The 143,045-nt window shown below is 46.0% G+C and overlaps 2 protein-coding genes and 2 pseudogenes across 11 annotated transcripts in view; 2 read left to right on the plus strand and 2 right to left on the minus strand.

Moving 5' to 3' along the window:
- Window positions 1-5,265: 5,265 nt before the first annotated feature.
- DPYSL4 (dihydropyrimidinase like 4) lies at window positions 5,266-57,225 on the minus strand. The gene is made up of 15 exons (XM_074232135.1): window positions 57,213-57,225; window positions 53,257-53,279; window positions 51,795-51,883; window positions 48,747-48,931; window positions 47,731-47,895; window positions 45,547-45,608; window positions 45,366-45,446; window positions 41,781-41,849; window positions 41,223-41,343; window positions 39,468-39,624; window positions 39,067-39,208; window positions 38,084-38,254; window positions 35,915-36,094; window positions 5,692-5,863; window positions 5,266-5,357 (listed from the first exon to the last, which is right to left on the minus strand). Exons 1-15 carry the CDS (start codon window positions 57,223-57,225, stop codon window positions 5,266-5,268), a joined length of 1,722 nt encoding a protein of 573 aa, XP_074088236.1.
- Window positions 57,226-57,804: 579 nt separating this feature from the next.
- On the plus strand, window positions 57,805-59,043 carry LOC141520518 (DNA endonuclease RBBP8-like; annotated as a pseudogene).
- Window positions 59,044-59,635: 592 nt separating this feature from the next.
- Window positions 59,636-60,123, plus strand: LOC141520519 (DNA endonuclease RBBP8-like; annotated as a pseudogene).
- An 8,714-nt stretch (window positions 60,124-68,837) lies between these two features.
- Window positions 68,838-143,045, minus strand: part of JAKMIP3 (Janus kinase and microtubule interacting protein 3) — a 189,065-nt gene continuing 114,857 nt past the window's right edge. Inside the window, exons 4-24 of one of the 10 annotated variants that reach the window (XM_074232140.1) lie at window positions 138,388-138,603; window positions 136,629-136,748; window positions 132,096-132,242; window positions 131,264-131,395; window positions 130,386-130,421; window positions 129,353-129,412; window positions 126,192-126,317; window positions 124,110-124,238; window positions 118,559-118,642; window positions 111,660-111,722; window positions 108,308-108,406; window positions 107,556-107,654; window positions 107,401-107,454; window positions 101,669-101,734; window positions 100,442-100,510; window positions 100,275-100,352; window positions 91,955-92,158; window positions 91,312-91,377; window positions 89,507-89,552; window positions 88,100-89,412; window positions 68,838-71,584 (exon numbers count right to left, since the gene is read on the minus strand). In XM_074232140.1, coding sequence (XP_074088241.1) covers window positions 88,895-89,412; window positions 89,507-89,552; window positions 91,312-91,377; window positions 91,955-92,158; window positions 100,275-100,352; window positions 100,442-100,510; window positions 101,669-101,734; window positions 107,401-107,454; window positions 107,556-107,654; window positions 108,308-108,406; window positions 111,660-111,722; window positions 118,559-118,642; window positions 124,110-124,238; window positions 126,192-126,317; window positions 129,353-129,412; window positions 130,386-130,421; window positions 131,264-131,395; window positions 132,096-132,242; window positions 136,629-136,748; window positions 138,388-138,603 — 2,412 coding nt within the window. In that variant the 3' untranslated portion in view covers window positions 68,838-71,584; window positions 88,100-88,894. Of the gene's footprint in view, window positions 71,585-87,324; window positions 89,413-89,506; window positions 89,553-89,654; window positions 91,378-91,954; window positions 92,159-100,274; window positions 100,353-100,441; window positions 100,511-101,668; window positions 101,735-107,394; window positions 107,455-107,555; window positions 107,655-108,307; window positions 108,407-111,659; window positions 111,723-118,558; window positions 118,643-124,109; window positions 124,239-126,191; window positions 126,321-129,352; window positions 129,413-130,385; window positions 130,422-131,263; window positions 131,396-132,095; window positions 132,243-136,628; window positions 136,749-138,387; window positions 138,604-143,045 lie in introns of those variants that run through there. The other 9 variants (XM_074232138.1, XM_074232139.1, XM_074232136.1 and 6 more) reach the window with 9 other exon arrangements.

Consider the following 143,045-nt stretch of genomic DNA (forward strand, 5'->3'; position numbering starts at 1 on the left):
TCCTTGGTGGTCTTCAAGCAGAGGCTGGGGCGGGGGAGGTCCACCTGGTGGATGGGCTTCAATGGGAAGACTTACCTGGCTGAGACAGCTAAGAGAGAGCTGGAGGGGGTTCAATCATGACCCTCCCTTCTTGTCTCAGGGGTAGGGACTCTGGCATCCTAAAGATTTGGGGCTCCAGGAGGAAGCCTCGAGCAGGCCCTCAGGACAAGGGGACGACTTACTCTCCAGTTCTGCTCTGTTGAGGAAGATCAGTGGGAGAAAGGGAGTTGGGGAGGATCCCTAGGGAGGGAGTGATGAGATCCTGTGCATCCTGGGGACTCTAGGGTTGCACCTGTCTAAGTTCTCATTCCCAATGCGGAGTGAGATTCGTGGGCAAGCTCTGGGCCAGGGGCTAAGTTCTGAGCAGGGTGAAAATAGGCAGGGCAGTTTTGAGAGGGTTTTCTTAGATCCAGAAGAACAGACTCTGGATGGTCCTAAGGAATGACCTAACAGGCATCTAGCAGGCTCTGGTGATCATGGGCTAAAAAGGGGATCCCCAGCTGCCTGGAATATGCCCCTATCAAAGAACTAACCCAAGAGAGGAAGTCTGACTGAATGTAAAGAATGTGACTGAGGGGCAACTAGGTGGTAGAGTGCACAGGGTATTGGCCCTGGAGTCGAGGACCTGAGTTCAAAAATCTGGCCTCAGACACTTAATAATTGCCTAGCTGTGTGGCCTTGGGCAAGCCACTAACTCCATTGCCTTGCAAAAACTAAATCATCATCATCATCATCATCATCATCATCATTTAAAAAAAGAGAATGACTGCCCAGACCAAAGAAATGTAATCAAATCCCAATTCTTCTCTGGAGTAGCTGTGCCACCTTGAAAGAATTACTTCTTCCCTCTCTGGAAATTCCCTCTTTGGGCCTGCTTCCTCGACTGCAAAATGAAGGTGATCCCTGAGATCCATTTTTCCCTTTAAGACCATGATAACGTGATCTCTGCTCAGGGAAGTTCCCCCAAGGACTCTGGTAGCCCCTTCAGGCCTGGGCTAGATGGGTAACTCTCTAAGTTGACCTTTTTTAGACTGGACTCCATCTAGATGATCAGATGGAAGGGTATAGTCTGAGGGGGGACCATAAGAGGTTCAGCCTCTTCTTTATATCCAGGATGGACAGAATTGGTATTGGTCAAGGTCATACCAATAGGGCGCTCCCACAACTCATACTTTGGAGAGTCCCCATTGATCCCAGTTAGGCCAAAGCCTGGCTTTTAACAGGCAGAACTGGACAAACATTCAGAAATCCTGAATACCTACAGGCATTATTAGGACCCTCATACCCTCCACCAGTCACCATCCGGACCAGATGGGATCTGGTCATCCAAATCCAAACTTCATTCATCAAGGAGAGGGCCTTCTGGATCTGAACAGAGCTGAATTAGGCAAGTGAGGATGGAACAATTCAGGATGTCTCTGTACCCTACCCAAGAGGTGGTATGAAGGGACTGGCATATGTAAACAATCCACCAGGACCTATCCCCACTAGACATGTGCTTGGGGGGCAAGAGTGGGAATATTCCAGGTACTGGTCCCTCCCCCAGTTGAAGTGGCACTTTGGTAGCAGAGTGTGAGCTGCGCATGCCTACCCCATTGCCCATCTCAGATCTTCCCACCATTGCTTGGCATTGCCAGTTGATCTCTGTCCTACTAGACCCTAGAACCAAAGATGCCATGCTTCTGGAGCCTGAAGGTTTTCTAAGACTTTCCCAAACTATTAGGAACCCCACAACCTGTATGACAACCATACAGATCTGCTCTTTTAGATCCCTCCAGTCCACCAGCCTTGTCCCTTCTTTTCATCTTCCCATTTTCCCTCTTGTGTTCATGGGTTTTTCTCTTGATGAGCACTTTAGTGATTAGTGGTACTCAAGTCTTTCCTTTCCCTGGGACCTATTTTTCTAGGGTTCATTTTATCTTCTGATCCTGAACCTCAGAGATACCCATCACTATTCCCTAAGCATTGCTACTCTTTCAGGAATATTATGCGAACTCTCCTGGAGAGAAGGATTTGGGGGGAGTGTTGAGTGGTAGAAGGCTGAGACAAGCCCCTAATTTTATATAATCTTTGTTTTGTTTAAACTCTGGTGGTTTAATGGATCATGGATATTTGTGTTGGAGTCCAGGCAGAGTCATGGAGCGGGGGGAATGAGTTGAGTGGAGGTCCTTTAAGAATCTTGGCAGTTTAGAACAAGTCTCCCTCACTCAGCAGGGCAAGAACATTCTGAGGTGGTTGTTGAGGGTGGCAGTTGGAAAGGGGTCTTGGGAGAGAGAGGACTGGAGGAGGCTTAGAGAGGATGAGGAGGCAGGTCTAGGTTGGGAGTAAACTGGAATCCAGATGTAGTAGCTCAATCTCTTGGCCTCCTTGAATACTCTCTCTGGGCTGTCAAAGAAAGGTACAGACCCAGCCCCCAGCAAAGAGCCTCCACCACTGGGGGGGTCCGTTCCTCCATCTTGAAGAGTTTGCTTTTAAATGGAAGACTAGCAATTAGGAACAGCTTTGAATGGGAATGCCCCCCCCCAAAAGGCTTGCCAGTCCTTTTGGGCTCATTTCAGGTCTTCCTTAGTTGTGTCAACTGGGCTTTGGACACCTCCTTTACCGCCCCCCCCAATTTGGATCCTTTCACACAGATGCTTCCAGCTCTAAATCTGTGCTCCTAGGATTGCTTTTTCTATACTCAGACTTCCAGAAGGGGAAAGATGGCAACCAAGCCCTGGCTCAGCTCTCATCATCATAGGGTGGGTGGGTGGGAGAGCCCCAGAAAAAGGAAAGACTTTTATGGTCAGGGAGAGTGGAGGGCAAGCTGATAAAGGAGCTGGTAAAGGGCTCTGCTCTCACATTCCAAGTCTGAAGGGCAGACAGGGCCTGGTTCATAGTTGGCATCTAATGAATGCTTGTTGAATTGTTAATGTCAGCTAGAGAGGACTCTAGTTAGCCCTGCTCACATCTTGTGAACCAGGACTGTCTTGCATGGGTGAGACATGGTCCAGAGTGAGAAGGATGCAAAGTCTTTGGCTGATAAAACCTCCGGCCCTAGGCAGATGGTCTCCAAGGAAGGTCTTTTCTTATGCTGTTGGTGAGGACCCCAGAGTGGATCCTTAGGTTAGCTGTCATGCTCTCAATCTTTCCTGAAAATTTGAGGAAGAGTCCCACGAGCCTTGAATTCCTGCACTAAAGGGCTGGTCAATCAAGCCAAAGCGGCTGGCTTCTCTTCTCCAGTGCTCATGAACTCCATGGATTGGGGTGATGCTGGGTTTTGGCTGGCTTTGCCAGTGGAGCCAGAAGCTTTAGCAGGTCCTACCAGGCTCAAAAGGCTTCAAGTACAGGCCCCGTGGTGGACTGGGTGTTTGTTGTCCGAGGCTCAGCCTAGCTAAGTGCAGAGGGACTCATCACCACAGAGCTGGCCATCAGGCTTGTGAGTGCTTTTCAGCCAAGCATCTAGTAAAGGCTGCCCAAGAAGGCAGGAGGGTGTGAATGACCCCCCTCCGATATCGTCGTCTCCCACATGGAGGTGAAGAAGCCCTTGGGCCCCTCTAGCCCATTCCACACAAGTTGGCCCTCTATAAAGACTGCCACTGAATGGGGTACTATGTCACTCAAGTCCACAACCCTACAAAGAATAAGCCTGCTCTGGGCCAGGGCTAATCTGTGGCATCCTCCTGTTTTAAGGAGGACCATCTTGTAAAGAACTCTCCAAGAAAATTGGGAAGGGAGGGAGCTTTCCTCCAAGGTGGGGAACCCTCCAGGGGTTGTCTGCTGTAGTCTCTTGGGACAGGACAATTACAATCAAAATATCCCATTCCATTGTGCTCTGGAAGACCAGGATGACCTAGAGAAACAGGGAAAAAATAGGAGACCTATTTTCCTAAATTTATGCCAGAAGCCCCAATGTTGTAAAACAGGCTCTGTGCAAAGAGATGAAACTCCCACTCAGAAAAGCCTGTTGTTCGGCTCCTCTTCTCTGCCCTACGGCTCTGTCTCCTCAGACAGATGATGGGTACCTGAACAGTTGGGAGAGAAAAGGCCAAACTGACCCCAAATTGGCTGGAGTAACTTCCAGCCCAGCAGGAGAGATTCTTCTCACCCACATGCCCGTTAGACACAGTCATGGACACAGGGAGCTTCTCAGAGTTCTCCCCATGCAAGGCAGTCCAGACTTGGCCTTCTTTTGCACTCCTGGATCCAAGCAGACCTAGCTGATGGGAAGGGTTGAATGGACCTTTATTTATCGGGGTTCTTTTCAGGGAATAAGACACACGCAAAGGGAAAGGAGGCGGGGCACTGGGAAAAAGATGGGGGGCACAGTGTTTCCAAAGGTCCCATGCAAGAACTAGGGGAAGCAGGCTAAAGAAACCCAGCTTCTGGCAGGGTTTTGGCCACTTGGTCCAAATTCATCAGTTGCCAGGGGACAGCATGCATCGTCCATGGAAGTCACTTCAGAGCTTCCCAAGAGTTTGAGGGAAATGTCAGTTTTGTAGCAAATACAAACACTAGTTATCTAATTGGTCTGAACATTTGTCAGGAACTAGACTGTCATTAGGTCCTTGGAAACGGGACCCCACCCATTTGGGAAAGCTGAGGCTGGAACTGAGTTCTGCTGGGCTGGAGGTCTCCTCCCAGGTCCAGGTCCCTAAAAGGACGTGGCTAAGGACTTGATGGTGCTTATGGCAGTGTGGGCAGGAGAAGTCCTGGCCAGGGACGGAGGGCAGCAGGAAAATTGAGCAAGGGTCAAGGCTCCTCTGGCTCTAAGTGGCAGTGGGTGAGCTTCTGGGGGAGGCTCTGCAGGGGCTGCTGAAGGGTAAAGAGTGTTTCAGTTTTGTCTTTGTGTCTCTGTGCTCAGCCCAGGGCCAGCCCATGGTAGACGCTCGGTCAATGTTGAGGGGAATGGAAGGGTGTTGGACAGCACCATGCTTAGCCCTGGGGACCCAGCCCCGCTGATGCCCAAGGAGGGCTCTAGTTCTCAGAGCCAGAACTACCTTCTCTTGCCTCCAATTTTTGCCTTGGAGGAGAGTGGGCATGAGAAGAAACCAGGTAGCTACTGGACTGTGGACCTGGGAATGCCCCCCCCCACTCATGTGCTGGCAGAGCCAATGGCCCTGGGCCTGCCTTCACTTGGGGGTGGTGTCTTAAAAGGGGGCCCACTGGAGGGAACAAGAGAGGCAAAGTGGGGCATTTTAATAGGTGACCAACAGGCAGCTATGCTTGAAGGCCAGGAAGGCCTCCCTAGGACAGAGAGGTGATATTGGACCGTCCTCCTGGAGGTGCAATGATCTTCTGGGCTGGCCGCCTGGCGATATGGTCATCTGCTTGAGAGCCTGGCAGGAAAAGAAGACAGGAAGCTCATTATCTCCCAGCAAAGCCCGACAGAATGTGGGCTGTGGGGTCCCAGGGAAGGGGCGCTGCTAGGGAGGAGAAGGCAATATTCTGGGGAACACCTGGGCTCTGTGCCCTCAAGGCAGCCGGGATTCCTACCAAGAAACTCCAAAGTTCTAGTTCCTTAGACTCTCTGCTCTACCTCTTCAGCACTGCAGCCAAGGCTCTATAGCTGCTCTGCTGCCAGCCAGGGGTGCTGCCAGAGAAGGGGGCCCTGGTTTGGGTCTGGGCTCTGGAAGCTGCTCTCCCCCTCCTTTCCCTTCCCCAGACACTGACCAGACAAGCTAAAGCCAGATTGGTGCAGGTTGCGGATGGGTGGGACCATGATTTTGCCAGGACAAGAAGTGATTCTGGAGGCTGGGGTCGGGGCTGCTGCCTTGGCTGTCGCAATCCCGTCATGGACTGGTCCATCGTAGAGCCCCCTTGGTACACCATGAATCTCAGCCAACTAGCGGTGGTGAGGGAGGAGCAGAAGAGAGAGAGAAAAGGACAGAAACAGAGAACATAAAGGCAGAGCCTAGACTGTGGGGGCCCCTGAGAGAGGGGGCAAACAGACTCATCTTCAACTCCCCCCTGGGCTTGTGACCCACATCCCTGCTGCTGTGAACCTCAACAGCTACAGAGTCAGGATGCAGGGGGAAGGGCAACATCTCCAAGGCGAGAGCCCTGGACAAGGAACCCCCACTCTGCTCACAAAGTGGGGCAGGGGGTTCCCCAACTATTGGTTCAGCCTGAAGTGATCATTATTCATAGACTAAAATCCAAACTACTTTTCAAAGAAGTATTGAAGGGAATGATGCAATCACTGGGTCCCATTCCCTCTTCTCTTTCTGAACCTTGGGAGGGGGAAAGATGTGTCTGAATCCCCCACCTCTTGAGTGGGAGCTGGAGAAGGTGAAGCAGGCTTGGGACTGGTTAGAGCTGGGTCAGCTCATCCCCAGACAGGACCTTTAGGCCAGGAATTTATCCTTGCTAGGCCTTCCTCCCAAATGAGATATCCAAAGTCAGACAAGATTTCTTCAACAGAGGAGGCCATCCTCCAGGTACACAACTGGCCAAGGAAAGCTCCTTGGGAGACAGTGAAATGATCCGATCCTACAAGGGGCTCTCCCCCACATCTGACCAGAGGAAAGGGCTCTGGGGAGAATCAATAAAATGCTCCTCTAATCACTCCTGTCTAGGCCATGGGAAGGCACCCATCCTGGATGGTCTCTGCCCTCCTGGTCCTTGGTTCCCTTCATGATAGACCCTTCTAGAAGCTGCTGAGCTCCTAGAACCTGCAGTGATCAAGGCTACTTTTTGCTATGCAGGCAGGCCTAGTCTCTGGAACCCTCCAATGTCCATATCTGGGACTCTCAGGCCTGAGGCTTTGCTCAGCATCACAGCTTGCTTTTGCTACCACCCCCTCCCCTTGGTACTGGGGGGCCCCTGAGGACTCTTGACACTGTCCTGGCAAATTGCCTCTTATCTTGGCCCAGTGTCCCTTCTGTATCCCTGAAGTTGGGCTGGCAAAGCCACTCCTCACAAAGGACCAATGCTATTCTCCAGGCATGGGAAATTGGAGATCATCACCCATCTTCTCTCATGGGGACTCTGACCCCTGCTCATGGGGGGTTTACTTGGTGGTTCTGCTCCCTATTCAAGTTCTGCCAAGTCATCTGCTCCTAAAGAGGGGGACAGAGCTCTGGGGCTCAATTAACCTGATTCACACGCATGAGCCCCAATTGGGTGCTTCTGACCAGTAATTTTTGCCCTAGTCCCAAATTCTGTATAGCTTCTGGCCCTCTTTGGGCTAGCTGTTTCCTTTTCTATAAGGTGAAAGGGCTGGTCTGAATGATCTCTAAACTTCCCCCAGCTCTCTGTTTCAGGGAGAGGCCCTCAAACTTGGGACCAGACAACTGTTTCAGCTTCTGAAGATGCTGCCAGGCTTTCAGGAGCACTCTCCCTTCAGCAAGGCAGAGAGCAGCCAGTTTTTAGTGGAATAGATGAGCTTCAAACAATTCAAACCACTTGTGGCCAATCCTGGGAATGAGGCTCTCTGAGCTTCTGGCAGATTTTTAAATACCTGTTGCCACTAGCCCTGTACTCAGGGCAGCTAGGTGGCACTGGTGTCAAGAGGACAGGAGTTTGAATTCAGCCTCATATCCTTGACTTTTCAATAGTTGTGTGACCTTTGGCCAGTCACTTCACCCTGATGGCCTCACATCCAGGGTCATCTCCAGTCATCCTGATTCCTATCTGGCCACTGGACCCAGTCTCTGGAGGATATGGCGGCTCTGTGACTTAGCCACACACCCCTCCCCAACTCAATACAGTTCCCATGCTTGTCATGGCATCACCTCTCTGGTGTTGTCTTCTTCCAAAATGAAGGACAAACATTAGCTCTGTACTCTGTGCCCTTCCAGAATGATGGGACTGGTCAGAAAGTGTGCTCTGATGGGAGGGTCTGGGAGGCCTGAGAGTTTTGTTCCAACCAGAGAAGCAGTCAGAGATGTAGTGAAAACAAGTCCCCTGAGATGTCTTGAGCCCATCCCAAAGCAAATTCCACCAAGCCTCCCCTGAGAGACTCCCAAGGCTCTCAGAACAAAAGGAAATGAAAGCCAGGCCATCACTTGGCCTTCCATTTTCCATCATTTCCCAATCATGCCTCACTTGAAGATCCAAGGGCACCAATGGCCCAGCCTTGCAGTCTTCCATTCATCTGCCTCCTCACGATGCTCCATCATTGAAAAGGACCATGCTGTCCAAAAACATAGGATGACATGACTTGCACAATTCTGTTAATTCTAGTGAGGGGACTGAGGTGCAAAGACATTGTTCTCACTTGATTTTACCCAGGACCACTTCACCCCATGACCCGACTTAAGAGGAAATAGGACTTATGATGATGGTCTGGTATTATGGGAGTCCTTGGTCCCAGAATGTGATTCTTTCCTCCCATCTCCACACCTTGCCACTCCAGTAACTGCAGCCAAAACACCAGTGTGAGACCTGGTAATGAGATGGCGACTAAGTACAGGAGGCACTGGGATGTTTCATTATGACAGGTCTGCGACAACACAGCTAATCCAAACCTGTCTCTCGATGGGCTAGTCATCATTTCGACCTTCTTGGCCCTTTAGACAACAGGCCAGTGTTCGCTTGCTCCTAATAGATGAGTCTAGACTGCTCTGCTCTGAAAGTCCACTCCCCAGAGCTCAAGCTCACAGGAAGCTTCCAGAACCTCAACACTTTCCAAGGCCTGGGCCCCTCCCTCAGGGCAAACTCATTCCAGGGTGGCCCTTCACCAAAGGGAACTCTGCTAGGGGCTCCCACCAGCTTCACAGGGATCAGCCGGGAGAAGGGTTGCATGTGAACAGCTGTTGAACATGGGTCAGTGAGTCTGGAGAGAAAGGGGAATGTCACTGAAGGGATGGATTGAAAGGGAGGCGAGCTCAGATCCCCAAGATGGGTGCTGTGAAGCATCTAGTGCAGTGGAAGGAAATAGTTCTAGGGAATCATGCCCCCTCCAAGACTCTCCTTGAGAGGCGTTTGTCCTCAATTATTGCCCTGGGTCCATCTAGCCTTCTGCCCTTCAGAAGGTCCGGTTATTTCAGGCTTTTCTTCTGAATACCCCCCCCCAATTCTCTACCATCAAGACTTTTCTCAGATCTCTCACTGACTCAAGGGGCTTAACTCCATCCCAAGGACCTAGGAAGGGTCCATGTAATTCCAAGACTCAGTCAATGTTTTCCTTCTCTAGGTGAGGCTGGATTCATCAGGGCCACAGTTCAGGAGTTAGCCCTTACCTTGACTGGGAGAGCCACCATCCTTCCCCTCATTCCATCCACCCCAACCCGAGGGCCCTCAACAGAAAGCAAAGGGGGCCCCTTAAGAGCCTAGAGTGGCATGACCAAAGAATTGATCACTGGTAGCCACCTTGTTCATGCCAAGTGCCTCGGACTTGGCTGGTCCCATCCTTTAGGTAACTGTTGCCCTAATGTAGTTAAGTGCATATACCAAACAGTGCCTGAAGATGGCAGGAGAGGAATGAAGGGAAATGCCAGTCCTGCAGGCAAAGAAGGGTCAGTTAAAATGAGTGTAATACAAACCTTCATTCCTGGTATGGTTAAAGGGAACTTGCTGAGATGCCCTCTTCCCTTCCTGAGGGGTGGGGTCAGTGTGATTCCCTCCTGATCTTTGGGGAGTACTAGAATTGTTCTATTGGTCAAAGTTCACAAGAGCCAAGGCAAAGCAATAATCAGTTCCTAGGAAGGGGAGAAATGCCCCCTGGGTGGGGTAAGCTAGCTCTTCACACACCCATCTTGCTCAGTCCAAAGGGGGATCCTGCAAGTGGAAGGGAGATAGAGCAAGGCAAACCTAGCCCATCCTAAATTTCTCCTGGGGCCCATCCTAGAGACCATAGTCCTGGTGAGCGTAAGGCAAAGACAGGGAAGAAGCACTGGATTAGAAGGGTGGAAGCAAGGGGAAAAGGTAAATACCAACCTAAGGGTGGGGGAGAGACAGACAGAGACAGAGACACAGAGAGACAGAGACACAGAGAAGGCAAGCTAGGAATGAGGAACCTAGTCCTGAGCAGCACTCCACAACCAACCCCTTGGAAAGACCCTGGCTGCATTATCCCCAAGCTAGCTCAATGTCCACCAATCAGAAGTTACAGTCTGAGACATTCTCTATTCCATTCTCTGCCCTCCAGCCCATCCCAAGGGAAGGCTTTGGGCTCCCCAAACTTTGCTTCTTTGAATATAGTTTTATCAAATCAATGCATATTGCTTCAAGCCAACCTTTCCTTCTGTGTATAATACCTCCCCTCAAGAATGGTAACTACAGAATTGAGCCCTTGGTGCCTGAGCTTCTCCCTTTGTCCAATCTTCTGAGGCTGTGGAGGAATGAGCCTCTCCAAACTTAGCTAGTCTGGTCCTTGGACAGTCGGCCCACTTGGTCCCTGAATTTCTACATGATGCCTTGGCAACTTGAGAGTCATCGCCAACACCCATGCTCTGCTTCCATAGACTTTGAGAAACCAGAGACACTTCCTTGGGGAACACATCTGAAATGGTGTGAGAAGAGTTAACAGATAGCTGCCCACTAGTGGCTCATGGTGGGGGCGGGGATGATAGAATCCTCATTAGCAGCAGGCTCGGGGGAGATGGCAGTCATTCATATGAGTTTGAAGGCAGTATCCATTCCTTCTAACAAGCAAATAAGACCAGACTTCAGAGCAGAGCTGAAAAAGCTCCCAAGCACAGGGAGCTCAGTGATCAGTACTGATCATTGGAAACAGAGAAAAGAGAGAGTATCTGGGAGCACAATGTGCTTTGGGGAAAGGGCCAGTTTGGAGATGGTACCAAAATGGGAGCTAGACCATTATCCTAAGTCATAGGTGGGTGGGGAGATGGGCTAAGGTGGGTGCATGAAAGTAGAAGAGAGATGGGAGGGTGATGAGATACTCTTAGTTTATCAGCACAGTGGTCCTAGGGCACCTCCTTGGACCTGGAAGCCTTGAAAGAGTGGGGGCAGCTAGGTGGCGAGTCAGGAGGATGAGTTCAAATTGGACCTCAGATACTTAATAATTGCCTAGCTGTGTGACCTTGGGCAAATCACTTAATCCCACTGCCTTAAATAAATTTTAAAAAATTATAGAGGAGGGAAAGGAAAGATAAAGAGAGGAGCTGTTTGTTGGGGGAGGTGACAAATCTTCCCAAACAACAGTGATGAATGAGTGACTGTGCATGGCCCTGTGGGCATGACACAAAAAAGCCCAAGGATTTTGTTTTCACATTCACCAGAGAGGCAGAGGCAAGTTCACTGCAGGATCAGTTGGTGTTAATGCCAGGAAGCAGACCATTCCCTCATCATCTTTGACTCCCAGTGGCCCTGCATGGAGAGATTTTTGACTTGGTTTCAGTTCACCAAACAGTCCCAAGGAGCTCCACCAAACTAACAGCTGGGCTTCCTCATCTCCCTCCCACAGGATGATCCTGCCTCCAACCAAGCTTGGTCATGGCCACCATCAATTTCCCTTTGGCACTTTAACTATCTCCACTGTGGACCAAAGCAAACTGTCCAAAGCTGGTCTCCAACACCTGGAGGTGTCTTACCCTTCCTCAGTGGCACATTCTCCTCCTTGACCCCACAGACCCTTCTACAGCCTTTGATCTAAAGCTGCCCAGGCCACTTGAAGACAATTGTGGATGAGCCCTGACATTGGGAGCATCCTTCACAACTAAAGGACTGAGGGACCCCATTGGCCATTCTGAGGATCTTAGACTTGAGCTTCTTTCCTGAGGAAAAGCTCAGATCTCTCACTATTCTTTGTCCTTTCTTGGGTGTCTCTGTTTCTCTCTGTCCATGCCTTCATCCCCTTCTCCATTTGAGAAAATGAGAATGGAGACTGGGAAGGGGGGGCATTCCTCTGGCATAACCTTCAAAGACCCCTGCTCTTATGATTGCAAATTCAGATAACCTAGCCAACATTCTAATGCCATTGCCTCTGGCAGCTCCTCACTCCCATCCCAGGACTCCCCAGTGTGAGCAAGCAGACTAAGCTGGTTCTTGGGCAGCAGCCCCAGGAACACCACGGGTCATGCTGCCTCATACACGGGGGGCATTTGCCAGGTGTGACTTGCTCCTGGATTAGCCTTTGACATCCCAAGCCACATCTCAAAGACCCACCTGAAGATGGCATGAGAAAAGTTAGCGGAAGTCCTGACCCCGAGGGATACAGGGGTCCCATCCTAGAAACACAAATGGCTTTCCTCCTGACTGGACGGACATGGAAGGGGGAAAGTGTTCCTTTTCCCAACCATGGTGTAACATCCCAGTTCTTGCTTCCCCACCCCCAAGGGAGACCAGCTCCATGCAGCCAAACAGTTCACATCATTGAGGAAAGGAGGGGATTTGTTCTGAGGCTAGGGAAAGTGGATTGGGGAGCAAGGCTCCCCGCTGGGAGGGCAGGCCTGGCAGAGAGGGGCTTTGGATGGCCCCAGAACTGTCCAAATGCACTTCCCCCTGGGGGGGAGTGGACAGAGGAGGGAGCAGAGCATGGGGGGTGGTCTCCCCCTCCCTGGCCCCATTTCTGAACTCTTCAGTCCTGGGCAAGGGGAGGGGGTGACCCAATGATGGCTGCCATTTACATAGCACTTTAATGCTTGGCGGACCTAACTCCTTGGATGGCATTACCTCATTGGAGATAAGCGAAGGCTCCAGGTCAGTCTAAGACATGAAGCAAAGTGGGCTAAAGGTGAGAGAAAGGAAGACATAGAGACAGAAGATGATGGCCATGAGGTCCAAAGGGGGCCTCCGTCCTTGTTTCCTTGGGGTTCCCCTGCTCACTCACACAAAGCTCACTCAGGGAGTGACCCTGCCTCCTGCGCCTTGGGCTCCTGCCCTAATCAAAGTACAAAGCTGTGTGAGACCCTTTCCTGGGGTCCCCCAAGCTTGAACTTCCAGTCTAGGCTTTGCCCTTAGATGAGAGTCCCATGGAAGGCCCTGAGTCTGCAAAGGGCCCCAGACTAGAGAAAGGGGCTGAGGCCGGGTGTCTGTCTCCAGGTCCTCTGGGCCTCAGAAGCTGTGTCTCTTTGTCAGCCTCTCAAAGGGCCCTTTCTTTACCTAGTGTGTGTTCCTGTTGCCCAAGGATGCACCTGTGCACCTGAGCAGATAGGTCTTGGACAGATGACCCCGGCAACCTGCTCCAATAGCGTTCTGGCTCTGCAGCCTTGGGGGCCCCGTGGCCTTAGGGACTCTGCAGCCTTGGGGGGCCCCGTGGCCTTAGGGATTCTGCAGCCTTGGGGGCCCCGTGGTCTTAGGGACTCTGCAGCCTTGGGGGCCCCGTGGTCTTAGGGACTCTGCAGCCTTGGGGGCCCCGTGGCCTTAGGGATTCTGCAGCCTTGGGGGCCCCGTGGTCTTAGGGACTCTGCAGCCTTGGGGGCCCCGTGGCCTTAGGGACTCTGCACACTTGAGGGCTCTTTAGCTTTAGGGATTCTGCAGCCTTGGGGGCCCCGTGGCCTTAGGGACTCTGCAGCCTTGGGGGGCCCCGTGGCCTTAGGGATTCTGCAGCCTTGGGGGCCCCGTGGTCTTAGGGATTCTGCAGCCTTGGGGGCCCCATGGCCTTAGGGACTCTGCAGCCTTGGGGGCCCCATGGCCTTAGGGATTCTGCAGCCTTGGGGGCCCCGTGGTCTTAGGGACTCTGCAGCCTTGGGGGCCCCGTGGTCTTAGGGACTCTGCAGCCTTGGGGGCCCCGTGGCCTTAGGGATTCTGCAGCCTTGGGGGCCCCGTGGTCTTAGGGATTCTGCAGCCTTGGGGGCCCCATGGCCTTAGGGATTCTGCAGCCTTGGGGGCCCCCTTAGGGACTCTGCACTCTGCAGCCTTGGGGGCCCCGTGGTCTTAGGGACTCTGCAGCCTTGGGGGCCCCGTGGCCTTAGGGATTCTGCAGCCTTGGGGGCCCCGTGGTCTTAGGGCTTAGGGACTCTGCAGCCTTGGGGGCCCCATGGCCTTAGGGATTCTGCAGCCTTGGGGGCCCCGTGGCCTTAGGGACTCTGCAGCCTTGGGGGCCCCGTGGTCTTAGGGATTCTGCAGCCTTGGGGGCCCCGTGGTCTTAGGGACTCTGCACACTTGAGGGCTCTTTAGCTTTAGGGATTCTGCAGCCTTGGGGGCCCCATGGCCTTAGGGATTCTGCAGCCTTGGGGGCCCCGTGGTCTTAGGGACTCTGCGTGGTGGCGTGGTCTTAGGGATTCTGCAGCCTTGGGGGCCCCGTGGTCTTAGGGACTCTGCAGCCTTGGGGGCCCCATGGCCTTAGGGATTCTGCAGCCTTGGGGGCCCCGTGGTCTTAGGGACTCTGCAGCCTTGGGGGCCCCGTGGTCTTAGGGACTCTGCAGCCTTGGGGGCCCCGTGGCCTTAGGGATTCTGCAGCCTTGGGGGCCCCGTGGCCTTAGGGACTCTGCAGCCTTGGGGGCCCCGTGGCCTTAGGGACTCTGCAGCCTTGGGGGCCCCGTGGCCTTAGGGATTCTGCAGCCTTGGGGTCCCCGTGGCCTTAGGGATTCTGCAGCCTTGGGGGCCCCGTGGTCTTAGGGACTCTGCAGCCTTGGGGGCCCCGTGGCCTTAGGGACTCTGCACACTTGAGGGTTCTTTAGCTTTAGGGATTCTGCAGCCTTGGGGGCTCTGTTTGAGTTCATGCTTCCTTTATTACCACAGCCCATGAGGGTCATTCTCAAGGGAACTCAGGGATGCTTCTAAGAGGAGCAGGTGAGATATCTTCTAAAGCATGTTGCTGCATTATGGAGGGGGCTATGTGGCTCAGGACCCTGCCTGCCCTTGGGGGGGAGGGGGTACTGAATTGGGGGAAAGAGGCCTACCAGTACCAAGAGCAGATTCTGGCTAAATCAGAAAGAAGAGGGGGATAAAGAAGAAATGAATGCAGCCTTAGGAGAGCCTTGCAGCCTTGGGGGGGGGGGCTGTAGCCTTGGGGGGATTTCTCCTAAAATTCAGTGGAATAAACCAACTCAGCTGAGCTGAAAAAGGAGCACAGCTTTCAAGGAAACCATTTTGATGAGGGAAGAGAGTGAATTCTGGAGCTTGGCTGTTTGGGGAGGGCAGTCTGGGAAGCAAGTTCTGTGCTAGTCATCCTGAAGTGGCAAAGACCTATGGGAGGGCAGGCGGCACTCTGGAGGGCAGGCCACTCCAAGGCTTAGGAGAGACTTGGACAGGGAAATGGAAGGTGGGAAAGAAACCTTTCCTTGATCTTTCCCTTTCAAGTTTAGAAGGGATTAAATTAAAATGGGGATGGATGGGGTGGTGGTGGAAGCAAATGGATAAGCAAAGAAAAGAGGAATGAATGATAAGGAAGGAAAGAGGCTGTTTCTCCACTCCAAGAGTATTTGAAAGCAATTTCTCTGTCCAATTAGTCTAGATTGGGATGAGCCACCTACAGAACAAAGACAAACCCCCTTCTCCTAGAACTTGAATTGAGGAGAAGGCAAAAAATGGAAGGATTTCAGAACATCGGGCAGGGATAAGCTGTGCCCTTTGGGTTTTGTTGGTTTTATTTGTTCAGCAAAGGCTTTGAGAGGAGGCACAGGAAATGCCCCCACCCAGCCTTGGGGCAGCATGCTGGGCTGCCAAACCCTGCAAACCCTTCATGGATATCCCTGGTGCAAAACATTCCCAAGAGAGTTCAACATGTGGCCACATTCTTCCTAACATGAGAGTGCAGGAGAGGAAAAATCGGGTCCAATGAGTTTCTCCTTCATTCCCACATTGTCCAAAGTGAAAGATCCATCCCTGGTTCTCCACACTGGAAAGCTTTGAGGATAGCAAGTCTTCAGAGACTCCCCCCCGAACTGGACAGGAATAATAAGAAATGACCCTGTGGAAGGAGCTGACGGGCAAACATGAGGTGACCAACAGTTATCCTCCAAGTAACCTGGACTCAAATGAGGAGAGGAGGGAAAGAAACTCCACAATGTTGATCCATTGATCCAGAACAAAGACAAGGAACCAGAGAAGGTAGAGACCTTGGGGTGGCTCACCCTCAGACTCCAAGCAGGGACAATCTGTAAAATGGGAAAATGGAATTTCCCATCCTGAGCTTCAAAGCTATGGCAAGGTTGTGGACAGGAGCTTGGCTACCAAAGCATCCCTGGTCCACCCCCGACAAGGTTTCCTTCCTTCCCTTCATCCTGAGAACCTCAGCTCTCAGGACTTCACTACTGTGTGTCATTTTCTCTTCCCCCACCCATTGTCTGCCCTCTGAAGACCAAGGCTTGTCCCTCTTACAGACCAGCCCCACCAGACCTTTGTAGTCTTACCTCTCACTATTGCCTCTGGTGTATTCTGGGCTCTAGTCAAACTTGTGGAATCCTGAACACATCTTGCTCTAACTTTAGTTTTAGTTCTGAGGTTTGTCCTCCCACTGCCTCTTCCACTCCAATGTATTAAGAATGTGCAGAGTCAAGGCCTACAAACTGCCAAGGGGCCCATCATGGTGCCTCTGCAAGTGGGAGTCTTTTAGAATGATGCTCCCGCTTCTTCTCAACCAAGCATCAAAGGCGCCCTCACATCCTCCAAGGTCCATGGAAGCCCAGAGAGGGCATGGAAATACGGTCTTCCTCACCAGGCCTCCAGAGCCCAGCTCATCCATTTTGGGTGGAATTCTGATGCTGAGGAAGCTTTTCCTTACATCAAGCCTAAAACTGCCTCTGCAGTCTACATTCTTTATCTGTCAAATAAGATTGGGAATGTTGCCACTATGTGGCAGGATGTGCCAAGATCCCCCATTGTACACTGACTTGACATGGCAACCAGGCCATGGTTTGAAGGGGGAGGGCAATGGGGGCCTGAGGGCCCAATCCTGGCTTCAGTCTTAGGATGAAGATAAAAGGCAGAAAGGGGAACTGAGAGGCCAGAGATAAGCTGTCTTTGATCATCACTTTGCCCAGGTTGGAAGCGGGGTGGCGTGAAACAGAAAGAGGCTGGGGTGGTGCAGCTGGGACAATGGCCATGATGTCAACTCCCTTTGGATTGCCTCAAAGGAGATACTTCCCAATGATGGCCAATAGCCTGGGCCACTGCTATGGACTGGACATGGGGCACTAACTCTCTCCCACATCTGTCCCAAATCTCTGTGGCTACTATTTCTCTCATCTTTTCTTCTCTCGAACTCTCCCATCCCATGACTGGGGAAGGATGGGAACAGAGTCCACTGGACCATGGGCAGCTGGTGCTGCTCTGCTCTTTCCCCATGACAGACTGTACCAGGATAGGGCTGGAAAGGCCCTTGGTGCAGGTCAACCCTTGAAGAAGGGTGTAGATGGCACCCCTCAGGGCCCAGGCAAGGGGAAGCCCACAGGCTGCTCAGGGATCTTAGACTTCAGTTTTTTTCCCTTCTGAAAGTCCTACCACTCTTCTATCTGTAGCCCTTTCTCAGGGTTTGGCCTCTGCTTTGAGTCTCTGTTTATTTCTGTTCTCTCTCTCTGTGTCCATGCTCTTCTCTCAATTGAGAAAGTAAAGATGGTCACCAGGGCTATCCAGGAAACCCAGTAGCTTGGTTGGCATCTGCCTCCATGCTCTGTGCACTGCCCATCTCCCACCCCCTAGAGGATTAGAGCACTTGTCCAAGAGAGTCCCAATGCCCTCTACAGAGACTTTTCCCAGGAAGCCCCCTCCCAGGGTGCTCAAATGGTGCATCCCCCCTCCAAGTCAAAGATCTGACTTCGGGGCCTGGTCCCTGGGTACGGCTCTACTTCTGACACAAGGCTCCCAATCCATGCTGGGTCGATAGGGGCTCAGTCTGCCTCACCCGTGGGCCTACCCACTACTTCTGAGGAGCCTCTAGACTAAGCTGGTTCTTGGGCAGCAGCCCCAGGAGCACTACGGGTCAGGCTACCTCACACACGGGCGGGGGGAGGCATCTGCCAGATGTGACTTGCTCCTGGATTAGCGTTTGAGAGTCCAAGACATATCTCAAAGACCCACCTGAAGATGGCATGAGGAAAAGTTAGCGGAAGTCCTGACCCCGAGGGATACAGGGGTCCCATCCTAGAAACACAAATGGCTTTCCTCCTGGCTGGACGGACATGGAAGGGGGAAAGTGTTCCTTTTCCCAACCATGGTGTAACATCCCAGTTCTTGCTTCCCCACCCCCAAGGGAGACCAGCTCCATGCAGCCAAACAGTTCACATCATTGAGGAAAGGAAGGGATTTGTTCTGAGGATAGGGAAAGTGGATTGGGGAGCAAGGCTCCCCGCTGGGAGGGCAGGCCTGGCAGAGAGGGGCTTTGGATGGCCCCAGAACTGTCCAAATGCACTTCCCCCTGGGGGGAGTGGACAGAGGAGGGAGCAGAGCATGGGGGGTGGTCTCCCCCTCCCTGGCCCCATTTCTGAACTCTTCAGTCCTGGGCAAGGGGAGGGGGTGACCCAATGATGGCTGCCATTTACATAGCACTTTAATGCTTGGCGGACCTTACTCCTTGGATGGCATTACCTCATTGGAGATAAGCGAAGGCTCCAGGCCAGTCTAAGACATGAAGCAAAGTGGGCTAAAGGTGAGAGAAAGAAAGACATAAAGACAGAATGATGGCCATGAGGTCCAAAGGGGGCCTCCGTCCTTGTTTCCTTGGGGTTCCCCTGCTCACTCACACAAAGCTCACTCCTCAGGGTTCTGAATCCCTCCTCAAGACCCTGCCTTCTGGGCCTCAGGCTCCTGCCCTAGCCAATGTGGAAAGCTGTGTCAGACCCTTTTCTGGGTACCCCAAGCTTGGACCCCCAGTCTAGGCTTGGCCCTTAGACAAGAGCCATGTGGAAGGCCCCAGAGTCTGCAAAGGGCCCTAGACCAGAGAAAGGGGCTGAGGCCGGGTGTCTGTCTTCAGGTCCTCTGGGCCTCAGAAGCTGTGTCTCTTTGTTAGCCTCTCAAAGGGCCCTTTCTTTACCTAGTGTGTGTTCCTGTTGCCCAAGAATACACCTGTACACCTGAGCAGACAGATGACCTTGGCATCTTGCTCCAGTGGAGTTCTGGCTCTGCAGCTTTGGGGTGATCTTCAGCCTTAGGGATTCTGCAGCCTTGGGGGCTCTTCAGCCTTGGAGGCCTCAGCAGCCTTAGGGGGCTCTGTAACCTTAGGTGCTCTGTAGCCTTGAGGGGCCCTGTAGCTTTGAAGGGCTCTCCAGCCTTGGGGTGGGGGGGGCTCAACAGCCTTAGCAGCCTTGGGGGCTCTTCAGTCTTGGAGGCTTTGTAGCCTTAGGGGGCCCTGAATCCCTAGGGGTTCTACAGCCTTGAGGGGCCCTGCAGCCTTGTGGGCTCTGCTTGAGTTCATGTTTCCTTTATTATCACAACCTATGAGGGTTATTTTCAAGGGAATCAGGGATGCAGGTGAGATGTAAATACAAAGCGTGTTGCTGTATGGGGGTGGTGGTGTGAATATCTGTCCCAGGACTCTGCCTTCCCAGTTAAGGGGGAGCACTGAGATCGGCGGGGTGAAGAGGCCCTCTAGTACTAAGAGCAGATTCTGGCTAAATGAAAAGCAGGAAGGGGATAAGGGAGAAAGGAAGAGGTAGCAGCACTGGTCTTTTCTTCCTTTTTCTTTCAGGTTTTTTGGTAAAAGTTATCCAGATCTTTTTTGTCTTTGGTTCTGACCTCCAGGATCTCCTAATGGGGGGTGTAAATAAGCTATGGAGACCAGACCAGAAAACTACCCTGTCAAAGGGAACTCCCACTCACTGTCTAGCAAAGGCTTGCTATAGGAGGTAGAGAGATAGAGATAGAGAGGGGCTGCCAAGGTCAGAGCAAAGTCTTTTCTTAGTTGCTGTCCATGTTGGGTTAAACATGCATGTGTCAAACATGTATGTGCCCACATGCCAAGTAGTTGACCCCCCCCTTGTGGAGCAATCCCAATCCTGCACATAAGATAAAGTGCAGGGGAGGACTGTCTCCCCTTGGGGCAGCATGCTAAGTGGCACCTTGGATCTGCCCCCAAATACCCAGTTCCAAGTCATTGATGGCTAAGAGCACCCTTCATTTTTCCTAGGAAAGAGAATTGAGTCTAATAGTCTCAGAATTGAAGAATCTCAGGATTGACATGACCTCAGAGGCCATCTTGTCCATCCTGAACTTGATGGAGATGGTGCTCACTCCCTACAATGGCACCCACAAGTGGTCATTTGGTCTTTGCCCAAAGACTTCCTGTTTTTGGAACCACTTCCTCTGAGGAACCCATTGGATTTCCCTAGCTCTCGTTTTTAGCAAGGCATTCCTTATCTGAAGCTCACTCTGTCTGAATAGACTACAGCAAAGGAGAACCCATGGATTCGTTAGCGGCCATCCCTAACCTCTCTTTTCATTATGCAGCAGATCTGGGCTGGAGGGGATAAGGGGGGGGGGCTTGAATGCTAGAGTGGCCACTAAATAGGGAGATGGGCAGGAGGGGGTGCGACGGGTGATTTAGATAGTCATCAGGGAATGAGAAGTCAGCAGGGACAGACAACATGCAAAATGGAAGAGGAGCACTTGGAATGGGCAGGCAGGTGGATTGGTGTCTGCAGTGCAAGGGGGGCTGGTTTCCAGGGAGGCATCAGCCCATCCTTAGGGAGAGGAAACCCTCTTTAAAAGTAGCAGTTAACCTTCAGACAGAATGTAAGGTCTCTCAATGGGGAGGGGGAAGCATTAAAAATGAAGATGATGGGGGCAGCTAGGTGGCATAGTGGATAAAGCACTGGCCCTGGAGTCAGGAGTACCTGGGTTCAAATCCGGTCTCAGACACTTAATAATTACCTAGCTGTGTGGCCTTGGGCAAGCCACTTAACCCCATTTGCCTTGCAAAAACCTAAAAAAAATTAAGAGGATAAGGAAGGTTTTCCTTACATCAAGCTAAAATGGTCTCTGAAACTTCCAGTCTTTGTTCTGTGGCCTGCAAATCTGATGGGGGCAGCGGGGGGGGGGGAGGCTCTATCCAATGCATAAAGGAGAAGGGAGCCTGGGCCAGAACGGCCCCAGAAAGGGGCAGGGGAGAAGGTTCAATATGATCTATATCCCAACTTGGTGGTGGGAGGCAACGGAGAAGTGGAACAATGAAGTCAGAGGAGCAGAGGGGATACCCCCCAATCCCTAAAGTGCCAGCCAGTATACCTCCCTGGTCACCATTTCTTTTCCTTTCCCTCTCTTGAATTTTCCTTCAAGTTGTGGGAACCAATGGAAACAGAGTCCATAATCAACAAGATTCCTAGGGACAGAAAGCTGAAGTCCCCTTCATTCTAGTATTTGGCCTGAGAAGGTCCTCACTGCTAAAGAGCCAATTCTGAAGACAGGTACTTGAAAGTCTCTCACTGTCCATTTGTCCACCTGTCTGTCTGCCTATCTCTTTTTCCTCATCTCCTCCCTCCTCCTCTCCAGCTGAGTGAGAAAGTGAGGATGGAAATCCATCTTGTCTTCCTTCCAAGGAGCTCACCTCTGATTCCAGGTCACATTGGCTAACATCACTCCCATCTCCCTGTCTACTTCCCCCTCTTCAGCACACCTCACATTCTCTTCCCCCAGGGCTACAAAACATAAGCCCGAGCTAGGGAATCATCATGAAGATTCAGTATCTACCAATGACCCTCTCTCATGGGGGTCCAGTCCCTGACCCTGTCCTGGGCTTCCAAAGCTTCCTTCTGGCTGAAAGTTTCAAGACTCCAGGATCCCACCCACCCCCTGTCAGGGCTGGTCTTTGGGAAGCTCCCCCTTCTCCCCAGGGTGCTCATAGGGTGCCTCCCCCACAAGCCAAAGACTCCACTGCAGGGTCTAGAAAGTCCCTCCCTGGGCATGATTCTGCTTCAGACACAACTCCCACCCCTACATGTCCTGGAAATGCTGGGATGCCAGGGGCTCAGCCTGCCTCACCCATGGGTCTACCCACTACTCCTGAGGAGCTGCTCTAGATTAAGTTTATTCTTGGGGGAGCACCACAGGTCATGCTGCCTCAGACACATGGGGGGCATCTGCCAGGTGGGGGGTATTGGGGGGTATCCCCTCTTCTCCTGGATTAGCCTTTGAGAGTCCAAGCCACATCTCAAAGACCCACCTGAAGATGGCATGAGAAAAATTAGCGGTAGTCCTGACCCCTAGGGACACAGGGGTGGGGGTGGGGGGTCATAAGTACCACCCTTCCTAGAAACACAAGTAGCTTTCCTCCTGGCTGGGCAGACATGGAAGGGGAAATGTTCCTTTTCCTATCCCTGGTGTAGCATCACAGTTTTTACTTCCCCACCCCAAGTGAGACCAGCCATGCAGTCAAACAGTTCACATCCTTGAGGAAAGACAGGGATTTGTTCTGAGGAGGATAGGAAAAGTGAATCGGGGAGCAGGGCTCCCTGCTGGGATGGATTTTGGATGGCCCCAAATGGTTGAAGGGCACAATCTCCCTGGGGTGGGGAGCAGAGCATGGGGGAAAGGAGTCTCCCTCTCCCCGGGCCCATTTCTGAGCTCTCAGCTGGGGAGGGGTCAACATGAATGCGGTTGGGCATTCAAAGTGTATAGGCAACAACAAAAGGGGAAATGAAGAAGGAAGGACAGTCCTGGTGTTCAAAGAGCAGCTCCCCTTTGGCCACTCTTCCACTAAGGGTTGTATTCTTTTCTGGGGACAGCTAAAGCATGATAATCAAAAACCCTTTGCAGGGACAGATGCCCAGAGATGAGAACTCAAAAGGAGCAGGAAAAAATTGTTCTTTCATAGGGGATGAAAGAAAGGAAGGTGGGAGAGAGGGAGAGGGGAGAGAAAGAGGGAGGAGGCAAGGAGATTGGTTAAGAGCTTTAGGTTTAAATAGTGTCTAATTAAAGAATGGGTGGCAAAGCCCTCAGAGGGTGCCATGCTATGCAGTTCCCTTCTACTGCTCCAGCCACCATGCTGGATGATCTATCATGAGTGAAGCCCTCCCTCCCCAATTTGGAGCATTTCCCTTTATATTAAACCCAACTCTCAATTTGAAACTTCCATTGCCCTTTCTCTTTCAAATAGCCCTGGGAAATGTAGCCCAAGAAGGTCCTTCCTATGATCATTTGTCACAGCATTGTAGAATACTCATTGGAAGGGAGGGGAGGAGCAGGAACCAGGGACTTTGTTTAGGGAAGGAGAATGGAAGGGGTGGTGACAGTGGTTCCCTCCCCTTGGAAAAACCACAGAGTTCACTCTGGCTTTGTGCAGCAGCCCTGATTGGGGGCCGCCTAGCAACTGGGAGACATCCCAATGAGGGGTGAGGGATGAGCTCTGGAGACCCTGCTTCTTTTTTCGGTTTTTCAAGGCAATGGGTTTAAGTGGCTTGCCCAAGGCCACATGGCTAGGTAATTATTAAGTGTCTGAGGTTGGATTTGAACTCAGGTACTCCTGACTCCAGGGCCGGTGCTCTATTCACTACGCCACCTAGCCATCCAATCCTGCTTCAGACAGCAAAATTGCATCTCTTCTTGTCCCTCATTTCTGTCTCCATGAGAGGAAAGCCTTTGGACCTCACCTTTGGACAGAGGCTTGTCTAATCTGCTTGTTCTAGAGATCCCGTTTCTTTCCTTGTCTCAGGTATTATCTGTGCCTTCCTGCCCCCTCCCTTGGAGGTATGTTACAGAGGGGAGGGTGGGGAACCCAGTATTTTTCCTCCTGACTTCACTCCTGGGACTGCTTCTCTGGGACTTCAAGGTGTGCAGCCCCACTATATTTGGTCATCTTAGAGTCCTCCAAATTTAAACCATTTGGAAATTCCCAATTTTCAGGGGTCTTGAGATCTTAATCAAAGGCCTTGACTGATATGCTCTTAACCTTCTATTCCATCCTCAACCCATGTCTGTTCCTCTTTTTTCTTGAGCCCCCAAACCTGTCACATTCCTAAAGCTTGGTCTTTCAGAGATGCCTTTTCACTCCTCCAGAGATTTTTGCCTAGGAATTTCTCAGCTTCTGACCAGACTCCAAAGCCTCATCCTCTCTCCAAGCCAAATGGGCCCAGAAAACAATGACCCCATGGTCTGGACAAGGCCAGAATTTCTACTCAGTCCAATCTCTTGCCTCAGCCTTTGTTAAGGCTGCCTCAGAGCTGGTGTTACCCTGGCAACATTTGGTGAAAAATACATTATCAATGGACCTCAGCACATCCTGGGTGCGCCCTTTTATTTCCAAGATCTGTATTGATAATTTTTGCTTTTATGTCACCCATGTTTCCCCTTGGATCATTCTGCTCAAAGATAAAGACAGGAAGAAAACTTCTGCAAAACTAGTCAACACAACGAAACAAATCTGACATGCAACAATACACCAGACTTCTGCTCCCCACTTCTGCTAAGGAATTGGGGAGGGTGGTCTTCTAGCTCTTCTTGGGAGCCAGGCTGCTTTGTTATTATCATTTAGAATCATTTCTTTTCACTTGTTTTGCAGTGGTCATTTTTCTCATTTACATTGTAGCCATTGGGTGGGTTGTTTTACTGACTTTGCATCAGTTCATAAAATTCTTCCCAGACGACTCTGTGATCTTTGTAAGACTCTGAGTCATTCCAGCACCAGAGTGCTTTTAAACCCTTTCCAAGATGAGGATTATCTACTTTGTTTCCAATGACTAAAGTGCCTGAAGTCAGAATTGAACTTAAGAAGACGAATTTTCCCAATTCCAAGTCATGTACTCTATCCACTGGCTGCCTAGTTCCTGGAGTCAGGAGGACCTGGGTTCAAACCAGTGTCATACCCTGGGCAAGTCACTTCACCATGATTGCTTTGCATCCGGGGCCATCTCCAGTCATCCTGACTCATTACTGTACACTGGACTCAGATGGCTCAGGAGACAGAGAGGCTGGTGACTTGGTATAACGTGCCCCCCCCACCAACTCCAATCCAATCCATGTGCACGTCACGACATCACCTCTCTGATGTCATTACCACCTTTGAGAACGAAGGACAAACAACACCTGCTCCAATAAAGACTATCCAGTCCATATCCTCCTGTCTTAGACTACTGGGTGACCCTCACCTAGTGGCCAATCCACCCACCTTGGTCAATGTGGGTCCTTAGAGAGCAGATTATCTGACTCAAGGTTGTTCCAACTTGGTGGGCACCGACAGAGTGTTGGCATTTAGGAATGCAAGGTCACATCCCAAAGACACACACATGAAGATGACATGAGAACAGTTAATGGTTGCTCAGTCCCCTGGACAGATAATTGAATTTCATTAAAAAAAAATCCTAAAAGAGGAGGCACCTTAGAGTTAAGTCCAAATGCATTTTGCTCAGCATCAACTGAGACCAGCCTTAGAGAACACATTCTGAAGGGAAGTTCAAGCTGGCTTTGGATGGAGAGTGGGGAGAAACCTGTGGAATGGTAGGGGAACAGGGAGACAATGAAGATTTAGGATGACCGATGCCCATTGAAGACCCAAGGGGCTCTGGCAGGGTAGAGAGGGAAGGGATTTCTGAAGGCAATAGGAGGATACCAAAGTCAGACCTTTCCCTTCCTGCCCGTAGGGCTCAGGCCATCTTATGGAAGGGACAGGAAGAGGAAGAGAGATAAATTCAGGATGAAAAGACTGCCTGCCCACACTGATGGGTCCATACTCTCTCTAATTATCTGGAGCTCCCCCTGCTGGGCAAGAGCTTCCAAGACACTGTCCAAGGTACTAAACCCTGTGCAAGCTATTCACTGTTCCACTCTCTGTTTGCTCACCACTCCCCCCCCCCCCACACTTGAATCCCCTTCCTTTTGCCATCCCCAGCCAGATAATCCTCTGGGCTCGGAGGGAGACCAGGAGAGCCTGGGTCCCCAAGTTGGGAGAGCCTTATTCCACCAAATGACCCTCAAGTTGGATGGAAGATCACTGCAGTCGAGGCATTTGTGTTCACATGCTCACCCTCTCATATAGGGCCTGGCATATAGTAGGTGCTTAATAAGTGCTGGTTGAGTAATTGATTGGGGGGGGGATGACTCTAATGTGTCTATTTCTTAGGATAGTGAGCTATCATGGCCAAAGAATTGACTATCAAGGGTTCAGCTTGCTGCTGCTTCATCTCTCTGGACTCTGAGAGCCTACTCTCGTGCCAGCCTGGGTCTGGGTATGGGTCTGGATCTGGTCATGTATCTGGTCATCTAGTCACACATCTGGTAGAAGGGAGAAGCAGGCAGAACTTGGGTTCCTCTATCTAGCACTTCTTGAGGCTTCTGAGCCCAGGAGCCCTAGGAGGAGCGACTAAAAATTGGGGCCCTGGATCACTGAAGCTCAGCTGGGAGTGAATCACCAGGGCCTTCAATTCCATTGTAACATGCAGTGATCTCTTTACAATATCCTCAGAAAGTAGCCATTCATCCTTTGTGTAAAGATTAGGGATGGGGAAGCAAGACCCCACTATTCACGATAGCCATCATAGGCAGGAAAAATCCTACTACTGAGTCTAGCTGACCCTCTTTGTAGCCTCTACCCATTGGTCCTGCCCCTGACAGTTGGGGTCGGGCAGCATGAAGTTGATTTCTTCTTCCCCAGGGGAGAGCTCTTGTTCACTCTACATCTTGTCAAAGCTTCTTTTCTCCAACCCAATGGAGACTCAATTTGAATGAAAAAGGCCCTTCATTTCTTGAAGGTTTAAATGGGAATATCAGTCACGTACATATTAATGAGCAGTCAGAAAGTTGGCTACCTAGTCCATAATCTTGCCCAGCTGGAAGAAGACACTAAGCTAGAAGATCAGTTTCTTAGTGATACTTTGAAGGAGAGAGTTCTGGAGTATGGACTACATCATCACAAGGGCAAGCTAAAGTGGGCATTGCAATGTGAGTCTCCCCCCATATTTCCAACCCTAAAATATTCTCTGGAGCAAGAATGGAGTCATGGAGTGGAAGAAAAGGCTCTCTTCCTGCCTCCAGAGACCTCTGAGGTGATGATTTTGGGGAATCCACAATGATGATGCCATTCACCAAGGGCAGAGATTAAAAAAACAAAACAAAATCCACCACAGGTATGCTTCAGGGAGCTGACACCTTCAAGGTGAAGGCCATGAACACTGAAGCTCAAGGAGGAGGGAGGAGATGTCAGACAAATCTGAGGAGGGGGAAAGGTTTCCTAGGGATGTGGGGTGGGGTAGGGGAGAAAGCAATAGAGGCACACTGACTCTGAAACTGTGAGGAACAGCGAGTGCTTTCAAATTCTAGAGGGAGCATTCTGGCAGGGAGGGAAAGGTCTGACTTTGGTATCCTCCCATTGCCCCCAAGAAATCCCTTCCCTCTACCCTGCCAGAATCCCTTGGGTCTTCTGATGGGCATTGATCATCCTAAATCTTCATTGCCTCCCTGTTCCCATCCCATTCCACAAGTGAACCCCTTGGGCCAGATCAGTGTATATGAAGGGAGGGTCAAGTCAGCCCATGTCATGGAGGACCAGTGGTGAGCTTTAGGAAGACTATTTTGGCAGCTGGGTAGAGGATGTATCAGAGAAAGGAGGCTGGAAGTATCTCCAGGGGGGAGGCTAAAGCAAAAGTCCAGGAAAGAGCTGGTGAGGGCCTGATTTGAAGGGGTGATGATGGAGAAGAGGCTGGGGGAGGGGGTTGAATATGGATTGAAAGGATTTGGCAGCTGATTGATTGGATATGTAGTGTAACAGGGGGAGAAGTCAAAGCAATGGTGGATTGCAAGAAATTCACTTCTCTCAAGTCAAGTGGGTACATGCTGGGAGGGAGTGTAGTGGAGGGGTGGATAACAAGCTTGGGTCCTTCTGCTGAGGTCAGAGAACTTGCTTCTCCCCTCCAAAGAATTGGGAAGGGGATTTGGGAAGGAGGCACATGACCCTGAGGCCCAAGGACATCTTTACCTCGTCCCTGAAGTCTACCCCTAGAGGTTTCTTCCCCAAAGGGAAGCAATTGTTTTCACATAAGGTTATAGAATTAAAGAATTTCAGAGTTGGAAGGTGCCTCAGAGGCTGGTTGAGGCACCCTGGACCTGATTGAGCATCCCCTCCCCACCTCCCCATCCCCCATTAGTATAGCTCAGCTTGGTGGAAAGGTTTTCCTTACATCAAGCCTCGTGCGACCTCAGCAGCAATCATCCCCCAAGGCCACTGGACAGGTGCCTCCTGGAGTTATCAGCCTCAGATAGGGGAGTGTGAGCCTTTCCAGAGGCCAATTCTGGGCAGATTTGGATGGGGGAAGGGCAATGGGCAAGATGGTTCACCCTCTTCAAGATCTACCTTCCTCCCTTCAGGTAATTATGGTCAGAGGTGAAAATTGGAAAGGTTTCCTCAAGGCAAAATGCATCTGGGTCACAACTTTTCTTCCAAAGAGCCTTGAAATGGAACCAGATAGGGCTGAGGTAGGGCAGCCACCCTAGCAACAGATTTGGCTATTGACAATGTCAAGATGGTTGGTGGCACCAAAGACGGGCACTCCTGGTGACCTCTTGAGATGTAGTACTGGCATCATGGATGCCAGGGGCTGAGACTGGGATTTGTCCTGTAAGGAAGGGGCAGAGCAGGGCAGGGATACCTGGGGCCCCAAGTAGCTTGTCCCTTAAATGATGCCCAAGTGAACAGGATCCAGAGTCCCAGTGCATGCCTCCTGAATCCCTCTCCTTCACTGCCCAGGGTCCAGAGCCCTCCAGTTCAGGAGAATTGTTCCCACTCCATTCCTCCCCTTCTTTTGGAATCATCTCATTTCAGTCTCCATTTGTCATGTCCTTTCCTGGAAGCTTCTCTCAGTCATTCTAGCCCCAGAAGTGGGAGGAGAGGAGAAGACTGGGGGAGCAAGGTCTCAGCAACCTAGCAGGGACTCCATTCATTTCCATGCCCATTGGGTCTCTTGATCATTTCACAGAGTCCTTGGTAGCACAGGGCATAACCCTCAACTCCATCATGAATGGAAGACCAGCCCAGAAGCATATCTTCTATGTTATAGGAGGACTGGCTTCTTGGAAATTTTTGCAAAGAGACTCCCAAATGATTTTCTCATCCAGGCTCTAAACCACAGTCATTTGGTTGGCTTCCCTATTCTATATCAGGTCAATGTCCAGATGTCAGGGCTTTTCAGGCTATAATCTCAGAGGTGGAATTCACATGGAGGACCGTCTAGGGAACTCATCCTAGTCCCATTTCACCTCTGCTGGCATCAGGAACCCAGGCCCCACCAGAAGGCCCTCAAGAGAAGGGATGGCCATATTTTCCTTGCTAGGGACACTCAAGAGCCCAGGCCAAAGAACAGATCACCATTGATCTACCTGTACCCACCAAGACTCTGGACGAGACTGGTCCCATCCTTGGACAGCAGATTCTGTCAGGATTTGGGGCCATAGCTGATGACCCCTAGCTGGGTGAGCCCTGCCAGTCAGACCTTATGCACATTGCCTTTTGGAACCTACTTTTACTACAAAAGGATGTAGCTGAAAAAGGCATGAGAGAATCGTTTGGGTTAATATGAATATTATTGATGAGTTAGAAAGCTATCATCCATTTACCAAATTCCTTGGTGGGTTTTCAAAACACTTTCTGCCTTACACCTTGGTGAAATCAGTCTGGGTCTTGGATAAGGCTCCTAAGCTCCAAGCAAAATGGATAATTAATGCCAAGGAAGAGAATGCTGGAGTATCATACTCTAGGCAAGCAGGCTTTGGCAGGGCACTCCACTGGGACTTTAATTGGTCAGAGCCTTGAGACAGCCTGTGGGACCAAGCAGGAAAGGGAAGATGATGAAGAGGGCAGAGAAAGAAGTAGGAAAGTGCAGACAAGAAACCTTGTGCATCTCCACCTTGATAATTCTGGAGCTGACAGGGTGGGGGTAGGCTTAAGAGATATGCATAGGCTACAAGGTGTAGAGACAGAGATACAGACACAGACAACGATAAGAGACTGAGAGGAGGGGAAATCAAAGGGAAGGTCAGAGGAGCCAGGCGAGAAGAAACAAAAGGAGTGGAGCAGAGGAGGAGCTGAGAATGACAGGGACACTCGCTGAGGGCTTCTCACCCCAATTCTGATTCCTCCCCAAGTTACTTTCCATTTGAAGTAAATGTTTTCAGGGATTGGAAGTTTCAGCCTCCCAGCACGGAGAAGCCCCTTTCCAAAGAGAGGGCAACTTCCCAGCAGCTTCCTGCTCCCCTCTCCCAATTTCAGATTTGTGGCACTAAGGAAGTGGCTGACCCTAAATTACCAGGGTCTTCCAGGGAATGGTTGCCCAAGAATCTGGCCTCACTAGGGGCAGTCCAATCAGTCACACAATAAACATTAAGTGCCTATTATATGTCTGCACTGAGGATACAAAAGGAGATGCAGACACAGAAGTAGATAGTGCCTGCCCTTGGGCATTCTATGGGACCAGGACCATCTCTTTCCTTGGCCTTAAAAGTCTGGCATCCCAAAAAGAAATGATTCTCCCATCCTTTATTTTTAGAATAGTCAGTGCCCAAGGTAAAAGAAGTCATTCTCCAGTAGTTAACCAGACTTGGTCAGTTTGCTCCCCAGACAGACCTAGCCCATCTCCAAACCACTTCTTAAGTGGAACCTCCTAGAGTTTGCTTCTTGACTACCCAAGGTTGCACCCCCCCCCAGGACACATGTGAAGAGGGCATGAGAGTAGCTGGGGAAACACACCAACAACTCACTTGAATTGTAAGAATATCCTTTGGTAGAAGGGTGAGGGGAAATGATTTCCTTCTAACACTAGATGAGGTCAGCTTTGCTCATCTAGAAGCTTAGCACTGGCTCACAAAGTTCTGAGCTCAAGCTGGAAGATTGAGAGAGAGGTTTCTGAAGCATGGAGCACTACATATAAGGGCCGGCTTAGTTAGAATAGGAGACCAGGCAGCTCTGGACTGGCAAAATACAGGTCGAGGTCACTGTGGTCCTTGGTGGTAGAAGCTGTTCTAGCAGGTAAAAAGGGAACATAGAAAGATGGGTTGATAAGTCAAGTCTACTTCAAGTCCTAGGATCTATGGTCTATTTCAGGCTGACTTCAATTAAAGGCAAGGGAAAGGGAGAAAGGGAGAGGGGGGAAAAAGAAGAGAGATGGTGGACTGGAAGACTAGGAGAGGACAAAGGAAGTCAAGAATTGCCATGGGTTGCCAAAGATGGGTGCAGAACCACGTTCAAGGACTATCTTCCAAGTGTCACTGTCTCGGACCCATTGTCCCCTAAGGGAATCAAATCTATGGTCATAAAATCCAAACACTATTAATGGATACTGAGAATGAGTTCTGGGTGAAATACCACTGCAAGAGTATAGCCATGTTGCTAGAGTTGATTCATTCCTGACTACTAAAATTCAGGCTATAAGTGTTCGATAGGCTGCTTGAACTCAATGCAATTGATCAAATATGGAGGATGTATTTTCTATTTACAAAACATTCTGCAAAAGGGTGAGGATGAAAAAGGAAAAAGACGAGGCTGTTTATGCCTTTGAAGATCTTATATCATCATGAGCTGGTCAGCATCAAAACTGATAAGAAATAACTATAATCACAGGATGCAAAGAGTCTGGCCAGTTGGAAAGATCTAGAAAGAATTCATTTCTGGAAGAACAAGCTTACCTGCCAGATAGACCCAAGGTGACCCTTCCAAGTCATCAGGAGTGATGAAACTAAGGGAACAGGGATGAGGGAGCTGGTTTGTGAGCTGCTGATCAAGCCCCCAAAGGAACTGGCTCTTCCCTCCAGAATGTTCCCTTAAAGTCTATACCTGGCAGGTGACTGCATTCACTGTCATTGGAAACAACAGTAACTCTTGCTCAGGTGAGGCTCAGTGCAGGCCTTGTGAAGAACAACACCCTGGATTTGGCTGAGCTCGGTAGCTCCAATGTATGAAGAAAAGCTACATTCAAGGTGTCCAGTACACAGGAGAATCAATACCCCCAAATCACTAGCAATAAAAGCAATTTCCACTGATTCCTCAGAAATGCAGAAAGGATGGCAAACAGCAAGAGGATGAGGGAGCCATCCCCATGGCTGAATGGCAATTTGACCTCAAAGGTGTCGGTGGAGGGAGATTGGGGTAGGTGGGGTATGGAGGACAGGCATGTGACCCAGGAAGGACAGACATTCTACAGAAACATAGGAGAAGAGGCTGGGGAGAAGTGGGAATGAAGAAGTCTAGGAACTCCGAGTGACACAGTAGAATAGAGAACATGTGGAGACAAGGGAGCAAGCTCATGAACGTTGCATAATGCAGCCAACGAGAACAGAAATAGATGGCAAGGTTGACTCATCTGGTAATTTCATCCTTTTAAATGATGGAAAAAGAACCTGACATCCTAGATCACACCCTGGAGGGGGTAATGGTCACTAAGATGGGAATTTTGGGAATTCTGGGGAAAATTACCCAAAGTTCCCCTTGCTCTATCTGAGAACTTGTGGTGAACCATGAAAGGAAAGCTGAGAATAGTCTGCCATGCATGCAGCCTCTGTTTGAATAGGGCAGATGTCATTGGTCCAAAGAAAGGACAGGCAGGAGTCCATTGCCAAAAATTCTACCATGGAAGCCACGGGAGGAATAGTAAGCTCTTAAGAATGAAATTGTGAAGAAACAGAGATAATCCTGAAGAGACACAGGTGGATGCACAGGGAGCTCATCATCCACCTCAGCTGAAAAAGAGGCACACATTGCAGAAGAGGGGAATGCTGGGAGCACAAGAGAGGACAAATGGGAATTTGTACCACAGTCCTTGAAGAATCATGGCAGGCATGAAAAGCCTAGGTATTGGAACCAGTGAGTTTCTGGGCAGGGGGAAGGATAAGGTAGGGTCACCTATCAGCATGAACAGAAGTGATGGTGGACGACAGAGGGAAAGTCAAGATGCTTAATTCTTACTTTGTTTCTGGTTTCTCTGCCAAGGAGAAGGTTTTGGACCTGGAAGAAGCTGAAGACAAGGACTAGTAGCGAATTGAAACCAAAGATAAGTAAGGAGACAGTAAGATAGCACCTAGATGGATGTCCTTGATGAGCTCCTGTCCTCAGAACCCAAGGGACCACATTCTAAGACACTGAAAGAACCAACAGATTTGACTGCTGAGCCTGTCAGGGATCTTGAAAAAATTACAGAGAACAGGAAGGCAGTTGCAGAGCTGGGAAGGGGAAATGATTGCCCTGGCTTTCACAAAAGGGGAAGAGAAAAGAACTCAGTGGAGAAGGCAGGAAGCTGGACCACAATTTCTGGCAAAACTGGAGAACGTCCGATTAGAGGAGCGAGCAGTGTGTGAACACATAGAAAAGAAAACAGTGATGACAATGAGTCTGCACGGCTTCATGTGAAACAGGTTATTCGAGACTCAAATTGTTTCTAATTGGGTTACCTAGGATGGCCACTGAGAGGAGTGACACAGATAGTTGTTTCTTGAAGACAAGATGAAGCTGTGTGGGCCAGAAGATAAGTACCATTAATTGAATGTCATTAATGGTTGGTCACACCCAATCAGGCACAGTTGAATATCAACTGAGAAATAAAGTCAATAGGGGAATGTTTCAGGGAAGCTGCTGAGTGGCCCCAACTAAATTCTCTGGTCCTAAGCAGAGATCAAGGCTGGACCCTAGAGAGGCAGTGACAGCTCCCCATATAGGCTTGAGACTTCTGAGGGTAGGGATAGCAGCATATTCTACATTCTTAACCCAGATTGCCTAAGCAGCAAAAATCTCCCATGTGCTCTGTTTTTGTAATCTTGAGTGGCCATAGCCAAAGAACAAGCCTCTCCTCAGTGGGCAAACCACTGAGAAACCCCAAAGTCAATGGCCCTGACTCTCCTTTCCCACCACTCGCACAGCTTTGGAGAATCCAGAACCACACCACAGTAAATAGAAGTTTGTGCCCTAACTTCAGTGTCTCACTCTGTGAGACAGCCAAATTGATTCCACTGATTCTGTCTCGTAATGGACTTTATTCTGCGTCTCCCCAAGATTTTGTATGACTGCCTAAGTCACTAAGTCACTTGGCTCTGAATTAATTCAGATTCCCAGTCTTCTTCTTTGCATTAAGTTTGGAAGTTGAGTCCCCTATAAATCACTTTAATTGAAAGAAACCTGTTGCCTTTTTACCACTAGATGTCCTTCAAGGAAGACTGATCCATTCATTATCTCTGGACCACTAACAGCCTTGCAGGTGATGGAATCACCCAATTTCCTAGTCACAAAATGGGAGGAGGGCTTGCTGGCCTGATGTTTCTGACTTGGCCACCAATGATATTGCTTCCCCCATCTAGGAAGATTCCTTCTGACTTTTGGTTGCTCCATTTCTTGTTCATAAAATAATCTGCCAGCTCTCATTCAGTCTTTTGGCTTGGTGAGCTGAAGATCTTTACTTGCCTTCACCTTACTTTGCCACCTGCACTGCCACTGCCCCCCTCCTGGGAGTCATCGCCCCAGTTAGAATGGAGGCTCGCTGACTTGAAACTGCACAAAAATACCCAGGAAATATTCATGCTTGTTCATTGTATTTTGTAGAATCCTGGGGCTGTTATTGGTGGGGGATCTCAAGGCCATTAAAGGTTTCCTATGTTTGGGAAGAAGTGAGGGCATGAGAGCAGGCTGAGTCCTGCTCCAACACAAAGTGTACATGGACTCACATAGATGTCTGAGCACACACACGCACACACATACACACTCCTATCCATTCCCACTCACAAAACACATTCTGCTGCACACATTTCTGCTATCCCAGGTGTTCGAGGGCTCCCAGTAAGAGGGCCCAATCCCCAGGGGAAAGGGCGTCAGTCACTTAAAAGGAAAGAGTGAGAAAGAACACAGGAAAATTTGGGGGGGGGGTCAAAGAGCCCCCTGGAAAACAAGAGAGCAATGGACCTTCAAAGAGAGAGGTCAGAGACCCCAAAATAGAGTCTGCTTTTCCTAGTTGTGCCAAATGAAGCCGAGCTTGGCCAGGCCTGCAGAACATCCCAAAGAGCCTCCCAACAGAGGCTTGTGAAGGATGACCTCTAGTTTCTAATACCGATACTGAGAGAGCCTGGGAGAGACCGGGTCACTATCCCATTCCCTTACCTTGCCCGCACCACCATCCTAGAGGAGTGGAGCTGTGGCTTTGTCGTTGTCCGCCCAGCCAGGGCCAGTAAACGCTTAACCAGGTCAAGAGAGAATGCAGCTTTTGCTACAGGAGAAATGTCTCCAAGAAGGCAACTGAAAAGGGCTCTGGCCCTGGCCAAGAGATGAGGAGATGCCCCCTCTGGCCCTGGAGAGATCCCCTGGGGTGCTGAAGGTGGCCTCAAGGGTACAATTCCTCGGAAGGTTTTCAATAACAACTAAGTTGTTGCACCAGGCAGAGCACCTGACCATTATCACCTTAGGGGGGAAGCACCGTTAGGATCCCCATTTTACAAAGAAACAAGGCAGAGGTGAAGTGATTTGGCCAGAGTTATTCAACTAGCAAGTGTCGAAGGACCTGACTCCAGGTCCAGTCCCAAGGTCCTCACCCTGAAACCCCTCGACGGGCCCCCACTCCAAGGAGGCCACCCACCCTCTGTGAAGCTCTTCACCTTCACGTCCTCAGTTGATATCTAACCAGCCCTTGAGTCAGAGCAGGAGGGGACCTGTGAGAGGACCTCTTCCAATCCCCCATTTTACAGATGAGGGAACTGAGACTGAGAGAAGCAAAGGGACTTGCCCAGAGCCATATGGCTAGTAGTTTTGAGGTAGGATTTGAAACCATGGCTTCCTGATTAGATCTAAGTGTCTCTTGTCTCCTCCCTCTCCCTAGTCTTGCTCTTCCTTCTCCTCTCTCCTCTCTGTCTCTGTACCTCTGTTTCTTTCCCTCTTCCTCCTTTCTTTCTGTCTCCCTACCCCCCTCTCTGCCTCACTCCTCTCTGTCTCTGACTATTATCTCCCTTGGCCTGCCCCCCTTGTCTGGAGGGGTCAGCTGCAGGGACAGTCAATAATAGCGCCCATTGGTCCCTTTGGTCCCTTTGGAGGATGAGGCTGGGTTTAGCTAGGAGGACAGCGCCCAGGGTAGCAGCCAGGGAGCACTCCCGTGGCTCCAGATGCCTCTCCTGGGGACCCCCACACCACTGTCAGGTCAAGTCTCCCTGAGATAGGACCCACTGGCCTTACCCTGTTTCTTGCTTTAATCCTTTTATAGACAAAGTCAGGGAAGGTTTTCCGGGGAACAAAGCGGCCGGCTCCAGGGGTGACCGTCAGATTTCCTTCTGCTAAGACGATCCTCCCTTGGCTAATGACCACGGCGGGGGCTCCACGGCACTCTGTCCCTTCAAAGATGTTGTACTCCACATTCTGGAAAGAAAAGTGGGGGGCACTAAGTCACTCTGGCCCTCCTCAGCTTGCTCACTTTGACAAGAATTTGCCAAGCAACAATTGGAAGGTGATTTCCAGGGTGGCAAAGATTCTGGGAGGCTTTGCTGTTGCCTTCTCCAGCTCATTTTACAGAGGAGGGAACCAAGGCACACAACCCACGTCTATGGCTAGATTTGAACTCGGGGGGAGAAGTCATTCAGTCCTCTTTCCCCCATGCTCCCTAGTGGCCCTCCCTCCCTCTGAGCTTCTTCCCACTCTCCTCAGGCCATTTTAAAAATGTTTCACGGACATCGGCTAAGTTCATTTTGTGATTCAAACCAGCAGAAGCTGGGCGGGGGGGGCATGGTGGTTTATTGTTGTAGCCCGGCTGCCTGGACTGTGGCCCTCTCTGCTTTGGGGGGGAACCCTGGAATGATTGAGGCTCGCCAGGGGGCTCTCATGGCATCTGCCCTCGGATCATCAGAAAGTGGGGCATGTCACCTCCCTAGGAGGATGCAGGGGATGGGCCCGGAGTTCAAATGTGGCCTCCGTCATGAATCGGGTCACCTTAGGAAATTCATTTGACTGCTCCCTGATGCAGGTTTTTCCTCTGCCAAATGTGTTTGGGGTAAGCAGACTGGTTGGTCTTGATGGGCCCCCACCTCAAAAAGGGATGCCCCAGCCCCTTTAGGACTGGGATTTCCAGTTTTGTAATAATAGGCAGTTACTGGGGGAGGGGGACAACACACTGTGTGTGTGTGTTTGTGTGTGTCCTGAACAAGAGCTCAGGTCACTCTAGCTTTGGGGAATGGGGAAGGAGCCGGGAGCTAGGGACTGGGTGGATGCTCAGGCAGTTCCTAGACAGGGATGCCTCATCCTGGCTCTGCATAGTGAGGGGACTCCCCCAGAACTTGACCCCACCTCAAACTGAGTTCTTTGGGCAGCTGGGGTGGGGCACAGTGTCCAGAGCACCAGACTTGGAGTCAGGAAGACCTGAGTTCAAATCCAGGCTCAGATACTAGTTGAATGACTCTGGGCCAGTCACTTCACCTGTATTGCCTCAGTCTCCTCATTTGTAATGGAATACTAATGGGGTTGTGTGGATCAAATGAGATAATTGTTAGCTTTGTGTTTGGGGCAAAGTAAGTGCTATGTAAGAGCTATCCTCTAGCACCACCACCATCACTATCTACTAGTATCACTACTACTGCCACCACTAACAACTCCCACCACCACCATCATTACTACCACTACTACCACTGACATCACCACCACCACCAATTACTACTACCAGCACCACCACTACCATCACTAACAACTTCTATCACCACCACCACCACTAGTAACTACTACCATTGCTACCACCACCACTACCACCACCATCACCACTACCACCATCCACAACTAATGCTACCACCACAATCACCAACTACTACTACTTCCTACTACCACCACCATCACAACTTTTACTATCACCACCATCACTACTGCCACCACCACCTCCACCATACTACCACCCCTATCCCCTCCCCACCCTACCCTACCACCACCACTATCACACCATCACTACCACTATCAACTATTAACAGCACCAACAAATTTTAGCACCACACTACTACCACCACCATCTACCACACCACCACCTCCATCATTATCACCAGCACCACCACCACTAACAACTATTACCAACCCCTTATGAACTCACCACACTTCCATCGCTACCAGCACCACCACTCTTCCTCCACTACTACTCCTTCTGCAGACTTGGGGGCCAGTCATTGTCTATAGATAACTGGGGGCATTGGGAACAAGTGATTTTGCTTTGCCTTGCTTCACAGAGCAGGGATCCAGCCCAGGGTGGCGACCCCACCCCCTTCAAAGCCAAGCAGAGCAGGCTTCTCAGCTCCCCTGAGAGTGACCACCTTCATTGGAAAAGACAGTGAGGTGGGGGTGGGGGTGAAGCTCAGGGACAGGTTGAGAGGCCCGTACCAGATGGTGACTCTTGGCAGAGATGACATTGGCAGCCTTTGGGTTCCATATGACAAGGTCTGCATCAGATCCCACAGCCACCCGTCCCTTACGAGGATATAAATTGAAGATCTTGGCCGCATTTGTACTGGTCACAGCCACGAAGTCATTCTCGTCCATCTTTCCAGAGGCCTAAAAAAACAAGAGGCTTTCTGAGGACAGGAAGTAGCTATGGAGTCCAAGTGGTTACCAGCAAGGTGCCCAGCCCCATCTCTCAAGATCTCCCAGGAGGGGTACCTCCATAGTCTGGCTGTGTGACCCTGGCTGTGTTGACCTTATGACACCCCACTAGATAGGGTGGACTAAGCTTTCTGCCCTCCATACTCTTTATGTTCCTCATTCTTCTCAATGATGATCAGAGGAGCGGTGGGAAGGATTTGATCACCTCTGATTTTTCTGGGAGTCTCTTGCTGAAGTGGGGCACACATTGATGCCATTTAAAGGCCTAGATGCCCCCCCAAGGTGCCTTTCTAGTATAGGCTTCAGGGAGGTTTTGTCAAGTGAAAAATTGTCAGTCCAATCCATTGTTTGAGATTGATTTCAACCAAAATGTCTGCTTTTGTTTTTTTTCCCCAACTCCCAACAACTCCCTCTTGTAGACTGATCTGATCTGATTTTATTCACATCTAAAAGCCAATCCATGTGGAGGATCTCCCTGTGTGAACACACATCACTTCTAACAACCCATCATTGGGTAGCTTGGGGTATCCTTGGTTACACAGCCTGTCTGTGTCAGAGGCAGAACCTGAACTCGGGGCTTCCCACTGTAGCAGGAGCCATCCTGGTTCAATAGTTCCACCTGCTCCCCTCCCATAGGTTTCCAGCAGATATCCAACTGGATCAGAGTCAAGCTGAGGGTCTTGATGGGGACGCCACTCCCAGGTGCAAGAGCCATCTGGGTTGTGCAATCATGACTTGGGGTACCTGACTGAAGCAGTGCCTACCACACATCTGTCCCAGACGATCGCCATCCGCTCTTCAATCCCATTTGTGCCTTCAGGAATCAGCGTAAAGTTGTCTTTGCCAACGGCTTTCTGGGCTGTGGTAAAGGTACAGTGGGCGCTGCCAACAGCCTGCAGGTCCCCACTGGAAGAGGAGGGAGAATCGTGGATGTGGCCTTTGTGAAGAAGGCTGCTTCCCTGATGTGACGGGAAGGAGTCTAACCTATTCTCCTTTGGGTCAAGGCCTTTCCAAACTCCAGGCCTAGGTCCAGTCCCTGGGGCTGAGTCCACCTCCACAGCTCCCCCCACCATGGTATGTGTGGTGTCCTCTGATCCTCAGGGATCCCCCAAAACACAAGTGTGGAGAGGCATGCAAATGGCAGAGCCACACCTGAGTCCCTTACCTTGCGAGCAGAGATGAGAGGTGGATGGGGGTCATCGGATCAGGGCTGATTGGAGGGGAAGTGACAAAGGCCGCAGCTTTGGCCCAGTTCTTGCTCCAGTAATGAGAACCCTCAGCACCCAGGCCAGCGGTGATGGGCTCTCCATACACAACGGTCCCTAATAGGAGGCAGGGGTTACCTTCAGGCTAGATGCAGAATGTTCAACAGAATTGCCCTGAGGAAGGTGGGTGCTGAGGTGGGGAGTGAAACCTTCCCTTAGCTACAGACACCGAAGGACACACACAGGAATTGGGTAGAGCCACTCTGGTGGTGAGGGGAGAGAGAGTGCCGGCCTGGTTATCCTCAAGTCGTCCTGACGATTGTGAGGAGACCACCATAGACCCAGGGTCTCAGATGGCTACAAATACACCAAGTATGTACCACACTCCCCCACACCTCTGTACCCTCACACACACCCCCACATCCACACACACATACCCATACCCCCCACATACATACACACCCCACACACGTGCCCTACACCCTTACACACATCCACCCGCACGATCACCCCCCCATATAATACCCTCACATACACACGTACCCACGACCCACAGAGCCTGAGGCCATTCATTAGGCCCCCTGAGAGACCTGTCCCACTCTGCGGTGATGTTACTGATAAAAGAAATAGGCCTGGCATGAAAGAAGTAGCTATGGAGAGCTGGTCACCAAGGGCATACACTCTTAGGATCAAATCCAAGAGTCTTTGGGGGAGTTATCATTGTCGGGATTACAGACTGCCTGAGCAGAAAGAGGTAATAGATATTACAAGTGTTTAAGGTGAGCGGGGTGACTCCAGTCACTAGACATCGGCTAAAGCTCATCCTTTGACAAAAGCAGAGAAACTAATGTGTTTAGCATATTTATATATGCATATTAGACTGTAAGGGAGGGGGCGATGGGGGAATGGGGGAGAGGAAAAGAAATGCAAAATGCAAAATCTTACAAAACAACTCTCTTTGCACATAGTTGGAAAAATAAAGCACCAAGAAAAGTTGGGAACAGCTTGACAGGCACCTAAGCTTGGGAGTTGATTTGATGAGTTCAGAGATTAGAGTCAGGAAGAAATGGCAGCCCAGGAGGGAGACCAAGACTGAAATACTTATACTATCTTGTGACTTTGGGCAAATGATTTCACCTCCAAGGGTCTCAGTTTCCTATCCTGTAAAATTCGGTTGGGGGACAAGATGGCCTCTAAGACCCACATGAATTCTTCTAACTGACCCCCTCCTACCTTTCTAATCCTGTTACACCTTCCTAACATGATGGTGTTAGGAGTAACCAATGACCAATCACTTCCAGTGATTCCGGCCTGCTGGCCACCTCTCCAACTCCATCTCTCAGCTCCAGACAGTATTTCTGGCCATCCCCCATTCCTGGAAGTCTCCCTCCTCTGCTCCAACTAAAATCCCACCCCCAAGTCTTCATCCCAGCACCTTTCCTCTAGTCGTTTTTTATCTATATTGTTTTGCACGTCTTCACTATTGGATTGCAAGCTCTTTAGGGGCACTGTCTTTTGCCTCTTTTTGTGACCCCATCACTTAGTGCAGGACCTGGCCTTGCATTGAGGGATGGCTTTGAGTTCCTTTCATCACACTGAATGTCCAGGATGACTGTGCGCAGTGAGTTGCAGATGGGCTGAGAGCCAAGGATCAGTCCGTCTGGGGTTCTTTTGGAAGCATCAGGAAAACGGAGCAGGGAGGCATCGATCCTTACCTTTGCGTCTGGCATGAGCAATTGTATCTGCTGCTTCTCTGCTCATCACTTTGGTGACATAGAGGGGACAGTTGGCCTGCTTGGCGATGGTGATTGCCCGATACACAGCCTCTGCCTCCACCTGGTCAAAGGACAGAGATGGGGGGAGAGAACAAGAACTTCTAGTATTTCCAGTACTATTCTGGATGATATGGAACCCTGGGATATGGAACATTTGGGATGTCCTATGTGAACCCTTCTTGGGTAGCTCTAGGTAGGCTCCACTGGGGCTGAGGAAGGGCAGAAGTGTGACTTCTGGTGGGGCCCCATATAAGTCTAACATAAGCAACCAGGGGCTGGTGAAGAAAATCTGGGAATGATGGGGTTTTGGCTGAAGCAATTGAACCTAGACTATTGATGAGCTAGGGAGAAAGGGACCCCAAGGCATCTTTTTGGATGTCTTAGGCTGTGACCTATGTCAGATTAAAGGAGGGAGTGCCAGAGATCTGAGGAAAGGTACCCCTCAGAGGGCTGGGCTTTGGTATTAGCCTTTATCTAGAGAAGCCTTGGATGTCTTACCTCTTCAGGATGGCTAAGAACATGGCCCTCTGGACCAGTGATCCCAAGTTCCAATAATCGCTTCTGTTCCTAAATCAGAAAAGACACCAAGTTCTGTCTCTGCACTATTAGATCATCAGAAATCTATGTAGAGCATCTGAGTTCTGAAAAGGTCAGTGCTTGCACTGCATGAAGTAATCTATGCTATTCCAAGAAATGGTACTTGGAGTGTTTTTGCTTTTTGTAAATGGATTTGGAGACATTTCATAATGCCTCTGGGTCAGTCAGATGACAAAGAACCATATGATAAACAATCCTCATTGATTATTGTATCCTGGGCATTTTCTTTTTAATCAAGAAAAACTACATAACTTACTTGCTTTTCCCCTTTGCTTCCAGGACCCAAAGCCACTGACTCACTCCAGGCTCCCAGTACCATCTCTTCCTCTTCTTTTTTTTTTTTGGCAAGGAAATGGGATTGACTTGCCCAAGGCCACACAGCTAGGTAATTATTAAGTGTCTGAGGCTGGATTTGAATTCAGGTCTTCCTGATTCCAGGGCCAGTGCTCTATCCACTGTGCCATCTTGCTGCCCCCCCTTCTCCTTTTCATGGGCTTTTGTTCTGTCTTAGCTGTGATTATCTTGTTTAAATCTTAAATTTATTCTGAATCTAGACAGGAATATGGACCAGGTAAAAGAATAAATGGGAATCCAAAGGAATAGCTGAGAAAGCACCAGATCTGAAGGCAGGAGGAGACCTGGGGTTAAGTTTGGAGTCAGTGCCTTGCTAGTTGAGTGACACTGGGCAATCACTTCACTTCTCTAGGAATCAGTTTTCACCAGCAAATGAAGAGGGGTTGAAATGGGTAATCTTTAAAATCCCTTCCCATCTAAATTTTCTGATCCTAAGGAATGTGCTGTCACACAATACACATCTGCAAAACTGACCTTTGGGAATATTTGAGGAAATATGTCATTGTGTTAGTGTCTTATAAATGTGTTGTACTTTTAAAAAGGTGAGCTTGCATTCATCCCCTCAACATCAAAGTAGGCAGGCAAGGGGCTGGATATTCCAGTGTAGTCCCTGAGGCCCAGAGAAGTGATGCCAGCAGTCCAAGATCACACAGCTGATTAGCAGAAGAGCCAGAACTCAGGTCTCCAAAATTACAAAGCACTTTTTTGCAACAACCCTTTGAAGGAAGCAGCACAAGGATCTCTTACAAGTGCAGGACCATGCTCAAAGAGACAAAATAATTTCCTAAGGTCACATTGCAAGGGTCGATTAGAGAGGGGACTGGAACTCAGGTATCTGGCCTCCAAATTCAGTGTTCTTTTACATTCCCATGCTCATGCATCAGCCCAAGGACAAAGTGCTGATCAGATCATTTCTCTGGGGTCTGGTACAGAACTAAACCTATCACCTTATCCTGGGCATCCTAAGACTCCAGTGTTAGGGGAGGAGTTTCCCATGGCTGTAAGCAATTAAGAATAAATGCAATGTTGGCCCCAGGAGACTTTCTTAGAAGGTTTGTTGGGAAAAGCAGACCTTGGTCTTGGTATGGGAGCAGAGCTCTGGGCACTCCATCTCAGTCATAATGCAGAACTCTCTCTGGGGGAGCCATCTGAGCTGAAAACCCCAAGTTTTCCTATGCATTGAACTATTGGCTAGGAACAGTAGATCCATATTTTCTGTTCCATTTGGGGGTTTAAACCCAGGAGGTGTTCTAATCTTTATTGGGACTGCTGTAAAAGCCAGGAAGATGTTGAGTCCAACTCACTATTTTTACAACTAGGGAAACTGAGAGAGAAAGATATTAAATGACTTGCTAGTATCACATAACCAGGAAGAAGAGTCCAAGGACAGATTTGAACTCATCTTCCCGTTTCCAAAACCAGCCTCTAAAGCCAGACTCCAGGGGGTGGAGTATTGTACCTATTCTAAATTGGAATGCTTTGAGAATGTTAGCAACTGTAAAAACCAAGTTTCACCCTTGCTAATGCTTCCTAATGTGTCTTGAGACACATTTCAGGGTGGGTTTCAGCATTCCTAATAGTTCTATGTCTATTCCTCTACCCTCTCCTCTGGGTGCATTGTCCTCGGGCAATCCCAGTGACTAGGAGAACACCTCACAGCCAGCAGAAAGCCTTAGGAGATCTTCTGGTCCTGGAATTAGTGGCCAAGAGGAGTTGGTGCTGTGCATGGTGCTGGAGCACTCATCTCCAGGTTTCAGAGCAGTACCAATGAGTTCAGTCATTTCAATTGTGCCTGACTTTTGGTGACCTCATTTGGGGTTTTCTTGGAAAAAATACTGGAGTATTTTCTCTGGCTCATTTTACAGATAACTGAAGCAGAGGTTGTGATTCATCCAGGGTCCCACAGTAAGTAACCTGAAGGTGGATTTGAACTCAGATCTTGTTGACTCTAGGCACAACCCTTTGAAAAATAAAACAACCTTTGCCCTCAAGGGGTTGCCATCTTAATTTTTGTTGCTCTTCAGTTGTGTCTGATCCCTCATGGCCCATTTGGGGTTTTCTTGGCAAAGATAATGGAGTGGTTTGTCCTGTCCTTCTCCAGCTTAATTTATAAATTAGTTGAAGTAAAAAGAGTGACCTGCCCAGGGACATACAACTAGTGTTTGAGGCTGAATTTGAATGCAGGACTTCCTGACCCAGTGTGTCTTCTAGCTGCCCCCATTCTAGTTAAGGCAATAAAGAGAGGATTCACCAGATGCCTAAGAGGAGTTTGGGGAAGTAGAGTCAAGGAAGCCACTTGAGGAAAGAATATAAAGGAGGGAACCAGCTACTGAAGAGCCACCAAATGGGATGAGGACTGAACAAAAAATATTAGATTGGGTCATCGAGAGGTTATGAGTAACTTTGAAGGGAACAAGGTCCAAAAGTCAACCTCAAAGGGGTCAAATAATCATTTGGCTGAAAAATGAAAGACGTGGTATATAAAGAGGCATGGAGGAGAGAGGGAACAAGTGGCTGGGTGAGTGGACTGCAGAATAAAAGGACTGCTCATGCAAGGAGGGAAAGGATCCAGTGAGAATGACCAAAGGAAAAAATAGGTATAGAAAAGTCAGGAGGAAAAGGAAGGGGTTGGGAAGGTATAAACATAGACCCTGAGGTGGGGACAAGGGTAGTGGAGGATGCCCAAGTCAGAAGGCTTCAACCTTCAAGAAGCAGGTGGGGCTCTCTGGGACTGGGGGGGCAGGAATAGGCTTCTAATTTTCATATTGGTAGAAAAGGCCTCACTGAGGAAAGAGATTAGGAGTCAAAGTCATATGTAGTGTCCACATAAATTTAGAAAAGAATGTTTTGTATTACACACACACACACACACACATTGCCAATGACCTAATCAAAGCCCTTGGGTTTTTTTTAGATTTTTGCAAGGCAAATAGGGTTAAGTGGCTTGCCCAAGGCCACACAGCTAGGTAATTGTCTGAGGCCGAATTTGAACTCAGGTCCTCCTGACTCCAGTGCCAGTGCTCTATCCACTGCGCCACCTAGCTGCCCCAAAGCCCTTGCGTTTTGTCTTAATCAGGTCAATCCATCATGCATCACCTAAATTGACCAAGTTCCACTATATGAAATGAATACCTCATCAATAATATCCCCATTTTCGGCATGAACTTGTGCAATGGCTCCCAATTCTCGGATAATGCTGAAAATTTCATACATCTGGTGAGGGACAAAAAGAATAGTTTATTCTCAGACATGGAGACCTCTCTTCATATCTTCATAACCTTTTTCACTTGCCTAGTTACATTGTGAGTGTTACCTGGCCATCGGTACACTGGTATTTGTCTTTATAGGACATGAAAACCTGGAAGGAGTTCACACCTGAAAATGACACAGAAAGAGCCGTTACTCCTAGTTCCAAGAAATTAAGTGCTCATTAGGGCTATTTGATTGGTTTTCTATCCAACAGAGCTTGGGCCAGATGAAGTCTCAGCACAGGTGAGCTCTGAGGGAATCTGAGGGAATCTATTCAATCTCAACCCATTACTCTTGATTCAGAAACCTCCCAAGAGGGTGGAATCATGCCATTTGGGAAGTCTCCCATGCAAATAGCTCTAAATTCTTAGGGAATGTTTCCTGAGGTCCAAACTAGAGACGGTTTCTTCTAGCATGTGTTGTCCCTCATTCTGCCGTGTGAGAGCAAATAGAATAAGGTGAATCTGTTTTCCACATGACTGACCTTCAACAGTTCAGTTTCTCTGGCACAGGCTCAGTTCACACCTACCTTGAGTGGTAAAAATGACCCCAGCCTGAGGCCTGGGGATCAGAGTTTTTCCAATCATGAGCCTGAAGAAATTGGGACTAGACATGGAGTCCTGTTTTGCCAGCATCTAAGCCAACCTTGCTCCCTTGCACCACTCCCCATAGCCTCCACTCCTTCAGGGACCTAACCCTGCAGGAGTTGCAGCAAGTAAGCCAGGGCAGTTCCCTCTTTGTGCATACCTTCTTTTGAACCTCAAACCTGAATGTGACTAGAAGGCTATTCAGTGCATTCAAGTTTAGACTTGCTGCTTGCCTTCTAGTTGCCCTGCCTGGTTCCTTTGGGATTCAAGCAAAACACATGAGCCAGTGCTGGGTTTCCTGCCTTGTTCTGGGTGGCCCTTTGTAGCACATCACCACTTGTAAACACTTGGGAGTATGACAGCAACTGTGAGCCCCACTGTGCTTCAATGAATTGAAGTTATTTGGGGTGGGGAGACATCCTAGGATCCTAGCTCTAATGTGGTAAAAACATAACTTTTTGCTAGTTGGGGGTGGGGTGGGGGAAGGCAGAACTGGGAGCCAAACTCAGCTTCAATGAACCTGACTTCTGGGAAGAGAAGGAGCAGGGACTACCATGAAGATCATGATTCATTGTAATCTACTGCATGTGTCATGCATTTTTCTCATTTGATCTTGGTGTACAAAGAATTATCACATTAGGCTCTTAAGTTGTGCAGTCCATACAGTTTTGCTCCCAATCTAAGCAACATGTAGCATTTCAACATTAAAAAAAGACTAATTCATGATAAATTATTAGTGAATTCCCTCCCAAGTAACACACCTGCATGTCACCTTAGTATCTGAGCCCAGAAAAGTAGTCAGTATATGCCCTTGAGGCCCCAACATGGACAGTGGGCCCTGCAGGAATCCCTCAAGGCATCCTGTGGAAGGGACCCTTTCCTCCTACAGCTAAGGCTTCCTCCCATGACCTGCTACCTGGATCTCCAGTCATTCAGGCAACAATTGAATGGGAACTACTGTTTACCAATATGCCGGGGACAGTGATGAAATAAAATCTGAAAGAAAATGTCCTTTGTCCTCAAGTCTCTGATGTCTAAGGGTGCCATCTTGGACTGGTCAATCTGCAGAGAGACTGGACACTCTCTGTGCTTATAAAGAAGGGACACCCACCAGGCTGCACATCCCTGAAGAGCACTCACAATTCCTCAGGCCCCATCAGGTTGGAGAACCTCTGGGGGATGTTTTAAAACCATTCCAGCAGTTACAATAGCAAGTAATAAAAGTTCACTAGAGAGAGACATGGAGATGCAGTTTGTCCATATAAGCTTCATTCTGGTCCCACAGGATCAGCCCTCTCTTATTCTTTGAGACCTAGAGGGACCCAAATCCTTAAGACCCAAGGAAGAACATTTCCTAGTTTCTCGCTGGAAAAGATCTAGCCATGTGCCTTTTCTTAGAGAAGGAAACCCTGTTACTTCCTCTCTCTGGATTTGATTTTCCTCTTGTATAAAATGAGGGAAATCTCCATCTAGGATTGGATCTCTTATTTTCTTGAGTCTTTCTGGCAGCATGAACCTGGGTTGGACAGCGCCTTGGGTGTGGTCCTATTCTGGGCCCCTGCCTCAATAAGCCTGGGCCTCAGAGAAGGGGCCAGACTTGTGTTTCCCTCCCCCCCTCACTGTCTGGAAGGCAGCACCCCCAGAGACCTGGCCATGCTCACCTTTGTCTTTTACTAGGGCCTCCAGCTCCTCCTTGAGGCTCTCGTGCCAGCGGGTGATGTCAATGTGAAGGGAGTAGTCACAGCAGGCTTTACTGTCAGCAGCTTCTCGCCACTGGTCATAGGCGGTAAGCAGGTTCACCCCGGGCTCGGGGAGCACATGGTCCACTGGAAGAGAAACCAAGGCAGTGGCTATCAATTCCTGCCTGGCACTGCCTGGGGCCTAGCCCAGAAGAAGCCCCCAGGGTGTCTGCCAGCTTCTAGAAGTTGCCTTGATGTCTGAGATAAGAGGGAAGGACTGGCTCCTGGCCCGGAAGCCAGATAGGAAGGGCTCAGCAGTGTGGTTCCAGGGGCTTCTGTCATCCAGACTATCCTGCTAACCCAGGTGCCTACAGATAATTGTGGAACCCTTGATCCTAGGACCAAGAGTCATTTATAGGTGGCACTGATTGAGGCTCTAGTTCTGGGGAAATAAACCTTTGAGTGCCCATCTTTTGGTTCTTAAAAGACAAATGTTGGTAGTGGTGAGGGGAAGACACAGTGAAGCCTCATCATTTCTGTTTCTTGACTTTCATAACCAAGCCTGTCTAGATCCTCAGGCTCTGGGTCAAGTAGAGACAGCCTGAACTAACTTTGGTTCATTTTCAGACCATCAAGACGGACCCCGGGGTTTCTGAGGACGTCATTCCCATGAAACTGTATTAAAGCCTAGCTCCAAAGAGGCTCTGAGGCTCAGACATCCTTGGGAAAGTCAGGCCAAAGGGAGGGCTGGCCACAGACAGAACCTGGCCTTTCTGGGAGAGGGACCCCATCTGTCCTGTGAGACACCTGGAGTGGCCGAGGGCAACTCGATGGTACCAGATACAGAAGAAAGATGATGCTGATTCAGCTGGGGCTTCACAGAGGCAAATTCTCCAGCTACTAGGAGCCAGGACAGTAAGGCCAATAAAGGGCGGAGGAAGCCGGGGACTTGGCTACACACATGAGCAGACGGTGCACACATACACATGCACACTTACAGATCATCGTGGTTCCTCCTGCCAAGGCAGCCTTGGTACCTTGAAGGAAGTCATCAGCACAGTTCATGCCCATGACAGACACCTGGAGCCGGGTGTGGACGTCTATTCCCCCAGGCAGGACCAGCAGGCCATAGGCATCAATAATCTTGATGCCCCCAGGAACTATGAGGTTCTCTCCAATTTGTCTGAAAAGAAAATGTGGAGACTTTTCTAGTTATAGAGTGAGCTGCCCAGGGACTCTGAAGCTCCATGTGAAAGGATGGTAGTGGTGGTGGTGGTGGTGGTAGTGGTGTGAGTGAGCGTGAGTGTGGCCATGTGTGAGTGTGGCCGTGTGTGAGTGTGTGTGTGTGTGTGGCTGCGTGGCTAGGAGTGAGTATGTATGTGTCATCAGTGTGTGGATATGTGATTTGTGTGAATGTGAGTGTGTGTGTGTGACTATGTGTGTTTGTGTATGTGACCTTGTGACTGTATGAGAGTAAGTATGTGTGTGTGTGACCCTATATGATGGGGAAAGATCTTCAGGAGATCCGTGCAGCCGACAGGGACTCACAGCCACTGATCTCGCCTCCTCCTCTCTGCCTGCAGAGCAGGGAGTGACATTTCTCCATCCCCATGCAAAGCCTTGGCAAGGCAAACTTGCCAGGCTCTTTGCAAGCATCCTCTCATTTGCTTTTCCCAAGAACCCCGGGGGCTAAGTGCCATTCTTATTCCCATTTTACAGATGAGAAAGCTAAGGCTACCAGAGGGGAAGTCACTTTTCCAGGATCACACAGCTAGGAAGTGTCCAAAGAAAGATTTGAACTCAGGTCTTCTTGCCTTAAAGTCTCTATGCTCAGCTGCTTTCCTGGGTACTCTGGTCTCTGTCCATTTAGGTCGGGACCTCAAACCTTAATCAAACTTCCTTCAACAAAGCCCATTTTTCTCCAAGGTTAGAAATGAATGTGTCCTTAAAGGGATGCTTCCTGTGCCGGGCTGCCTCAAATGCTTACCAGCCAAGAGGCTGCAGCATGGCCATAGACATATCCTCGGCCATGCCAGACTAGCCTCCGTGACGCCTTCAGAAGGTGTCTTTCTGAGCCACCAGGGATAGCCCCAGCCCCCGCCCCTTAATGCATGAGGCCAGTTCTAGAAGGACAGACACCAAGTCCTTCAGGACAGCCGGGCCCAGAACCTGCCAGACCGCTCCATGGAAGGCTCCAAGCCCTTCAGAATCCTCAAAAAGAGCTGAGCCGGACTGGGGAGGGACAGTAATTGGCAGAGTTAAGACTCTGAGCTGGGGAGAGAGAGAGAGAGAGAGAGAGAGAGAGAGAGAGAGAGAGAGAGAGAGAGAGAGAGAGAGACAGAGAGACAGAGAGACAGAGAGACAGAGAGAATGGAGGCATCCCCTGGCAGGCCCCTCAGGTCCAACTGTCTCAGAGAAGCCCAGGACCAGACCCTCCATCCTGCTCTTGGGCTGCCAACCTGGGCCTGGAGGTGATGCCCCATGACTGGGGGCAGCACTCCCATGGTGACTCCAGTCTCCTATTCCTAGGCTTCTTCTCAAACCCCCAGAATTGGTCTCGGTCAAGGAGGTTCAGTTCCTCCCTGCCTCCTATCATGGATTAAATGAGAAGTGTCCCAGTCTCCTTTTGTGGGTTATTTTCTCCCAATAGAATTTAAGCTCTTGAAGATCAAAAATTATCTTTTTGGAGGGCAGGAAAGGCCTTGTATTTTTATCCTAGCACATTGCTTGGCATGAAGTTCATGTTCATTTCTCATCTGGGACCAAGAAGACACTTCTGGGGAAGCCTGTGCCCACCTGCCTAGGCAAACACCTTCTGCTTCTGCTTCCCATCAGCCCCATCCCCTCCCTGGGCACCTTCTAGAAGCTGCTTTGACTATCCAGAGACATGCACATACTAGACCTCTGCATCTCATGTGTCTTCTCTCTCACCACAACCATGGAAATCTGACTGCCCCCTGAAGATGCTATGAGCCTGGCCACCCTCTGGGACACTGGCTGCGTCTTCTCTTATGCTTCCCAACACGTTGGCTCAGGAGGGGCAGGAAGCAGAGTCCTTGCTGGTCATAGTCCTCTTAATTCCCTCCCCTCTCACCATCTCTCAGCAGCCCCTCCTGCCCTGAGGGTCCTTCTGTCCAGGCAGACACCCTCTTAGCCTTCCAAAGGAGTTCATGTCATGGCTTCTGATTTTCCTCTCCTCCCCAAGCAGCCTCCAGAGAAGTTCCCCCTTGGGCGGTGGCAGCTGACGAAGAGACTAGGCTTGAAGCTGGAGCCCTAGCCAGATGCTCTTGGGCTTCTGGTCCTGGGTTGCCCTGCTGTAGTCTGAATGGAGGGTATGGTGGTGATGGGGATGACTCTCCAGCTTCACTCAGCTCCCCTCCTGCTTTTCCTACAGTTGGTTCATGACCTTGCTGATCAGTGAGGACTAATTACCTCTGTGTGTGTATGTGAGTGTGTGCCTGAAGTCATGTGGCTGTTTTCACTTTCTCCTTATGGATATGGAGACTGAGGCCTGGAGAAATTAGTGGCTTATTCACTTCAGGGTTAGATTTGGAATCTAGGCTTCTTCTGACTCCAAATCCAGCATTTTTTTTTCCACTGAATTCTGTTGCCTATGCACTAAGTAGGAACTCAGACATCTTTTTTAATTCACTAAGAAAATGGACTTTTGCATTTCATCCAACATCATCCATATTTTCCTTTCATCAATTTAAAGAAGTCTGCAATTCTTTGGCATCTTTCCCAAAGTTTATATTTATAGATACATAGCCCAGTAGCAAAAGCACATGGGGGAGAAGGAATGAGAGATATTCCTACAATAATATTAAAAAGTCATCTACATGGGTGGCTAGGTGGCGCAGTGGATAGAGCACTGGCCCTGGAGTCAGGAGTACCTGGGTTCAAATCTGGCCTCAGACACTTCATAATTACCTAGCTGTGTGGTGTTGGGCAAGTCACTTAACCTCATCGCCTTGCCAAAAACTAAAAAAAACGTCATCTACCTCTATGGTTGCCACTTATCCAGGTGTGCTTTTGTAGCAACTTACTTTATCAAGCCATCCTCCAAATAAATGTCAGCATAGAATGATTGGTCATCGTTGACTATCTTCCCACCTTTGATCAGAAGTCGGTCACTCTATTGGTGCAGAAGGGAGAGAGAAACATATTTCAGAATGGTCCTTCTAAGTCACTTACATCATCAAAACGTCAGGTAAAATCTCTAGAGTGATGGAGAATATAAGCAATATACATTCATCTATTCAATACAAAATGAAAGGGGAATGAATGCAAACCCTGATGTCAGACTTTTAAAAGCAATTCTGTGTGTCCAGCAGTGGGGGAAAGGGGATTAAACAATGCATGTGAAAAAGATTTCTGAGGCTTACTGATCAACCTGCTCTTTGATTTCTGCTCCAATACCCACACCAACTCCCCCAAACCAGGACATTTGCTCCACCAGTTTCCCTCAGGAATGGGAAGTCAGAGCTTGGCTTTGACCATCATTCACATTCATCACTATTGCCATTATCTTAATCTTTGAAATTTTCCTCTCTGATTGTCAGAACCTATTCCTTTTTGCTCTCTACCAACTCCTGTCCTTTGTCTTCTCGGTGGCAGCCAGTCCCTCCACTCCTCCCTTCTAGGCCACCATCCCAGCTCTAATCTCACTTTTCTCCCTTCACAATTTACTTTGTAGTGGATAAATTTGACAATATACTTCTGTTTTGTAATTCCTTGTCCTCATGTACTATGACAATTCACCGACTGCCCATATAAACCCTGAGTTTACATTAATATTATGTTTCTAAATTTGATGGTATAGTGAGATTTTAGAAACTACTGTCTAAAAAATATGATTAAGAGGCTGGTGCAATTGTAGCCTGGGAATTTAATTTCTTACATTCTTGATGAATTCCATTATTAGAGGCTAATTATCATAATCCCAAACCTATCAAGTACTTACTTGGGTATATTTGCTTTAAAAAGAATAATAATTATTATTATTTATTGTGTGGGGAAAGTACTTGTTTTTTAGGTTTTTTGCAAGGCCAATGGGGTTAAGTGGCTTGCCCAAGGCCACACAGTTAGGTAATTATTAAGTATGAGACTGGATTTGAACCCAGGTCCTCCTGACTACAGGGCCGGTGCTTTATCCACTGCGCCACCTAGCCACCCCCTAGGAAAGTACATTTTTTAAATGACCTTGTTAGATCTCCTTATCTGCAAACTTTACAGATTCCTTTGAACTTCTGGTTTGGGCAAGGCCATAACTTTATCTGTCTTATGAAAGAACTTGCTAAATGTTGTGAAATTCTAAAATAATGAATTGGTTTACTGAGAAACCGGAATCCCCTCTTCCATCACAAGCATTGCCAAAATGTGGAGAGAAGACATTCAAGTTGGTTTATAGTAGAGAAATTGTTTATATGATAATTTGTGTTTAAAAAAAACATGACATTTTACCTGAAATAGTATAAACTGAAATTACATCTTGCAATTTTAACAGACTTGTCTTAAAATTTCATTTTTGCCTTTAGGGTTAATATACAAAACCTTAAGCGATAGATGTCTGGTAAACTGAGGGTTTCCAGTAAATAGTCTTTCTGGATTTTGAATAGAGTATCCCATATTCACTAACTGTGTGGAATTCTAGAATGTGATTTAAAAAAAATTAATAATTTACTTTTATACCAAGATAAATTTTAGCTAGGAAAAAAGAAGGGGTGTTGATTTTTTTTTGAAAGATCTGATAACGTTTTTATTGTTAATAGTTATTACAACAACATGAGAGATAATAATAATTGTACTGAGCTCTAAATGGTGATTAATGGAATTTGCTAGAATTTTTTGGAACTGTAATTTGGTATTATCCTGAGTTTTGAATTCAGGTACCATTGCCTGAATCATCATCATGCCAGTAATCCACCATTCAAAGAAAATGCCACAAGCTATTCGTGATTTCAGAACTGTTAAAGGTGGATGAATGTCTATGCCTTACAAGATAATGGCTGCATCTTCTTGACTTAGTTTTCCCCATTATATTATTTCCTTTTTGAAGAGTAAAGTTTTTCCCTGGATGATTTGGAGCCTGTAAATAGTATGAAATTGTGCTGCACTATTGGTTGTTAGCAAACACTATGACTTTTATCTGAAGTCAAAAAGAACTAAGGGGGACGGCTAGGTGGCACAGTGAATAGAGCACCGGCCCCGGAGTCAGGGGTCCCTGAGTTCAAATCCGGCCTCAGACATTTAATAATTACCTAGCTGTGTGGCCTTGAGCAAGTCACTTAACCCTATTGCCTTGCAAAAACCTAAAAAAAAAAAGAACTAAGGATGCTTTATCTTTTTATATCTATGTCAAGTGACTCTGTGCTTTTAAGTTGAGGCTGGAGGAAAAGTCTTGATGGTGTTACAACCACGTATGTCCCTTCTTCCTTTCATAAGCAATAAGCTTCTTTTCATAGCAAATATCTCTAATCATGGCAACTAAAACTGTAGTTAAAAAAGATTCTTGTTTTTACACTGCTCAAGCTCCCCTGAATTGCTACACTGGATGCAAAATTAAGACTTTATTGAGATGTCCATTTTGATGTTTTTTTTCCCTACAGTTCTGTTATTGATAAAGACAGCTCCATAAAGTCTGAGCTGGTTTTTATCATATGAATTAATTACTAGAAGACAAGCTGATTAGATTATTTTGAATTTTACTCAATTATACAAAGCCTTGGCACTAGGGAACTTTAGCAGGTTTACTCTGAGAATCTTCACAGGTGTCCTGAAACCCAGAGATGGCCAAAGAAACACCTCCATAAGCCTATCCTGTTCCATTCACAAATGTCTGAGAGATGCACACAGGCATTCACAGACAACCGAGGGGACCCAAACCAAAGGCTTTGACATCCCTAAAGCTAAAGCTATATTGCATTCAGTTCTCTGTGTGCTATGGACCTGCTCTGTATTCCACAAACAGTCTATCAATTCTGCTCAAACAGAACTTTGGGAATTGTTACAAAATTATGAGACTATTAATTGCTTCAAATTGGGAACTGAAGGGTTAAATTTTTGTGGATGAGCATAGAAGACTCCTGTAAGGGAAAATAATTCATGATGATAAACAATTAAAAACTTGAAGGCAATAAAGTTGCTGACAAACTTCAGGATTGTTTGCATAGGAGGATTCTGGATGGTCTCAAAAACAGTGTCACCATTCTGTTCCAACAAAAAAATAAATGCATCAACATCATGTCAGCTGGGGAGCAATAACTGTGTAAAAAGAAAAAACCAGTTTTGTTTGTTTGGGTATAAAAATTGGGGCAATTTAGGAGACTTGTATCGTCCTTCTCTCAGGCTACTCACATGTATACATTCTGAATACTACATATGACAATAAACCCACTAATTTGAGATCGTTTCTGCCTCCTAATATTTTATAACCCAACGTCTTCAATATTCTGTTCTGGGTTCTCTTCTCTTAGTACTCTTTTGAAAAAATGTATTTATTTAAGGCAATGGGGTTAAGACTTGCCCAGTCACACAGTCAGGCTATTATTAAGTGTCTAAGGCTGGATTTGAACTCAGGTCCTCCTGACTCCAGGGCTCCATCCACTGTGCCACCTAGCTGCCCCCTCTCTTAGCAGTCTTGAAGCTCCTTATTGATGTTTTTTGTTCATCTCCTTTATCCCTCTGGGATGAAGTACCATCTAAGCTCAGATAACTCCCCTACTCTATGATCCTTCCATTTTTTTATTCTCCCTTCTCAATTGTAATCTCCTGTTACTAGCTGCTTGCTAGACATTTCTATGGGTCAAACAATGAACATTTACTAAAGGACTGCTATATACCAGAATGAATCAATCCTAGCTCCCTGAAGGTTTTGTTCCATCATTGCCCCACAGGCACCTCAATCTCAATAAATCCTAAACGGAACTCATCAACCTCACCCTAAACACACTCCTGGAGACTTTCCTATTTTTTGTTGAAGCATTGACTTCTCCGGCTCAACCTGTGAAGCAATGAAAAACCCAAGACAATCCCATACAGCATGACCACTTGGATGGAACTTCAGCAATGATGGCAGCAGAATGGTGGAAAATACTGATGGGGAAAGGAGGGAAGAAGAAGAAGAAGAAGAAGAAGAAGAAGAAGAAGAAGAAGAAGAAGAAGAAGAAGAAGAAGATGAAACTCATACTATTTTTTTCAGTCTACAAATACTAACTTAACTGTTATGTGGCTATTGGAGGAACATCTGAATAGAAAAATAGAATGATATTCATCTTGCCATTCTCAATGAAAATTAAACACCAAAATGAGAGAATTGGCAGATAAATGAAGAAGTGACATTCAGCTTTCCCTTCAAAGAAGCAAATCAGATGGAGCTAGTAGGGCTGCATTCACCAAGCCTCAAAAGGCAATGACCAACAACATTCCATGAACTGCTGGGTCAGTCCCTAATTGTAGCACTTGGGGAAAGCACCTGCCAAAACCCACAAAGAATTCCAATAAAGCAGGTCAGCACCTACTGCAGAAGACAGAATCCTAGAGCTTCTACAGAGGACTAGTTCCAATATTCCAAGTTTAATCAGCATGTGCTTTAATGCCGGCAGAATCTGGTGCAAATGTGGGAACAATGGAGAGCAGTGAAAAAGATATCAAAGGATGTGGTTTAGGACAAAGAGATGGCAGGGGACAATGGCACAGAAGAACCTGGGTCACAGATACCTTCTTCAGAAAGACAGTTGGAAGACACTGGACATAGGGAGCGTCAAAATGTGTCATGAATAAGAAGGAAAGTATATCTTACCGGGCATGAAAAGAGGATTAAAGAGAAACTGAATATTTAACTAATCCAATCTTAGGAAAATAAGTTGGACAAGCAAGCAATGAACTCCTTAAGAAGTCCCCAAGACCAGGTGGATTTACAAGCAAATGCTACCAAACATTTAAGGAAAAATTGATTCAAATACCAAATAAACTATTTGGGGGAAAATGGTAAAAAAAAAAAAAAATAGGCTTATTAAAATCCGGGATTTTTAAGGTTTTGCAAGGCAAATGGGGTTAAATGGCTTGCCCAAGGTCACACAGCTAGGGAATTATGAAGTGTCTGAGGCCAGATTTGAACTCAGGTCCTCCTGACTTCAGGACTGGTGCTCTATCCACTGCACTACCTAACCGCCCCATTAAATTCCTTTTATGACACAAGCATGATTTTGATACTTAAACCAGGGAGAGCAAAAAAGGGACTGGAAAAAGTAATAGCAAGATTAATCTGGAAAACGTCAAGAATAGCCAGAGAATTAGTGAAAAATGAAAAGGAGGGTCAACTAGTAAGTCTGAATTTCAAACAGTGTTATAAAGCAATAATCATCAAAACAATCTGGAGCTTGACGATGATGAAGAGGAAGAGGAAAAAGAAGATGAGGAGGATGAAGTAAACTCCTACCCATCTCCAGAGAGAACTGATGAACTAGGAGTGTGCATTGAAACAGACTTCTTTTTTCACTTTCTTATAGAACCCATAAAACCAACTCATCAAATGATAGAGCTGAGAACAAGTCCTACTGGAAAGCAATTGGAAGATATATTTAAAAAAAAAAAAGACTAAATACAGGCAGTTAGGTGGTGCAGTGGATAGAGCGTGGCCCTGGAGTCAGGAGGACCTGGGTTCAAATCTGGTCTCATTAACTGAAAAATTACCTAGCTGTGTGACCCTGGACAAGTCACTTAACCCCATTGCCTTGCAAAAACTGAAAAAACAAGACTAAACACCCCTTCCTCTTCTCCAGTCCCCAAAGCATCACCTGGTCCCAAGGCTTAGGGGCAGTAGAGAGAACAAACATCTCATTCCAATACCAGGAAGGACTTTCCTCTTTTACCCAGACAGCTCCTGCAGGCCAGGATTTTTGCAAGGGGTACTTCCTCCCAGGGTTTTTCAGTCCCTCTTGGAAGGAGTTCCCCCCAACTTTTGTTGGGGCAGTAAGAGGCCACCCCACTTACCCCTGCATAAGTGCACATTGGGGTTTCCCAACTGTTTTCACAGAGACAACTCATTACTGAATAATGTTACAGTCATGTGAAGAGACAACATCAGGTAAACAGAAGATTGGAACCAGAGAAAGCAAGTTGAATGTTCCTGAAAGTAACTGGGATAGTCCCATTCTGCAGAAATAGTCTGTAATTACAAAGATCTCTGGACAAAACTGAAGGAGTGTCTTGACAGAGGGGCATGAGCCTTACAGATCAAAGGAACAAAGTTTAGCTACACAACGCTTGGAAGTTTTTTATTTGTTTTGCTTTTTTTAACCAAAAATCAACAACTAAGAGAGTAACTGGTTTTAATACAATTAACATTTTGGAAGATTGGTTAAGAATAGGATTTTATATAAAGGGGCAGCTAGGTGGCACAGTGGGTAGAGCACCAGCCCTGGAGTCAGGAGGACCTGAGTTCAAATCCAACCTCAGACACTTAATAATTACCTAGCTGTGTGGCCTTGGGAAAGTCACTTAACCCTGTTTGCCTTGCAAAAAAAACTAAAAAAAAAAAGAATAGGGCTATATGACCAGTGCACAGTGACTGAAGAGCACATGAGGAAAACAGCCAACAAGAGTTTGAAAACATTTGGCAACAAAGTCTTAAACTTATCACTGAACTTAAGAATGATAAGAATGCCTTTCAAGAAGCAAGCAAAAAACTTTTAGAGCAATTACATCAGAAAATTGAGAAGAAACAACATAAGGCAGCATCTGACAAGAAAGTTACCTAAATTGACTTTCTCATTTCTCAGATTTAACTGACTAGAAAGTTATATCTATTGTCTAAATGAGATATATGTCTGATATATAGAACAAAAACCTTCTATGGAGTACCTTCTATGTACAAATGATTTAGCAAAAACTCTAAAGTTTTCAACTTAACTGCTTGAGAAGAATCTGACTCTCAGAGAACTTTGAATCCTCTCAGTTACCGATTGCCCAACAGTAGAAAACAGAGTGAAAGAAGCAGCCCTTTCAGAAATACATAAAAATAATAAAGATGGTTTGAGATTTTCAGATTCCTTTCCAAGGACTCCCACCAGAAGTTGACTGAACTGCTTTTCCATCTTCTTCTGTTTTGAGGGCAGCTTTTCTAAAAAAAAATGACTTAGGCTTGAACACAAGTTGGTCCCTTTTCTTTTAGAAGCTGGAGAAAAGTCCCATCTCAAAACAAATTTGCTTACTAATGCTTCTAGGTCTACACCCACAGAAACATTCTATTTGCTGAATGGTCAAAAGCAATGCTTTCTTGACAACCAAAAGTAAGGCCTGTACCAAGGCTAGTGTTGTCAGGGGCTTTGAAATCCACTCCAAAGGGCTCTTGGTCTAGTCACCCAAACTTAAATGGGAGCTCCTGAGAAGTAGAGTGCCAAGAGTTTCAGGAATTCACCTTCCTATTCCACAATAAGACATGTCCAGATTAAAAAATACAGAAACAGATAAAAGAAGAAATCTCTGCCTTCAAAATCCCTTTATGTCTGCCCTGGTTGACAAAGAGTGAATGTGAATATCAATTGTTTCTATTTTGGCCACTATAATTTGCCTCTTTTCTTTCTTATCTAACCTTAATCATTTAACGGGCATTACCTGAACCTCTTCAAGATCTTAGTTTAGAAGGGTTAAGGTCTGCCACTGCAGTCAGCACCATGGCCAGGCATCCTGACTCATATCTAATCACTGGATCCAGATGTCTCCACAGGAAAAAATGAGGCTGGGACCTTGCACAGCCTCCCCTCACTTAAATCCAATTTATTTGCTTGTTGTGGCATCCCCTTCCAGATGATGACGGACACATGACAACTTTAGCTTAGAAGTCTGGACTCAGTCTTTTTTGGTAGCCTTAAGATGACTTGGACCAATAGAAATGAAAGATGGGGTGGGACATGGAGATGATGAGCTTTCCCAGTTCTTCAGTTAAATCTTGCAGAGAAACTAAAGCAGACACTCTTCAGGATAATCAAGAGAAATCCTCTTTAGAAAGCACCCAGTGGGCCACAGGTAGAACCAGCAGCAGGTCTTTCTGAATATCAGGCAGACTTGCTGTGATAGCTCCAAAGGACAGGAGTCAATAAGATTAGAAAGTGAGGCTGTGAACATGGACTGTATGTTGATTATTGAAACTGGCCTTATCAAACCCAAGCAACAGGAGCAGAAGGGACAGAGGGCAACAAGAACAAAAGGGAATACTGGCTTCTCAGGGCTGTTTGATCAGTCACCGTCTGAAGCAATCAAAGGTCCTTTGGTTTGGGGAAACCAGAAGAAAAGCTCCAGATACAAGAAGGAAAAGAACTATCTGTTGTTGCAATGAAACGAAACAATCAAGAAAATAAACCTGCTGAAGTTTAATAAAACCCCCTGATGCATCTGAACATTTCTGGGAAGTTTAATTCCTTCAACTCAAATTTGTGTGGACAGAAGGGTCCTCAGGGAAGATACTGACCCTGTCCACAATACAGTATTTTCTCCAAAAGGCAAAGAACAGGAGCCATAGATGTTAAGGAAATGTGAGGAAAAGTGGGGGGGGGGACTGATTTCTTCCCTTTCCAAAGTTGCTATCACCTGATTTATACATCATTTAAATATGATATATCAGGACATAAAATAATTTTGAGTACATTTATTGTACCTGGGCATTTTTTTCTTGATCTTATACCTTTGAAATAATGAGGTGCTTCTATTTTGCAAAGTGTAACTTAAAGGGTAAAGGGCAACTAGGTGGTGCAGTAGATAGAGCACTGGCCTTGGAGTCAGCAGGACAAGAGTTCAACTCCCAGACACTGGCCACTTATTAGTTGAGTGACCTTGGACAAGTCACTTAAACCCGATTGCCTCACATCCAGAGCCATCTCTACGCATCTGGATTCATATCTGGCCATTAGACTCAAATGAATCTGGAGGAGAAAGTGAGGCTGAGGACTTAGGGCAGCTCCCCCTCACTCAAATCCAATTCACACGCTTGTCATGACATCACCTCCCTTGAAGTTAAGGCCTTCTTCAATAATGAGAACAAAACATCCTCATCATCAACTTAAAGAGTGGATTTCTCTTTTTTTTTGGAAATATCAAAATATAATGAAAATTGTGATAAAAATATCTAACTAAAGCATCTGTACTCTGACCCAGAGACTCCTTTGCTATATGTATTCCTCAAGAAAGCTAATGACAAAAGGAAAGACTACATATACACACACACGGCAAATATCTGAGGTCCAATTTGGTCTTAGGTCTTCCTGACCCCAGGTCCAATTCTCTATGCTCTGTGGTGCTCCCTAGCTGCTTCCTCATACTATCTAGCATCTTGTTCTATATGGAGATAATTCTTCACTCATAATCACCAGCTTGTGTGCATATAATCTCCATGTAGATGACTCCCAGATCTCCATATCTAGTCCCACTCTCTCCCCTAGCCTCAACTCAAGAATTTCCAACTGCTCATTTGAACATTTCAAGGTAGATGTTCCTTAATATCTCGAACTCAACATGGAGACCCAAAACTTATTATCTATCCTGCCCAAACCCATCTTCCCTCTTTTTCACACTTTTCTAATTTCTGGGACTTCTTAGTCCCAACAAAACATTTTCTCTAGGTCTCAAGAATGCACAAAAACTTGACAAAATAGAAATGACATACAAGAGATAGAGAAATTACAGCTGTCTCAATTAAACAAGCCAACAAGAAGTCTTTTAAGGCATAATGTTATGGATCAATAGCATAGATGACTGATTCCTTAGGCACTTACATATTACTTCTCCCCCATCAGCCCCAAAACTGTGGCTAAGGACAACAAAATAAGCATACTAAAGAAGGACAAGCTGCCAGAAAAGAAGCAAAAAGCAAGAATATTAAAAAGAACCTAGAGGCTCTCTACCAGCCAAATTCCCTCTTCTTACTAGATATCACCATATTTCCTGGCAGGAAGGTTCCCAATCTTGGGACCATCCTCCTTACTCTCTCTCTCTCTCTCTCTCTCTCTCTCTCTCTCTCTCTCTCTCTCTCTCCACGTATCCAATCAGTTTTCAAATGTTACTATTGCTACTTACCTTTCTTTCTCTTCCTAGTATCTGGCACAGTGCCTGGCACCTAGTAGATGCTGAATAGATGATTACTGATTGATTAATCTACAGTTGCTCTCACATCTGTCTACTCCTCTCAGAATGCTGCCACTCTAGTTAAGCCCTTCATCTCATCTCAGTTGGACTGTAGCCTATCTATTCTCCTTGTCCCATCCCAATTCATATTCCACAAACTTCCAGACTCCTTTTCCTAAATTGGAGATCTGACCATGCACATCTCACCCATCAATAGACTTATTTCTAGAACTAATTCTCATCTTCTCAATATGAAATTTAAGATCCTTCACACCCAAGTCCCAACCATCTTCTCAGCCTATTTATATATTTGCCCTCTTCACACATAGTGATCCAACTGACTTTACTGTTCTTCACACACAACCTACAATTCTTTCCCACCCCTTTGCATTGACCATCTCCCATTTCTGGAATGTATTCCCTCCTCATTTCTTCATCTCAGACTCTACTGTCCTTCATAGTTCAGTTCAAAGAGTACATTCTACATGAATTGTTTCCAGATCTCTCAAGTTTCTAGTGTCTTCCCATTTTATGTGTAGCTAAAATAACAGTGGTAATCAGAAGAACCCTTGATCTGCTGAACTGGGACACTTTCTTTGGAACCAAGCAGCTTCATTTTGTCTCCATGAGGAAGGACACAAGTCACTATCCTATGCTAAAACTCATGAGCAGTCAGTTGCTTCTGAGTGGTCCTTGCATGTCCTGTGCCTGGAGACTAGGCCAAAGAGGATAAGGCCCTAAACCAGGAGTCCTTCCTATAAGTAAGGAGGAAAGATGGCTCCTGTGTCGAGTAGACATTTTTGTGGGGATTCAGTTTTTCTTAAACAGAGCACCAGTGGCAGCCAAACACAAACTGCCTAGGTACACTTCAGACTGGACCTCATATAAATCTTCCTTTTCCTTTCTGCAGTGCTTCCCCTGAGCCCAGGTCATTGCAAAGCAATCCTGAGTCATGGCCACTTCCAGTTGGAGGTCAAGACTTCATTGTCCACCAGAAGGTGGTTTCAAACACATCTTCACAGAGAAGGGCACCTCTGTCTCTGGAGAATCCTTTACTAAAGATTCTTCTTAGCTGGCCAGAAGTTCTGGACTTAGGGGCTGATTAAACTGTAGAAATGGAGGGCAAGAAAGAAAGACCTGGTGAGCACAGTCCAGCCACATAGCAGCTCCCTCTTCCTTGGGAAAGTACCCCAGGAGAGGAGGGGCAGGGTTTCTTGTATTAAGTATTTGACAATGCACACCCTTGGGTCTTAAAACATTTTCTTAAGGTGGATGAAAATAGAGATCCTGGATCTTCTGTCTCCTTGTCCTTAAGGATCTTTTCTAAAAAGCAGCCCATTAACTGCCCTTTTAGAGGGACCCAAGTCTGGATCTGACACTCTACTTAGGAGGTTTCCCCCCAAATTCAATGGGATAAAAACCCTCTCATTAGTGTTAAAATGGAGACAAGAACACCTTCATGTTCTGGCCCTCAGAGCAGATTCAAAAGACACTGTCTCTGGGATAAGTTGAAATGATTTTTCACTTCTGTCTTTTTATCCTTTACACCTATCTGACCTTGAGACTTGTTCAAACTCTGAAGGACTCTCAGGCTCTGATGAATATAATGATACAGCAGCAGTGAAGAGGGCCAAAGATGAATCAGGCCACTGAACACCTCCTGCCAGGAAGGGGATGGCCCTCCAATCTAGAATGAGACCTACACACTGGGGCGTAATGATGAGGGCAATGTCTTTGACTGACCCAGACACAGATAGTGGCAGGGATTTCTAAATTTGTCTGGGAAGGAAAGACAATAAATGCTTAGAAAAGAAATTTCTTAAAATATTCGGAGCCACCACGATATGAATATGTGATCATTGTTTGATAGGCAAAGTAGTTAACATTCTTCTTTTTTTTTTGCATTTTCATATTTGAAGAAATCAAGAAAGGTCAAGGATTCAGAGTGGGAAAGGGGAAAGAGGGGTAGGAAACTTTGTCCATGGAAGGCAATAGACAGAGCTTGTACATGACAGACCTTCAATTACCATTTGTTGAAAATATGAATGAAGCAATGAATTATATGGTCTAGATTTACAAAGTTAACCTTCCTCCTTATGCTTTCTTTCTTTGGCTGCAGGATGGCTTTGCTCAGAATTTTTGGATTTAGTGCCAGAGAGGAAAGTGCCATATAGTTTGGGACAAGGTATAGCCTCAGCCATGGGCACTTTCCCCCTGCAGAATGCTGGCCCCTTTTAGCAGAACTTTGTTGGAGTCATGGACCCCTTGGACAGTTGGTCTAGGAAGGACTACAAGATCCAGACCTCTCAGGATTATGTTTTTAAACACATAAAATAAATTACATGAGATTACAAAGAAAACCAGAGTTTGGTGGAAATAAAGATGTATTGTTTTCCATTCAATTACATTCATCGTCATGGAAGTCTGTCCATGGAACCCAGGTTAAAAACCCTTGTGATAAGAGAGAAACTTCTTCAGCATCAGAACAGTCTTACTTTGCATCTGTGCCTTCAGCCCCTTGTACTTGAAATCTAGTAGATACTTAAATTCATTTGTTCATTCACTTATTCGGACCAACAAGGAGATCTGGAAGTAAGTAGATGAAGGTAAGACCAAAATCCCAGCAATACCCTTGAAGTTGGTGATCTGAAGGCTTGCTTTGAGGAGGGAAGAACAGTTCTGTTGGACTCCCAAGCTCAAGTCAGGCTAGGCTTTGGAGCTTTCTGGTTGTTTTGGTTTTTATTACAAAGGAACTGAGCACTGGTTGTGACAGAGGATCTGGATTCCAGTCCCATTTCTGCCATTTATCATCTTTGGGATCTTGGGAAAGTCACTTAATGCTCTAGTCTGAATTTTGGATCAGATAACCTCTGAAGGCCCTTCTTACTCTTAATCTATGATTCAAAGTGCTCAACTCCCAAGACACAAAACTGGCTTTTCTAAGGCTTAACTTAGGTCACAAACCTAAGAGACAAATATCCATCAGTCATGTGCCCTTCCACCTCAGCCAGCACAAACAGTCTCTGTATTCTATTCAGGTTCCGTGGTAACAGATGAGAAGGGTCTGCCTTCCCATTGACAATGTTTCAAAGAGGTGTCCATTTGAGGCACCCAGCCCTCCAGCCATCAGAAGTTACTGGCCCAATACCACCCTGATCATTGCATCAGAGCTGGGGAGGCTCAGGGCAGCTCACTGGAGTGAACCATACTCAATAAAAGGCTCCATTTTGAATAATCTGAGGAGGAATCCATCTGCAACACCAGAGACCTTTGTTTTGAAAAGCTTTGACTAAAGCAAGATCTCAGGTTAGCCAAGGAAATCAAAAAGTGCACTGGCACAAGTTGTCACCTAGCCAGGCTGCCTATCAAGAACAGGAGTGGAGGGGAGGCCCAGGGGCAGAAGATCATCACAATGATTTCTGACTTTCCAGACAAAGTCTTTAGTCTTCTCTTTTTTCATTTTAGAAGGTGATCTGGATCTCCAAGTGTTTGTTGTAAATTTTTTCCTAATCTTATTGAAATCCTGTGGCTATATCATTTTTAGATGTATCAAAAAGGGTGCAAAGGATCCGGAATTTCAAGTCGAAGGTGACATAAAAGATTGTCCGTTCCAACTTCCTCATTTCACAGATAAGGAAACAAAGAAGGTTGGAGTGGAAGGTGCCCAGATGCTGTGACTTTATTAGATGGCGGGTTCTTTACTGATTATTTGGTGCTTGTGGTTTCATGAGGGGGAAGGATTTCATAAGCTCTCACTCATTTTTAACAGCATACCCAAATCAGGGCTTCCCCGGATACTTCTCCAACACTCAGCAAGCTAGAAGGCCCAACAGTTCTTGAACACTCTCACCACCCAACTAGCTTCTGGATCCAAACACTACTGGCTCAGGAGATCAGGAGACCTAGGGTTTGGGATGCCACAGCCCCAAGTGAGCAGCTCGGGGAGGACGTCCTAGGCAGGCCAGACCTGGCTTAACAAAGGCAATTCTGGCTTTCCAACTGTCTCTCCTTAGGAAATCCCCAAGCCTGGGCCCCTCCTGTCGCTAACGCCTCCTGCTGTCTTTCCAGGGTCTTTTCCCATTGGACCCATGGCCAGGTTCCAAACAAAAGCGGAACATATGGAAGAAGCAGACAGGGGCTTGCTGGGAATCCCCAATGTTTCTCCCAAACAGGAAGGGGAGGGGGATAACATGGTAAATATCAACAACCCTAAGTCCAACCTTCCCACTAGAAAGATTGTCTCATCTTGGTACCGGAATCAAAGCCACCAAACAAAGGCCAAAGCTTCAGGCTCCAAGCCCCGGTCTCCAGGCTTCCAGACTGGTCCCCCTCCCCCCTCCATCCCAAGGCATCTCTTGTCTAGAACAAGAGAAAAGGGGGCTGGGGACAGACGGGATGGAGCAGCGCTCCCAGGGCCTGAGCCTGGAGAGAGCTATGGAGCTGCTTTCTGCCCGGGGCCACGCAGCCTGGCAAGGCTTCCCTGAAGGCCATGGCCCCGGGGCCAGGCGCAGGAAACACACTGTCTCAACCCAAGCAAAACAGCCCCCAGGGCGAGTGGGCTCCGATGGGCTGGTGATTGGTCCCCTTCTGCAGCCCAGCCTGGATCCAGGGGTGAACCCCTGAAGGGAGTCGGGGTGCAGTGCGCTCGCCCCTTTCCTGCCCACGGCCCCGAAGCCAGGGTGGGAAACAGTATCGCACGGGAGGGGGGAGGGGTAGAGAAAGCGGCAGAGGCCCGGGCAGGTCGGGGGTCTACGCCCCCACCCCCACCCTCCTCTTGGGCTCCCTTGGGGAGGGGGAGGGGGAGGGCCGGAGGAGGGGATGCTGGGGGGCACCACGGGGGGAGGGGGCAGGGAGCTGCCGGGAGGCCGGCAGGCTGGCTCACCATTATCCGGGGGATGCTCTTCTTGCCTTGGTACGACATGCTGAGCCCCCGCGGCCCCCCGCGGCCGCCCGCCTGGCAGCCGAGGTCCGCGCGGCGGCTGGAGGGCGGGCCCAGGGGCCGAGGGAGATGTCTGGGGGGACTTGGGGGGCGCCTCTCGGGGCTCCCCGACACCCAGGGCTCTGGCACGCCGCGTGCGTGGACGTGCGCGCGCGCAAAGTGTGCGGGCGGGGAGGCTGTTGTTCCGAGGCCCGCTGGCCCCGCCCAGGCCCCCCACCCCGTCGGGCCCCGCCCCGGCCGGCCCCGCCCCTTCCAGCCCCGCGGCGGCTCCCCGGCTTGGGGCGGCGCTCCGGAAAGTGGGGCGGGGGGCGGGCCTCCCGAGCCGGGGCCCCCAGGTGGCGGGGCAGGATGGAGGGGTGCTCCAGCCCCACTGCCCCCCCAGCCGGACCTGGGGGAGAAGGCGAGGTCCCGGGGGGGGGGGGGTGGCCAGGGGCGGGAGCCGCTGCCGGGGCGGCCCCGGGCTGGGCGGCCCCGGGCTGGCCTCCTGGGCCTGATCACCGAGGGGGTCCGTCGGAGCGGGTCACCTCAGGCCTCCCCAGCCAAGCTCCCCCTTCCTCGTGCCTCCCTCGGTCGCTCGCCCCCCGCCTGCGGGGGCTCCTCCATTTGCCCATCTTGGTTCTCCCCCCGCCCAAGCCCCCAGCCGTCCCGGGTCTCCGGCCCTGGCCTCGGCCTTCAGGGCTTTCCTGGGTCCTTCCCCAGTCCCTCCAGCAAGGCTCCCTCGGGTCAGTGGAGCGGGTGCCAGCCGGCGTGCCCCTACCTGGGGCTGGGCGGGAGCAGCGCTGGGCTCCCAGGGCCCTGCGCCCTCCTCGTTGGCCCCGGGGGCACTGCTGGGACTCGGGCGGCCGCTGCTCTTGGCAAAGGTCAGCGTCTTGCTGCCAAAGGCGTCTTCCACGCTGCAGAACACGCTGTCGGGCTTCCGTCGGCCTCCGGGGCTGCTGCCCGAGCCCGGGGCAGCGAGGCGGGCCGGCGCCCCAGCTCCTCGCCCCTCGGCCATGGGGCGGCCGGAGGCGGGCTCCCGGGTGCCCCTTGCCCCTGCGCCCGGCCAGGGCCTCCCGGGGACTCCCGAGGTCTCCCAGGCGGCTGAAGCCCGCGGAGCTGTCCGGCTTCTGGTGCTGATCTCGGCCCACCCAGCCCGGGAGAGCCGGAGGCCCGCCCAGATGCCCCAGGGGAGGGGGCACGCGCCTGCCACTTTTCTGGAAGACCGCTCGTCTCCCTTTGCCCGTGGGGCGGGGAGCTGGAGAAACCCTGGCAAGCCTTCTACAGCCCCTACATTCCTAGGAATTGTGCACCCCGACTCCACTGCATAATTTCTGGGAAAGGCAATGGATCCTTCTGGCATCCTCCAGCCGTAGGCTGACTGCCCAAGGCCAAAGTTTGGGTTCCAGATGGGCTTCTGGGTAGGTGGATGGGACCTGCCCAAGGTCTGGGTCTGAGTACTGGTGTTGGAGGTTACTCCTTAAAATGCCCCCGCCAAGGGTCTTACCATGGTCATCAAACATCATGGCATGTTGCATGATTCCATCGTCTCCCTGGGCTTAGGGAAAGTTGATCTTGGGGGTGTGGAGTGATGAGTATCATTCCAACATTAAGATAATGCTTTAGATTAAAGGCATTCACACAGCCCCAATCCCCTGGGCTCTGGGGAAAAGCAGATTCAGCTGTTAACTTTACAGCCTCTGGGATCCCCTTACCTTCCGTGTTCCATACAAAGAAAATGAAGCTCTTCACCCCAACTTACCCATTGTGATTCAGTATAATGCCATGATACTCACACGTCTGGCCACATGATGCAATGGCAACTTATTTCGAACTGTCTTTCCTAATTAGGAGAACTACTTTAGCGTCAGGAAAATTGTGGGGGGGGTGGTTCTGAGAGGGATTTAATAATAGCTCCATGACCAGAGAAGATGACTGAGGGGGACCTTCCGCTGACCCCAGCCACAGGGTGCTTTCTCCTGGTTATACCACTGCTTCAGTATTGATTCTGTGGATCTGGTCTCTTCACATTGCTCATTGTGATCTGGAGAAGACTCAGATCATCATCCTGGCCAACTCAAAAAACTTTGTTATTAGATAGGTCACTGAAATACAGAAGGAAGAGTTATTCCGTGGTTGATCAAACTGATCAGTTACTAACTCCTTCCTCCCAGGCAGTGGGGTAGGAAACTTCTCTGCTGCTTTAAAAATTTCAAGCTTTTTTATTAAAAAGTTTGCAATAATTTATTATTTTACAAATGAATAGAAATTCTCAGATATATCATATGAATCACAATACAAAAATATGTGTAAAATTTTGTAGTTGGTCAACACCCAGTCCTCTTTTAGACCTGCAAATTACAGTCATAGCGCTAAACAATTATATATGCAGGATGGGGTTATTAAGATATTACCCAAGAAAATGCAAGTAAGTCATGGCATATTTGTCATGAGAAAGCAAGAGCTATAACTCATATTTTGCATAAATGTACAATAAAGCTTTTTTAAAGGTAGTCAATAAAACCATAATGTAATACATTTGTTCATACTATGATTTCCTGAGTTTAAACTAAGTCCCTCATTTATGGGCTGGAACATATGCTAATTCCTAAGGTTTCCATGATGGTGACAATTTTAATTGTTTTTAAACTGCCATTGGGGGGGAAGAAAATGGGAGATAGAGAGAAAGAAGTGGAGAGACAGAGAGAGAGACAGAGAGAGAGAGAGAGAGAGAGAGACCCCCAGGCAGATTCCTAACTACCAGGAACTCTGCTAATGAGCTATGTAAGGCACACAGGGCCAGATATAACTAGAGGGGGTCCTTTAAATTCTAGCCACAGGCCTTCACCAGCTTCACTCAAAGTACAGATCTGAACTACCCCAGTCATCAACAAATGATGCCACAGTTTAAGGGGGCTTTAGTTTAGACAAACTCAGGAAGACACATTGTTGTTTGAACTCTCAACATAGCATGAGGATAAAAACTATAATGAGTGTGTAGTTCATTTTTCTTAAGAAAATAGTTCTGATGACATTAGCATCTCTTCAGGAATTCTGTTGAGAAGAAATGCACTGGCATGGGTTTCTCAAGTTCCCAAAGAAAACACGTAATAGATTAGTAATCGTTTCAGAGGTGTGAGCATGTAATGGAGAAGGGAAGAGAAATGTCAATCCAGCTCCTCCTGCCTTTGAATATTAAGTAAAAAGATGAGGATATGGTAGATGCACCCTGATTTGGAAATACTTGTTGCTCAAAGAAAGGTCTGTGTAGAACCTGCATTTAACCTAAAATCCTTCCCCTGAAAAATCTCGTGTTTGGAGGATAAGACTAAAAGAAAGGGCTTATAGCCCTGAGTAAAAATGACACCTCACAAAAATGAATGCAGTGAAATCAGTATAATGGGCAACAGAAGAGGCTGTAGGTGACAGGCCAAGTGACCCCAAAAGAGATCCAGAGTGGTCACTTATCAGCCTTCACGTAGGGGCGCTATTCTCTGAAAACATTCAACCAGCCTTTTTTTTTTCCTTTTCTATCTATATACACACTTTTTTTACATATAAACAATGACATTTTTGTAAGTATCAAGACTTATTTACATGCTTCTCTTTCCTATACAGTGTACATTTTTTTTAAAAAAAGTTATGCTTATGGGGTGCAGTTTATGGGCAGGAGAAGGGAGTATTTTAGACATATCTACAACATGCAAAACCATGGTCCAGGTAAAGAAAAATGAAATGCACTTCAGCTTACTTCAAACACATGTCGACACTGTTAGGGCAGCACACGCTCTCATACAGACCCACAGTGAATCAGCAAATAGCAGCAGTGAAGCACCTGGGCTCCTAGAAGAAAACTAGGGCTGCCTGGTGGGCGTTGAATTTAAGGCCTATTTCAAAATGCCTGCATAGTACATTCCATTGCATTTCAATCCTAGGGTTTCAGAGTGGCTCAGCTTCAAAGGGAATAGCATTCATCGTAGCTTTAAGCAAAACAAATATGAGAGGCTGATATAGTGATTGGAATCCAACCTACTGGGACATTAAGGATTCCAGGATATTTGAAGCTTGAAATCAGAAACTATGACATCAAGAGCACTTCTGAAAGCACTCACAGCAGAAAGCAATTTGTCATGGGGTGAGAAATTGTGTTGAATGGTAACCAAAAGGTGTGGGCCCTTCTCATCTATGGACCTGTTAATAGTCCAGGTCATTTTCTTGTGTCCACCAAAAAAGACTCATCTCAAGCCTCGGTGCAGGCAGGGGCCAGCAAATTTCCCTCTGATACAACCCCGAAAATTCCAACCCTAACCAGTTCCTGTCGATCTTCATACCATGAGCAGAAAACTGTTTCCAATACTGAGACATTTCACATCCAACATTTTCAGGCAACTCAATCTTCTCCCCCCCTCACTACTCCCCAACTTAAACGCCACATATTCATGCAGTTTGCCTTTCTTTCCTTGTCTATTCAAAAGTCTCAATGATCTGCACTCTATCACATGCTAAATACCAAAAGTTCCAACTGCCACATGATTTTTTTTTAAAGCTTAACATCCATATGTGGTCTTCTGGCTTCACTAAAATAGATCCCACACAAAGAAACCACAGTGGGACCTACATTGTCAAACTGATGAAGGATGTCAGTATGGAAAAGGAGCCATCTCCAACATGTGATAGTTCCTCCAAGTTTGAGGGGGGTGGGGGTGGGACAGCAGCAATCCCCAGGAGATAGATCATGGCAACTGACTTGGAATGGAAGCCATACCCAGAAGGAGAGGGAGGCATCAACTTGCTGGTTTGGCTCTGCAAAAGAATTGAAACAAAAGGTATTGTTTTTAGTGTAAAAAAAATTAGTATAAAATGAAAATTACTTGATGCTTATTAAGATGAGAAGAGCTTTGTGAAAATGCCCAGAAAAAGCTTGTATTTCACTGCACATAACTCATAATTCACAATGATCATTAGTGGCCAATATTTCCAGTAATATTTTCTCTGAAGGTCTTGAAGAGAGTCAGGGTAAAAATAATCCCAATGGTACAGAGATCAAAATCAATGAGCAACATAAACTCACCTTATTTTTCTTGCTTTTGGGGGGAAATGTGACTAATATATGTATGTACATATGTCTATATAGCATGAATTACACATGTTTAATTGATTGTTGCCTTCTAAGTGGGTAGAGAAAAGGATGGGAAGGAGGCAGAGAACTTGTAACTCAACATTTAAAAAGAAAAGAATGCTAAAATAAATAATAAATTAAAATGTTAAAAAAAAGGAAGAAAAAAGAAAGAGTGAAACAAAGAAAGAATGATCATCATCATGTGCTGAGACTCACAACAGCCTGCATAATACCAAGTCATACTTATGTTCACAATTTCAGATAATGGTAACTTTTCAAAATAAAGAAGTCTGTCCAGTTGGCTCCCACAAACACCAATGGCATTTTCTGCAATCTTTCTTTGTTATTATTTTAGCACTAATACAGAAGGGGAATGGTTAATTGGTAAGGCTGTTTCCAGCTGACTCAGCATAAGGACTTTCTCCTCCAGAAAGCAGTATGGAACTAGGCATAGCAAATGGCAAAAGCTACCATGTGTTCTTGGGGAAATCAACTGAGATCACAAGGGAGTCATTTTTCTCTCCTTTAAAAAATGATGGTGACCATTTAAAAAAGATTTAATACACACATAAACTGACAGATCATTGTTAACATAAATTCCATGCCTTCAAAGGCTGCACTTGGCTTTAATTTTCACTTTCTTCTCATTTAATCCTTGCAATGCAGAAATCATTTCATAGCTTTTCATTCTTCCCATAGATGGGAAACATGGATAATGATGAAGAAGTGGATTTTTCTCCAGCCAATGAGTACAGAGAAGTAAGGCTCAGAAACTGCTAAATAATGGAGTCATAATGACAAATTCCCTTCCCCCCACACCCCATTTTTCATTTGAAGAAGAATTAGCTATGCAGTCTCAAAGAAAGTTGTCAAAATATTGATGGAAATAAGAAAAAAAATCAAACCAGTTTTGTGTTTGTTATTATAGGGAATTCTAATCCAATTGGATTAAGCAGGATAAAGCTTCCTCTAGAAGATTATAGAAATGAGTGTGTCATAACTTCCCAGAATATGAATTGGGAGGTCCTGCAAAAATCATCTAACCCAAGAATGTCTTCTGCAATGCTCATGACCAGTACACATGCAGTCTTTATTTGAAAGTCACCCAGAAATGCAGAGACCACAATCCCTGAAGGCATCTCAATCCACTCAGAAAACTCCAGTGGGTTAGGAAACTTTGTCTCCACATGGAGACACAATCGTCCTCTTTGTATCCAAGTTTCTCAAAGAACACATATCCTAGCCAATCAAAATTCTGGTTTTTATTGTTTACAGACCTACAGGACATTCACCTTCCTTCTTCAACAATATGGCTCACAATTTTTTCTCCTCAATTTCTGTCCTGATTCTTGGGGGCTTCAACATACATACATACTGAGATCAGTGTGGGAGAGGATGTGGGAAAACTGGGACATCAATGTACTGCTGGTGGAGTTGTGAACAGATCGAACCATTCTGGAGAGCAATCCAGAACTATGCCCAAAGAACAGTTGCCCAGCAATTCCAATACTAGGCCTATATCCAAAAGGATTCATAAAAAATGGGTAAAGTATCACATGTTCAAAAAATATTTATAGCAGCTCTTTTTGTAGTGATAAAGAATTGGAAATTGAGGGGATATCCACCAATTGGGGAATGACTGAACAAGTTAGGGTATTTGAATATTATGGAGTAGTATGATTCTTTAAGAAACAATGAGTGGTTGGACTTTAGAGAAGTATGGAAAGAATTACATCAACTGATGCTAAGTGAAAGGAGCAGAACCAAGAGAACATTGTACACATTAGCATGATTGTAAGTTGATCTATGATAGATGCAGCTCCTCTCAGAAGTTCAAAAATCAAGGACAACTTTAGGAGACATATCATGGACAATGCCATTCACATCCAGAGGGGAAAAACAACCATAGAATCTGAATGTATACCATGTTCACTTTTCAAAAACTTCTCTTATGATTCTTCTACCTGTCTCATAGTTTTCTTTCTTTTCCCTTAGTCCTAATTCCTCTTACACAAAATGACTAACATGTAAATATGTTAAACACAAATGTATATGTACAACTTTTACCAGACTGTTTGCTGGCCAGGGGAGAGGGGAGAGAATGGAGGTTGTTAGAAAAATGTGTAACTGATAAATATGCAAATGGATAAATATTAAAAAAAAACTATCATAGCATGTAATTGAAAAATTAAATATCAATTTTAAAAACATTCACATCGACATTCCCTCAAACACTGTAACTACTCCTTTCCTCAATCTATTTGTTTCTCATGACCTACTCCTTCATCCTACCCCAATCACACAAAAAGATGATCATATCTTTAAGCTTATCATAATAACAAATGATTCACCTTTCTGTTCCCAAACTCTGAAATTCTCTTCTCTGATCCCATTTTTTTCACTTTTTGACTTCTCTCTCTGCAATCATTCATCAAACTTTACTCTTCATCTACATTGTAACCTCAAAGCTTTGACCTTCCAATTCTCTCTAAGCCATCTCTCCAGCAATAACCAGTTTCTCCTTTTTCTTTATTTTGAAACTCTGATGAGCCAGTTCAACTCTACACTGTCTTCTTCTTTTGAATCACTCACTCCTTTTTCAAATTGGTGATTGAACCCTCCAAGCCTCAATCTTGGATCACTACTACTATATGTCACCTTTGCCCCTATACATATGCTATTGAATAAAGGTGGAGAAAATCATGCAGCCATTCTGCTGATAGGTCCTCCATGAATTCTTGAGCACTCACTGCTGCTAATTAATCATTTTATTCATCCCTTATCAATGAACTATCTCACAAGCCACAGTAGCAGTGCTAAACTTTATCATTCTTCCTCAAGCTTCCTAAAGGCCCCCTTCCTCCTACCCTCTCAGCTAAGAATTTTACTCCATGTTTTACGGGAAAAATGAAACAATTCCCTGAAAATTCTCTCTTCTTTCCTCTTCCTCATCTCATATCACTCCGATGTCTTCTGTCACAATATCTTCCTTCACTCCTGTCTTGCATGAAGAGATGGCCCTTCTCAACACCAAGTCAAACCCCTCTACCATTCGATCATATCTTCTTCAAAATATTGCCACCCAAGTCATTTCCATGCTTTCATTTATCTTCAATTTCTCCTTCCCTACTATCTATAAAGTTGTCTTCCTCTATCCTCAAAAACCCACTTAATCCTTCCATCAACACTGTCTTCCTATATCTCTTATTAACTCTATAGCAAAAAATTGATTGAGAAGGCCACCTACAATATGTATTTCAGCTTCTCAACTTCCTATAGTCCAACTGCTGATGTAATTATTCCACCAAAACGCCTCTTTCCAAAGTTACCAATTTAATTTGAAATTTTAGTTTCGCTAATAAAGTGCCATCCTCCAGCAGACAAGCCAGGCTTCCCCTGCAAGTTAAATGTGCTAGAAGAAGTAGGTGACAGAATATCATTAGAATTGGTTAAAAATCCAGTTATTAAATATGGAATTGGGTCATATGCAAGAAGACCACTTAATGCTATGAGTCTCAGCTGTTGATGAAGATGTAGAGATACCGTCAGGTTGAGCTACAGTTTGTCAGTAGCAAGAAAAGGGAACATATGACAATAGTTTGAAGAAATTAAATCTGCTGATCTATAAAGTGAAGGAGTTCCGTTACACCCCACAAACATCTATTGAGTATCAGGTATGTGAGTGGCTCCAGGCTTAGGCTCTGGGCAAAACAACAATAAATACTAACATCTCTCCTTTGAAATTCAGTTCCCTCGTCTGCGAAGTGAAGGGCTAACTGATGATTAATTCGGATCCAATAAATGCCCACAGGGTTCATGGAGGGTTGCGGGAGTGAGGGGATTTGTGAAAGACTCAAGGGAGAGATGGCAAGATGGCTGTTGGGGGAAACCTATTGTGGAGGGCTATGGTGGGGCAGATAAAGTAGAGTATGAAGGGACGTGGGGTAGAGCAGACTGTGAAAGACTGGGGGTAACAGATTAGGAAGGACTATGGGGGCGGGAGTCGGATAGGCTGGAGGTCAGATTTTGAAGGGTGCTGAAAATCAACTGAAAGATTTTATATTTGATCTTGGAACAATTCAGAGACACTTGAATTTGTTGACTAGAAGAGTAACATGGTCACAGCTGTGCTTTCCCAGGTGAGCAGAGAATGGCCTGGAGTAGATACACTCACTCTCAACTAGTAAGTCAATAAAGGCCTTCCACGGTGTGAGACAGTACAGGGAAGAACAGCTTGTAAGAGAAGTTATGAAGTTAAAATTAATGGACCTAGGTAATGGATTGAACAAGGGGGATGAAACAGGAATAAAGAAGTCAGAAAAGGGGTAGAGTTTGGAGCAAAAGCTAATGAGCTCAATTTTAGGTATATCAAGTTCACAATGTCTATAGGATATGCAGTCTGAGATGTTGGAGGTGCTTAGTAGAGAAATAATGTGAGGAAGATAATCTGCCTAAAAATGAGCCCTGAAATCCCTGGAACTGATGACATAGCCAAGTAAAATCATTGGGAGTATAGATGACCTGGAACACAGCCTTGGTACCATCCATGGATAGTGACCAAGATCCTGCTAAAGATTCAACAAAGTAGAGAGAAAAGAGTGGTCATCAAGGGAATAGGAGTGTCCTGGGAATAGGAGGAAAGGAGTGTCCTGGAGACCCAGTGAGGAGAAAATTTCCATGGACAAAGGTTGGCCATTAATGCCAAAGGCTGCATCATCCAGGAAGATGATCACTGAGAAAAAGGCTTTTAGGATTTACAGGAGGGAAGACAGCTAGCAGTAGGGATAAAAGAAAGACTTTGCCCTGACAGTCCATGTTCCTTAAGCAGGTAAAAGACATTGAATTTTTCAGGAATAACTAGTCAAATTAGGAAACTACCAGATCACACACAAATACACCACCACCCCCTTTATTCCTGAGGGACTATGACCAGATTTTTCTGAAGGTGGAATGTCTTCCCTTAGGCTCTTTCTGAAGCCCCAAGACCCAAAGTTTCTCTGTCTCATTTCCTCCAGCCCATTTTTACCCTGGGAAGATTTCATGTTCATTCTTGAGCCTGTCCAGCTCAAGCAGGAATATGACTTCAGACACCAAGTCAATCTCATCCTTTACCCACTTCAGACATACAATGAAGTCATCACCATCAGGGGAACTATGTCCTTGAAGAGTGAAGAAGTGTGGGATATGGGAGTTTCCCAGTTCACTTTTTATTCTTGATTATTAGGTCTGAAGCTCAGTTATTTGTCCCTAATGAAGAAGGACAGTATTTAGAGCAAAGCTCCATCATGCCTGTGAAGTCTGACTGAGGAAGCAGCTCACCATCCAGGTGGCATGTGGGCAGGGTGACCCTGGACAAATCTCTGCACTGCTTAGTTTGCCAGGGTACTTGGAAGGTCTGGATCATTAATCACTGGTAAAAAGAAATATTCCTTCCAGGGAACTCCCCAACAGCAATAAAATCACAAATCTGCCTGGATGAAAACATACAAAGCAATCAAGCCACCAAAGCAGCCAATAGGAGTCTTGGGGAACTATCCAACCTGAGGGGCCTTGAGGAACTGTCCAACCTAAGGGTTTTGGGTATCTGTCCAACCAGCAGGGCCTTGGGGAACTGTCCAAACTGAGGAGTTTGAGGAACTGTCTCATCATGAGACCTTCCCTACAAGTCTGGCTAAACACAAGCAGGAAATTCCAGGTTTAATTTTTTAAAGGATGCTTCAGGTCACAAGGGAGTACTTCCCGAAGGACATCATGTAGCCCAAAGGTCTCATCTCCCAGAAGAGGCCCAAGAAGAGAAGAAACTTGTGGAAGTTCAGAAAGATGAGAAAAACTCAGGAGCCAAGAGAGGAACAGGGCCTCCAAATGTCCCAGGAATGTCGAATTTCCCCTTACACTAGGCAGTGAAGAATAGAGCTCAGGAGGGCTGGTGGCAATAGGGCAGAGAGCAAGAGATGCCATGACCATGTGGAGGAACACGGGTGATGACAGAAGAGGACCAGCAGAGAGAAGGGTGGCAGTGGAGAGATCAGACACTGCCTTTAGGGAAGAAAAGTCAGAGGGAGAGGAAGGGAGAAGACCTGGGGCTGTATCATTGCATTAGCTGAGTCTCTGTGCCATGGCTTACAAGGGGGTGAAGTTCTTTTCTAGTGCAGCCTTCTCAGAGCCTGCTAAAGGCTCTCCCCGCTGCTGGGGCCCAATAGACAGTACAGCCTCAGCCTTAGGGGAATGATGGGTCTTGATTAAGGTACTCGACAGTGGACAATGCCATCCTCTTCCAGAGGGTAAAATGGGGGAAAGCCTACAACAAAAACCACAGAATCCAAATGGATACTATGTTCACTTAAAAAACTTCTCTTCTGTTTTTCCTTCCGATACCAACATTTTCTTTCTTTTCCCTTGGGCCTTATTCCTCATACACAGAGTGACTAATACATGGGCATGTTGAACATGAATGTACAAATACAACTCTTCCTGCACTGTTTGCCACAGGGGTGGGGAGGAGAGATGGAAAGGGAAGCTGATGGGAAAATGTGTAACTTATAAATATGCAGGTGGATGAATGTTGAAAAGCTTTCATGACATGTGGTTGGAAAAAGAAAAATATTAAAAAGAAGAAAAATCCTTGAAATAAAACCAGCTTAGCTCAACTTTTAAAAGCTGATTGGAAATCATCTTCCTTTGTTGGTAGACCTTCCTGGGCTTCATCTCTTTGTTCTTGCTTGGCTTCTCTCTGCTCTCTTTCCCTACAAGACCTAGTTGGGCTTATTATCTGTTTGCTAGGGTCTCATCCCCTGGTAAAAATGATGAGCAGAGGTCACATTTAAGCCTAGATTCTGAGGTGTGCACTTTACCCAATTGGGCACACCCAAGACTCTCCACTAGACCTGCATAGGGAAGGTTCCCATTACCAAAATGTCTACCTGGGCTCCTGGGTCCATCCCCCACCCCTGTCAGTTCTCTGTTCCCCCTGAACAGTGAGGCAGTTGAATAAGAGGTTCCCTGAGGTACCTTTGAGCTGTAAATCTGGTGAGCCAGTGCTAGGTTCATTCCCCACCCCCTATTAAATATGCATGGGACTGTGCTCTCTAGGAACTGTTCAACCCTTCATTTTTCATTTCAGACTCAGCCCAAGCACCATTATGTCTGACCTTCTCCAGGCTCAAACCTGCTTTGGGACCAGAGCAGGGTTCATTGAACATTCATCCTTGGGCTCTGCAGGCATCATCCTGCTTCCATTTAAGTGTAAGAGCCAGGGCTTAGAACTCAGGGTCAGACAAAGACTGAAGCCAGGCCTCTAGAAACAGAAGCAACCTCAATGGAAAGGCTAGTCCAGAGTCCTACATGAATTATAATTAAGAGGATTCAAAAGCCACCCCCCCCACCACAGCTATATTGTTGTCTGGATGATAGAGGAGGGGTTTAAGGAAAGGATTAGCCCCAGGCCCCCTGAAAACCCTTCTTATCTCTGTGGTCTCACTTGATCCTCATGACAGCTTGCTTTGTGGGCAGCACAAGCATTATTATCCTCATTTTACAAATGTAGAAACTGAGGCTTAAAGGTCAAGTCACCCAGCTAGTAAGAATCCGAGGGGGGATTTGATGCTTTTCCTGACTTCAAAGCCATGTCCTTTTGACTCTGCCACTTTCAACCATAAAATCATTATACAATAAGCCACTGGTGAGCTGTCAGCTTTGCTGGGAGACTCCAGGATCACCGAGTTCCCAGCTGAAGGCATTTTAAAAACCACCTCTTCTCACACCACTATACAGAGAAGAGCCCTGAAATCCATTTAATAAATTGGAGCAGACTCTTGAGATGTGTCAGAAAGAGGAAAGGACTTGCTCAAGGTCACAACACCAGCCTCCTTGTCCTCTGGTTTCAAATTCAAGGCTCATCCCATATCAGATACTGAGCCCAATTAGAGGCCACAGGATTGTCCATCCAGAGTTCTCTGTCACCTTGGCTAGGGGTAGGGCTCCTGTCACCAGGAGCCATGAGGAGCCTCAGGCCAGGGTTTGGAGGCATGAGTAGAGCTGTGCCGATCCATTCAGTGTCAGAAGTTGTAATCCAACAAGCTCTTCAGAGAATGGAACAGGAGCAAAGTCCCATGGGGGAGATGCCTGCTCCTCTCCCTCTATGTCCCCAGTCCTGGATCCTCAGCTGAAAGGACTCTCAGAGGCCATGGAGGTTAAGCCCCACCTTTGAGGAGGAAATGGGTGACTGAGTACTATAAGACATGGGATTGGAACCCAGGTCCCTGGACTTCAGAGCCAGGGCTCTTTCCATCAGCCATCCACCTTATCCCCAGCACAAATAACACTTCTCCATAGAAGCCTCCTGGGACCTGCATGTCCTGTCAGGGCCCTTTCTGCTAACACTGGCCATCAGCTTTTACTTCAGTGTGAGCACCCAGGCCAGATGTGTCCATCCACCTGAGGCTGAACCACATCTAGCCGGGGAGAGGGCTGGCACTGGAAGTGTTTTATGGGAGTAATGAGAGGGGAACTTCAAGACAGCCAAGGCCTTTAAGAGCTGATGGGAGGAGTCCGCCAGACTCGATTGGGAAGGACTAAACCTTTACCAGGAGATGGGGGGGCTCAGAGACCCCAGATCCGGTGATTCCATGTCCTGGACCACCAAAGGTGCTTCAGATTGCTGAGGGTGCAAAGCAGGGATTAGAAATGGATTTGAGACTCAACATCCCTCCCCCAACCTCCATGGAGACATCATGCTTCCCCACTGCCCAGGCCCCTTCAGACTACTGCCAGGGGAGATGTGACAGCAGAGAAACCAGAGCCATCCTGGGAGGCCAAGACAGATGGAGCTGGCCCCAAGGGCTGGGGGGGGGGGGGGGGGAGCTACCCAGCTGTGAGGGGGCTTTGAAATGCTAATGAAGCCCTTGGCCCTAGACTTCGGCAGCCCTCCAGAGGTCAAGCACTGAGCTTTTCAGAAAAAGACCAAGTGAATGTTAATAAGCCAACCCAAGAGAAATGGGGTCTTTATAGAAAGAGACCCAGCTAAGGGGAATGATGATCCACCCTCCTCCTCAGCCTAGGGGGATGGCTGAGGTGCTATGAGAGAGAGTCCAGAGGAGCCTTTCAATCGGCCCTTTCTGGGAAGCTGCAGAGGTGGCACTTCTGGCATACTCTCTTCTTCCAGGGTGGAAAGAACACCAGATTTAGAATCAGGGACCTGGATGTGAATTCTCAGACTGCTCCTTGATGTGTGTGTGTGTGTGTGGGGGGGTATATCTATATGTGGCCCAGGGTGAGCCACTCAGCACTTCCTGGCCTTAGGATCATCATTTGTTTGCGAAGAAGTTTGGACAGGGGACACGCTAAGCCCCAGGAATTCTCAATTCTCAACCTATTTACATCTAGAAAACTGTGTGTGTGTGTGTGTGTGTGTGTGTGTCACTCTGTCTGTCCCTTTCTCTCTCCAAAATATAGATGTGTCCATACACATGTGTACACATAAACACATATAGAAACACATATAGAATTGATGATGTTATTACAATGTTATATCCAAATAATGTAAGCATTGTATATTTATATCGTGCTCTACCCTGTATGCTGTACTAGGTTTGAGTGTGCCGTCATATTAACGGATAAGCTCTACATTAAATAGCCATTTTAAGCACTTATTATAGACCAGGGCTACAAATAAGGACAAAGAAAGTGTAAGGGAGGGTGTCCATTGTTGGTTGACAAAAGATGGTCCCTCCCCCAAGGAGCTTACCCACGCACCACCGTACAGCATGCTGTGTTATATTATGCCATGTAATATTGCATTAGAACGCATTAAGCTAGGTGCCGTTCTCTTCTCTTTCATTACATTGCATTACATTACATCAAAGGATTTCAAGGCAATTGACCTCCTTTGTTATTTTATGCATTTAAACAGGAAGGAAGGAAGGAAGGAAGGAAGGAAGGAAGGAAGGAAGGAAGGAAGGAAGGAAGGAAGGAGGGAGGGAGGGAGGGAAGGAGGAAGCAAGAGAGGGAGAAAGGGAGGAAGGAAAAAGGTAGCACAGTAGATAGATGGAATGCTTTCAAATCCAATCTTCAAAACTTACTGGCTGCTTGACCCTGGGCAATTATTTAACCAACCTCAAATATTTAACCTCTTTGAGCCTCAGTTTTCTCATCTGAAAAAAAAGGAGGTTGGGTTCAGAGGCCTTTAATATCCCATCTACAGTTATGATCTTATGCAAGGTCTAGTTGGTCAGTAGCCTCCGTGGTGAGTTGTGGGAGGGCCACTTATGGGCTGCTGCTGCTGCTGCTGCTGCAGAATGGTCAAACCTGGCCCAGCAGAAAAGCTGAGGAGATGAAGGTGGGGAGGGCAGGAAGGAGGGATTCTCAGACTTAAGCGGGTGGAGGTGGGGATGGTTCCATCTTGCTGAGCTGCTTCTTGTAGACTTTTTTATCTTTTTATCTTTAGTTATACAGGAAGGCTTCGTAGGTGAGGGGATTTATTGGGAAATCAATCAGTCAATCAGGCTTTATTAAGCAGCTACCGGGTAGTAGGCACTAGAGCTAAGCACTATCCATAGAAGAGACAGAAGCCAGGTCCTGCCCTCCAGGAGCTCCCAATCAAATGAGAGAGACTATAGGCAAACAAATCTAAACAAAGTCAGTTCTAGACAGGATGGTTGGTTCATTCGTTGGTCTTGTCCTTAATTATCAAGGAAGACCAAAATGACTCCTCTGTGGTAGAGACAAATGGCAGTGAGTCCGACTCTGGCTGATCAAACCAATACAGACATGGAATGCTTTACCACAGGGGGAGCACTGGGGTGCCTATTCTAATGTTTCCTCTGAACTGCTTCAATTCTACCCTTCTCTTAGAGCACAGCCCCTCACTGACGAGGGCCTATCATACTGGCTGTCTTGTGCCAGGATTTCACAGTCTAGAGATCTTAATTCTAAACTAATTCTAAAGTTCTTTTTTGGGGGGTTTTGCAAGGCAATGGGGTTAAGTGATTGGCCCAAGGTCACACAGCTAAGCAAGTGTGTCTGAGATCCTCCTGATTCCAGGGCCAGTGCTCTATCCACTGTACCACCTAGCTGCTCCCAATTCTACAGCTCTTAAGAGAGATCGTCAGGGTCCTGATATGGCTTTTTCTGACCCCCTGTGAGCACTTGCCCTACTTCTTGGCATTCTAACCCCATGCCCAGTCCAATGTAGTTGCACTCTCTGCAGTAACTGCTAGGCAGTTTAACTCAATAAAGACCCACAGTGTCTGGTGTCTTCTCCTGCCAGGTGAACTTCAGAATTTTCCTGGAATCTATTCTGTCTCCTGACATGGCACTGGTAGATGTCCACATTTCTCAGACATACAGCAATGAGGTCAGCACACGGCTCTGTAAACTTTCAGTTTGGTAGTCAGTCTAATATCTCTTCTTTCCCACATTTTCTTTTGTATCCTCCCAAATAGTGAGCTAGCCTGGCAGTGTGTGTGTGTGTGTGTGTGTGTGTGTGTGTGTGTGTGTGTATGTATGTATGTGTGTGTGTCCCTCACTGTCCATGTGTTCTTCCCTGGAAAGGTCACTGCCAAAGGAAATGAACCTGTCCACAATCCTCAAAACTTCTCCATTTGCTGTCATCAGTGGTTCCACATCTGGATGGGGTGGTGCTAGCTGATGGAGCATCTAGGTTTTCTTGGTATTGTTTGATTAAAATTAGCACACGAAGCAGAGAATCAATCACTCTTTGAATTAATGTCAAGAGATTAGAGGGTCTCTCAACAGTTTGTTGCTAACTTAGAGGGAAAACTGAGTCAACACATAGTCGGTAATAATGGAGCAGAAAAGGAGTGGGCAGCTTTCAGAGATCTGGTGCACAGCACTGCATTTGCTCATCTGGGCCAGAACACTTACAAACACTAAGACTGGTTTGATGAAAATGATGGGGAAATACAGAAAGCTGCTAAATGAAAAGTGAGAACTCTATAGGGTTTAACAGAAGGATAGTTCATCATTTCTAAGAAGGGGGCATTTAATTCAATCAAAAGTAAAGGAGAAGAGAAGCTCAGGAAGATGCAGGACTGCTCAGTAAGAAGACATAGGAACTTCAGTTTTTCTAGGCAGGATAAGGAGGAGACCATGAACAGAAGGACTGTACTCAAGGGAAGAGGGTTGGGAAGGCTTCCTTTAGGAGGTGAGATTTTCAGTGGGACTTAAAGGCAGGGATATCAGTGAGCTGAATAGCTGAGGGAGAGCATTTCAGGCCTTCAGAATGGTCCAAGAGAATGCCCTGAGCTGAGAGGTGAAGGGTCTAGTTCATGGGATAACTGGGAGGTGAGGGTCTCTGGACATTTTGTATTTGATTCTGGAGGGGAGACAGAGCCACTGGGTTTACTGAATAAGGATACGATTGCTCAGGACTTAACTTTGAGAAAATCACTTCTGTGGCTGAATGAAGGATGGACCGGGTAGAATTGAGGCAGCAGACACCCTTTCCCTCCTGCCTCCCAAAAGGCTAAAAGTCTGTAAAAAGAAGAGATGATACCAATAAAGACAGAAAATGACAGCAGTCCTAGGGGACTCCCTCCCACTTTGGACCTCTGTTGCAGCAGAGACTTGTCCAGGCTCTGCACTCTGGGGTTGGAGAGAAGATAGGACAGCATGTCCTGCCAAGGGGCTGGTGATTATCAAACCTGGGTCTCAACAAGCCATCGCTTGGGTTTTTAGCGAATCTTCTTTCCCAGTCTGAGCTTGTGAGACTTTGGCTGGAAGAAGGAAGGTGAGAGTGGTCCCACGTGCAGCTGAGCTATGCCTTTGCATGACCTGATGCTTTCCTCGGCTGCCTCAGACCTGGCCTCCAGCAACCACAGGGGCCTTTGTCAGCCCCTTGCACTTCTTGCCTCACTGACCTAACTCCAAATGACTCCTCTGTCAGTTTTGCCTAGCCAGACGCTTCTGAAAGAACTGTAGCAGGAGATTAGTCCCCCACCACACACACACACACACACACACACACACACACACACACACACACACACACACACAACCCTCAGGTTGCCCGGTACTTTCTCTGCAGCCAATGACTTGATCCCTTCATCTCAAAGTCAGGTACTTGACTTCCCCCATTCCATCAACTGTCATTTGCTTCATGTCCACCTGGGGCAAGAAAAGTCTGGGAGTCAATACGGGAGAGGATCTAGGTAGAGGGGACCACAGAGACACCTACTTCCACCTGGTATTTTAGAGACCAAGGCCCAGAGAGATGAGATTGATCTAAGGTCGGACAGCAGTCCCCCAGGGTGGGGAGTTGTGCTCAGACTTCTTGGAGGCTGCCTTCTTGAGGCCCTTGTCCTGCAGTTGAACTCATCATGCAGACCCCTCATGGGCCTGATCAGTGGCACCACTCATCAGCTGCTGGGCATCTTGAGAGTACCATAAAGTGGCCTTTGCCCAGGGCTGTCCAGACAGAGGGTATGTCCAAAAAGCAAGGGACAGGAACCTCACAGAACGATCTAGTCTTAGGAGTGAAGACTCTGCTTAGGGAAGGGATGAAAGGGCAGACTCAAGCTCAGGTTCAGGATTGGATGGAAAAGTCCAGTCTTAAGAAAAAGGAAGGATGTGGGAAACAATGAGAAGTCAAACCGCTCCCCACCCACCCACCCACCCCCACACATGAAGTGATTTTTGAGAAGGAAAGGAATAGTTTTCACCTTGGTCATTGCCACTTATGGCAATGTTGGCCAACTTCCAGTGACTGACAGAGAAGTCCAATGGCCCTGGAGTGGCAGCACCACACCTCAGCCCCCAGCACAACTCCCATCTCTATTGCAATGGGAAGCAGCCTCTGGAGAGATGAGTCCAGGCATGCAGTTCCTGAAACCCCAGGAAGCTAAGTCCTTCCTACCCAAGTCCTTGACCCTGTCCAATAGTTCATCACCAGAAGATAATACCATTTTATTATGAAAATGATATGAAAGTAAAGGTATGGCCATCTGCTTTGTAGCTGCCTGATATGGATCCTAGGACCTTTACATCAGGCTGGCAGCTGAGACTTTTCCTCTGTGCTGTGTCCCATTAGAATGGGAGCCCCTTGAGAGTGGGGCATCTCACCTTTCTATTTATAACCCTAGTTCTTCTGATGCCAAGTAGAGTGAGTAGAACCAGGAGAACACTGTCCATGTTAACAGCAACATTGTGAGATAATTAACTATGATGGACTCAGTTCCTCTCAGCAGTTCAGTGATTAAGGATGATTCTTAAGGACCTGGGATGGATAATGTCATCTATATCTAGAGGAAAAACATGGAGTTCAAATGCAGGCAAAAGCAGACTATGCTCACTTTTTAAAATTTCTCTCATGTTCATTTTTTTTCTTTCTCATATTTTTCCCCTTTAGTTCTGATTCTTCTTTCACAACACAATGAATATGGAAATGTGTTAAACACAATTGTTCACGTACAATCTATATGAGACTACTCACTGTCATGGAGAGGGAAGACAGGAGGTAGGCAGACAGAAAAATGTGGGACTCAAAAGCTACAGAAAGATTTATGCTGAACTAGCTTTGCATGTTGTGAAGAAATAAAATAATATAAAAATAAATAAATACAAAAAACAGCCTTGGCATATAAATTAAAAAATGCTCCTCATTCATTCATTCATTCATGAAGCTAGTTACATCCAGTCTCTACTCTCCACCTGCCAAAAATATGGTGTCTAAAAACCCAGCAGCCTTGGCCATGAGGTTGGCCAAGAACCACAGCCAAGGGCTGAGCCTCTTTCTCTGTATATGAGGCAGAGGAACTGTCCAAGGTGCAGCCTTCTGGGCCCGTGGCACAGAAAGGCAAGCTGGCATTCAACAACTTTCTAATCACTTCCGAGGCTGGTTTTTCAGGTCCCAGACAATGAGCCTGGCTCATTCATTTCTCCTTGAGAGTGGGCAGAGTCCTTAGGCTGGATGGCAGCACCAAGCGGCCACCTGGATTGGGATTAAAGAGACAGAGAAGCAGAAAGAGAGAGAGAGAGAGAGAGAGAGAGAGAGAGAGACAGAGACAGAGACAGAGACAGACAGAGACAGAGAGACAGAGACAGAGACAGAGACAGAGAGAGACAGAGACAGAGAGACAGAGAGAACGATGCACAGAAAGAGACAAAGATACAGAGACAGAGACAGAGACACACAGAGAGAGACACAGAAAAAGGAGGGAGAAATGGAAGGAGAGAGAACACCAGCAGAGAGAGAGAGAGGCAGAGAGTGGTAGAGAGGATCTGGTCCTGGCTTTAGCTCTAGAGATTGCCCTCTCTTCCCTGCTTGATCTCAGGCTGACCCCCTTCCTCTCCCTCTCAGTTTCTCCCTATATTTTCTTCCCTGTCCCATTCTCCTTAATAGACCAGATATGAGCAGTTTTCCCAAAATGGATAAAAATACTCAACAACCAATAGAGAAGAAAGAGTGCTTTAATGTCATTCATGAGAAATGTAAACTCCTACCTTGTTAGCATTGACCCAGAGCTTACTGGTCTGGGCCCTATGTACAGCACTTTCCAGTTATTTATTTCATTGGACCTGCCCACCAACTCTGGGAAGGAGGTCACTGAAGCACATAGGGGTGAAGTGACTGGCCCAGGATTCTACAGCTAGTAAGTATCAGAATTTGGATTTGAACTCAGATCCTCCTGATTCCAGGATTGACAATTTATCCACTGAGTCACCTAGCTACTCCTCAAAATGACTTGTAAACCCATGCAGGATTTACTTGTCCTATCATGGGCATCATTTGGATTGGAGAACCCCACAGGAGGGGAACAAGTTCTGTGTCAAATGCTGCTTAACACATGCTTAGTGAGGAGTGGTTCTAGAGGCTGGACTGAACTTCACCAGAGGTCCAAAGGGGACTGACAGTTCCTCACTGGATGACAACTGCTTTGTCCCCTAAATTCCACAAGCGTCACTTTCCTCACCCTGTGAGCTAGGAAAATTCCTATGCAGAAATTCATTGTCAAAAACTCAAGATAATATTTTTTACAAAATTAAAAAGTCATTTCAGGCAGCTACGTGGTAAAACACTGACCCGGAATGTGGAGGACCTGAGTTAAAATCCCGTTTCAAACCCTTGACACTTACTAGTTGTGTGACCCTAGGAAAGTCACTTTACCCTAATTGCCACTCCCCTTCCCCTGCCCAGACACACACTCAACTGTTTCAAATGGTCTAGCTGTTAATTCCATCCTTACCTTCACTCGGCTCATTGGCAGTGTTTCTTCATCATCCCTGGGGAGACTAAGGACGGTTTCTCTCTTGGAGGGATCCATGGGGAGATGAAGGAACATGGGTCAGAGGAAAGGTGTGGGACAGACTGTTACATGAGAGTTATGTGACAGGGCCATCTCTGCTGAACCTGGATCATCATTCCTTGGCCAATCCAGCTGGGGGACTGGCTTTGCTTATGACTTGCTTGGGCACTGAGGTTGGGTGGGGTGGTCAGAGAGGGAACCTCTTCCTGGCTCCCTGCATCTCCAGACAATGCCTTGGACACCTCTTTTGCACACAAGCTAGGTCTTTCATTAATCAATGTTCTCTCCCTGTTCATCCCTGAGGAGTTCATTCATGTCCCCAATGTTTTTGAGCCAGTTCATTCCACCTTGTTCTTGTCCTTAGATCAGTGCTGCTTTTTCCAACATCAGACTCTTCCTCAGGGGCACAGGAGCATGTTGGGCTGGAGGATGCAGGTCACATTTAAATGGAACAGAATTGTTAGCTAAGGACCTGGGCACAAGAGACTTGCTTTGTTTGGCCAAAATCATGGAAGCCTTGACATGCAGGCAAAGCCAAAGTTGTCAGAGACCACCTGGGGGCTGCCAGCACTAGGGGGCTTCTTCCTTGCTGAATGCTGGAGCTACTTAACAAACCAAAGGGTGAGCATCATTCCATCTACCCAGTGTTCTTGAGAATTCCAGACTGGTGCAACATCCCATGTCCCTTTGCTGTCATCATGACTCTACCATCTTTTCCTGCCCCACCCTTGGCAGTCAGAGGTTCCATTCTTTCTGGAATCCTTCCTTGGAGATTTGTGTGAAAACAGTTAGCAGAAATGTGCAACATGGTGCACAGGAGGCGGGCACTTCTGTACAGAAGCAGAAAAGGGAGGGGGAGAGAGAGAGAGAGAGAGAGAGAGAGAGAGAGAGAGAGAGAGAGAGAGAGAGAGAGAGAGAGAGAAACTCCCTGCATAGCAGGGGCCTGGGACCTCTTCCTGGAACTGGAATGAGGACTCCACCCTCCAGCCTAAGCTGAAGGCTGTTCCTGGGTTTCTGGCTCGTGGAAAACAGACGGTCAGCCAAGGAACAGGCGCCGAAGAAGATTCCACTGAGTTTGAATTCCCCCTTACTCTCTCCCTGACACTCCAGGAGGAGGTCACTGATAATAAATCCTCTTCTGTCTTCAGGAACAAAATCCGAATTTGTGGTCTTAACATCTTGAGTTTTTGTCTTGGAAACCATTGTGATTTTGTTCCAAGAGGAGAATGGTGTTTTCTGACTTCTTTTGGAAACTGAAACATACAGATAAAAATAGGTGAAGAAGAGGAAATTGGGTAAGACTGGTGACTGAGTCTAACAAAAGCTGGGTCAGAAGAGCCTACTCACCCCTTGTGGCTGGGTCCCCAGGCGGACTATGACCAAAGGATGAAAGCTAAGGAGAAAAATAAAAACAAAAATAAAAACTGAAAAGAAAGGGGGGAATGGAAGAAAAGAGAGAAAAAACAGAATTTACAGTGTGTCTGGTGAGGAAGAGTTGATGACTGCAGGCAGAGTAGGACAAGTTGTCATTCAGAAAGAGAAGGAACATATGAGAGGCAGGGGGTTGGGGGGCAGACTTTGGGGTTTGTAGATCTGAGAGAGACCTACAAAGTTCATTTATCCACAAATAAATCACTGGGTCTGGAAGAATCACTCACAGGCAGGCCCCCTGTCTTAGAGGGTCACAGGGGGGCAAGGACTAGAGTCGAAGGGGACATCAAAGGCCAGCTAATGCCAAATTTCATTATTGAGGATTGCCTTTTTCTCTCTGTTTCCTCAGTCAGGGATCAGCCCCTGTAAATCAGTCAGCCTGTCTCTGAAGGACTGGGCTGATAGATAAGACTGCCATAATCTTCAGGAGCACAACCAGAAGAATTTGCTTCTGTGCAGAGCAGAACAGAATCTAATCTAGGTGAATTTTTGCTCTTAAGCCACGAGCACCCCTCCATTGGAGTTTAGGGTGAGCCAGCTAATGATGGGGGAAACCAAACCAAAGAGGGGTGGATGGAAATGGATTCTTCTGCCCAGAGTGCTGAGGTGGCTGAACCTCATGATCAAACCAAGTTCTCAGCAGGAGCAGCTGAAGACCTTTAGCCCACCTCCTTAATAATATGTCTACCCATCAAGACTTATTTCTTCTGTCAGGGGCATTCCCTCTCAAAAAACATTTGAAGCATCCTGTGTCTTCATTAGGTGTCTTTGGTTACTGATTATCAGCTAGACTATATAAGCTGATTATTAATTACCCAGAAACTCTGCTTCTTGGACTTTTCATTCATAATACAGCTAAGGAAACAAGAGCCTGAGGAGGTTAGGTTAAGGCACAGGGTTATACAGGTAGGATGATTTTGAATTAGAGGCTTCCAGCCAAGGTTTCTGACTCCTCTTTGTCAGGACTTTGGTCTAGAGAGCTGGGAAAATCATCATCTCGTCTCTTTTGTGAACAGCTGTGTTCCCCTCAGTTTTCTCCTCTGTAAAGTGGGGTTAGATACTACCTGCCTAACTCATGAGGTTGAAGTGACTCTAAAAATGATCTCAAATTTAGCACAGGGAAACAAACTTGTGATCGAGTCAGGAAGCACGTAGAGTCCTGGGCAAGGACAGGAAAGGGAATGTGTCTTCTAGACAAGTTTTTGCGTCAGCTCCATGTCACACGGAGGCGTGCTATAGTTTATTGGAGTTGAGGAAGTATGCATCTGAGAAAATGCTGTTCAGGCCCGGGGCCGGCTGGCACTAGACAAAGATCTCCTCCCATCCAAGCATCTCCTCCTTGGTTCTGCACTCTAGTATCTGCTGAACTGCCTCAAGTGCAATGGATGAGGACTACATGTCTCATGACTACAGGGAATCGTTGTCTCCTGGGGCAGATCTGTGCCTTCCTGAATCTTTCATGGAGAGATAAGGTCTCTTGCCCAAATCCACAGGAGGTGGCATGGGCAGACCTTATTCTGAGCACTATCTGATCTCCAGGTCAGCTCTCAACCCGCTATGCCACACTGCCTCTCACTGAGCTGATACTGCTCCAGTGAGCAGTGAGTTCTCTAATTCTCACAAGTGTTCTGAGAGCCAGCTCATGGGTCACAGGACACTCCTGCCATCAGGGTCTTGCTTGATCCAGGAACCAGCCCATGATGGTGTTAAGACTTGCTTACCTTTTCTTCCAGTTCTTTAATTTGTCTTTTTTGGGCTTCAATTCTCTCTTCTAGCTCTTTTATCCTCTGCAAAATGGAAAATCAAGAAAAAAATCAATAATCCATGAAAGTCACAGAGCTCGTGGTAGCCAAAAGAAAAAGAGGCTGGAGTGTTGTATGCAAAGATAGAGGCTGTGGAGATGCGTACATGATGAGAAAAGATGGCCAGTGTGTTCACATGTGTGCATGCTCACAGCACATGGGCAATGGCCTTAATGACAATGCCCACTATGGACTGATGCTCAGTCTTCCAGCCATTGGCAAGAGCATTGGTGAATTAGAGAAGGGCTAGGATGTTGGGAATTGGGTATTAGTAAGGGTAGCCTTGGAGAGCCAGACCATGATGTTGTTCCCACAGTCTAACTCTGACCATAATCAGGGCAAGCTTGGATGACCTGTGGAGCCTGGCAGTGGGGAGGAATCAGGGCATCTCCCCAGGAAGACAGCCTTGGAGAACTGGCTTACTGGGTTCCTCCATCTGCTAAGATCAGAGCTCTAGGCTCCTGGAGAGTATATTGGCTGACTCCCAATGCTTACCCATGAGGACCCTGGCCCCAGGCTCCCCTTGGTCACCCTTCTGGGCAGCTCTTCCTTTGGTGTGTACCTGCTGGGCATGCTGAATCAGCTCCATGCGCTCCCGTAGGATCTGGGCATCCCGCTCACGCAGCTCACTCATGACCTGGCGTTTCCACTGCTCCACTGCCACCTTTAGTTTCTCCCGTTCCTCCTCTGACAAGATCTCTGCCATCTTGGCTCCAGCTTCCTGCTGCAGTGCATCATAGAGCATGGCCTCCAGCTCCAGGATGTGCTAGGGATCAGAAGGAGTGCAGATGTCCTTATCAGGCTCTCTCTTGGGGTGCCAAGGATTCTCAGGCTCCCAGCAGGCACAGATGGGAGATTGAAAGAGTATAGAGCCAAACCAATGCCAAGATGAGATATTTATATTTTCTCTGAGAAGCAAAAAAGAGCCCCTAAAGGCTGTGGAGCAGAATAGTGATCTTATCAGACTTCAATGTCCTTTCAAATTTCTTTATCCCTTTTATCCTTACAGATGTCCCAGTTCCAAGGTACTCATGTCCTTGCTGTAGCCCTGCCTGCTCAGTATCCCCTCCTACTAAAGGGGGCCACCAGGTTTGCTCTCTCTCTTCCCACTACTGATCATATTTCCTCTGATTTCATGAAAGAATCATGATGATGATGATGTGTGCCTTTAGTTTCTGAAAAAGACTATGATATCAGGGAGATGATGCCATGTCATGCAGGTGAATGAAATTTGAATGAGGAGGGCTGTGCAAAGTTACCAGTCTCACTTTCTCCTCCAGAGCCATCTGGGTCCAGTGACCAGAGATGAGTCTGGATGAGTGGAGATGATCTTGGATGTGAGGCAATCAGGGGTAAGTGACTGGCCCCAAGGACACACAGCTAATAAGTATCTGAGGCTGAATTTGCACTCAGGCCCTCCTCACTTCAGGGCTGGTCATTTATCCACTGCTGCCCTTCAAGGAAGACTATTGGGTAAATGAATCCCCAAATTTGGGGAATTGTTGAATACAATGCACAAAAGGATCAAATCAAATGAATATATTACTAGAAGTGTTTAGAGCCTAAAGGGACATTGATAACCAAATGGTCAGTGAATCCAGATGAAGGGGATGACCAAGGCTTTCCCCAAGGTCCCAGATCAGAGGGTTTTGGCAGCACTGGTAGGCCCTTAAATGTGAGCACAGATTAGATAGAGCTTTGCTTACAGACACTTCCTAGAAACATCCTTGCTTAGAGTTCTCAGGACCTCCCTCTGCTCATTCCACCATTCTAGTGCAAAGGGTTTCATACCATTTGTTTGGAATGCAAAAAGTTCTCCCATGACTCTTCCCAGGTCACCCCTTTCCCAGGATAGAGGACACACCAAAGACAGTCACCAGAGAAGAGATCTGACTAAGGTCACCAGATTCCATCATCCTAAAACTCCTAAAAACCTGGAGGTAGGGAGATGAGAACAGAACTCATGATCTCAAGACTTTCCTTTCTCCCACACAGTCCAAGGGGCTTCAAGTTGGATCTAGAAGTCACCTTGGAGATCATCTGGTTCAACCCTCTTACTCCATAGAGGAGAAAAGTGTGATTGAGAGGAGGGGGGCTACCAAATTAAGTCAGATAAGGAATAAGCTTCAGAGACTGGACTTCAACCTAGGTCTGGACTCCAGACTAGGCTTCTTCTCTGCACCTCAAACTGCCCCTGATCAAGATGCTGTAGGCCAGGTAGAACACTTTTAACCTTCTCATTAAAAGGAAAAATAGTTAGCAGCCCAAGGTGAGTCTCAACCACTGAAAGAAGAGTTCCTCTGTTCTCCTCCACTACTTCCATGTAAATATCCATGGTACGACTAGAATAATGGCAAAAGGTCAATTATGAGGCCCCAGGGTCGCACGCTGGTCAATGCCCAGGATCTACTATAAGTAGCAGACACTCACTTGTGCTGTCCCCAAATCTTCACCATCGCTGTCACTCAATAACTTATCCAATCAACAACCATCAATCCCATACCTCCATCAAATTCAAATTATGGTGCCTTGGGTGCATGTGAGGACAGAAATCAACAGAAAACTCTCTTTGCTCTCTCCTGGCTTGCTTGGTGCCCACGTGCTAGGAGTTTATCATTGTGTGCACAGGTGCCACGCTGCAGAGAGCAGGTGAGTGCACATGAAATTGTGGATGATCCATGTTAAAAACATGCATACAAATTCCTCCCATAAAAGACTAAATAGGACATGTTCAGGCAAGGTGCTAGGCAAGTGTAAGGAGGGATTCCCAAGGGAATGTCATGGGTAGAAGCCTAGCTTGGGAGTGAAAGGACAGGGTTTGTATCCTGATCCTGCTGCTTTGGAGTCATTTGACCTTGGCCTTGTCTCTTCCTCTCTGGATCTTGGTTTTCTCATTGGATATTAGATGCTGCCAAAGTTCCTTTCTAACTCTCAGTTGTGTGGAGTATCACCTAATCTTGTGGTCACGGCTTTGCTTGAGCCTCTCTCCCTTCTTGTTGTCAGGCCAAATCCTCCCCCAGATTGTACAACTCCCTCCTTGGTGAAGCATCTCTGGAAAGCCAACCTACAAGGACTCTTTCCCTCCTTAGAATGTTCCTATTCTCCCTGCCTTTCTGTCTTCATGCGATCTAAGGATGGTCCTGGACTTCTGATGCCTCCAGACTTCTGATGTTTCCAAAGGGATATCCTGCATCCCTGTGTCCTTTCCACCCCAAGCTCAGCTACTCACATGTTGTAAGCATGTGGAGGTACTTACTGAATGAGAAAAGAATGGAGTGGAAATGGGCCCAGTCAGGTTTCTCCCCATGTTTGGCAGAAGCCCTGGTGGCCATTCTGAGCCATGTCAAAGAAGGTTGGGCCATGGGTCCTAATAGTCATCTTGCATTAGCTCCCAAGAACATATGCCAGCATGTAAGAAGCAAGAAATGGGTTGTGACTCTTTACATAAGACAGATAACTCAGACTTCTGTGATAGTGAATGTTCATTCATCTCCAGTACATTTGAGGAAGACATGACTAGCAAGTAGTGCGTCTGGAAAAGATAAAAGATCTGGAGGTTTGAGGGGCCCACAAAGTCACCATGACCACACCAGTGTATGGTCATGTGTTGTGGTGCTGTGTTAGGCCAGGCTAAGAGTCCAGAATGAGGTAGGTAGGGAGAGTAAGAGGGCCATAATACTACTGTCCTCTGCCCTGGGCAGATTCCATCTGGAGTACCATGCTTTATTTACATCTGCCTGATAATTTTGAAGTAGGAAGGTCATCACTAAGCTGGTGAGCATCCAGAGGAGGGCAGGTAGAATAGCCAAAGGCCTTGCGATGTTGTAGGATGATTAGTTGAAGGAAATGGAAGTCATATATTTTTAGGAAGAAGAGGGATGCAGAGGCACATGAGACCACCTTCAAGTATCTGAAAAACTGAGCCATGGAAAAGCAAGGAGATTTGCTTCAGAGGGCAAAAGTGTCAGAGGCAGCTTTGGGATAGTGATCAAGACTTAGGGTCTTACCAGGAGAGTCAGCCCAGAGTGGCCTAGACTGCCTTTGGCTGGGGAAGGCTGGCCTATCTTGGGAGTGACCTGGGCTGCCTAAGCAGGGGGGTTGGGGGGGGGTTTGAACTGCCTCAATGGGTAGGCATGGGTAACCACTTGTAGCTCAAGTCTGGAATGTACTTGACAGAATCTCTGAAAATTAGGGATTATACAGTCTTCAGAGGATTTGGGGCCAAGAAAGACGTAAAAGTTAACAAATTTCACCCCCTTTCTTTTTCAAAGAGAGGAAAGGGAATCTTAAGGTCACACAGGCCTCAATACATCCACTGACTCCCAATATTGGGCTGTGTCACATTGTGGTGATTAGGTTGGGACAAAGCTGGCCATTGGGCTGGGATCAAGCTACCCACCATGTCCGTAGGAAATCATCTGCCCTTTCAGCCAAGCACCTTGGAAGACTTCCATGGATGGTTTCCAAATAGAGACTCAGACTGACTTCTGAACACTTGTTCCTGGGAGGCTGAACCCCCATTCCTTTGAAAGAATCAGCCCCTTTTTAGAGAGACAAGTTGGAGGGAAACCTTATGCCTGCCCAAGTAACTAGAGGCTGGACTTCTCTCCAACTGGCTAGCTCTGACAAGAAGGAGATGCCTCACAGTCAGAGTAATAGTACCTGTTTTCTTAGAAGGTTATTGAGGGGAAAATGGCAAATGAGATTTCCATTGGACTTTTCTACACATTCCATGCTTTCTAAGAAGCAGTTCACTATGACTACTGAGCAACCTTCCCTTTCCCAAATCTTTGGCTCAGTGTGTAAGGATTTTCTCTTTGGACTCATTGCATCATCTCAGGGAGGCAGAATTCTTTGCAAGCTACTTAACAGGGGAATGCAAACGCCAGACCTATCAGAAGCCCATTTCTGGGAAGACTTCAGACAAACCTGCAGCTCTTCTTTTGGCCACATGCCTCTGGGCATTGGTGGACCCATCAGTCTAGTGAGGGCATTGGGCTAGATGGCGTTCAAGCTCTCTTCAGCTCTAAATTGAGGGCCCTGAGGTTTGAGGCCTAGTTTTTCTACCAGTTATCCATGGGTCTTTGGGAAAACCATCCTAGGCCTCTGAGTCATCTCCTCACTAATAAAGCAGCAATACTAATAATAACACAGATTTTCCTCTCATAGCTGACTGAAGAAGCAAATCAGAAGATTATAAAAACAGAACCTATCAACAGATCCGGGTAGGTATGCCCTTCCCCAGTGAAAATTATACCCCTCAGGGGCAACTAGGTGGCACAGTGGATAAAGCACCGGCCCTGGAGTCAGGAGGACCTGAGTTCAAATCCAGCCTCAGACACTTCCTAATGACCTAGCTGTGTGGCCTTGGGCAAGTCACTTATTCCCCCCCCCAAAAAAAACCCTTAAAAAAAAGAAAATTATACCCCTCCCTGTCTTCTCATCTATTGAGAGTCCAGCCCCATAGGAAAGTGCAACTATCAGTTGTTTCTGTTCTGGTCAGAGACTCTGAGGGTTTTCCTTTCCCAGACTGATTCTTTTGTGAAAGCAAACTAAGTCATTTTTGCCTCAAGTTTTCCCCAACCTTAATCATTGAATACCCATTGCCTCAGACAGACCGAGCCCTGGGAAAGACCTCAGCTTAAAAAAAGTCAGTCTCCAACTGCCTCTAAGGCCATCAGCAGTCATTCTGATCTGTGTCTTGTCACTGGACTCTGATGACTCTGGAGGGAAGAAGGAAACATGACTTTGTACAGTTTGGCCTCACTCAAATACAATTCATTTTCAAGTCAAGACATCATCCTCCAGATGTCACTGGTCCTCTTCAAGAATGAGGGTGGAACAATAACTTCCCTTGCACATGGTAGCTCCGCACATGATACCTCCATATACACATATATTATAGGGATCTACATACAAACATATGTACACCATGTCCTGGGTCCTTCCCTAGCTTGGGTACCTAAATACATATAGTAATATGTTTAAGTGGATAAGTTTAGTTTAATACCTGGGGAAATTCCCGAATTGATTCTCATTGTGAGGTTAGAGGGAGATTTAGAAAAGAGAGAAGTCCTGTCCACAAGGATGAACTAGTTGAACCTTTTAACCTTTTTCCTTCTATTTCTCCTCCCAGGAGAACATTCTCACATTCATCTCACTACTTTCAGAAAATTCAAATGAGTAGAGGAGTGAAAGAACACAAAACGGTGGTGGTTGAGCTGCTGAACATGATCATTCAAAGGTCTTTTTCCCTATGGAGAGGTAAATTAGTTGGTCAATTAACATTTATCAAATGCCTACTATGTGCCACACTCAGTGTTAAACATTAAAGATACATAGAAAGACAAAAATTTAAAAAGTCCCTGCTCTTTAGGAGTCCACATGAGCAAACAATATTTTTAGAATTGCAAATTAAAAACAACCACATGAAAGATTGTCCCAAGTCAATAATAAAAATTAAAATTAAAAAAATTCTAAGGTCTCTATTTCCACCAATAAATTGGAAAAAATGACAGACTAGTCAATATTATAAAAAGGCAGACCCATTAACACCTGATTGTGGAGTTATGAATTAGTACAGCAATAATAGAAAAGAATTCAGAATTTTGTTAAAGTGATTAGAATTTCTACATCCAATGGAGATGGCATCACTAGGTCAACAGCCTAAAGAATTCAAAGACAGCAGGGAAGGTACTAGATAAATAACAAAATATTTCTACTAGCACTTTTCCAAGCAGAGAATAAATGCAAAGTAGAAGCCCATCAGCTGGGGAAGGTTGTGGACTATGAAAGAAACATACTGTTACAAGAAACATGAAGCATATGGAGAAACATGGAAAGATATAAACAGAGGATACGTGATGTAAATAGAACTTAGAAAATTGTATTGATGAAAAGAGGGGAAATCCTAAATGTTGGATAATTATAACATTTAAAATTGACCTGGAGGAAGAGATTTAAAAATCCACTCCATCCTCTCCTCATTTCCAAAGTGAGGGACTATGGATGGAATATTTGATATAATATCAGTTGATTGGGGGGGGGGGTTCACCTGCTTTTATTCTCACCTGCTTTATTCTTTTTATTCTCTTTATTTTTTTAACTCTATTCCAATGAATGATTCTCTTGGTAGTAGAGGAGAAGGAATATGTTTAAAAGTAAAGTTGATGTTTAAAAAGTATTAATAAAACCCTTTTAAAATAAAAAAAAGATATTAGAGAATGAAATTTTTCAATAGTAAACATAACAAACATTCTCCCAGTTTTTGTGAAAGAAAAGAATTGGTATTTGCAAACTACAGACCCAGACTAAGCTTTTATTCTTAGAAAAAATAGAAAGCAATAGTAATGAGGTTTGTAGGCATCTCAATAGGAAATTTGTGATCACCAGACATCCTCAGTGCCACATCTAATCTAGATCATGGCAAACTAACCTCATTTCCTTTTTGACAGGGTAACTGGACCGGAAGATGTGGGGAGTACTATAAATATACTCTACCCAGATGTCAGCAATGCTTTGGGCGGCATCTCATACTATTCTTGCAGAAAACAATGGAGAGATGTGAATTGCCTAGCTGTATAGGTTAGTGGTTTTGGACTTGTTGGAATTGTCAGCCATTAAAAGCTCTAATTTTGGCAGTGGGGAAGAGGCTTTGATTAAAGTACTCCAGGGATTTGTGTATGTCTGTGCTATTTGCCATTTTAATTGATAAACATTGATAAACATTCTTATCAAAGTTGCAGATGTACTAAAGCTACCATATTGGATGACAGAATCAGGATCCAAAAGGAACCCAATAGATGGAACATTGGATTAAATCTAATAAGACAAGATTCACTAGTGATAGTTATAAAGTCTTACATTGGTGTTAGAAAAGGTGTTATAAATACAAGAGAGAGGAAATTTCAAAATAAGGATCTGTCTGGAAATATCTGGAGACTTTGGTGGATTGCAAACCCAACATGAATCTCCAGCATGATATGACAATCTGGAAAACTTTGGCCTCATTCAGTGAGGCCAGGGTCTAAAGCACAGGGGTGAGGATCCTGCTGGCCATATCATAGCCAAAGTATTTATTTTGTTCCATTGGAGATGCTACATTTTAGGAAGAATATTGACAAGTTAAGATACCCCACAAAAGCTAAGCATTCAAAGGGACCACCAAGGCCATCTAGTCTAACCCATACATGAAAAGATCACTCCAAGTACTGCAGACCTAGTAAAGGGACAACCATCTTGTATTCAAAGATATTACTGAGGGAGGAACTACTTCCTGAGGCAGTTCAGTCCATAGTTAGGGAGCTCTAATTGTTAGGAAATATTCTCTGGTGTCAAACCTAAACTTGCAACTTTACAATTTCTCTTCCTAACTCCTTGTTCTCCCTCCCCGGGGACAAGCCAAATTCTTCTAAATGACAGCCTTTTAAACACTTGAAGGTAAATATGATGATGTTCCCCAAGTTTTCTCTTCTCCCCTAGTAGCATCCCCGTTTTGCCCAAATTTCATTTGGCAAGATCTTGGATCCTTTACTAGTCTTCTCACCCTCATTCAGCTTGCCTGGCTGCCCACCTCAATTTAAACTGAAATCAAGAACGATCAAAATGTTCTCCAGCTTGTCACACCCTTCCTAATGTATTTTCTCCAAATTCCAAATAAGTATCCCAGGAAGAGTAGAGGGAACTTTCAATACCCCAATCTTAGATACTACATCTTTCAACATAGCCTAGGTACATTCATTTTGTTTTCAACTGCCAGCTATGTTGGTAGCTGATGAAGGTAACCAGAATAACAAGGGAAGTGAAGATGCCAACTCCACCCAGGCATCCCCAATGCACTTGGAATTTTATCTGCTCATGCATTGAGGGAAATTGGCTTTTACCTTGTGTGCTTGGTCCAAAGCTTGCTTCCTATAGTCGAGCTCTTCATCCAAATAGCCCTTCTGTTTACTAAATAACTCCTGAGAACAGAAAGATCATGACTTGGTTATGCATGACCTGGCCCCACAACCCCAAAATGGCTTTTCTTCCTATTGGAGATCCTTCCTACCTTCTCATTCTCCAGATCCACCATCTTTTGCTGCAGGGCAGATTCAGTCACTTCTATCTGCTGGAGCCACTGAACATGAAAGATAAAAAGGAATCATGCCCAGACAATTAATCAGAGTCAAAGATCGTACAAAGTACAGTCAGAGAGGAGATCAATGGAACCAGGAAGACAGCCAAGAAGGACTGAGCAGGGAATGAGATAAGTAGAGGGGCCTTAGGGTTCTCTTCAATCATGGAGCAAGGATGTCATTATACAAAACCGTGACATGGGGAAGGCCAACTCTCCACCAGATTTAATCCTGGGTATAATCACAGATGAAGGGAGCCTGCTGTTCACTTACCCATACAGTAGAAAAATGATGCTACATGTCAATGAACTCTGAGATTCCACTAGGATGTCCTTGGGTGATCAGGGGCCTGGTAACTCAGGTGGTTTGGAAGCCTTCCCCCTCCCAACCCACTCCCCAACCAAATAATCTCTAGTTTGTGTCTTATGGCAAAAAGAAAGAGGCTGCATGAAAGGAGGTTTGTTGGGGGGAAGGGAGAGTCTCTTGGCCCCAAGCTTTCCAAAGAGAATGACTTGAGTGTTCAGTTATCTTTCTGACCCAAACGTTTCCAGAGTGCTCCATCCTCTGTCCCTAGCAGGTACAAGCATCAGGCAGACCTTACATGCACCATGGGATGTGAAAAAGTAAGTAGTTAAGTGTGAGTGGGTCTGCAGGAGTCAAGAAGCTGCGAGGAGGGGCAGCTAGGTGGCACAATGAATAGAGCACCAGCCCTGGAGTCAGGAGGACCTGAGTTCAAATCCGGTCTCAGACACTTAATAAATTATCTAGCTGTGTGACCTTGGGCAAGTCACTTAACCCCATTGCCTTGCCAAAAAAAAAAGAAGCTGTGAGGTACTCCAGGGAAGGGTTATAGGCCCCATACCACAGGACTGTGGTCTAGATACATTCCCGCCAAATTTTGCAACAGTCCACAAGGCTGCATTCATTGCTTCTCTTCCCTAGAACTCAAGCTTAGCAAATATGGTATTGGTATTGACCAAATCATGAATTTTGTTTGTCCAGGAGTAATTATCATCTCACACGCTTTTAAAAGGCAGAGTGTACTTGGTGGAGTTCTATATTTTCTTGCCATCTCCTAATTCCGAATAATGGCACCTCTGTGATCTGTCCAACCATGGATCCTTAACCATGTACAAGAAAAGAGCTGAAATGTCTGTTACCTTCTCAGCCAGGGTCAGTACAGTCCTTGCTTGGATGACAATAACTTGTTCCTCATTGGTCAAATTCTATAGGCAGAAGCAAAAGAGAGAGAACCAGTGAGTCCAGTGGCTCTGCTTAGTGCTCCACTGGCCCACTGACCATATATTCTGGAGAAGCATTTAGCAAAATTGCAAAACAAATTGTTTTCCTTTGATAACCATGTTAACTTTATTTTTCTTTGCTTCTAGACATGTTCATATCTCCTCAAACTGCTAAAGCACATTTATTTTTCATCTATAGATATATCATCTGATTTTTCCCCATTCAACCTTCTCACAGCTCCTTTTGGCTTATTAATGACCAGCTGTCATGATGTCTGCTAAAATAGAGAAAGCCTGGCCTCCAGGCCACCATTTTACACATGGAGTCACTTAGAGACTTTCCAAAGATCCGAAGATTGCATTGATGAGTATTCTGCCCAAGTTCGAGTCTCTGGGCACACTTTTGTTTAAATCAAATGTGGTATAAATGCATTCCATGAATTATTAAAACAGTGCTGGGGAACCAGGAATGATAGTGTAATATTCATGCTTGGAAAACGGTTATAGTCATGGGCATTTTCCTTATTCTCCAGGCAATATGTTTTATTTATGGCTCTGGCAGGATGGATGGAGGCCTTTATTCCCGACTCCCAGTCACTGCAACATGGCTAGCTTGGCAATGGCATTAGCATCCTGATATGGTTCCATGGTGGACTCGAGCATCCAACAATGGCTCGGGAGGAGAGCACGAGTTACATATTTCTGTCCTTGGGAAATTGCATCATGCTTGTCAGCCACTGTTCGCGTACACCCATGGGGATCACCTTGGGCTTGGGTGCTGGGATCTGAGGTCTGATGAGACTTCAGTTTACTGATCCATGTTTCCCTCATCATCGCAGCAGGATGCAGAACTGGGGGTTCAAGCAGGGGATTCCTCCCTTATAGGTTGAGCTTAGGATGCGGTCATTTTGGGAGAGGAAAGGGGAAAGAAGATTCAAAGAAAGACCATCCTGACCCTCCAGGAACTCCAGGAATTCTAATCAGGAGACCCAGAGCTAGGAAAATTGCTTCTCTTCCCTGCAAGAGGAATGGCCACACTGAGACTTCCCTAAACTGTCAAACACAACTGTTGTGGCTGTGGCTGCTGCAGTTAATGTGAGGAGCACTGCCCTGGTTTCTGGGAAAGATAAAAGTGAAAACAGGGCCCTGATTCTAAAAGCCATTATTGCCCTGGTGGGAGCAGGGCTGAGGAGGTACAATCAAATATGTAAACACACTTTGTGGAGGGAGAGAGTATGTCTGACTGGAGAGTATGTCAGTCATAGTGAGAATGTGGAAAGTTTCCAGAGTAGGGCTGGAAGGTCCCAAGCTTGAATGCAGGCAAGGATACTGAGAGACACAGCTAAGGCAAGAAGAGCCCAATCCCGGCAATGCATGGTCCAATATGAATGGTGAGACCCCAAGTTTGGGGAATAATTACTTCTCTAGTATGACTGAATGTAGTTTGTGGAATGGCAGTAAGAGGCAATACATCTGGACTTTCACTGCTAACCTAAGTGTTGTGCATTCTCTATTCTAGAGGCTATAGGGAGTCACTGATGGTTTTTTATCAGAAGGTTTAGGCTTTGACAGAAGGCTTAGGCTCTAGGAATGTTACTCTGGCAGGTGGGGAAAGTTATTTTGGAGAAAAGAAAGACTGGTGATGTTGATACCGATTAGGATGCTTTTACTGTAGCCCAAGAGAGGTGATGAGGCCTTGAGCAAGAGTGAGAGATGCTACAGACATAGAATTGAAAAGACTTGCAAGCTGAGTGGATGTGAGGAGTGAAAGAGAAGAGATGACTCTGAGTTGAGAATCTGGGTAAGTGGAAGGGTAATGATGCCTCAAGAGAAATGGAAAGTTTTGAAACAGTATGGGACTGGGGGAAGAAAAAGGAATTTCACTTTGGACATGTTGAGCTTGAAGACCTGATGGGATGAGACATTAGAGATCAGTTAGTCCAATTTCTTCACATTACAGATGGAGAAACTGAAGACAAGGGAAGCTGAATGGTTTCCCCAATATATATTGATAGTACATAGTAAGTGGCAGAGGTGAGAGTTGAATCCAACACTTGTATCTTTAAGTTGAGATTGAAGGAGAAAGGTTATTTCTGCACATACAGATTTAGGAGTTATTTATGTCATGTATGTAACCCACATTAGTACATGGAATTGCCAAGAGAGAAACTATATAAAGAAAAGGGCCTTGAGGAAAGAGACTTGGAGAGCATTGATGGTTAGGAATCAAGAAATGAATGATGGTCCAGGAAAAAAAGAGAGTTCACTGGTGCAGAAAGGTAGATAAGAGCAGAATCCAGAGAGAAATGGCATGGAAACTTACGGAGGATAATGCATCTTGGAAGCAGTTGGTAGAATCCAAGTCTGTTCAGAGATCAAGGAGAGGAGGTGGTTAGGTGGTGCAATGAATAGAGCACCAGCCCTGGAGTCAGAGTTCAAATCCAGCCTCAGAAACTTAATAATTACCTAGCTGTGTGAACTTGGGCAAGTCACTTAACCCCATTGCCTTGCAAAAAAAAACTAAAAAAGAGAGTGAGAACAAGGATAATGATAACTAAGAGAACATCACAGGATTTGGGAAGGAAGTGCTATCTGTATACTTTTCTCTGGCTCCCAAACAGTCCAGGAACCTCCTGTCATCTGACCTGCCCTTAGAGAAGAAGAGGGGGACTACAACCAAGGAGCTGATTGGGTGCTTTGGAAAACTGGGTTCAAAAGAGACTCCAGGCTGTCCATTTGTTCACTGATTCAGTGCTAATGTCCTAAGTGTCTATTACACACTTCTAGATGGGAAAGATTCACAGAGAGATATTTGGTCCCTGTTCTCAAAAACTTTCCCATCAGTTGGGGGAAGATGAGGGACAGAAATAGTTTTAACCTAAATAAATGTGAAAAGTATGTCACAGAGTGACCAGAATCATGTCAGTGAATCTGGGACTAAGAAACAGGTAGGAAGGGAAGCAGGAATCCTGGGCCTGGTCCAAGACAATCTGAGTACTCTGGCTTCAGGTGAGATCATATGTGGAGTCACCTTTCTGGGAGGAGAGTGAACCAACCTGGTTAAAGCTGTGACTTCCTCAGTTCCTTACCCCAGTAGTCTCCCAGCACATGCTCACTGAATGATTAAATGGTGAATAAATGAATGGAAAAAATGACTGGAGTCTGTTGTCTGAAACTCCCTTGGCTTGCTACCATGTTAACTTATGTTCACAGGTTCTCAATCAAGCCACATCCTTCTTGGTGATGAGTCTCAGCATCTCCAACCAGTTGCCATGATCCATTTGGGGATAGAGGAAGGTTGTTCCCATCTTCTGAAGCAGTCTGGAGAATGCTCTTCTCTTCCCTCCAGTTCTCTGAACCCTTTCACTTCTAAGTCTAACCCAAGGACCACAATGACTCTTGGCCATCCCAGGAGACAGAGATAATACAGGCAGGGAAGTGACAAGGTTGTTTTTCCTCCTCTAAACTCCCCCATGGTCAATTTAAACACAAACATCAGCCAGGACAGCATGAAGGTACCTTTGACAGAAAATGAGCCATCAGTTCCAAGTTATGGCATAGCAGTCCCTGATGGCTGGTCTTACAGCATAGTCCCACTTATTTACATGCTTTAGAATGAGACACAATAGCCAGGAATATGACAAGATCATGGTTACTTCACATGAAGTCAATATGCCCCCAAATGGTCTCATACACAAGAGGACAAATGCTTCCTTTCACGGTTTACCAATCAAACCCTTGGCCCTCAAAGATTCTGTCTCTAAATGGATATCAGAAAGTCGAAGCAATGACTGGTACACCATCCAGAGTATACAATCTAGAGACAGACTCTCCCTGGTCATCCTTAATAGTGCTGTATCACCAGGGAGACTCTGAGACTGAACTTTGGTTACCTTGGGCATAGTCAGAAAACTTGGGCTTCTGCTCCAAGGGAGGAAAAAGAAATCCTAATCTCACACATTTTCCCATTTTGTGCAACCCAGCTTTGACTGTGCTCAGTGAATTTTCCTGAAGCACCCATGGGACACACAGCTGGAGGAAGCAGGAAACCACAAGCTCAGAAGGCAGAAAACCTGAGTTCCAGACACAAACCAATTCTGCAACTTTGGATCAAACACTTCCTCCTTCTTCACCTCAGTTCACTCATGTCTAAGTAAAGTAATTGGGCTCTTCCACAGCTCTAAACTTCCAGCTCAGCTCTGATATTGGATACCAACAAAGAGAAGTCACAGCAGGTGAATAATTCACATTCACTTAGGGGTCATGAGTGTTCAATCTGCCCATCTTCCCAGCCATAAAACCTGGCATGCTTCCAGTTGGTACTAGCTGGGAGGTCTTACAGAACTGAGAGGAGTGAGGGAGGAAGACAAGCAAATTGTACACAACTCAGAATTCCAGGTATCTTTCTGAGCTTGTGTGCCTCCCCATTTCTTACTCAGTGACCAGGTCTGCAATGCCTTCTTGATTCAGGAGTGCTCCCCAAGAGATGTGCTTAACTTGGCTTTGTCAACCCAAGTGACTCATCTCTCCAAACCAGATTTGTGTGGGAGCTGGAGATAAAGTATGACACCCTTAGAAACCCCTCCAGCATTCTCTGAAGCCTCTGATTGGCCTGTCCCACTCATTCCTCTGTCATTTCTAGTACCCTCCCTGCCTACAGTGATTGGTTTCAGACTGCCCATATGATTCTGTCCCTGAGATCTCCATAGAGGGAGATCTTAGAGGGCAGGACTATTGCTCTGTGGGTTTCATTTCGTACTTAGGGAATGGGTAATACAGCCAGCTCTCAAGTACTCCAGGGTTGGTTTCTCACTGAAGGCTGATCCAAGGTCCTCACTGCTCTTCCTGTACCATGTGACCCATGTTTGGGTCCTGTCCTTGACCTCCCTGATATAGGTTGGACAGAAGCAGGCAGGAAAGAAGTTCAGGTCCACACATGGGTCTACCTGATCATATGGCTCAGGAGAAGTCTAGTGAGGAAGAAGGCTGAGTAGTTGTGAGCCAAAAGGAGATCTGGATGGAGGTGGGGGGTTTGGGGAATCTTGTTCCCCCAAGCTCTTTGGCTCCCCACCTCCTCTGTTACCAGGAGTAATTGAGAGTTGGATGGCGGAGAATTTCTGCTGCCGGCTGCAGAGCCCCCTGAGAAGCAAAGGGCCTGGGAAGGGGAATATAAAGCACCCATGGAAATCCAGAATCTAAAAACAAACAAAAACTGAATTAGACAAAAATAATTGGAAGAAAATGAAATGCATTCAAAGCACTAGCAAAAAGCTTCTGTCTCTTCCCTTTGCCTCCAATGTCAGGGTGGCATTGGATAATTGGCCAGAAGGGAATGAACTGGCTTGGCACAGAACATGGGCCGAAAAAAGAACCAAGGTGGAGACACCAAACAAAATGGCCACCTGAACTCTGAAGGTAGATATTTCTTCCTCTAGGAGTCTGAGTCCTTGAATGAGAGCTGGAAGGGCCTCAGAGGCCACTCTCCAGCTTTGCCCAACTTCAAGGAGGGCACCTAAGGACAAGAACCAGAGGTGACCTGAAAGCAGTGTTCCAACTCCCTGGGTGGAGGGATAGCCAAATGAAGGGAAGGAGGGAAGGAAGGCTCCTGAGGGCCCAAAGCATGCAAAGTTAGCAAAGGAACATACACTTACGGCGTTATCCCCCAAGATGTCCAGCTTCTTCATTAGTTCTGCCACAAGAATGTCCTGGGCAGCCAGAGAAAAATCAAATCATACAATGAGTGAGATGGAGAGACCAGGGTAGCTCATGGGGAGACTGCAGCATGGAAGGGAGGGGCAGTACTGACCGTGACACCTTCAGCCTCACAATAAACTTGCAGGGGGCTTTTCCCATCCACAAAAGGGGTGTGGTGAAAGTTGATAGCAGGGGATTTCCTTTCCCGCTCCTAAAATTAACCACAGAATAAGCGCCATGTGTGGCATGTTTCGGCTACTGGCTCTACCATGGAGAGGGCTTAGAGATATTTAGAAGACATTAATTTAAAGAAAGCTTACAGAACGTGAAAGACAGGGGAAGGGTGCAAAGGCTCCCACCAGGCAGGTCAGCATCATCCCGGCAGACCCCCAAGGAAAATCTGCTTGTGTAGAAAGCAGTGGGTTGGCCTGGTTGTTTGCAGGCTGCTGTTCTCCATCAGCCACTGGTTCTAAGAACCCCTGTGTCTCACAGCATCATGTCTCAGTGGCCTAAGGGGTAGGGTAAACACCTCATGGACCCTGCCTGAACAAGAGACTGGGTGGCCTCTATCCCTCCTTTGCCATATCCATGTCACATTGCTCTTGCCCAGCACTGGCTGTCAGGAGACCATCAGCTTTCAGCAAAGGACTCTCATGTTATGAGAGCTGGAAAACTTCCTCAGAGTAGGCTGGGGCTTACCATTAGCCCTGCCAAGCCGGGCTGGCCATGGAAGTCCACTCAGTAGACCTGTGAAGAGTCTTTTCCCATCTTGGAGCTCTGATCTTAAGAGGATACTCCCCCCACCCCCACCCCTCGTGTGACCTTGGCAGCCCAGACAGCTTCTTCCATGGCCCAGACACTGACCTCCAGCTCCAAGATCCGAAATTCCAGGAGTTCATTTTGGTCTTTTACATCCTGAACATCATGTTTTAGTCGTGCTTCTTCTGTTTCCATTTGTTTTATCTAAAAAGGAGAACAGAGTGGAACCCTTGGCCTGCATTTTGAGGCACTTCTGAGGTTAGTTCTGGTCTCCTTAGAGGACGCGAGGCTGGTCCTCCCAGTGACCTCTTAGGCCTGGCTTGGGTCTTCCAGGTCACCAGGTATGGCAAAGCATGGTAATCATTGTCATTTCTAGAGTCCTGGAGAAGGTGTCAATCATTGTTAGTCATTGCTTCCTGACCTCTTGGATTAAGGTCACCAACAATCAACAAACCCCAAATCAATACTGTTCATCCAGAGGAGTCCCATGAGCCTGTTCCTAAAACAATCTGCTCTTTGTTTCAATAAAGCAGCAAAGCAGAGACCCCCCTCCAGCCCCAGCCTTTTGTGAAAATCAGAAAGGTAGAGGTGAGTGATGAGAAACATGATGGAGATTGACTACTTTTAGACCAAAGGGATTGGATTCCATTTTGTGACTCTAATTTGAGTTTTGTATCCCTCCAATGTTTACTGTAAAACCATTCGCTCATGAGAAATCAGCATATGCCATGCTATAATCCCAGCATGGTTGATGCTTTTTGCTAGCTAAAAAGGTATAAAAGTCAAAAAGCCATGAGCCTCTGGGTCCTTGTACTATCCAATAGCCTTGAATCCGATTTATTTCTGCTGTCACATGCCTTACGAAACAAATCATTGTCTGGATGTAACTCAGGGGCTTTATTTTTTATAGCACTACAAAAGTCCATCCCCAAGTCCTCAAAGCTAAGGAACCTGAGGAGAAAGAAGAGGAAGAATCTGGGGAGCAGAGAGAGGAGGAAGTTAACTGAGAACTTGAGAAGGACCTAAACACAGAGACCAACCTGATAAACCTGAGTGACTTCTTGGCCTGACTGTGGAAAACACCCCTGCAGATCACCAATTTTCAGTCTAATAGGGTGAGCAACCAAAGAAAACTGGACCTATTTTGCCCCCATTAGGGAAGTCTGTAGTGATTCTCAATCATGTACATTGCTTGTGGAGACTATTTAGATTTAGATAATTAATTAATAAAATAATTAAGAACCTCCTTCCAAAGTGCCAGGCCATACCCAAGGCCTGACAACCTTTTGTTTGGCTGGCACACCAAGAATTCGTGTTTTCCTTGGCAGGGAGAGTTAGCCTTCACCAATATAAAACCTATCTCCTAGTCCTCCTGACCAAGAAATCATCTTCAAGAAGCCGTCCTTGTCTGGTGACCAGTCTGGGGATGTGAGGTAGAGGAGGAGTTCAAAGGTAGCTACTAAGGAGGACACAATTAGTGACTTATGTGCAAGAAATAAAGAGTGTCAAATGTGTGCCAGGCAGGAGATATGAAATGGGCCTCCAAAAGCAACTGAGAGGATGAGGGAGATAGTGACCTGGCAAGACCTGCATCTGACAAGCAACCACCATGGATTCCTATTTAATGCCTCATTCCTATCAATGAGATACTTTGAGCTGTTATTTCTACATAGCTGAAAGTCTTGCAAACCCTGCTAGAACTCCACATTTCATCCCCCTGGAGCACAGTCCCTGTTGCTCTGTCCTAGTTATGACTCTGAGCAAGTGTTCAGAAAGGACTATTTCAGCTGACAACATATCATTTTGGTAGATCTCCGGTTAATTAGAAGGTTTGACTATTCTGCTTCCTAGAAACATGTTAAGAGATTCCAAAGACCAGACAGATTTTTCAGAATGCCAAGGGTCCCCTAAGGAGTCTGCCAGTTATCAAAGATGTGTTTGGTCAAGAATCAACCAAGGGGTGATTCCCCAAACCATGGAGCTTGAGGCCTAGGAGAGACCTCAGCTGTGTTGAAAACAGCCTGGACATGAAAGGTATCCCCATTAAATATGCCTGACATGTACTTCTAACATCTAGCTGAAAATCTCCAAGGAGGGGAAGTCCACTCGCACCTGAGACAGTACATTCCATTTTTGGATAGCTCTCTTTGTCAAGAAAAGATTCTGCTTTTAAATGAATAAGTTAAGGAGTAGATGGATTCACTTAGGGACAATTGCATGGCACAGAATATAGCATGCCAGACCCAGAGACAGGAAGATCTAAGTTCAAATACCTCAGACACTGACTAGCTGTGCAACCTTGGGTTAATCATTTAACACTTTCTGCCTTGGTTTCCTTATCTAAACATGACCTGAAGAAAGAAATGGTAAACTAATCCAGAATTTTTATCAAGAAAACTCCAAATAGCTTCAAGAAGAGTAAGACACAGCTGAAAATGATGAAACATAGAAAAATTCACTGTTTCCATGATTTTTTCCCTGTTAAAATAAAGATGTCTAAATCCTAGATGCCTAAGATCATGCAGACAAAAGACTAAGGTTTTGCCATCAAGGAGCTTAAAATTAAACTGAGCAAAGAGGTGGGTAGACAGAAAGATTTTCAGACTAGATGCCAAAAGACTGTAATTATAGATGGAGAGTTGGAAGAGACTTGAGAGGTCATCTAGCATAACTTCCTCATTTGGGTTAGAAGTAAACCAAAGCCCAGAGGGGACTGACCTGTTCAGGGTCCCCCATTGATAAGTGACAGAGATAGGATTTGAACTCAGGTCCTCTGAGTCCTTCCACTCTTGCCTGTGTACTATTGCTACCTCCCAAAAGGAATTCCAGATGAGTCATGTCTAGAATGAAGTCTCTAGGAAGTTGTTCTTCCATGGTACAGTGGGGGATGGCATATATCCTCTTCCCATGAGCCCTGATGTATCATTTCTAACTTGCCCCAAAGGTAAACCCATTTAGGCACTCAGTCAATGCTTGATGATGATGATAGTGATGATGATGATGATGATGATGGTGGGTGGTGATGGTGATGGTGATGGTGATGGTGATGGTGATGGTGGTTTTTCCTTCATTCTTGAAGAAAACCATGACATTAGTGAGGTGATGCCTTGACATGCATGTGAATTGGATTTGAGTGAAGGGGGTATTTTGCTAAATCATCAGCCTCACTTTCTCCTCTGGAGCTATCTGAGTCCAGTGGTCAGATATGAATCAGGATGACTGGAGATAGCTTTGGATACAAGGCTTCAGGGTTAAGTGACTAGGTCAAGGTCACACAGTAAGTGTCTGAGGTCAGATTTGAACTCATGTCCTCCTGACTTCAGGGCTGGCACTCTATTGTGCCATCTAGCTGTCCCAAAGCTAGATGAATGAAAGAATGAATGAATGAATGAATGAATGAATGAATGAATGAATAAAGAGATGAATGAGTGACAAAGTGAATGAAGGTCCACGGTACCTTTTCAACAAGTTCTTGGTTTCTGCGATAGAGAGCCTGCTTCTCTTCTATCCATTTCATGTCCTTAAAAACAAGAGTTGATTATGAGTTAGAAAAAGGATCTTAGAGGAGGTCAAGTCACATTGCAGGAGGGAAATCAAATCTAGCAATGAAGCAATTTAACCTCTGCCCTGCTTCTGAAATAGCTGCCTAGCCCCATGGGAGGAATGACAGCTCCCAGCTAGGGAATGACACCCCAAACTGACAGCCATTATGTCCCATTAATGTCTTATTAGTGGACATAGAACAGGCAGGACCTTGGATCTTTTTCCAAAAAACTGACAACTCTGGAAGGCAACAAGGTGAGAGATTGACCTAATGGTCATGCGGCTTAGGATTAGGCTCTGGGAAGGGCCATTTTTAGACCTTGGAGTTTGTCACAGGGGATATCTTCTCTGTCAAGTCCACTGAGGAAGGAAGAGATGAATGTCTCACTCTGATCAATGTCAGACACAAAAAGAATGTGTTTTTCAGGATTCAGAGCTCCTCAGAGAGTTGTATGAGAATTCAGTGTGTCCCTGACCAGGACAGAAGGTGCCAAAGAACACATTGGAATCTTTCTTTTGCTAAGATCTTCACCCACAAGCTTCGTCTAACTGATATACTTTTCCCTTCCTTACAATGGTTAGAAGGTAAAATATATGTGAATGAACCAACACATTCACATCAAAACCCTAAGAGATAAAAGCTTGTGCCTTTACCTCCTGCTAAGCACAGCCTCCCTGCTACAGGAAGTTTTCCTGATCCCTCTTTATGTCTATGTTTTCTCTCTATTCATTATTTCTTATTTATTCTCTATATAGTCTCTTTGGTATATATTCCCTTGTTTCTTATATCCTCCATTAAACTGTGAGCTCTAGATGGTCAGAGACTATCTTTTGGCTTCATTTTATACCCCAAGCATTTAGCATATACTAGGGACTTAATATTTATTAGACTGGTTGACTTTGGATGCTAACAGTTTTGCTTCTGATTCACTTGAGGAAAATTGTGGAATAATTTGTGGTTTTGTCAGCTCCTAAAGCACATTTAAGAAAAAAAAATGTGTTGTTTACTCAAATTAATCTAATATCATCTTGAACACTTCTCTGGTCAATTCCTCAAGCACTTTAGCCTTTTTCCCCTCTTCCATAACAGTATGATGTAACATCTCTGAGATTGTTTCAAAACTTCACCTCATTCTTAGGAATTCCACTTGTGATCATTGGAAAGCAAATTATTTTCTTGTATTCTTTGGTAACTGTCTATGAAGCATGCAGAAATTATAGGTTCAATTAGTGACTAAAATACTTGGGTGCTCGGTTTTATAGGCGACTGTCAATTCTTCATGAAGAAGCATCAACATCTTCCCTAAATAATTCCTGTACTGATATCCACATGGTGGCAGTGTTGCAGCAGCCAGTCACAGGCAAGGGCTTTGCTAGCCCTAAAATGGTAGGGTCTCTAGCTGAAACTGGCAAAGTGGACATAGCGATGGTTCTCCTGAGCTGAGAAGGCCTTCACCAAGAGACTGTAGATCTGCTGTCTTCACCAAACTCTGAGAAAGAAGGCAGGGCATTTTTGAAGGGGATTCCCCTAAAAGGAAATTCTCCAGTGAGGACCCTAACAACTCCCAAGTAGTGAACTCAACTTTCAGGGAAAGACTGAAGAATGTAGAGATCAGGGTAAGCCAGGTTTAGCTTATCTAATTCCAACCAGGTGGTGCCACAATGGAGAAAGTGCTGGTCTAGAGGGAAGATGATCCAAGCCCAAATGTCACCTAAGTCATTTATTAGCTATCAGTCAATTAACCTTTATGCCTTAGTTTTCTCATCTATCAACTGGGAATAACACTGGCTCCTCCCTCCCAGGGCTGTAATGAGGATCCAGTGATAATATTGGTAAAGAATTTTGCAATTCTTAAAGTACTATAGAAATTGTAGCAAATGAGCTAAAGACAAATCACACTTCATTTGGGGGAGGGGCAGAGAGGTGCTTGGGTGAATGAAATGGTGATTGCTAACAATGGGGAGAAGCTCCAGGTTTATTTTGCTTCCATTTTCCCCTTCTTAGAAGAATGATCTATAGGAAAGAAGAGTCAGAATTAAAGGGAATAATAGAGACTGGCTACCGAGATAATGAAAGAGAATAAGGAGCCCTTGATAGCAATGATAAAGTAAAGTTCTAGGCATAATTAGCACTTGAGCTTGAAATTCCCTTGACAAACATGTTATCTCCCTTGAGCCCCTTGAGTGTGAGGGACCTGGTGCAGATGAGCCACATGCTTAGGTACTATAGCACCTGTTAGGAACATCTGAGAGCCCATACAGAACAGAGAAGCTGCTGGCAAAACAAGTTCAAATCTGATCATTTTCCAAAAGGAGAGGAGAATGGTAACTGCTTTCTATAGGCCAGTGGCCTTCATTTTGATTCCTATCAAAATTCTATTAACTTAAAAATCTAAAAGTGGGCTCTAAAATGAAAAGACAGATGGAGAATAAAGTGCTGCTTGTAAAAAACCAACATGATCTCCTCAAGAAAAGATTCTGGGGGCCGCTAGGTGGTGCAGTGGATAGAGCACCGGCCCTGGAGCCAGGAGGACCTGAGTTCAAATCCTGCCTCAGACACTTGATAATTACCTAGCTGTGTGGCCTTGGGCAAGTCACTTAACCCTATTGCCTTGCAAAAACTAAAAAAAAAAAGGATTCTGGCTACGAGACTCATACTGGATCCTTTTTGGGGGGACAGAGATACTAGGCAGTTAAATTGAGATTTTAGCAAAATAGGCAGCATGGATTTTCATACCACATTGTGGGAAAGATGGAGGTGCATAAAAAATTAAATGACAACTTGCTTAGCTGAACTTAGCACAAGTTGAATAGGTATACTCAACACATAGGAATGGTTCAACATAAAATTTGAAGGAAGTCTTCTGTGGAGAACCCAGATCTCTGCTTAATTCTGGGTCTTAAATCAGAGAAAATATATAAATCCAGTTCTCAGTTAATCCAGAGCTGGGAAGCATAGCTAACAATGGATGACAGAGTAAGGATCCAAAAGAGACCAACTAGATAGAGTATTACCCTGAATTGAACAATTGTTTCTTGGATTAAATAAGAATAATTATTTTAGGTTGTTGCAAGGCAAATAGGGTTAAGAGGCTTGCCCAAGGCTGCACAGCTACGTAATTATTAAGTGTCTGAGGCTGGATTGAACTCAGGTACTTCTGACTCCAGGGCCGGTGCGCTATTCACTGTGCCACCTAGCTGACCCAAATAAGAATAAATTTAATGAATATATATGCTATATTCTGCAGTCAGTTATTTAAAAATAATCCTTTATCCCAAGTATAACAGAAGGGAGGACCATTAGACAAAAGTTTCAGTGACCTATATACTTAAAATGAGTCAACAGTATAAATTGGTAGCCACGAGATCTAATGCCATCATGGAAGACATGAAAAGAGACTGAGAATCTGGAACTCAGGAGATAAACCCTTGCTGTACCCTGGATGGGTCTTAACCCAGCTAGAAAATTGTGCCCATTTCCGAACATTATGTATATTAGGAAACACACCAATAGGTGGAGAAGGGCAGTCAAGATATGAAAGGCTAGAAGTCTAAAGAATTTTAGGATAAAAAAATGATTGTGGGATGTTCAGTCTGGGAAAAAAAGTTGATTTTGGAAAATTATCAGCAGTCCCTTTAAAAATCTGTAGGGCTCAGGGGGCGGCCTTGGGAGAGGGTGGACTCCCCATACCACTGGAGCTCCTTTCTTCTCTTGACTCTGTAGCCTCAGTTTTAATTGCATTCTGCTATTTGTTGCCTCTATTCCTGAGGGGTTGAGTAAGGGGGGAGGTGTTTGGGCTTTAGTTTCATCTTTTTCAAGGGACAGGGAATTGGGGTGGATTGAACGACTGAGGTATCTTCCCCATCAGTTTCTAGAATCCTGTCACTTAACACTGCAAAAGTCTCAGATCAAGGAGGAAGCAAAAGCTTTGATCTCTAATCTCAGTTCTATCAATATTTATCTAAGCACCTTTGGATGCATCTTACTCTGCCAAAACCTCTATTTCTTCATCTGTAAAATGGGGATGATGATATCTTCTCTGTCTACCTCACAAGCAAGCTATGATCAGACAAGTGATGTGATATCTCTGTCATCTCTAAAGCATTAGATAAATTGCTCACCAGATGGTGAGCAGATGGCAACTGATGGTGGGATTTAAGAGGGACTGAGAACTTAATGAGAGTTCTTAGAAGAAAACTTGAGTAAAAGACAGGAAACAGATTGTAGCTATGTTCAAATGAACAAAATTGTTTTGTCAAGGATAGAAAACTAACTTTAGAATTGGAAACAAAAATTCAAAGAAAAGTGGTCACTTGACTCAATCATCCCTTTATCACCTCCTTGAGGGCCCATTCTCTCAGGGAAGTGGACCTGGACTCTTGAAGACTGACTGGATTCCAGCACTAAGCTCTGCCCAGTGATGGACTATGTTTTTGTCAACTCAGCACCAGTCTGACCAAGGACAAACTGCCAGGGATAGGATCTTTGGTGGCTCCTGAAATTTATGGATGGTACATTGAGGCATCAGAAGCTGCATGGTGGTGGTGGTGGTGGAAGGTAGGGAAAGAGAAGCATTCAACCAATGACATGCTAGTGTTCTAGGAGCACTGAAGCAGGAGGGATCTGATGGGTCTCATGGAACTACCTCCTCCTGAGTCACTCTTTCTTCTGCTGGACCTGGACCCAATACAATGATGAGCATAGTTTCTGTGGAATAATGTGTTTCAAGTAATGCATCACCCTCTTCAAACCCACATCTGGAAGGTAGCCTGTTTTGAGCTGCGTCATGCCCGGTCCTTATGTTAGGGGAAGGCTAAGGGAATGACTTCTCAGAGATTGGGCTTATGGAAAATTGTCATCAAGAACCCAGAAGGGTGGCTGCATGGGCTTCTCTAAGCTTGCAGCTCTTTGAGAAGCAAGTTGTTGAAAAACAAGGATAAACTGTAGGTAGAATAAATAGAACCCTGAGTGGGCCGAGGTGTGGCAGCCAAATGTCTTCAGAGACATCCCAAGGAAAGGATTTGTGAAAGTAACCTTACTGATGCTGACAACACAACAGGCTGTGGGAAGACATTCCTTCTCAGAGGACTAATAATAATGTTTGTCCTTCATTCTTGAAGAAGATCATGATATCAGGGAGGCCATGTCACGATAAGCATATAAATTGGATTTGATTAGGAGGGCTAAAGTAGGTCACCAGCCTCACTTTCTGCTCCAGAGCCATCTGGGTCCAGTGGCCAGATATGAATTAGGAAGACTGGAGATGGCCCTGGAAGCAAGGTCAGGGTTAAGTGACTTGCCCAAAGTCACACAGCTAGGAAGAGTCAAATCTACTGTGCCACCTAGTTGCCCTCCTCAGAGGATTAGGAATAAGGTAGAACATGAAACTGTGCCCTTGAGCTTCATCAAGAGTTTATGGCTGGGGTGGCTAGGTGGCGCAGTGGATAAAGCACCGGCCTTGGAGTCAGATCCTGTCTCAGACATTTAATAATTACCTAGCTGTGTGGCCTTGGGCAAGCCACTTAACTCCATTTGCCTTGCAAAACACCTAAAAAAAAGAGTTTATGGCTGTTGCAGCTAGGTGGCTCAGTGGATAGAGCCTTGGCCCTGACGTCAAGAGGACCTGAATTCAAATTCAGCCTCAGCAATTTATGAATTACCTAACTGTGTGACCTCAGGCAAGTCACTTAACCCCTTTGCCTCCCCCAAAACCCTAAAAAAACAAAAGTTATGGCTTCAGCACCCCGGACAGCTCCACAGTGATGCTCAGAAATTCAGTTCTCTTCTAAAATATCTGTCAGCCCTGGTGGACAGAACAAAGTGAGATTGCCTCCTCTCAGAGAAGCTAATATTCTGCAGAGAGCTTCGACAAGGGAACTGGTAAATGAATGTGATTTATGGCAGGAGAAGAAATCAGGAGCGATTTTCTGTAGGAGGTGACAGGGCTTGGGAACAGAAGAAGGTTTAACAAGTAGTTGGGCTAGAATAAAAATGGTTCTGGAAAGGGAGACTGGGGTTAATTGTGTTAATGCCAGGCTAAGGAACTGGTTGTTTAAGAGTAGGAACTTGGTCATGGGAGTAAAGAACCACCCAATGTGGTTGTGCCCACATCAAAGAAAATCCTGTAATTTATGAACAAAGCAGAACTACAGCAGTTTTGGATGGCTTTGGAAATTCACTTTGAAAGGGTGGAACTGGAAAGGACCTTTGAGATCAGTTGCCTCATTAGAAGAGGAAAAAACTGAAGAAGGAATCCAACATGCCTAGGTGGTGAGAGCAGAGGTCAGGAGTGACTGGGGTGGGGTGTCCTTGGGGGAGATGTGTTTCTGGCATCCACCTCCTCTAGAGAGATGACCACAAACTTTAGAGAAGCCCTGTTCCCATAGTGAATTCCCTTGGGTGCTGCTGTTTGCCCTGCTGCATATGAATGTTATTGGAACTTCCTCACTGTGGGCACTCTGCCCATTGCTTCCACCTTCTCCTGAAGGCTTCCTAGCCTCCCTTTTCCCTAGTGGTTACCCTGGGCCTGGACCACCACAGTGAGCATAAGTTTCTGTGGAACACTATGTTCCAAGTAATGAGTGTACCACCTTCTACATACCAACATCTGGAAGGTAGCCCATTTTTGAGCTGCATGATGCCAGCCCATATGCTAAGGGAAAGTCTTACTGAACAAACAGTTAAGGAGTGACTTCCCAGAGGTGAGGAGCCTTCCTCCTCTGCCAAAGTGCTCCTTGTTGAAGCGGCCAGTTCCCCAGGCTCCATGTGAAACAGGGGCTACTGGGCCTGTTCCTTCATGGGGTCTGTCCTACCTGTCCTTGTTCAGCCAGGGCTTTCTCCAGATCATCTATTCGTGCTTGGGAACGCTCAACTTCGGCCTGTAGCTGCTCACGAGTCTGTTGGATGGGAGAAGAGAGACATCAAACTTCCTCTCAGGACCTAAGCCAACTGAAGTAAACCTAAGGGCAGCCCAGAATTTCAGTGTCCAATCATACTGGCATATTTTATTGGGGAAAATCAAGCTGCTTGTTTTCAAATGAAGCAAGATATGATAATTAACCTGGAGGTTTGACTTGAGAAAAGTGACCTGAAATAAATGACCACTGAGCAAAATAAATACATGGATCATAGAGTTGGAAAGAGTTGACCCTGCAGAGAGGGAGCTGAATCTTTGGTGAATTGCCTTGCATTATTTGTCAAAGCACCAAGCAGGCAAGGGATACTGATTGAGCAGCTATTGTGCCAGGGTGGGCACCAAGGTGCCAGCTATGAATCTTAAAGGCTCTATTCCAAATTAAATTAGTTATTTACATCACAAGCACATGGAATCCTCTGAAACTGCCCATAAAGTAACTACAAGGCCTCCCCATGGTCACCATTCATTTACCAAGCTCTCATGGGGACCAAAGCAAGTCCAGTGAGTCATGGCTCCCTTGATCTCTTTTGCTAAATTTCACCTTGATTCCCATTGGGTTAACCACCCCAGAGAGAAGTAAAGACTTAGTTATTCCAACCTTAGTGCTAACTGATTTGAGCCTTTCTTTAAGCAATGATGATTCCACCTCCCATTTGTACAGTGTCTTAAAGGGTTTCAAAGCAATTTATAATAACTATAAAATAGGCAATATTTTGCTCGGTTGGACAAACTGATCTAGTGGATGAAGCAAATTTCCTTGACCACTCAGATAGTAATTAGGGTGAGTGGGATTTGAACCCAGGTCTACCCATCTTCTGGGGTAGCACTCTATCCATTCCACCATATCACCTTGTCTGATAACTCATACCCTGGCATGGAGGGAATGGGATTTTTGATGAGGAAGGAGAAGCTTAAGTACTCATGGATTCTGTGGGAAGGGGGTGGGAAAGATCTCAGGGGTCATCTTCTTGGGAGGGGCCTATGCCCCACTGTGAAGACAGTGCCACATCTCAGGGAGGTTGGAGAGATGCTATGAGTTTCTCAGTTTGCTAAAAGTCATCCCTGCTCCAAACTTCTTCATCTCTACTTTCCAAATTATAGTGATTCAAAATCATCATTAATAGTTGATAATGAGTAGCCAGCATGCTTGGGCAGCTTTCTCTAAAATCTCCCCCTCTTGTCTCTCTTTAGGAGGCAGCACCAAATTCCAGTGGAATGCCTAAGTCTCAGAGAAGCCTTGTTGCCACCGGGGCTTCTCCTGGATGATGCAAATTGTGCTGTTATATGAGAATACAAAAGTTGGCAGTGGGAGTGCAGAGGCAAGACCATCCCAGTGACAGGTGAGTAATGGAAGACAGAGAGATAAAGAATACATGTATACAGTGTCATTGTCATGATATATTATGATGATAAAAACTTCCCAGGTTTAAGGGGTTGCTAGGTGGCACAGTGGATAGAGCCCCAGCCCTGGAGTCAGGAGGACCTGAGTTCAAATCCAGCCTCAGACACTTAATAATTACCTAGCTGTGTGGCCTTGGGCAAGCCACTTAAACCCACTGCCTTGCAAAAAAACTTAAAAAAACCAAAATCACTAAAATCTCTCTAAGAAGTCTCCACCACATACTTGCTGAGGCACCCTCGATGAAGGACTGAGAAGGAAAAAGGATGACTTTCCCAAAGACGTTGTATAGCTGAACAAATCTCCACAGTCATACAAATGACTGCATCTCTCTCATTTTCCTCCAAGATGGTCTTCATCCTCTCACCTCATCAGCATTCTTGCCCCCTCTAACTAAGGGCAAAGCCAAGAGCTCTAGAGCCTTTATTTCATAATGGGCTCCAGTACAGTCTTCTCTTCACTCCCCAACAGCAACACTGCTTTAGGCCTTAGCCATCCTATCCTGTGCCTGCAATCCCCTTTTCTGGGGGTAGTTTTCCTCATTAGATTATACTCTCATTCCCAGCCCTTAAGACAATCCTTGGTATACCGTAGGTGATTAATAAATGTTTATGGATTGCCTAATGACTACACATTTGTGTTTATTATTTGGTAATTGTTTTCAAAGCATGTGATTCATTGGAACCAACTGCTACCTTTAACATTTTCCTTCAACCAGAAGTCACTTTTAAAAATATTAAGATCACACAGTGATTCTTTTTTTTTTAGATTTTTTTTAAGGCACTGGGGTTAAGTGGCTTGCCCAAGGCCACATGGCTAGGTAAACAGTGATTCTTGATAAATGCATCCTCAGAGAGTTCTGAAAAAATGCCACAACAGAGTTCTAAATAAATGCAACCACAGAGAGTTCTGAATAAATGCAATCACAGAGAGCTCTGAACAAATGTAACCACAAAGTTCTGTTCAGTGATGCTTGAATCATCAACATCAGTGAAAAAATAAAAATGGAGACAGAAAGATTTGCCACTAGGCCACTTAACTATTATTGGACATTGATGCCTTAGAATCAATTAGTTTATCAGTGGGGAGCCAGGGAGACAAGTTGGCTGGTGTATTGGTTTTAGCAGGTCCATTTTGTCATTGGCATATCCTGGGAAAAGAACATAGGATACATTCTTTGCTGGAGAAAGTTAAGAACCAGATACCCAGAACTGGAGTGCCCCTATGGGTGAGGAACAGAAGGCAGAAGTCCAGGCATAACTTTGCTTTTAGAAATGAATCAGGTTGAAAACTGAGTTGCAATGATTTGTGTTCAGACCTAGAAGTTACTGCCTGGTGGTCTCTCCTCTTTAGAAATGGTCTTACCTACTTCCTAGAAGTTTTTTAGTTTTTGCCTTCTATGCTTTCACCATGGTTTTTCGCAGAAAAGGTAATAAAATGGAATCTGCAAACTCTTACACCAGTGAGATTGATTTTGATTCATAATAGATATTAGGATATATAATATCATTAAAGGAATGGATGACTCTATAGAAAAGGGAGCAATGATGACAAAGTGTCTTCAGAGTTTCATCGATAATAATAGCTCATGCCAGTCTATCATTAAAGGGAGAGATTTTTGACAGGGTGACTAAGCTTTCAGATTGGGGTACTGGTGCTAAGTTTACTTGGATTTTTAGCAAAGCCTTTGTTAGGAATGCAGCTTATGCTGAGTTTTTTTTAAATGGGAAAGATAGAAAGATGTGGGATAGAAGGGAGTAGGATGTTGAAATTAATTCAGTATATGTGGAGAACAATGGCCCCCCAACAATTTGGTTCAAAACCAACTTGCGTGGAAATGTCCAGAGAACTGTTGGTTTAGCTTGTTCAATATTATTTTCATGAACTTGACTCAAAGTGTTAAGTGCACATTTATCAAATCTGCAGATGACAGAAAGTTGGGAAGGACAGTTACCATATTGGGATTCAAAATTCACTTGGTAGATCTTGGGATCAAATATCATCAAATGAAATTTCATCTAAAATGTTCATTTTACACAATATTCACTTTATAATGTTTTGTGCTTAGGTTCTAAAAAATCAATTTGCAAGTGTAAGATGGGGGAGGTATGACTTTATAGCCAGCACTTCTGAAGAAAAGAGACCGACAGATTTTGGTGATCAGTGGGATCAAGATGAAGTCACATTATGACAGTCACTGAAGAAATGCCAGTGCTCTTAGTCCTCATTAAGAGAGGAAGTATTCACAGGAAACTATGGACCCTTTGGGTTGTCCAGTTAACATAGAGGATATTGTGTTTGATTCTTTTTGATGAGCTGGAGAGTTTCTAAAAGATGGCTTCAGGAATGGTCAAGGGTCTCAAGAAGAAGCCACATGAGCACTAAGTAATAGAGATGTTCAGAAAACGTTCAGGTTGGGCATCATGCCCAGGGCACCTATTTAAAGGGCTACTGGTGGAAAAAGTAATCGACCCTCTCCTGCTAAGCCTTCTCAGGGCAAAACAAGGAGAAATGGGTGGGAATTGTGAAGAGATCAGGGTAGGCTGAAGGTAAGGAAAAACTTCCTGCCAACAAGAACTGTCCAAAAGTGAAAGAGATTGCCTGGAATTGTGGATTTCCCTTTCCTGGAGTCTTTAAGCAAAACTCCTTGGATAAGTCATGGAAGGATTATTGCTTAGGTCTGGGTTGAGCTAGGTAATTACAGAGATGCCCTCTAATTCTGGGGTGCTCACTTATTCAAATACACCACCTCATTCTCTACCCACAGCCAAGTTATTATAGCATCACCAGAAGGTGATGCTATAATTGGTGATTGTTTTCAAAGCATGTGATTCATTGTACTAGGAATGGAACCTCACAAATGCAGCTTACGGACTCTTCCAAAACAACAGCATCTGCTTTGGTCAGTAGCAGTTTGCACAGCTTGCATTCACACTTCCAGATGTGAGACAGACCTTCTTTGGAGTATAATTTATGGACATGTGGTGGGTGCTGTTTCATGTATCCAAGAATCCTTTGTGTAACTCTCCTAAAAATGTTTTCTAAGCTATAAAAAGAGTTATCGATAAATGTTTAGGGCCCCTTTGTTTTCAAGCTTACATGGCTATATAGATACTTGGGAGACAGTGGGATGGCATATCAGGAGGATGAGGGGAACAAGCTACAGGCAGTCATTGATGATGAGGCAGAGGACAGCAAGGCAGGTGTCAGACAGGAGGGCTCCTGAAAGGTGGGCAAGAAACAACTGAGAATCCTGTCCAGGGGAGAAAGCTGAGGGAAGAGATCACTGGACACATTAACCATGCTTGCAAATAAAAGTCTCCATGATAGGAAAGAGAGAACAGGAGGAGCGACTAGCCAGGGGCAAGGGATTGGGAGCAGAGAGTTGAAAATATTATTCAGAATCTGATTATTGCCTCCAACCTAGGAACAATGGAGTTGGAGAAGTTACATGATATCTTCTGAGGAGTATGGTGAGTAGATTTTTGAGAGGCAAGTCTCAACGTTTTCCTGGAGATTCTCAGCTGAATATTCTAAACATTCAGATTTATAATATGTATTAGATACAAGGTTGGGGTGCTTTTGAATCAGCTGAGTCCTTCAAGGGAGAGCAAGATGGCTATTTGGGAAGGCCTCAATTTACATGAGTGAACCTACCCAGGAGAAGAGTCCCATGTATGAACTTAGAGGCATTTATTTATGAACGATCTAAGGGAATATCACTAGATATTAAAAATAATGAAGGGGCGCAAAAGTTCTAGGAAAAGGCTAAGTCCTCACTGTCTCCTTCCCTCTTCCCCTCTTTCTTCTAACTCTCTCCCTCCTTCCCTCTCTTTCCTTTCTTTTCCCCTGCTTTTCTCTCCCTTTCAGTCTGTCTGTCTTTTCTCCTTCCCTCTCCCTCTTCCCTTTCTCTCCCTTCTTGCCTCCCTCCCTGTCTCCACTTTTCTTCTGCCAATAGATTATCTTCAAGAGTGCCAGGTCAGGGAGAGGAAGAATGGGGTCAATGGAGCCATGAGCTTTATCTTCATGAAATTGAAGTCATTTAGACCTTAACTTCTCGCTCTGCATCCAACGTTCCTCCCACTTGTTCTTGCAATAAGGCGTACGCACGTTGCAAAGCCTGGTATTCCATGGTCAGCTGACGAAATCTCAGCTCTGTTTCTTCTTTGGCCATACCCTAGAGAGACAGAGACAGAGATAGACAGAACAGAGAGAGACAGAGACAGAGATGAGATAAAGACACAGAGAGAGAGACAGAGACAAAAAGGATTAGAGATATAGGTGCTCAGCTATTTCTCACTTGCTTAAGAAAACATTAAAAAAATGACCAATTTGATAAGTAAATTTTTAATTTTAGAAATGATGATGTATTCAGTGGGCTCCATTTTGTTTCTGGGGGCAGCTAGGTGGTGCAGTGAATAAAGTACAGACCCTGCAGTCAGGAGAACCTAAGTCCAAATCCGGTCTCAGTCATTCAATAATTATCTAGCTGTGTGACCTTGGGCAAGTCACTGAATCACACTGCCTTGTTAAAACAAAAAAAGAATACTCTGTTAAGAACCAGAAGAACATTGAACACACTAAAAGCAACATTGAGTGATGATCAACTATGATGGACTTGTGCATTTTAGCAGGACACAAAGCAAAGACAATTCTAAAAGACTTGTGATGTTAAACACCATCCATATCCAGAGAAGGAGCTGTAGAATTTCAATGTAAACTAAAATAGACCAAATGTAGACTATCTTCAGTTTATTTTTTTTTTAGTTTTTGCAAGGCAATAGGGTTAAGTGGCTTGCCCAAGGCCACACAGCTAGGTAATTATTAAGTGTCTAAGACTGGATTTGAACCCAGGTACTCCTGACTCCAAGGCTAGTGCTCTATCCACTGCATCACCTAGCCACCTCTATCTTCAATTTTTAAAAGTCAGCATATGTATTGTCATTTTTTTCTCTCTAATGTTTCTTTTCATTTGGCTTGAAACATGATTACAACATGTTAGGTTCCAACATGATCAATATGAATCTATGTTTAGCATGGCTATATATGGACAGCTTATATTAGATCTCTTTCTGTCAGGGAGAGAGGGGAGGGAAGGGAGGGAGAGAAAAATATAAAATTCAAAATCTTGTAAAAAAATGATTATCAAAAACTAATACTGCATGAAGTTGGACAAATAAAGAAATAATTTTTAAAAAGGAAACTTGGCTAATGAACCTGGAGTCAATCCCTATTTATTCTGACAGTGGAAATTAGGATTTTTTTTGACAGGAGTAAGAAGAGAATAGACTTCTCTCTAGCAGAGTTTGCTGTGATAGGTGCTGCCTTGGTCCATTTTCCTATGGCTCTGTGTTTGTGTTCTCCCTAAGGTCTTGGGTACAGAGAACAGCAAAGAAATGGTGACAAAAACTTAAAAATGAGGCAACATCACTTTGCCATCACTTCCTAACACCTTCCTGTGCCATTGGATTTGCATGTAAACAGCAGTTAAAACCTGCAGATGCACCTGAATCGGAGATCTAGTCTTTCACCATATTCTCCTAATTGAGGAGAAAGGAAAGTCATAAGCACCAGGTCCTATACCAAATGCTTCAGAGATAGTGGGTAATTTGAGCCTCATAATAATTCTTGGAGATAGATTTTACCCATTTTATAGTTGAACAAAGTGAGACAGTCAGAGGTTAGATGCCTTGCCCAGGATTATGCAGCTAGAAAATGTCTGAAGCTGGATCTGAACTCAAGTCTCCCTAACTCCCTTCTCTTTCTCTGAAATGCTTTACTACTCTAATAATTAATAGTGAGGGGATAGAAATGAATGGTCATTATATTTAAGTAAATAAATCAAATTTTAACAACTCTCCTTACTCAAAATCCTAAAATAGTAGTGATGGGAAGGATCTCAGAGATTATCAAATCTAATTCCTCCTTTTTCAAGAATGGAAAGTGAGGCCTAGAGAAGAGAAAGAATTTGCCTGGAACCACTTAGCACATTAGGGGTTAAATTCAGTGAGAACTCTTCTGAGCCCTCCAGTTACATCAATAATACTCAATATTGGGAGTCACAATTCCAAAGACTGAAAAGAAAATCTCATTGAATCCAATCAATCCCAAAAGAACTCAGACCCATTACCTCCTCCAAATCATCATCTGGTGTACAGGGAGTCTGGTCTGTTCTGTCTGTTTGATAGGAGATAGAAGAACCATCTGACTCTAAGGACGCTTCTTCATCATATCCAAAAAATGTCTCCACGACTGGCTTCTGACCAAAACACAAAGCATTAAACACACAAACCGAAACCCCAGAGCTAATGGAAAAGATGTGATTATAGAAGGTCCAGAAAGGTCCTCAAATAGCCAATCCAAGATGGTGTCTCTGAAAGAGCCAATCCAAGATGGCAGCCAATATACCACCCACTACCCAGGGCCTAAATGGCCTACAGCACTCTGAAGTGCAGCCTGAACCACATGAAAATGTAACTGAGAACTATTTAATCAGAAAAATAAAAATATATTAAAAAGGGATACTATGACTTTTCAATGTCAATCTTCAGCTGTCCTTCAGTCCAGTTGAGTGGTCTTGATTCTATTGGGTTTGACCCCACCTTGCTATCCACCACATCTGCCAAGGTCCTACATACTGTAATAGGCAGGGACAGGATTAGAGTTTGAGTTTGACTACAAGGAGAGGGAAGTGTCTCCTGCAGATGTTTTAAAATCTGGCAATGACTTGATAGTAGAGAGATCAGAAAGAAGGAAAGAGACTGGAAAAGTGACCTGCAATTTCTTGCTTAATATCCATTTTCTCCCACCATTGATTGATCCAATTCCTACATTTCATGGAAACTGGGGAAGACTTCTAGACTTGTGGAATTTTGAGTGACCACTCATTCCCTGCCCAGCCCTTTGCCAGGGTCCAGTGTAGAACTGTCCAAGCTTGAGGATTTGGGGTCTATGAGGTTCAGCTGCTTCTCACTGATTAGCATGAGCATGTGTATCTTTGTCTCTGGTCACCTCTTTGCCAGATACCAAGAGTATCTGTCCCCTCTGACTCAGAGGTACCAGGAAACATATTCCTTCACCTTTATTTTCACACATCTTCTAGACTTGAGCTTGTCTGGGATGTGAATGTTGTCTTTCCCCAAGAAAACAAAAGTTCCTTAAATGTAGGAACTGTTTCCTTCTTGTCTCCATATCTCAGCACCTCGACCAATGTCAACCAGGTCCATCAGCTGCTGACTCATAAAATATGTGTGGATGGATGAATGACTGAGGAGGCCAAAAAGAGAAGTAACTTCTCCAGACCATGCACGAGAGTTGAGGAGGTACCCTGCCTCACCCACAAACATACAGTGGGGGGAAGAATTCAAACTCCTGGCCTTGGTTGGACCCTTTGCTTACTCTTCCCAACTTGATCACAGGTCCTCAACAGTAGGGTTACTCCAGCTATGGACCATCCGGCTCTGGGTTCAGCAGGCATTTTCTGAATTAATGTTGACCCAAGGAAACCATAAATGATCTCCACAGGTAATTTCTACTGTTGTTGAAGTCCCTGGTGAAGAACCCGTGACCCTGGGCATCTGTTCAGTGGACCCCCGGGAGACCCACCATATCAGTTTGCTTCTTCTGGACTTTCCCTGGGCTTCCAGACAAGATTGGCACCAGCCTTAGCTCTTCTGATGTGGACCCTGAGCATGGGAATGGGGAGGACAGTGCATCTGCAGGAGGTTTCCCCCTCAGGTGGTTCAGGGGAGGCCTGCATTGGAGGAGAACTGTCTGAGAACCAGGCATTTCCACTACTATGGTCCCAAGGCCCCAGGGAAGCCCACCCATTTTGATCACTTCTGATGGTCATCTTTGCTGCTTCTCCTCAGAGATGATTGACCTCTTGTCCAATCCTGGAACATAGGAGTTAGCATTGGTGCAGGAGCCTCTCCAGCCTCTCCTATATCCCATGGAAGTCCCAGGCCCCTCTAGGCTGCCAGAGCCAGAGTGGGGTTCCTGTTGGGTAGTCCAGAATTGAACGAGTCTTTTGTGAAAGGGGTCTGAGTTGACTGTGGAGGAGGGAAGAAAGTGATTGGGGATGAGTTGGGTATAAAAGAGGATCCTGCATTAGGATGTAGGTCTGTATCCTTGGCCTAGGCCTGGGCTTCCATGAAAGGTGGATATCCAGATGGGTCAACCACTTGAGCTTTCAGAGCATCTCACAAGTTGGGGAGCTTCTCTGGGCAGAAGATCCCCTGACCTCTGGTCCCACTGGGGGCCCATTACTCCTTCTCATTCTTTCATTAATGAGACCCTCCATTACCACAGAGAAGCAAACCAAGGCTTTGTCCACCCACTGGACTTAGTGGAGGAATTTGGTCAAATGGCCTGACCCAGTTCCTTCCTAGATGTGACTCCTGAACTATGATGTCTCAGCACTTCTCCTGTCCCTGGGGCTTCTCCTCTGAGGGGAGTCCTTGAGGGAGCTTCCCTTTTTGCTTTAGTGCCCTCTAGGCTCCCTCTAGTTATCCATCTCCCTTCTAGGAGGTGTCCCATTGGAACATAAGCCCCTTTTGAATAGAGTTGCCCTTTAACAAAATGCATTGGCTCCCCAGTGCTTAGCACAGGAAGCACATAGGCAACATTTAATAGATGCTTTTTACCAACCTGCCTCCTCGCACATGCTCAAATACTCCTGAGCTAACTTTCCTCCTCTGCATCTTTGGATTTCTCAAAAAATAAATAAAAGGAGTCAAAACTCTGCCACCAGGCCTTCTGACTTTGTGGGGTTCAGAGTGTGAGTGAGGGAAGACTATAGAGGGAGCCAGGTAAGGCAACAAGGAATTTGCTGTTGTTTTCTATCATCTTCATTGTATACCAACCAGGGCTTCACTTCCAAGGCTCCTGGGGCAGCTAATGCTGGGGCCTGGCTTCTCCTCCCAGGAGGAGTCAGAGCACCCCTCCCTATGAGAAGGGAGCCAGGTCAATACCAGCTCATTGGGAAAAGCTCCATTGGATGGGCAAAGGGCTGCAGATGAGTCAGGCTCAGGGCCAGTCAGAAAACCTGCTCAATCTTCTCTAAAACACATTTCTTCCAACTCCTTGACTCCCATAGATTCATGGAAAATGGGCTCCTTCCCCAAGAACCAGATAGAGAGGGGCCTCAGGACTTTTGGACCTCCCCTCTCTTCTCAGCTCTTCTGATCCTCTCAGAGACCTCAGGAATTCCTCTCTAAGCCTCCGAAAGGACATCTGGAATCTGTACATGTATCTGCAATTACTCCTATGTTAACATTCTTTGTCTTTTACCTTAGGGAGCTTGGCCATTTTCTTCCTCTGCTTCCTGAATCTTAAAAGTTTATCACGTTCCTGCAAAAAAATATAAATCAATTAGATTTCTTAGAGTTTGAACAATTTCATTTTTTAAAAGTTTGTTTTCCCCAGACCTGTAGTTTCAAGCCTCTCTCTACTCATGTACCCCAGTTCCCCAGCCTTAGAGGGCTGCCCGTTGGTCAGGGAAGGGGCTAAGGAGATTTCTTAGGTTCACCTTCCAGGATGTGTCAGAGACCAGACTTGGGCCCAGGGTCTCCCAATTTGGGGGCCAGCTCTCTACCCACTAGCCCACACAGCCTGACTTGTCTCCTCAGGGCAGCTTAAACTTTCCAGGCAAGACTTGGAGAATTTTCACATCCACACAAAAGGATGCAGAGCACAGCACTGCAGAATTCAATATTCTGGTGAAAATTGGGATTCTTCATAAAATACGGCCTCCTCATCCTAGGGAATGGAATCCCAGAAGTTGGTGGGGATTTACAAACTAACTATCCCACTTTATTTCCATGGTTTTTGTGAGTAGGAATGTAAAAGACATATGGGACAGACAATAAAGAACAAGAATGAGCCCTGAAAAGGGACTCCCCCAGAGAACAGTGCTGTGAGGATGCTTCTCCTGACTGTTCTCATAGATCTGAATACATGCACATGGGACTCTTGAAAGGCATTCAGAAAAAATGCATTAGGCCCTGTATGACTGGGATTCTGCCAAGGACAACTATGTCCTCATGAAGGGAAGGAGAAATCTGACTGCTGAGTACAGAAGATGGAGTTGCGGTCCTCGAGGAAGGCGCGGGAGGTGGCAGTGATGCTAGCACAGGGATGGTTGAGCTGATGGGCTAGCTGAATCTCCTGGGGTGAGGAGGCCATGAGGACAGGGATGGCCAAACCTCCTGAGGTGAGGAAGTCAAGAGGATGAGGATGGATGAGCTTCCGAGAGTGAGGAAGCCATGAGGACAGCGGCCTGAGTCTCCACAGAGGGAGTGGAATAAATAGAGTTGGTACTTACCAAGACGCTCTTCACATAGCCTGCTGTCTCGAGGGTCTAGAATGGGAAGGACAAGGGAGGCGTTATTCTAAGACAAGCTTTCTCCTTCAGGTGAGCAGTCAGAGCCAGAGAGACACAAGCCACTGGCCTGTAAGCAGAGGACAGACTGAAGGCCGTCCTGGGCTTCTGAGGGCTGTGATCCAACACCTGGGGCACAGTGGCATGCCATAGCCCTCCTGGACCCTGAGGAGCCTCTCCCTATAAAAGTCAACTTGCACTTGTGTGAAATAATACTTAGTACTATGTACTGAGAATCACTGCAATTATTATCTCTTATGATCTCCCAACAATTCTGGGAGACAGGTACTATTATTATTCTGATTTTACAGATGAGGAAACAGGCAGAGAGCAGTGACTTGCCTAGGATCACACAGCTAGTAAATGTCTAAGACTAGATTTGAACTCAGGTCTTCCTGACTCCAGGTCTGGCATTTTATCCACTGTGCCACTTAACTGCCCTAAGATGAATGCAGGAACAGAAACACTTAGTCCCATCTGAAAGTTCACATGGAAGAGGGAAATCCTCACTATTTGGACAATGAGATCTGATTTAGGACAACCTCTCAATGAAATGAGCAGCTTTTCTGCTCTACCAAAAATGTTGCCCTTCTCCCCTTTCTTCCCCTTCTTCCCTTCTCCATTTAGATCTAGAGTGTGGCTAAGAAAGGATAGCAAATAGAAATTCCCTCCCCAGGACCTGGAGCAGAAGCTGGGATCTTCTGTCTGTTCACCACAGTGACCCTTGGGTTGACTATAATTGGAGTGGTCCTACAGGCAAGCTCATTACCCACACTTTACCAAAAAACAGGACCCTAGGTCAGCCCTGAAAGGATGTTTACCTTGGACAGCTCATCTATCAGGTTCTGCTGCTCCACCATTTGCATCTTCAAGAAGTCCACTTCTCTCTCCTCTTGACTCTGGTCAAGGTCATTTAAGGAGCTTGGCCTCCTAATTGATCCAGCTCGCTGTCTCTAGGGAAGGAAACAAAGGAAATCTGGAGACCCCTGGGAGCCTGATTAACCTGCCCTCCCTGAGCCTTATCTAAAATTCTGTAGTTTCCTGGGTCCTGCTTAGTTTCTACTTCCAAAGGTACTGAATAAAGAAAGTTCTACCAATCATGGGGAGTCCAGAAGCCTATGAGGAGAGGTTAGAGAGATGGGATGAGACCCCCCCCCATTGACTCTGACTTCTCCAAGCTATAAGGAAGATGCTGTTGTGGGTTCTTTCTCCATGAATAAGGAAAGGCTTTGTGCTGCTGAGATGGACCAGAAAGAGACCAGATGGGGTGGGGGCCAAAATAGGGGCCCATGCTGTCAGTATTCTCCATGCAGGAATCTGGCATTATTTACTAAAATGTGTAGTGCAATGGTGGGATACATGGTTTAGCTCCAAGAGTGAAGAAGGAAATGAAGAAGCAAAAAGAATTCACATCCAAGGAAAGGGAAGAAACCATTTCCAAAAGGAACTAACAGTCATTAACAAAATAAGAATGTCTAAGGGAACCTTCTCGGGACCAAATTATGACCTTGAGAGAGTTAGTGGGGTCAATTCTCCTTGGGAGAGAAGAAGGTACAATAGTGACTAAGTGAATGAAAATCCTGGGGCTTTACAAGTCCCTAATCAGCCCTCCTGGTCTAGGTGGAGGTGCAAAGATAACAGAGGCCATCTTACCATCTCCAGGTTCTCTTGGGTTACAAACTTCAGTTTGTTTTCCATTCTCCGTAAAGCATGGGACAGATCTTCATTTTTCCGACTCAAGCGCTTGTTTTTGTCTAGCAAGGGTCTATATTGACTTTCTGCTTCCCTTAGGCGCTTCAGCTGAAATAGAAAAATGGCCCCACAGAACTAAAAATCAGAAGGACAGAGATGGATGAGTAACATTTGTTAAATGCCCAGAGCTTTGATCCTTGGCCAGGACTCCCCAGTGCTCAGGCAGCCCAGGGAAAAAGGAAAAGACTCAGCCTTGAATGTCTTGGGATGACACAGAGTTCCCCTCCACAGAGGCTGAACTGAATAACATTATTTTGGGTAAGAAACTCACTGAAACTTGAGGGGAATACCAATAAAGCCCATGGCTTGTAGGCTACTCTGACTATTCTCCCATGGGCTACCAGTACTCAGAATCCCATTCTTTCAAGGTACAACCCATTGTGAGGTCACTGGGCAGGAGAAGCCAGTCCACACAGAACAAAAATGTCCCTTCCATTCTTCAATGATGGAATGGCTAAGGAGGAATGGATGCTACTGTACACACAGTAGTGCTCAGCAAGGGCATCTGGGCACATCCTACCAGAATTGGAGAATGGAGGACCCTCTCAGAAAACAACCTACTTGTGGCAGGATTATTTGGACACTTCAAGGAAAGAGTTTCTTGGTTCAGGACTTCCAGTTCACACTATGGATTCTTTGCATTGAGTCAGACCTCATGGGACCGCCTCTTCCTTCTCTCAAACTATAGCCCAGCCTCTGCCTGCACATAATCTTGGAGGGGAAGCTCAGGGCCCCCACTTAGGGCAGGATGCACTCTGGTGATGCCTCCCATTCTAGTTTGAGACTAAGTTTTGGGCTCTGGATGGTTCTGCTCAGCCCTAGTTGCCTTCTGATTGGCAGCTGGGAAATCCCATCCTTAGTCTTCATGGAGTTTCCTGACAATTTAGCTACCTTTGCTGAGGTCAGACTTGATTTTACTGAAGGACACCTTATTTTTATCCAAGCAGTCTCTGATGGATTTGAGTCAAAAGGGGAAGGTCTTTGATGAGTCACTTAATACAGAGGTTACAGGCTCAGGTTTAGAAGTTTAACACTTCTTAAATTATCAACTTCTTTTCAGATAGGGAAATTGAGGCTATGAGGAGCAAAGTCCTTGTGCAAGAAGACAAAGAAGGAAGGACAGGATTAGAACTTAGGACTTCGCCAGTCCAACCCCACCTTTTCAGCAATAAGATCTCAGTCAGCATCTAAAAGGCAACAGTTCCATCCTCTTCATCCTGCAGTTGGGATCCCCTACATTGTACTTTTGGTTTATACGCACAGAACTCATAGCCCCTCTCCCTCCCTTTGGAGCTAGGAGTCTAGTTGAGGAGAATTGGCAGCAAGTCCTGTCCATCAACATCATTTTCAAAACAGTGATGATAGTTTCTATTTTAGCAGGTTCCACGGATGACAATGATATAATAAAAAAAATTTACATGGTGCTTCCTATGTGTCAAGTATTTATTATGATCCCGTTTTATAGATGAGGAAACTAAGGAAATTAGAGGTGTGATGTTCAGTATCACTTGGCTCGTAAATGTCTAAGGTTAGATTTGAATTCAAGTCTTCCTGACTGCATCACCTAGCTGTCCTAGCTGGATGATTGCAAAGTGATAGTGGGAAGAATACAGAGACCCCAAAGTCAAAAATTACATGTCCAATTTATGGGACTGACCCTGGTTTCATCTACTTTGCACTGTCCTCTGTGGGGCTTATGATGAGTCTCTTCCACAACGTCCTCCTCTCACTATTTATTCTCTCCATGTTGACTCTCCCTCCACTGGCAATATGTTTGAAATTTCTGGTTTTCTTAACCAAAAAGGCTGCTCCTCCATCAGCTCCCAAGCCATTTTGGAGATTTACCACTTTTAAAAGTTGGGATTATCCATCTCATCCAGAAGGAGATATCCCAGTTGTATCAGTCAAAAATTAGAACATAACTAACATACTCAGAGCTTGGTGAGCATATAATAAATGCTCTCAGTTGGAGTCTTTAAAAGCAGATTCTTCATGAGAACTTACCACTGCTTTGAGAAATGGACCATTTTGATAAACTAACAATAACCTACCTTTGGACTAATCCAACACAGACTAAAGACAATTTCAGGCAGTCTGATTTCAGTAGGGTTCTGAGATCAGAACCAAGACCTCCTGATCACATACATCATCACCTGAAATAAGAACCAAGGTCTCCTGGCCTTATCATCGTGGGTATTTCAGAGGCAGTTGACTGGAAGGCAGATCTTCCTAGATTGATGGCACAAGCAATAGACTGTATATAGCAAGGATTCAGCAAACCCACAGAATATAAAGCTGATAATTACCACTCCTAAACATTCTAGTTGGACTTCTACATGGGATTCTGAACTTGCTTAGGATCCCACAAAGAATGAAAATGAGCCACTTTCTATACCACTAAAAAATAAATGTTGATGCTTTTGTCAGGGACAGCTAGGTGGAGCAGTGAATAGAACACTGACCCTGGAGTCAGGAGTACCTGGGTTCAAATTTGGCCTCAGACACTTAATAATTACCTAGTTGTGTGACCTTGGGTAAGTCACTTAATCCCATTGCCTTGCAAAAAAAACCCAAAAATAAAAACACTGTTGTCATCTTTCAAAATGTCCCTTCTCTTTTGGATCAAAGAATTATGCTGACTCGATTTACTGCCTAAATCTAACACAGTGTGCTTTGTTCTGCACTTACAGTCTACCAGGCTTTTCTGAAAAGGGGAGGAGCATTTTCCTGCCAGTCCTCTGAGGTCATGACAAATCAATGCATAGAAGAATCTCTCCTTCCTGTTTACTTTTTTGTAGTTGTTCTTTGAGTTCTACTTGCTCCTCTCTTGAATCAGTTCATACTAGGCTACACAAGTTTCTCTGAATTCCTACAGATCCCATTACATTCACATATCCATTTTGCTCAGTCTTATCCAATCAATGGGTTCCCATACTTGACTTCAAGTATTTTGCCATCACACACAAAAATGCTACAAGAGCACTTAACTCTATGCTGTCATAGACAGGCTTCTAAATGGGACATTTCTTTCCATCTTTGCTCACCTTGAGCCAAGCAAAAAGTAAATGCAGCTCAGGGATTGTTAACATAATTCCAAACTTTTTTTCTAGAACATCCAGATTCCCATACTTGCCAGAAGAATGGAATATTCTCTAATTTTTGTTGTATGATACTCAAGGGCAGTCTCTTTCATTCTTTGGTGATGGATTACATAATAAGGCCAATCTCAAACTTTTGAGTTCTGTCAAAATATTCATCAATACTCATCAGCAATGACTATTTTGAAGGGCTCATTTCAGTGCTTCTGGGATAGAGGAGATGCTATCAAAGGCACCCATGAACAAAACCAGCTCTAGGTCTCTCAGTATCAACCGTGGGCATTACAGATCTCACCCCAGTCATTTCTACTTCCAAGAAAGCCATAAAGGACCTCTGAAGTGGTAGCCCCAGATGACCCAGAATTGAGACCATCAAGGAGCTGGCCACTCATTTGAGGTTACTCTATAACTGACTGTTCACTTCAGCTAAGAACAATGGACAGAAGTTCATATAGACTACATCTGGTGTTAGTGTATGAGATAAACGTATGCAAAGGGATGAACCAGTTCTGGACCTTTTTCCATCACCAAGTACAGGATAGATAACCAAACTACTCAGAAGGAATTACCAGGGAGTAGCATATCATCCCATGTGTCATGTCTAATGCAAGTAAGTCTACTCAGTAGATCAGGACAAACTGGGGGAATCTTAGAGACTCATCTAGTAGTTTTCCAAACTGATTTCTATTACTACAGTAACCATACTCCTGAATCGATTTCCAGGAAAGAGTTATTCATCTTTAGGGATGTTTTTGCCCTTTCCAACTCTTCCCATTTTCCTCTTTGTCCTCCCCTTCTCCAGAGTTTAGGAAGAAAGTAGCTCCTTTCACCAAGAAGTTAGATATCGTTGACCTTATCCCTGAATCAAAGATTTAATTGTTGGATAGGATCTCAATGTCCACCTCATCCAAAACAGTCCTGAAAAAGATGCCCCAAGACTTTGGACAATTCACTATTCATCCTGTTTGAAGGCTTCCAGTGAGAGAAAGTCTCTAGGCAAACCTTCCTCCTTTGTCATATCTCTCATGATTAGAATGCTTTCCTTTATGTCAAACCCAAATTTGCCTCTTTGACATGTCAACTCATTGCTCAGAGCTTTGCCCACTGGGAGCAGGCACATTGTCTGATCTCTGTTCCCTAGGAAACCCTTCAGATACAAATGCATCTGTCAAGATTTATCAAGAGAAAATGATGTGTGTGTGTGTGTGTGTGAGAGAGAGAGAGAGAGAGAGAGAAAGAGAGAGAATGTTCAAACATCTTATAAACACATTGGATGAAAGCAGGGCTCTCTGTCTCCCCAGGACTCATGCTGACCCAAAGACCTCTTTCAACTCACCAATTCATTTCTTTCTTCAGATAGCAGGGCATTGCGGTCCTCCAGTTTCCTAATGATTGCACTTAACTCAGCAATTTTAAGTTGGAAGCGCCGGGCATCTTTCTCATCCAACTGCTGTTCCTGAAACAAGAATCAACTGCAAATAACTGCCCAAGGGCCTGGATACCTCCAATCTCCCCATGCTCCAGACTATTCCAAGGAAACCATCCTATTTCTTTTTCATGCTCTTATTTGAGTTCCAGTAGCTCATGACTATGGTCCTAGTAGGATGCAATCAAGGTCGCTATGTCATTGCAGATTGCAAGATGAGAATGGAAATGGAAGGAGAGCAGAGATGTAGGGAAGAAGGTAGATATCAGAGGTGATGTGTACAAATGCATGTATAGGTGTCACAGAGGTCAGATACATGAAGGAAAACATTGAATGTTCATCCAATGTTTGCCATGTTTGCCACTGTTGGACTGAGTGTACTCCATCTGGGGAAGTCTTGCTATATTTCCTGGCCCAGTAGAAAACTCTGGTTTCCTCTTTAGTCCCAAACTTAGTAGGCCTTTAATTGAGGAGCTTGATACACACCTGTTGCCTTTCAAGTGTATGTGGAGATACTAAGCCAGAGTTTCTTCTCTCGGGGCCATAAACTTACTTGGAAAAAAATATTTTGAGAAGTTTATTTCAATAGTTTGTTTCCTTTGCAATCGCTTTGTTTGGGGCATTTCAAAACACTATTCTGAGAAGGTGCTCATAGGTATCACAGGAGAAGGCCAAATGGTTCAGGACATCAAAAAATTAAGAACTTCTGTCCTAAACAGTTCCACAAAAAAAATTATTAAGGGCTACTCCAGAACTTTCTTTAACTTAATTCCTGGGGAGAGAAATAGTGTTTCTTGTCCTCCAAGTCAGGGCAAGGTCTAATGAGATTGACAATAGGCGTGTTGTTACCATCTTGGCACCTTATCCAATAGAAATACATCTTGTGGTCTAATGTCAATCAATGTCCCTAAGGCTACTGGACAGTGAGATGGACTTCCTCAGTCAACAGGTGCAGGAGAGGCTGGGAATTCTAGGAATTTAACTACTTAGGCATGTCTGTACCCTCAGATATAAGCTGCTGCTCCTCTGAATGCCAACCAGGAAAAGCTCCCTGATGATGAGCAGTGAACACTGGGGTAAGCTGGGGCCCAACCAAGTGGGGCCAGCTGCCTGCCAATTCTCAGTCTCACTAGCAAATCAAGGCAGAAGCAGGAAGGTGAGAGCATCACTTCAAAAGGCATTACTGGGAGGGGCTTGGGTCCAGAGAGGCCTACATGGAAGCAAACTAAAGAGAAGCAAAGGTGAGGGGGCAGGGTGTTCATCCCCTCCCTGGACAGAGAAGGCAAAAATCCCTGGAGCAAGATGGAGTGGGTGAGGTTGGTGAGATGTTCAGATGAGGCTGAACTCTCCTTGGGCTGCAAGGAGAGTAAAGAAAAGAATTCTGAAAAGCAGCAACCACTGTTAGCATCCTGCTGGACCAGCACTTTGAAAAGCTAATTTGGCACTGCCAGTCAGCAGAGTTCACCAAGGGCAAGCCATAGTTTCAGCTGCATAAAGAGTCAGAAAGCCAAAGCCAAAGCCAAAGAAATCCCTCTCTCCACCAAAATGAACCAAACCCAACCCCAAGGAGCCAGAGCCCTCCTGGAAGCAGGCTCCAGTCCCAGGGGGAAGCTCTGCTTCAGCTCCTCAAGGGTCCAGCCTTGGGTCAGGGCCACAGGGAAGTGCTTACAGGGCTTCCTGAATGGTCTGAGGCGTCTCCTGCACCAATGCCATAAGGAAGCTCTCGTTTGGGGCTGCCCAGATGCCGATCGGCCTCTTTGACCTGAGATAGCTGTTCATCTAAAGCCTCTTTTTGGAGTTGAAGTCTCTGGGCATGCCCGGCTTGGACCCCTAACTCTCTCTCCAGCACGCAGACTGCTCTGTCTTTAAACTTTATCTCCTCCATCTACAAGGAGAACAAAACACAATCACATACCCATGTGTGGTACAGGTCTGCAGTTACCATAGAAACAGGAAGGAGAGCCCTGGAGCAGCTTCCTGAGTGGTACCCAAGGCAACCAGTTCTATGGAGGCATCTGAAACCTTGTCATGGAGGCAGCCTGGCTCTCTGGGGGGACTTGAGGGTCTCAGCTCCAATTGGCTTGACCCCAATTTGGAGGAAGGGAGTGATTCAACTTGATCCTGTTGTTGTTTCTTAACCCATTCTCTAATGACGCCTGTGACTTTGGCCACTATTCCCTGTTAGAGTCACTGCACAAAGTTGCAGAGTAGCAACCTGAAGTGAACCTTTCCCAGACCCTCCTTGGTTCCATATATTCGTTTGGGCTCATTTTCTTTTTCAGCTCATCAAATGTCAAGGCATTTTAATCCAGATTCAATAGAACATCAGTTGGTCTGTGCTCAAAGCCCAGAAACTCATTTGAATATAAATTGGCTTAGTGTGGCCAGAGCAGACCTCTGAGTAAGGAAGGTTGGGTTTCAGGTTAGCCTCTAACTCATCACAGCTGTATGAACCTGAGCAAGTGACCCCACAACCCAGGACCCCAGGCCACTCTCTAAGGCTTGATGTGATAGAGCTGGTGCCATGCTCATTCCAGGAGAACAGCCCCCAACATTTCCTCAGTTAATCATACCCTCGTTACTAGGATAATATTGCTGTGGTTTTGAATAATAATTATAAAATTGACCCCTTCATTTCTATAAAAATGTTTTGTCAATTAATCTCCATCTTCAGCAAAAGCACAATATGCCCATTTCCCAGCTGAGCAAATAGAAAGCAAGTTGTTTGTGATGGTGACAAATAAAAGCTGAAGTTTGAAAGCTCCTTCCAGTTTTGTGGCATTAAAATGTAATGACATGAGGCATCTAGGTGGCACAGTGGACAGAGCACCGGCCCTGAAGTCAGGTGTTACCTGAGTTCAAATCAGACTTCAGACACTTCATAATTACCTAGCTATGTAACTTTGTGCAAGTCACTTAAACCCATTGCCTTGCCAAAAAAAAAAAAAAGTAATGACACTATATGAAGGCTTTGGGTAGTGAGAGGATTTAGGGAAGGGAAGAAGACACTAGTGGGGATCCTACAGCTTTTTCACAACCAAACCTTTAGAAGACATAGTAATCACGTCCAGAGAAAGCTTGGTTTTGAATTCTATTGTTTCTAAACTGGCTGCTTCAGCAGGATCCTTCCTGAATAATGGTCTCAGTGACAATCCATCGTGCATTACACACCGGATCCGCACTTTCCTTCTCTATATGTGAAGACGTATTTACACGTGCCTCCCCCAGGAACTGTTAAGAGCCAAAGATAAATGGTCTGCTTCCCAAAGGGCTGGGTACCATCCTGGGCTAGGATCAGTAGCCGTGACAAGATCCTGCAATAGGGAAGCTGCCTATAAGCTCTTCTTGCTGCAGGGAAGAACAGGCAGACGGAGGACCCAGCCCCTTTCCTAGGCAGCCTTCTCTTGAAAGAGGCTGTCCTTGTTTGTGGGCAATCGGACATTTCCAGTGGGAACAGAAAAGTATTGGGAGTTTTGTCACAGAAGCATGGCAGAAGAGATAACTTCTAGCGCTAACCTCATGAAACGAGCTTGAAAACCTGGGGGTTGATTATGATCTGGGTTCTGATCTACAGTCTCCCCAACAGAAGGAAGGGCAGTGACAACCTGGCCCTTCACAGAGCTTTAGTAAGAAGTCTGTTGGATGGATGGTGGATGGATGGTGGATGGATGGATGGATGGATGGATAGATGGATGGATGGATGGATGGATGGATGGATGGATGGATGGGTGGATGAATTAGTTTAAAAACATATCTAGCCTCAAGTGACAGAGGAGAAACAAAGACAGATTTGGACTTTTATTACTTGAGTTTTCCAAAATCCTGAAGAATGAGACATCTGCTAAAGCTAGTTTTGAAAGAAAGGGAGATAAAGGGATAAATTTCAGAGTAGCTGTCACATTGTAGACGAGATCAATAAACACACCCATATCAGGTTGATTGTAGGCAACTCAGGCAAAACCTGGCCCTCTCCCCTAAGGGGCAAGCAAAGAGATTTCAGGGGAGTGTTAAATAGAATGAATTCTCTCCATAGTTTCCTAACAAGAAAAAATTTCCAGGTGAGAACTATTAGTGCAGGGAGGGGAATGAATTTGCAATCTTTGCCAACCTCCCAGTCCAGAGAACGCAGTTCAACCTTTTGAGATTGCAAATGCTGAGATTTCTCAGGTCAATGTGTCTGCTGCTGTGAGTGGGATTGTGTGTGTGTGTGTGTTTTCCTGAAATATGAACTAACAAGCAACCTGATCCCCATTAAGAAAAAACCTCCTTGCCAGACATATGCATACTAACAATCACTTCAAGTTGGTGCCAGATGAGGCTCCTCCCTGCACTCTCAGGTGCAAGGACCAGCTCAGCTGCAGTCAGAGAGCACAAAATAGAGGGAGGGAGGGAGGCCCCACTCAGCCTCTTGATAGCTGAGGACGAAGATTTTGTCTTTGTTCCAAAGTCTTATTTTTTCTTTCTTATTTGAAGATACTTTGTTTTTATGGGACTGAGAAATGAGAAATGAGATGCCCCAGTGGGCATCCACATAGCTCTTCTCTAACTTAGTCTTTGACCCTGGTCTCCTAACTCACAGGATCATAGATTTGGAGCTGAAAGGGATCTTCCAGGTCATTGAGTCGATCCCCCTCACTTTACAGTTTTGAGAACTGAGGCTAGAGGGGGGAGGGACTTTTACCCAAGGTCACACACACAGTATCTGAGGAAGGATCCAAACCTGGTTCTCCTTAAGACCAGTGCTCGCCACTGTCCTGCTTCTGAACTCCAGTTGAGAACTCATTCCACTGTCCCACCAGGAACCTCAGTCATTCCAGTCACTTTTCTTGGCTCACATGAATAAAGAACCATATCTTCTTTCCAGACAATTTCTCCCCTTCTGTCCACCCCAATGACGTAGTCCCTTTCAATCCTTATTAGTTCATAGACTTTTTAATTAAATTTGCAGGACATCTGGCAAATCCACTCTTACCAGTCTTTGTTTATGTATGCCATCACTGGCCAGAAATCTGTCAACTCTGCTTTGCAAGCCATGATCCAGAAATCCAAATTCCACTTTCAGAGTCTACCTTCTTAGCCAGCTGCTCCCTCTTCAGTTAATTTTTCTCTTCTGTCTGTTTTTTTTTTTTCCAAAAGGCAAAGTGAAGAAGACACAACCTGTTAATACTGTGATCTTTTTCTAGTCCCGGTCTTCATAATAATTGATCATTTTTAAGTTCCTTCTGAAAATGTGATCTGTATTCATGTGAATCACCAGACATGGACAGCTGAAATCCTTTGGATAAGTCTATTCTCTAATATGTCTTGGATAAATGGTCTAGGAAGACAAGAAATTTCTTTACAAATAGCTTTCTCAGGACTCCTGGACAGTGCATTTTCAAATGCCTTCACCTCTTCTCTTTCTCCACTTTCCCTTTACTGGTTCTCTCCCGATGATGCAGAGAACCATGGGCATAGGGAACACTGACATTAATTAGAAACAAAATTTTTTGAATCTTCATTCTTCCTCTATCACTGTTAAAAACACTCTGTCTTGACCTCCAGTGGGACCTGGGCCATGTTCTCATTGGTATAGAAAGCTAGATTACATAGGAGCTGAAACAACATCAGAGACCACCCAGCTAGACTCTGAGACCCCTCCCAAAAGGCAAACTCTCCAATGCAAGACGTGGGTAACTGCCAAGTCACCACCTCTTGCCATGGACCCTGAGAGCGGGGATTTAAGGAGATTTCAGATGAGGCTCCCTCTTGGTCTTCAGCTGAGCCTGGCAGTTGGCCTACCAAGATTAATTAGCAATCCACATGGCTTTTCTTTCATCTCTTCTTAACTTCTCTATTACTTTCTTTTGTGTTGTAACTTCCTTTTGTATTAATAAATCTCTCTTTTTTTTTATACCTGCTTTCCCAGGTCAAGGATTGATTTGTCAATGGAGAATACCAAACTCACGGCAACACTGATCGCTCCTGCAGTGTTGCCATATCATTCTTGAAAGGACAAGAAGAACCTTCTTCCTTAGAATATCCATCTGTCTTCTCTTAAAGGCCTCAAATGTGTTTTATAAAGTCAACTTCTATAAATATTCTTTCCCTTCCATTTCTCCTCTGTGGAGCTTTCTTGTCATCTCTATTAACCTGATAAAAGTCCCATCTCCCTCCTTTACCCTAGATCCCCCCCCTTCCCCCCCACTGAACTTTTGCTTCTATTTTCATTTTTCTTTTTTTGGTTATTGCAAACAATGGGATTAAGTGACTAGCCCAAGGTCACACAGATAGGTAATTATTAAGTGTCTGTGGTCACATTTGAACTCAGGTCCTCCTGACTCCAAG

The sequence above is a fragment of the Macrotis lagotis genome, chromosome 4 (genome assembly GCF_037893015.1).
Source record: "Macrotis lagotis isolate mMagLag1 chromosome 4, bilby.v1.9.chrom.fasta, whole genome shotgun sequence".
In the NCBI taxonomy this organism is placed as follows: Eukaryota; Metazoa; Chordata; class Mammalia; order Peramelemorphia; family Peramelidae; genus Macrotis; species Macrotis lagotis.

Bases quoted from the DNA above. Each gene is read 5' to 3' on its own strand.
- DPYSL4 (XM_074232135.1), bottom strand. The intron at 51,884-53,256 runs GTCTGTTAAAAT...CTGCACCAATAG, and splicing joins AAAATGAAATTTTAAGACAA to AGTGACCGACTTCTGATCAA. The intron at 5,864-35,914 runs GTAAGGCCAGTG...CACCACCGCTAG, and splicing joins GGATTAAAGCAAGAAACAGG to TTGGCTGAGATTCATGGTGT.